This window comes from Homalodisca vitripennis, chromosome 5 (genome assembly GCF_021130785.1).
Source record: "Homalodisca vitripennis isolate AUS2020 chromosome 5, UT_GWSS_2.1, whole genome shotgun sequence".
In the NCBI taxonomy this organism is placed as follows: Eukaryota; Metazoa; Arthropoda; class Insecta; order Hemiptera; family Cicadellidae; genus Homalodisca; species Homalodisca vitripennis.
This window is the reverse complement of record NC_060211.1, coordinates 40,563,313-40,707,491: the sequence shown is the minus strand read 5'-3', so window position 1 is coordinate 40,707,491 and position 144,179 is coordinate 40,563,313. Positions and strand designations below refer to the sequence as shown.

Below are 144,179 nucleotides of genomic sequence, written 5' to 3'. Positions count from 1 at the left end.
ATTATTTCATGGTAAGTATAAAGGTTACTAGGGCAGATTAAAAGAGAAGTAGAAGGTTTTGAATTCCTAGGTCTTAAATTTTAAAAAATGTTCTACAGTTCTTATTCCATGTCATAGGAATATTGTGTACATGATTTCCACGTCAAACTGTAGCCACAAAATTAGTTCACAGTCCAGGGGCTGGGGTATTTCCAGAAGTCTGTCAATGAAGTGATTGGTTGTCCTTATGTGTGGACTGTTTAAAGATTTGGCCCCACCAAAGGTTGCAGGTATGGAGCGTCCAAACGAAGCTTTGAAAATTCTTTCTTGTTGGTGAATCGTAGGCTGGGGAAACCAAATGGGTCGTCCAGGCGGAGGTGCGAAATCGGGTTTTTATGTATTTTAGGTTTAAGCGAGTAGGGAAAAAACTGGAGTTTCTAGGTGGAGTTGGGATGTTTTGTTAATATGATTGATTTCTTGGTCGGACACCAAATTTTGCGGGAGGTTGGGCCTTTCATTTTCAAAAAATTCAGAAATTTCTGTTGTTTTAAATGTTCAGTTGGGATCTTTTGACAAATAATTTGTATGTAAGTAGTAATCACTTGAGTTGTCTTTCAGCCTCTAACGTATAGTCAGTGATATTTTGATATACAATCGAGTTGGGGTTTTTGGTTTTTTTTTTTTTGGGTCCTGCAGGTTAAAATTAACCATGTTTTTTTTATGTATGTTCTAATGAAGGTGATTGCTTTTTCTTCATTATAACTCAGAGTTTTTGTTATTTTTGGAAGTGAATCATCCAATGTGGGGATTTGCTATATTTGATATTATGGTTGTTAATATACTGTTCCACAGGATGATCAGGGTCGGTTTTTAGGTGGTTAGGTAGGAGGTTCCCACTCAGAAATTTGTCCTTGACTTATAATCGATTATGTTACATGAGGTCTGAAGTGGGAAATTTGGTTTTTTGCGGAGAAGATGAAGTAATTAGTTTGACTCGGTGTCATCTCGTGCGGATATTGCCTATGCAGAGCAATCCAGCTACTTCTAAGTCAAATATGATTGAATGTAGGAGTAGGTGAGGAAGGGTCAATCTTAGAAACACAGACATTTCAGCTTTTGTTTAGGTATTGTAGCTGGATAAATTTACAATCGATTTGCAGATATTGAGGATATCTTCAGCTTTTTACAACTTTCACTACAATTTGTTGCATTTTGTTGATCATTTTCTTGCTATGACTGGTTTTTTTTTTACTGTATTACTGGGTTGATGGGATTGTTCATTATTAAAAAGGATCTTTTTGATTTGGATTAAAAACATATCCTTAAAATTATTGTTGGTTTTAAGGAATGACCAAATTTTTATATTCTCGCGAGGCACAATTTTGAAGTTTTTTTTAGTAGTGATTGGGCCTTTTCGGACATATGTTGTTAGCTTCATTGAATTATTTCATTAAATTGATTATATATTATCTGGAGGAAAAAATTTTATAAAAGCTCGTGTTTAATTTCTTCCACTGTTTTGTTTGTGTTCTTTTTTAAACAAATCCTTATAATAAGTTGTAGGAACTAGATTTGTGAAGCTCAAAAAAACAAACTAGTTCGTGTAGGAAATACTTTAATTTTCGTTTGTGCACACTTGGAAGGAGCAAGGAAGAGCAGAAAATGGGAAAATTTTGGACGGTAGTCCATGCGGGAGTAGTAATACCAAAGTTCAAAACATGCACTTAAAAACAAAATATGACAGTTGTAATACGGCCCATCTTTTTTTTTAAGTGGGATATCGTTATTGTTTTTACAAATGATGACTTGCTTGAGTTCATTATGTTTTGTTTTTATTATAAAGGAAATTTGAAAAAAAAAAAAAAGATAAGGAATAAGAGTAAAGTTTTAAAGAAGTAGGAAAAAGTTATTGTATATAAGAAAGGTATATTTACCAAATGGCTTTCTTTAACGTGGAAATGCTTGATTGAAAAATCCCAAGTGGGTTATGTTATCTTCCAATAGAAATAGGAAAAGAATAGACAGAAAAAGAACATAATAAAAATTCTTATATTTCGTTCATAAGAACCCATTTTCAAGAGATATAAGAAGGTTGAATAAGCAAATATATCAACAAAAAAATAAATAAACAAAAAGAAACATCATATGTTAATTAAAACTAATTTTGAATATACGTACAAAAGAGTAAATAATTTTGCTTATTACAAGGAATATTAAAGTTATAAATTAAAATTTGTAAAACATGTTAATTTATACATACTTGCTATCGTTATCCATCAAAATTTTTTTAGGACCATCGGGGGAGATGTTAGTTGTAGCACCTCTGATGAAGCTATTTCTATAAATAATTTATTTAAGTTTATGGGGTGTTCTGAATTTTGTTTAATTACTTTTTTAGAGAAAAAAGCTTCATCGAATTTTTTGTTATGCTCCATTGCGTGGCCGAAATAGGATTTAGAATTTAATTTCAATGATTTGTTTTTTTTATCGCTGCAGATTTTTGTTCATTCTAAGTGCACAATGGAGTTATAGTCTGACCAATGTAGTCTTCGGACAGGGGTTCTTTACATGGACAATTGGTAAATAAACAATTGCTGGAAAGATTCACAAGGGGGGGTCATTTTACCAATTAGTAGATAATTCCTTTTCGTTTGTGCTGCTCAGGAAATGTTTTTGAACTTATTATTAAATTACATGTTTTGCAAGCGAGGCTTTTTTTTTTTTTTTTTTTTTTTTTTTTTTTTTAAAACAGGGGCTTTCACATGCCCACAAAAAGGTTTGTTTTTTTTAAATTTTGAGGTTTAGCTATCAGAGGTAGTTTTGGTCTTACTAATATGGTTTTTTCAAATTTTGAGGCCTTTTTTTTAAAAATTACTTTTAGGTGGAATTAGTGAAATATATTTTGGGTTTACAGGTGAAGCTTTTGTTAGAATATTGTGTGCCAGTTTTTATTATACCATTAATTTGTATAGCCCTGGATGATAGGTGGTAAGTAAATTTTCCCTTGGTTTTTTATAATTCCTAGGGAGTAGACGTTTTTTAATTTTTTGCATGTTATCATTTACATTTTTGTTAGGATACCCTCTATTTCTAAAAACATTTTTTAATTTTTCAGTGCTGTGTGACAATAATAATCATGTTTATTAGGCAGAGTCTGTTTTGCTTCTAATAGTTAGACTTTTTGGAATAGATTTTTTAACGATAAACCAGGATGGCAGCTTGGAGTATGTAATGATTGCATTGGATTTGTATCTTTGGACATGGATTTTTGTTTTTAGGTGTCCCCTGGTTCTTTAAAACACATCGACCATCTATAGATAACACAAAAACACATAAAGACGGATATTTGCTTATTCACCTTCTGTATATCTCTTGGAAAATGTCTTATGACGAAATAGATAGAGAATTTTTAGTTCCTTTTTTCTATTCTTTTCTATTCTTATTGAAGGATATATATATATATATATATATATATATATATATATATTATATTTTTACCACATTCTTTATATTTTCTCTAAATAAAAATTACTATATGCTTGTTTTTTTGTAAAATATTACAATAATTGTGTTCAAATATTGTTAATTTTATATATGAACACATAGAATGTCAAAATTAAATTTTTTCAGTGAAATTATGATTTTACCATTTTTTGGCTGTAAATTAACAATAAAGAGTGAAAAAAAATATTTTGTCAATTTTTAACCTCTTATGTTATAAGAATTATAAAAAAAAATTGGTTTTGTTATGTGGGAATTTTTTTATTTTTAAGGTGTATGGCTCTTAGGAGTAGTTTTGGTTATTTATTTGTGGCTCGCTAAGGGTTAAGAATATTGATGAAAATTTTGGAATTGGAATATATATGTGTTACAAGCTGTTAATCTGTAATAATTATTTTAATTTATCGACACCAATATCATACATAGCATTTCTGTAGCATCTGATGTTTCTAAACATGAAAAATAGGGTTTTGTGCTGATTTACGTTTATAAAATTTAATTTTAGTTTAAATGTGTCATATTATAATATTACAAATATTTTTTTTCTAAAATTTTTTAAAATTAGAAATCTATTTTGAGATTGTATAATAAAATTTTCAAATGATAATTTTGTTTGTTATTACATATTTAGTAATGCAGTAATCTATGTAAGTGCTTTTGCAACTTAGATGTAGACCAAAAAGCTTTAATTTTTGTAGTAGCATAAAGTGGTTTCATAAGATAGTACTTTTGGTTGAACTTCTACAGGTAATTATTGTAGTTTTTAAAATATACTTGATTTTTAAAGCTGAATTGGTTTGTACTTCACTTTGCCTAACCTTTCTCGGAGTTTGTCAAAGGGGCATTTTTTTTTTATTTAAATATTAAAATATTTTATATAATACATTTGAGTGACTTCCGTATGTATTGTGTGAAGGTAATCTACGGTGACACTGACTCTGTGATGGTCAAGTTCGGAGTGAGCAGTCTGGAGGAGGCAATGAAGTTGGGACAGGAGGCAGCTGACTATGTGTCCTCCAAGTTCATCAAACCCATCAAACTTGAATTTGAAAAGGTCTGTTTGATTTGTTTTTTGTCATTATTTGTTCTTTATTTGATATGCTTTGCTTGTTTAGAATTTCTGTGAGTTAAAAATGTATATAAGAAGAGATTAAGTAAAATTTGGACCTTATTTTGAATTTAAAAAATCTTAATTGAAGAAAGTAGATTTGCATGATTCTGTGATCAACAAGAACATGCTCATGAAATTAGGTAGTATTTCCTTATAAGATTACCATTGGAATTTTGGAAGCCCATGGAGCAGAGACCTAGAGTTGATTATTTCAAATCCACCTTCGGCACATCTATAGATCAACCGCTTACAAAAAGATACTGGGCGATTTCAGTTCACGCAGGGTGGGGTAAATATCCTTCCACCGCCCTCTCCCAGTATCCCCACCACTGCTCGGCACTCGCCTTTCCCCTGACCTTGCCAATGCCTCTGCACGGCTAACCTCACACCAAAATGCAAGCTCCCTGGATAAGTCTGTGGCTACATTAGTCTGTTCAATTAATATTTTACGCTTGGACTGCGAACACTTATATAGGCCGACACACAAACAGAGATGAGGAGATATTTGTCCCACCCTCCATCAATGGAGGGGGGCCACTCCTGTGTGCGGCTGCTCAGATATTTGCGTCTGCGCAGGTTTCTTTGCGAGCGGTTTATCTATAAAGGGTAAGAGCTTTCAGTTGATACCCAATTTGAATATGAAGTATTAATTTTTTATACCTAAAATCGTCTGAAAATTAAAACAATCTTTTAATAATATAGATACCTTGTTGGATACCTAGTTTCCATTTCACCTTTCTTTTGGTGCAGTGCTTCTGAGATCTGAGACTGTCAGACTGCGTCCCTTTAGACGGACGTGGACTCCATATTCCGAGAGTCAGTCTGTGACATTGCCAAATCTCAGATAATGCACTAAGCGGAATGTGAAATTGAGCTGAATTCAACTCATTCATTATTACTTTGCATTCATTAAACTCTTCCCACCATGCCAGTATTATGTATAGGGTAGGGTACCTCATTAAAGTATTTATAAAACTAATAAATATCCTTTTATTTGCAAAATATGGTATAGCAATAAAAAAGCTACTTTTGTATTTTAACCAACAATTGTTTTTATTTTATAACTTATGCAAATTTGCAATTGAAAATGGACAGGAAGTGGTGTACTGTTACATTTTATTTATTGCCTTTTGGTAAATTAATGAGTCTTGAGACGAGTCCTGGAGTTGATAACTAGGAATTTGTAACATATTGAAGTATTCATCCTGTTTAACGCAGTCCTGTCATAAATATTGTGGAGCGTATATCAGGTTTATCTGTGCAGGTGTACTTCCCGTACCTGTTGATAAACAAGAAACGCTACGCCGGACTCTACTTCACCAAGACGGACACATACGACAAGATGGACTGCAAGGGGCTGGAGACTGTGCGGCGTGATAACTCACCTCTTGTCTCCAACATGATCAACATGTGTTTGCAGAAATTGCTCATTGAGAGGTTATACACGTGTTTTATACTTGGGTTATACTGAGAGCCTGTAGCAACACTTTCTAAGCGTCAGAATCTGGGTCTGAAGTAGTGAGTAGTAGTGGAGGGAGGAGGTTGAAATCTTGTCTATAAACTTATAGTTTTTAACAGTCCTGTCCCATCTCCCAATATGAACGACTTCTCCCCTTATTCTGTTTGATAAGAACTCTTATTGTCCTGTGGCTCATTAGTAAGGGAGGAGAGGAGAGGATAATTTCACAAAAAGGTCCATGATCTCATTAAAAAAATCACTGTATCGAATCATCATGTGTTTATATTATTATTATTTAAAGTATTATAATTAACAGAAAATAATAATAAACACAACGGATACCCTAAAATGCAGAACTAGTTGCTGTTGTAAAAACAGCTGAAAAAATAGATCAGTAGTGCTACACAGTGGAGAGTAAATTCAGCTGATTCTTCAACTTCTACATACAACTGTATTTGCAAACATATTTCAAAAACTGAAAGATGTTTGTTGCAAACATTTATTATACTAGTAATGATGCTCACGCAGTCTACAAATTATTATTAGAACTAGTTGGTGGTAAAAGCGGATCCCTTTTGTGACCTAAGCTCGTGAGCCAGGCACAGCTACTGCATGATAAGATAATAGACAACTATTCATATTTGATTCTAAATGCTGGGTATTCAAGTACCCCTAGAATGAATATAACATTGAAATAGCAGTTTTGAATGATTACTATGGTCTTTTCTATTGTACAACCGCATTTCTTAAACTATTATTGACCGCCTGATCTATTATTTCTTTCAGCTGTTTTTACCACAGCAACCAGTTCTGCGTTTTAAGGAATCCGTTGTACTTATTATTATTTGCTGTTCATTATAATACTATAAATAATAATAATATAAACACAGGACGGTTCGATACGGTGCTATATTAATGTTTTGATGCCGAAATGCAAATTAATTTGTGACCGCTGGTAAAGGGTGACTGCCGGGAACCGGACGTATTTTAAATGAATAGTACAACCTTATTTTATATAGTAAAATTATTTAATTGTGGAATATATATTGGTGAAAACATACCATTTCAAAAAACATATGTTTTATGGAACCTTTTATCCTAGTTTGGGTTTATTTCTTAAAGATGATATCATGCATGTGATGGCCGTTAACCTGGATACAGGTTTCCAACCTCTGGAGAAAATCATTACGCACTCTCATCAACATGTCTTGTCCAATCAAATTCACCTCTTCGGTGATTGCATCTTTTAGCTGCAATAATGTTCGTGGTTTGTGAACATAGACACGAGCTTTCAAATACCCCCATAAGAAATAGTCACAGGGCGACAAATCTGGTGACCTCGGCGGCCACGGCACGTCACCAAAACGTGAAATCAACTTGCCAGGGAACATCTTCTTCACAACTCGCATCGATGCAGCGGCAGTATGCGCTGTAGCCCCATCTTGTTGGAAGTAAACATTTTTCACGTTTATTCATCGCCTCCGAAGTTGTAGCTTGAGATATGTTTCCAACATGTGAACATAGCGTGCAGAATTCACTGTCACTGTGACTCCATTTTCCTCAAAAAAATACGGACCAATTATCCCAAAGTGGCCTACAGCACACCAAACCGTTACTTTTGGAGAGTGGAGTGGTTTTTCATGAAAGTTACATGGATTTTCAGGAGCCCAATATCGTAAGTTTTGTTTGTTCACTGAACCGTTTAAGTGGAAGTGAGCTTCGTCGCTCATTAACATCATTACATCAGGATTATCAGTAAACAACACCTGCATACGTACTGCGAAATCTTCTCTTTGTCCATAGTCCCTCTCTTTCAGTTGCTGTACCACCTGTATTTTATAGGGATGAAATTTCAAATCTGATTTTAAAATTATTCTGACAGAATCGCGCTTCATGCGTAGCTCTTGTGCTATCTTCGTGCAGAGCGACCCGGGCTCCTCATCAAAGCAGTTCTCACTCTAGCGATGTTGTCTGGTGTTCTCACTGTTCTTGCTGGACCGGGTGGCTTTTTCTTTGATACTGTTCCTGTTGTTCTGAACTTGTGCACCCATCTTAGCAATGTATTCCGGCTTGGAACCGTGTCATTTCACGCAATATTAAAGTGGCGTCGGAAGATACGCTGTGTTTTGATAACGGATTCGCCATTTTTAATAAATGTGTCATATGCAAAAACACGATGCTGAACTGACCACTGATCCATCGTGACTAAAATGGTAAAGCTCACTCAAAACAATGACATAACCTCAATCTCCCTAGAACGTGTAACAACAATGTAACAGCTGTTGCAAATTCGTCCGGTTCCCGGCAGTCACCCTGTATATGCCCTGTCAAATATATCAATCCGTGATGGGTTTAAAATCAGTATAAAATGGAAATAATTGTTCTGTACTTTAGGTATTTAATATTTAATGGAATATATTTCTACACAAAACAATACTGAATTGAAATCAAACAAACGAATTTATCTTAACCAGTCATCTATCACTGATGAAGAAGTTTTAACCCTCGCTTAGGTTTTTTATATATCTGTCATGGTAGTTGTTAAAGGGCAGGAAACAGGTGTCTTTAGTGTTTAGCTGTCATATTAGATATTAGTGTTCTGCTTGTTACTGTCAAAATTTATTAAGTGTTCAGTTTCAATTACGTTTAATAAATATACAAGTTATTTTTTTTTAAATACGTTATGACATTTGATAATGTTTTAATAAGGGCAATAGTTATCCCATCTTTTAGTCAAAATTAATTTTTTTACTTTAAAATGTACTTTTTTCGTATAATTTTATTTTAGTTTGTTTTTTGTTGATACCAACAGTTTTAACTAGAAATAATTTATCAATCTGGATTTATGTAATGTGTTAATATGGTTAATGCACTCTGATATTCTTAAAAAATCTTATTCTTATAGCATGATTTTAAAAATTGGTATGAAAAATATGTGTTAATTTATAAATCATTATCTTTTTTTACTGTAGTATTTTACCCAACCTAGTTAAATCATTAAAACTTATGGATTTCAACAGGCTTAAAACATCTACAATGCAAGTGTGTCTGTCAGCTATTTTTAACTTTTCATATTTTAAATTAATCAATTTAAAAGGGTTTGGTATTGGATTTAACAACAAATTTGACTACTTGTACACCCTTATAATTCATTTTGCATTTGAGGACTATGAAACATTATATAAATACTGCTATATCAATATTTAATACCAAATTTAACTTTCATTGTGATTCAAGGTACTGATATTAATTGATATTGTTTGGAAGAAATTTAAAGAAAAGGTATGTGTCTCAGGAATCCAGATGGAGCTGTGGCATATGCCAAGCAAGTGATCAGCGACTTGCTATGCAACCGTATCGATATCTCGCAGCTGGTGATCACCAAGGAGCTGACTAAGCAAGACAAGGACTATACAGCCAAGCAGGCTCATGTAGAGTTGGCACATAAAATGAGGAAGAGAGACCCTGGCAATGCACCCAAGCTAGGGGACAGAGTACCCTACGTCATCATAGCTGCTAGCAAGGGCACACCTGCATACCAGAAAGCCGAGGTTAGTACCAAACTGAAAATATTTTTTGAAACCCCAAGAGGAATGACACTTTTTAATTAATGAATTAAAATTTGGTATTTCTGATTAATATCCTTGTTTCTTTAGATGGATATAAAATAAACTCCTACGTGAAAACTAATTTAACTTTGAGAATGAAATTTGACACTGTATGAATACCAGTCTGTATTGGCACTTGTATGATTAGTGCAAGTAAACACTTGACTTTGACAAAACACAGATAGTTTTATTACAAACAAGAAACTCTGTAGAAATAATAATCTTACGGACAGAGTTAATTTAAAGGAGAGGTTAATCTTCTTTTAAGGCTTATTCTGTCTATTCTAATAGGCCACTGGCCTGTGCGAGAATCTTATCAAGCAGGATAAGGGGAGGTTTGATACAGTAAAAGATTGATGGTACTGATAATAAGTGTTAAAGCCACAGAGAGGATCTTAGACCGCTCGGCCATCAGCAATCCCAAAATGGAATTTTAGTTATCATGAACAATCGCGGTACAAAATCAACACGAAATTGATGAGGCACAGTCTTTTGTCATACACCTAATACGAGGGCTGCTATTTGTGTTTATCGCCTTAGTAACACTGATTGTTGCTAAGCACCACTTGACATTTCCAGTGCAAAGTTCACATTGTTAAACATAACAACCAGAACAATTGTTATTTCATTGTTATTAGTGTTATTAACACGATTGACCTAAGGTGAAAATGGAATTAAATCTGTAACATTCTCTTGCAATAATTATTCATAACTTTTGATGTGGCCTAACACAACAAGAGTGCACAGATGAACGTAATTCCTTATATGGTAATGAAGCGCCTTCCTATAGCAACTTAAAAAACTGGTATAATGAATCACACCAGGTAATGGTGGTGGTTATCATGGCTGACGTCACACCAGGACGAACTCCTTGAAGGTCGTCAAACATCGGTTGTTGTGAAAGAAATCATTGATGCTGTGCTTGAGCTGATAAAGCATAATTGTCATGTGACATATCGTAAAATTGAGGCATCTTTAGGCATTAGTATGACAAGCATCAATAAGATTTTGCATTACCTGACAAACGCTCAAAAAGAGGCTCGTATTGATTGGTGCAAAAAAATGTTGAACAAAATTTGCTCAAGGTGCATCAAAAGATCCTGAAACAAAGTAGCAAACCAGTGTATGGGTCTTTTAAGATGAACCAAATCCAACCAAAGTTGTTCATGGAAGAAGCAAATCAAAGCGAATGGTTACATGTTTTTTCAGCATTACCAGTCATGCGGCAACTTTGCCATTAGAGCAACATAGTATAGTCAATTAAGAATGGTATATCACTATTTGTTTGCAAGAAGTCTTTAAGAAACTTTGGGAAAAGTCAAGGAAAAATACATATCATCCTTCATCATGACAATGCGATCTGCCACAGATTGACTGAAACAACGGAGTTTTTAACAGGACAAAACATTGAATTGATGGGTCATCCACCGTACAGCCCTGACTTGACACCTAATGACTTATTTTTGTTCCTGAACATCAAGAAAAAACTAAGTGGGTAACGGTTTCATAAAAATTAAAAAGCTGTTGTTGCATTCAAAACCATATTTTAGAAGTACCTGAATCGGAGTGGAAAAAATGCTTTGAAAATTTGTTCCAATGCATGCACAAGTGTATCAATCTTCACGGAGAATATTTTGAAAAACAATAAAACCAATTTTGTCCTTTAATTCTTGTATTTTTATCATTAGGCCAGAAACATAAGTAGCATCCCTGATATAGGCACAATAATTAGTGGTTTTAGTAAGCGCAAAATAAAAATCTACAGTTAAAGCTGAAATGGATTGGTACAAACTTTCATTTTACCAGTTTTATTTACAATCAGATTCAGAAGTTGAAATTGAAACCAGATATATATTTCAAGATCTGGTGGAACCGATTGTCAGAGGATCCGATCTGCTCAATGATAATTATAGTAAGAGGTTGAAAAAAGGAGTTCTACACTTCACCAAAGGCTAAAATAACTAAATTGTGGTTACAACACCTTCAATTCAAAATTCACAGTTAAAAAGTTAAATTGATTGTAGATTAAATTCTATATTTAATAAGTAAATTACATTTGAAAAAGTTTGTTTAAGAAGTAACTACCAGAAGGTGAGAATTGTTACCCTTTCATAAAAAATATATTAATGTATTATTGATTTTATTCATGGCTTTTTGTTTTCCTTTCTTTCGTTTTTGTATAATTTGCATTGTTTAAAATTTTTTTAATTGTAAAATAAATGAAAATATTGTAAATTAAGGTATTTTGATCAATTATACACTAGGTTTTTCTAAATTCATTATTATTTATTTTTAGCTATAATTCTAAAAGTTTTTAAAGTACAGATTTTAGTTTACCGGTTTTTATGCTTCTTGGTAATGCTTCTGCAATTCAAAAAGAGGATTTTCCAATGGTACTAATCTCAATTTGTACAGAACGCTCAGTTGTGTATTTATGCTCATCTAGTTAATCATTAAAAATAATTGAAAACATATTACTAAAGTTACTTACATTAATTAAATTTGTACAAACACTTTTTGAGGCAATAGCCGAATTTAATTTTTTCAATAAACATTGAATCACAAAAAGTACTTGCTCCGCCAGTACTCAAACCCTGATCTCTCACTTGCCGGGTAAATGTGCTACCATTACACCACAGAGCCCTTACTTTTTACGATTCAATTATTTTGTAAATGGCTGTATCTGTCACATATACGTTTAAATAACCAAACTAATATATGATCGGAAAACCAAATACCTGTCAAACAACTTTTATTTACATTAATTAAATTTGTATAAATGGCAATAGCCGAATTTAATTTTTTCAATAAACATTGAATCACAAAAAGTTACTTACTGTTATGGTTTTACCTACATTTCAAGTGTGTGTCCAGGACCCCATATATGTATTGGATAACAACATCCCCATAGACTCCACATACTACTTGGAGAACCAACTGTCCAAGCCTCTCCTCAGGATATTCTCACCCATCCTTGGTGACAAGGCAGAGTCCATTCTACTTCGTAAGTATTGTTCTTACTTAATATTTGTATTACTTGCTAACAAAATTAAATATTTTTACATGTTACTTCAAAATGGCAGCAATCAGGTCAGTGCGTTTTCAAGTCACATACAGGGGCTGTAGTACAATTCCTGGCGTTGGTATTTTCCATTAAATTGTAGTTTTTAGTAACATAATTATATGACGCCTCCAATGAAATCACACGTGTTATGTCATTGTTGCTTTCACTACAGTTCAATAAATCTTAAAGTTTATCTTTATGAAGATATTTAATTATATATCTTCACTGAAAACTCATTTCTGATTTGAAAACATAACATATTTTTTTTAAACAACTAACAGTTGGTGAAAGCTTTGAAATATCAAATCATTACAGAGTGACTCTGAAGACAACCAAATCAACTATGATATTGTCCCACTCTTTATGAACTATTTTGTATCGTAACACAACACTATATTCCATAAAGTACTGACTTTATTGGTTTAGCAATCGCTAGCAAGACGTGCTGTGTGTGCCAACAGGACACTAGCGAGTCAGTACACATGGGTGCATACGAGACATAAAGAATTAATTAATGTTTCCTTTTCACTATTCGCAGGATTCTAAGCATTGTTCTAAAGCGAATATTTAGTGTAACAGTAATAAGTAACACTTTATTCAAAAACATAGTACAGATAGTTTTTACTTTTATTGCTTATTTTCTATATAGACAACCCAAACTGAGATTGTAATTAGGATCAATCAACAGAATTGTAGTGTTCTATTAGGCCTGGCCATCATATCTCGCTGCTAACAGTTGTTCCAATGAGATGTCTGCGTTCAAGTTTGCTGTTAAATAAAATATGTTTCATAACCTATGAAATAGTTTGTAATATACTTGCAAGTTATTTTGTTTTGTAACAGCTTTGTTTACTTATCTAAGAACTTCTGGGAGTATGATTGCTGATGAATTGCTTCCCTACAGGGGGAGACCACACGAGAACAAAAGCAGTGGTTACCTCAAAAGTGGGAGCTCTTGCTGCCTTCACTACCAAGAAACAGACGTGTCTAGGGTGCAAGGCAGTGTTGCCAACCCAACAGGAGAACCAGCCGTTGTGTCAGCACTGTCTACCTAACCAGGCCAAGCTCTATATGCAGGAGCTAAATAAGTAGGTCTTACGTTAATGGCATTTAGTTATATGAATTAAAAGTTGTGGTACATCATTTAAGAATAACAGTTGTATTTTAACTCAAAAAAGAAATAGAGCAGACAAATATTGTAGATTAAAGAGAGAAAAAATGTTAAACAAAAAATACTATTTTATTACAAATAAAATTTATCATTGATAAACTTTCAAAGGTTAAACTTATTGTTTAAACCATCCGTTTTAAACTCTTTTTTCATTAAAATGTTTTTAAATATTGATAAAATCAATGAGAAAACTAAATAAAATATATTTGGAAAAATATTTTAAGCTGTTAAAGTAAACTTATTGTACACATATATTACATCCATTTTCAAATTTTGTATGTTGTAGTATTTTTCATTGCTCTCAGGTTGTATTTTGTAACTTGTGATGCGTAATATTATTGCTTTACACAACCTTGCTTTATACTGCAATGTCTGGCCAACCAGATAACGTGTAAGATCTGAAGTTATTGCTTCGCACAGGTGATTGTATTCTGCTTTGTGTTTGTAAATATTCAGCATTCAAGTAGGAGTTGTTTATAGTGGTTAGACTAATATTGTTGTAACACATAAGCAAAAATTCAATTCTACAATTAATTGAAATTTAAATAACTAATAAATTACTATACAAATCATAGTGTACTTCAAGAGAGAGAAAAATCAATATTCTTGGAATTTTCATTGTTTTGGAAAAAAACATTTATTTTGAGAAATTATATAAATAAATAGTAGTATTTCTATATAGAGAAATAAATTGCAAATAAAATAATAGCAACAGCATGGTTTTTTTAAATTTTGTGCACAAAAACAAGTAATATTTTGAAAAATCTAAAAATATCAAAATCTTTTTTTGTTTGTACAGTATTTATTTTTTAAGTATATAACCAAAAATATTACTATCTATTTATTATTAAAGTGTATTATTGAGTAGGTCAAACTGTTTGTAAAGTTGTTATATTTGTTTAATTAATTTCTGATTGTTCCGGCAGGTTGCAGGAGATGGAGACCAGGTTTTGTCGTTTGTGGACTGAGTGTCAGAGATGTCAAGGCAGTCTTCATGAGGAGGTCCTCTGCTCCAGGTATTACTTATTGCAATGTGTGTCAATCTTTAACCCTTATAGGACGAGCAAAGTAACCCCTTATTTATGGCCTACGAAGTACATTGTTCAAGAAGACGATGGTTACATGTAGCCTGTTTATCATAAAAACTAGCAAGCTATATGTAGACCGATTTTGTTTTAATGTTTATGAGCCAAGAAACATTGAAGAATCATAATTCTTCTTTGGTAATATGTGTCCTATGACTTTTCTACAAATATTTTATGCTGTTGTGTTGGTAATGTATAATGTACATCTTTTTTGTAACGTACAGCTGTTGCATCATCAAGACACTGTAGCTGTGTTGATTGTGTTGTGTATGTATGTTTTCATCCTTATTTTCCAACCAATCAACATAACATTTTGTACTATTATAGGAAATAAAGTAAAAAACTTAAAATTGTTTTTTCCTGCAGTAAAAATATTTCTTTTTTTCTTGTAGTAAACTAGTAATAAACAAAATATAACAAAAACAAAAAAAAGACAAAGTAATATTAAAAAAATGTTGTACTCAATCAAATTATTATTGTACTCTTGACATAATTGGTTTGTTCTTAGATACTTAACGAATTAAGTTTACAATATATAAAATTTTATTTATTCAAAATTTACATTTAATTTTTCAAAGTGTTATAATGACTCTATTCACCATATATTTAAAATCTTTTCATTTCACTAGAATTTGTTTTGAAAGTAAATGTGTTCTGTATATTGAATGATATTGGAATTTCTCAATGGCCTGTTAGTGAAGGTAACAGGTTTTCCGGATATTTGCCAATATTATGACAGTCTATGTTGTAGCTATGTGTTAAGTTAGTTATCCACCTGATGAAGAGATCAGATTACAGATCTCGAAACTAGTGTTACTGATTATTTTTATTTCATTGAACGGTGGTAAAGGTCCAAACGTTATACATAGACCTGTTAGTGTCTAGGCTGTATGAATACAAATTAAATAAAGCAGGTTCAAGAACAGATCTCAGAGGAACACCATATTTTATGTGGTTGGATATGGATGGTTTATTTTCAATTTGAACTAGTTGAGTTTGACCATACAAATATGTAATATTATGTAATAGTTTTAATCGTATCTTTGGTCATCACAGTTAAAAATCAATGTGCCAGCTGAATTGAGGTTCACATAGAGTGGTAACCCTTTCCAATTCATTTATTTGTATACGGTTAACATTGATCAGTTACCAACTGGAAATGCTATTACAATTGTGTTTACACTAAGAACAAAACACAAGATATCCACATTTAAAATTTAAAACGTCTAGAGTGTAAATTTATTTTTGTACATGTTTAATTAAATAGTTTTAGCTGCCACGTGTGCAGACTTAAATAAATGTTGTAAACCAACATTACTGTATTAAATTATAAATAAGGTACAAAGCTTCTGATGTAAAGCTCTAATTTTACAAATCCAAGCAAAGTGAATGCCCATGTCATCTATTGGGAAATTTTTTAACTACATAGTCACTCACTAATAACAATACAGATGGTGGAAGTAGTCAAGGCAGAACAGCTCTGACAAAAAATAGTAGTGGGAATTTTATGTTGGGAGACCTCCACAAAATATAAGAAACATTTAAATTCTATAAGTTAAATGGTCTAGTTCTTTCTTGAAATGTTAAATCTGTCTATCAGTGTTTTGTACTATTAGAGGGTAGTGTAGTAAGTTATTACAAATATTATGCTTGGTTATGAAATTTCGGAAAAACTTTAAGAAATGTACTTCTTAATTCCCATTCACCTGATTCAAAATGTTACTTCTCTTTTTATCTAACTGATTTTGGTGTAAAAAAATTACCAGCCTAATTAGATATTATAGTTTATTCTATAACTTATTAATATATTCTATAACTTACGATATGTTGACAGTCGAGATTGCCCCATCTTCTACATGCGCAAGAAGGTGCAGATGGATTTGACGACTCAAGACAAAGCCATTCAGAGATTTGGCAACCCTACTTGGTGATTGTACCTGTATTGTAATATTTGTTATGTACCACTTTTAATTCGTATTAAATACAATTTAAATTTTTAATTATAATGTAAGTTATTTTCCTTTTTAATGTCATATATTTTACTATAAAACTATTATCCCCCTATCAGTTTTAGTTTCCATCTGAACATACTTCTTCCACATATTTGTGTTAAACCATAGAATAAGTATTTATGGAGGCTTCTAAAGTACTGGTAGCAGCAATTAAATTGGGCAAAACAATGCAAGATTTTGGTTAAAAGTTTCTAAAACAAAAGATTCATAAAAGATAGAGCAATTTCTTTCCTCTATCTTTATAGTAAAATCTTCATTGAATGTTTTAAATACCATATTTGTAATAAAATTATTAATTTAATAAATTGTAAATATTTTTACATATTTTTTAGTGTTTGGAAACAAAACATTTTATTATTACTTTTTAGATTTTTCTAACTAACTGTAACATACTTTACCTAAAATATTACAATTTTTTTACATACAGAAAAATTTTGCATGCATATATCTAAAATAAGCTCAAAAAAAAGAGTAATTTTTTACGATTTTGCTGAACATTTACTTAAATTTCTCGTTTCTTAGGAAATTCAAATTACTTTATTCATTGCACACAAAATTAATATGCAACTAATTAAACATACTGTACAGTTGGAAAATAATCCAAATAACTTCATCTTGACGTTATAGTTATTCATCCTTACACAAACTGTGAATCGACAAATGGTTTTTGAGCATGGGAAATAGTTACATATTCCATCCTTCTTCCATCACTTTCACTGATATCAGAATTGCACTCGTAATCACTGTCTAGTATCAAAGCAACAACAAAATCCTGCAGTTTTTTACACCCGTAATTATCAATTTTACAACTAACAAAAAAACACCTAACCTCACATCTAGCAGCTGACAAACGAAAACTGTGATGAAACGTTTCAAGAAATAGATAGTCTAATCAGTGCTCCAAGTAATAAAACAAAATGAAATGTATTATTTTCTTAGTTAAGGGACCATTAAATACTATTGCAACGATATCTGTTGGATGTTTTCAGAACAATGAAGAATGGCCCATAACAATAAAGAGTGGCTAATCATAGAATATGTAACCAGCGTGTGGTTCGGCATTCAGTCTGGGTCATTCTGTATGTAATCAGTGTGAATGTGTTCCCCAATAAGTTAATACTAATTTACAAAAATAAAAAGATTAAAGTGTTACAGGGTTTTAAGATTTTATTGTTAATAGTAGTACTGTGTCTTAAAGAAAACAAATATTTGGTTGAAAATCCTATTTTTATTCGTATGTAGCATTAAAAATAAAACATCTTTGCAGATAATTACTAGTTGTAATTAATAGTTACGTCATCATAATAAATTACAAGATTCATAAGCAGTTTATCCTATTTACACTACATATTTGGACAATTGCAGGGTCTATGTAACGCTAATTTACTAAATAATGAATGCCTAATATTAAATCATTTTGATGTGTGTTGAAAAAGCTGAGTGCTGTGAGCTCTGAGCGCCGTAAGTTCTGAGCGCACGGAGACTTACGGGGAAGGATGAAAGTTGACAGCCAGGACTGGCTAGGCCCTATCATAACCCTAATTTAAAACTATCATTACCTAACCTTAAAAATAAAAGAAATATACTTCGTGTATGTTCTTGAATCTGGTGCCTAGTTACCATTGTGGCACTGGGTAACCTCGTCACTTTGCTTGATAGAACAGATTTATTACTTTAGCAGTACGGATTTCTGCTTGGCACTCGGAGCAGGACACAATAATTTTTTACACATTTTATATTGAAATTCATATAAAAGTAGATGAAATACAACAAAGTATTCACGAATTTGTGCGTAGTATGCAAATTACGGATTTCTGAAACATGTTTTATTTATTGGCTGAGCGTTAGCTAAACCTATCACTCGTGGGGCTGCATTAATTTCATTTCTGACTGTCTGTTCATACAATATCTCAATAACAAACTGACCTCGTTCTTTTCTACTCTCCATTTTTATCTTCGCACATACCTGTCCTTAGTTGGTAATTTGATATGAGAATAATGATTATATACTTGTAGTTAATCAATGGATATCTTAATTGGGGGCATATGTTTTCAAAGAATGTTTTAAAACGCTTGTTTTTTTAATGTGACATAAATTTCTACAGTAGTGGCAATCCACGAGGGAAAGTATTTTAAAATTTGTAATTTCTAATGAAATTAAAAGTTTTTGTTTACAATTCTGTTATGAATTATCAGTACCAAAAAAAAACTCCCAGTATTCAAAATAAAGAGTTTTAAACATTGATGGTTGTGTGTTTTTTTTAAATATAGTAATTACAATAAAATGTAACATTTTCAAATCTAAATATTATTGTGTTATGTTTATTATTATTATTATTATATGTTATTATTATTTCAATATTTTATGTTTATTGTGACAATTATCAGAGTTTTTCATGAACTCAGTGAATTTGGATGAAACCTTTACTGTTCGAATAGAAAAGAAAACCATTAAGTTTCTGTTCAGTTATGTCAATAGTAAATTTCTCACAAAAACAGGACAATATCCTGATCTGCTTTAAGTTTTCCAGCTAGAAAATTATTATATATATATATATATATATATATATATATATATATATATATATATATATATATATATATATACAAGAATATCTTCTTAGCAAAAATATAGCTGGATATTTTCAAAGTTTTACCTCATTTCTAACTGGAATTAATATAGAAACTAATATAAGCTCCATCTTCAACATTATGTTTTATGTTTCTCAGATTGTGTTTCTACTCACATTACAGAATTGAGTTTTGAATAATAAACATCATAATTTTGAATTAAAAGAAATTATTAATTAAAACTAATTAAATTCTTTCTCAAATAATTGAGATGATTATTGGGTGATTGTTTTCTTTAACTGTAGATTATAATAACTAAAAAAGTTAAGTTGTAATCAATATTTCAAGTCACAAATGAACACAGAATCCAAGAGGTAGTTTCAGCATAAGAAGAGGAGGCAGAACTTATTTGGAGGGTTGAGAATCATCTGTCATTTTCAGACGATAGATGTCCCTGACAGGTATTGAAAGTGAAAGCGTTTAAGTGCTACCTGAAATAACATCTTCAAAAATATCTTGTATATTACATTTTGTACAAACTATCAACCTGATGTTTTATCTGATATGTAATATTATTTAATGGAATTTAGGAGATTTGTACGGATAAAGCAAAATTAATTTTATTAACCCTAAGGGAAAAGTGTCAAGAATTTTAAAAGATAAATTCAGAGAAAACAAGTAGAATATTTTTAAAAAATCAATGGACAGAGCACACTCTCTCCCTTGGCACATGAAATGTATACGGTAGTTTTTATATTCATTGGTATAGTGCTGTTTTCAAAGTTGCTATAATAGCCTATTACCGGGTTTATTTCATTAGCTGTACAAAATAATTATTGATGTTAGGAGGCATTTTCTCATAATATACACATGAAAACATTAGAAACATGTGATACAAAGTGGATATCCTTTTTGTATGAGGTGAAGTGAAATGTGGGAGTTAATGGTTTTGGGCTACTAGGAACAAAAAATAAAAAATTGTAGTACTTAACTTGTAATTTTACATATTCTAACAATAAACTAAAAATTTCCAAAGCCTTAAAGTACATTATACACACTATTTATTACAAAATTCACTCCTTTTAGTACATTTTTAATAAGTGGTAGTCAGCGAAAAGGCACCATGCACAGAGCTACTTCACAGTTGGTGCACATGTACTGCATCTTTCATCCACAATGATTAATTTCAGCAATGCGTTCATTTACCAAACTCCTGTTGGAATCACTTGAATTGTTGTTCCTTGGTTGATTAATTGAGTCCACATTCCAAACATCAGAAAAACTCACAATTCTGAATCATAAGTCAGAACTACATATTCAGACAAATCTAAAAATAATAAAACATAATTATATTACAACTAGTTCCTGCCATACTGTTGAAGCACAATCAAAACTTGCTGTTACAACTTGAAAAACTAGAAAACTATAACGGTCTGTTTCTTTATCCCAGTAGAACTTCAAAACGTGCTTTTGTAACAATTAGCGTACTTAGCTGACCGTCAGAATGTAGGTCAGCGTGTATAATCTTACAGCTGTAAGAAACATGATAACGTGTGTGACAGTCAAAGGGTCAATATATAAAAAAACAGAACTATCGATATTATATTTAGCACAACAATGTGTCTAAAATATTATGTAAAAATTAAAGGTATGAAATGAAAGAATTAATTTAGTATACATACTTATAAAAGGTATAACATAACCATAACCACTAAATATAAATAATTATACAGGAAATAGAACATTTTTCTAAATTCTATTAAATGATCTCCCCTCTAAAGCAATGTCCAGCTGCTTTGAAAAAGTGAAAATGTCCTCTACAGAAAATTGTATTTCTCTTCTATGTGATTCACAGAGATGATCTGCAAAGCTAGTTTGTTACTCCTAGATTCTCTTTTACAGTATGAAAATTAAAATAATTTTCATTTTTATGGAAGTCACTTTTAGAACTAATATTATTTTTACAATTTGAAATTGTGTTTACAATTGGTATAGATCACTTAAGGGGTGGGGAATTCACGGCAAAAGAAATAAAAATATTATTTTTCTTGTAATCTCTTCACTTATTTGAATTCCCCATTATTTTAAACCACAACAATATATACTATATGCCTTTTAAAACAATTTTAATATAAAAAGTCATTTAAAGTAGTGGATTTCAATGTTTAAAGTAAAAATTTAACTTGTTTCTATTATATTCAAAGTTATTTATATTGATACATAAAGTCTATAAGATATAGAGCAATATTTATAAATTATTAATTAAAATGTTTGAGATATTGTGTGGTCAGACAGAAATGAAAATTTTCCAGCTCTTCGGCTGGATAGACTGCTATTACTTTGCCAAAAAATATCATAAAAATAATCTATAAATAAATTGAATGTAATGAATTAAGGTGGTGTAGACTCTGTAACAACTAATAAAATTATAAACTTTGATGAATGTTGTCCTTGGTTTCTCAGCAGTAAAAATGTTGATTCTGGCAAAGAATACCCTTAAAAATATATTTCAAACAAGTTTGCTATTTAAAGGACCATTCAGCTGACATGAGGACAATACAGACATCAGGTTGGGAGTGTGTGTGACAGGACCATTACTACCTGTGGAGTGTGGGGGTGGTTGGTAAGATATAACACTGAGCGTACCACTCAGTCAGCCTGACGTGACATGTTGCCGCTGCTGCCACTACTGCTGGTCACGACTGGCTCCATCTCCGTAGCTCAAGACGTTAAGGACGGCTACAATATTTATAAAGGTAGATATTGAATTCTTCACAAAACTGAGGTTTCAGGAATTGCTGTTTTAACTATAACAAAAAAAAAAAAAAAAAAAAAAAATAAAAAAATAGAAATTTGTCTCTTTAGGAAATAAATAAATAATAAACAAATAAATAATATTTTAATAATATTAACAATAGATAATTTCTCACTTATAAGTTCAAAAAGAAAGATTAGAGAAAAATGAGTTATGAGTAAAACTGGTATATTTACGTTATAAAATAAATTGTATATTATTAATTATTAACGTAGGTATGGAGAAGAGGGGTTGATTCAATGTGAATGTTGTTGATTCAGATACACCTTTTTTTTATCTCTCCAGATGATCATGACTCCAAATTCCAGGAGTAAAGTCTGTGACAGAGTCGGATATCAGACACTGCACTAAGAGGAAAGTGAACTGAAGCTACTCGTATACTCAACATTCACATTGAATCCTAACAGTTTGAATTTTAAAAAGAAAGGAAAAAATAACAATTTGTGATATAATTTTACAGATGTTAGAGGGTTTGGATATATCACGAGTTCACTACTAATGGATACTGTCATGTATCAATAGCCTTTGACTGCACAAATCATCAGCTGTTGTGGAATGTAACTTGTTTAAAAAAAATGTCACCAATTAATTTTTTGAAATTTTCTCTAAAAATTAGATTTGGAAAAATTTTAAATAAATTACAAGAATTCTAAAAGGTATTACCAGTTGGAAAGAGATATTAGCTGATAGTGTTTCTCAAATTACAATTTAATTTGTTTTGTAAATTATTGATCTAATATATAGAGGAACATAATTTTATTTACTGAAGGTATATTCTCTTTAACACAGACAAAATCACAAACACTAAAATTCTGCACCACTAACCTAAATTTCCAGATATTTATAATTATTTTAAAAACGATGATTTAAAATATTCCCAAGCAAAACTTTTCAACATTCCAAACTATTTAAAATAACATGTTTATAATATGAATTTGAGTTTTTAAAATAGTGATAATTGCAACATTTAAAATGTACATTTTTATATCTGAATTCTTAAATAGATGTATAAATACAAACAAGGGTAATAATCTATTTATTTGTTTAAAGCCATACATTCAATTTTGCGTTGAAATAATACAATTACACAGGTCTACAAAATAATACTTATTGAAAGTTGTTTCTATTTTAATAGCTGAATGATATGTACTTTCAGTGCTGAATTCAAAAGTGTAATTCATTTTTTCGATCACGTCAGGTTATCTCACAAACAAGGATTGTGTATTTGTAGAAAATCCAAATAAAGTCTGTTTCAAATTTTTTCTTTGTTTATAGATTTTATTAAACACAAAAGAAATACTATAGTTTACATCTAGAGTACAGAACTTTAAAAATTTACAAAATTTCATAATCAAAAGTTTTTATTACAGTGTTTTTGTTTCTCATTAAAGTTTCTTTTTTGCTCACCCTCCTAACCCACAGTAGTTGAGGGTCGTTTCTTTTAAACATCCAACAATAGTCTGGTATCATCCCTGGTACCTTCTTTCTATTCCCTTGATGTCTTGATGGAACCTTTCCCACTGTTCTTCACTTACAGCACCAAGGTTTACTAGAAAGTAGTCCAATGTGAGTGAAGAGAATGAACTTTTATGGTCATGTTACAACCAAGTTTCTTGAAGTTTTTCACCATATCTGCAACCATTGACTTGTAATTCGTATCCTTTTTGTTTCCGAGAAAACTGGTTGCAACTAATTTAAAAGATACCCATGCCGCTTTCTCATTTGTTTCCAGTTTATTCTACAAGTTGGTAGCTCTCATAAGTTTTCTTATGTCTGGCCCTACAAACACTCCTTCTTTTAGCTTTGCCTTGGACAAACCAGAAAACTGCTTAAAAAGGTATCAAAAACATACCTCTTCTTTTGAGACTGCTTTCACAAACTTTTTGATTACATCCAACTAAAGTGAAGTGGGGGAGTAATATATATTTGGGATCAACAAGACTTTTCCTCTCAAAATTTTTAACGCTCAACTCCAAGGACTTCTTCATTGGCTACTCCTTTTATACAATGTTGCTTTCTGTCTAGACTGTTTCACCAACAGAGAAGCAAGTGAACTTTGTGTAATCACCTTGTTGATCAACCAACATAGAAATAACTTTCAAATCACCACATATTTTCTGATTGTGAATAACCAAGTTTGTGTAACAAAATTTCAAGATTTTAATAATATTCTTTAAAATGTCCAACAGGCACTGAAACATACTCACTTCCATTGTGCAGGAGAACTGTTTTCAGGCTTCTTTAGGATGAGTAAAGAAAGTCTCCATTCTTCTAGAACATATTCTATCTTAAAACTGCACGCATATCTTTGCTGAAAACAAGGCCACTTTCCTGAGAGAACAAACTCCTTTTCACTGTTTTCTCGCAATCAGCTCTTAAAATACTATAAAGTTCACTGATTATATCTGAGACAACTTTTCTATCACAGACCTGTGTTTTCTGTATTAAAATGTAATATTTAATTTTTAAATAACTTTAATTTTAAATTCAAACAGTTTTGTTTAATTCACTAAAATGAAATTATTTTAACAATTATTGTAAAATTCAAAACCTGATAAAATTATAATGAAAATAAATTTTAATTCTAATGCAAATACTATAGGAGCTAGAAAACGTTATACAATACAAATTTGTTTGGTTTGCTGCAATATATAAAAATGATGTACACGGTACCTTTTTTTAGTATTTAAACATTTTTAGAAATGATTTTTCTAAATTCTAGCTTTGATTGCATGGAGAGAGTTTTGAGAAAATATCTTATTGGGTACTGAAACCTATTTAATTAATTTAATATTGAAATATTTCATATTTAATGGCAAAGTAAATATTTTAAACACATATTTTTTATCTTCACACTCAAAGTTAAAATGTGTGATACAAAAAATCTACATTGCATACTTTTTGGACCACAAGTATAATTTAGTTTTGTTTTCACAACAAGTGTTTGACTTGCAAAGAGTTTGAAAGTTATGTGTAAAATTAAATGTAATACTCAAATCTCAAGATTTGAATTTCCGGGACAGTTATTCTACCATTCTAGGATAATTCTTCTGTCACAATCGATAAACACCTGTATATTTGTCAATTTCTTCCAATCATGTCACCACTTTTGAGCTGAGAAGTAAATAATTTTTTATATATTTACGATGAAGAAATGTGACAAGTTTCAGAAGCAAGACTCCAACTATTGTGACTTTAGTAATGAATAAATGAAACCTAAATGGTTTGATGTTTTAAAGAATGGTCAGTGTACACTAGAAACAAATGATAAAAAAATGTATCAGCTTACTGAATTCTATTTTAAAAATATTCTGTATTTTTGTTTGTATTTAGACATGCAGAGAGGAAAGGTGGAAGAGTTGGAGAGGCTGGTTAGTGATGTTGACTTCCAGATAGACCATGCAGAACATACCTGTGAGTCCTATGAAGCTCAATTGTGATAATAGTCCATTTACTTGCTAATTGAATAGCAAGTAACCTCATCTTTCGCTTTTTCAATACTGATATTTATTGACTATATCATAAAATTACATCAAATGTAGTATTATGTTGAAAATTATTATAAATGATATAAAATTCTGAAAGGTACAAATCTATTATGTTTTCAATAGTTAAATTTTTTCATTTTTTTTGGCGCTTTTGCTGTTTTGATAAAGTGGTTACACTGTTTATAAGAAACTACACAGTGAAAAAAAATAAAAGGAACCTTTCTTCAGTTCATACAGATACTATTGAGAGTCTAAAAAGAACAGTACTAATAGGTTTCTCTGTGCATAAAGCATAAATCCATGCAACATTTCATGTCCCAGTTTTATGACATTCTTAATCATGGGTGTCTGTAAAGGGGAGCTTAGGGAGCTCAAGCCCACTCCCCCCAAAATTTTGAAAGGCAAAAATTAACATTGCACTCGGTAGATGTTTTAGCGTAGAACATATTTACAAGGTTTTAAAACACGAAAATTTCCTGGGGAAAGATTCCCGAGCCCCTATATTTGGAGGATTATTTTATACCTCCTAAATAACCCAGTGTGTTCAGCTCCCATTCCCCCGAAATAATTTTTCTATACACGCCACTGACCCTAATTTATTTTACACACAAAATCTTTGTTTTCTAGTGTTTATATTCTTATAAATATAACATAATAAAATTAAATTACAAGTAGAAATTGTAATAGAAACGTTATATAGAAATAATAAAAATATAAGATTTCGGAATGTCAGCATTATTGAACATTATATTGCTGTCCACATAAAATTATCCCCTTTTATTTCTTACAATTGGGTATTAATTAATAAGCTTTTCTTAGCACTCTGCAAAAGGCTATGCAGAAATTCAAAATGCTCAGAAACACATGCAAATAAACATAAAAAACCCACAGTTAGAGCATAAGCACTAGGGGTTGCCAAAAAAGTAGCCTCCTACAAAACTTCTGTTGTGACAATTTTATGGAACCGTTTGCTTGAAAGACTGAATAAAACCAATAAGAGTTTTTTCTAAAAGAAGATGGTAACATGAAAGAGGCAGTACAGCTGCTGGAGTCCATGTTATGGATGTACATCAGGATTTTTCAGCACTGGAAATTGAAACCCAAAGTTTATTGACACTGTTGACTGAAAAAATTTCAATGAAAGAAGATGAAATAAAACAATTGAAAAGAAGAAAAATTTGATGATGAGACCCTGTACGCAACAGATCATGAATTAATATTACAGGGAAGAGATACAGTGAGAAGGTAAATATTCAATAAAGTTTGTGAAAGAATAGTTTCTGAATTAAAAAAGAGACAAGGAAAACTTCAGCATATTTTAAACGTCAGAACTTGTTTTGTGTTTAAGATGATCAACTTTCAAAAAGTCACCTAAAAAATCTATCTGAAGTTTATTCAACGTAAATATGAGTAAGAATTGTCCAGGAAAATGGTATAAGCTTATAGTGACAAACAACGGGCTAAAAGAAACCTTTCCCAATCTAGAAACTATCTTGAAAATTTTTCTTACAATTCCAATATTTAATGCTTTCGGATTAGAGGTCCATTAATTAATGCTTTGAAGAGGATAAAAACTATCTTTGCACAACTCTTCAGAAGATCATCTGAATGACTTGGCAATTCTTAACATTGAAAGTGACTCTTTGAAAAATATCAGTTATAACAAACTGATAAACTCTTTTGCTACTCAAAAAGCCAGAAAAAAATGTATGTAGACTTTGCTTTACAAAATGTAAATATTAAGAATAAGCTACAGTTTCTTACAATTTTATTATCTATAGTTATTACAGCTATTATTTTCAATACATCCTTAAAAACATATTATAATATTGCTTTTTCTGTGTCATTAAGATTTAATTGACAAAAATTCCCATTGTGAAGTTATAGTGCTAGTTATTAATAATAATGTACTTTACACTGTACAAGTTTTATTCATTGAAATTCTTTCCTATGGGTAAATGAAACATGTTGGTATTTAACTGCAGACAAGGGGCCCACTGAGATTGTCAGTTTTACAAGAATTTTAGAACTTTACTGAATATAATTTAAAACTATACATTTGAACAGGTTTTTAATCTTATGGAAAGGTAACATTTTGTAGATGCGTGGAATCAGAGTTTAGTCAGTAAGAACACTATTTCTGCTGTAGTATCAAATTTATTTTTATTTTAGACTATAATCTTACCTCTATATTCTTATTATAAGAGTGCAAACCATACCATTACATGTTTGATATTATGTTGAAGAAGTTTAAATTATACAAATTCACAATGCCCGTAGGAATAAGATAAATTTGTCTCTCTCTCTAGGGCCAAGCGTTGGGGGAAAGTTTCATATGCTCAATAGTGCCAAGAGGACCATTAACCAATTTAAGAGTGAGTACAGCACTTTACTTACAACTTACAGGTTTAAGAGAGTTAGGTTCTAAAATTACTAAATGTTCCCTATCTACAGTAATCTCAATGCGATATACATTTGAAGTATTTTAGATTTTTGAAAGACTATTTGAAACTAAAAATTTATATAACATCCAAATTGTGAAAACAATATATAACAGCTATGGCTGCAAGGCGTATCATTTTTGGGTTTTAATGTGTAAAGTATAAAAGCACCAACTTTTTGCTACATTATTTTTGTCAAAATGTAAAATTCTGTTAGAAATTGAAAAAAAAACTTGAATTTTCTATTCTTGTTTTGACCCTGTCTTATGTTGCCTGTTCTCAGGCCAGTGGCCCTTGAGGACGGGTAGAATATAAAACATTCACAATTATTTAACCTTTTGTAAGGTAGAATATTTTTATTACCATATTGCCTGCAGTATTTGTCCATGTAATACAGTAACATGTCCACTGTAATATTTCCATAAAAGAATACGTGTGCATTTTTCAACATGTGCTTTTTCTATTCTGTCTTCTACATTTAAAATTCGACGCTTTCAAAGAAAATGGCATTTTATAAGAATTGTGTTTTTATATTGTAAACATAAACCAAAATTAGGGCTATGAACTTATAATTACTTCGAAAATACTTGAATTATACATGAACTTTATTCAATAACTCAACCTCATTTATTTTCTTTTAATATTACGCTGAATTTTTGAGTAGAAATATAAAATAAATTTAAACCGATATACTCAGCAATATTATGTTTTCAGATCAAATGCTCTCTAAAGATAATGATGATGGTGAAGACATTGAGCAAGGCGATGAAAGTGAATCGGATATGTCTGATGAAGGTAAAATAATTATTTACTGTAATATGCTAAGTACTATTGAATTGAATTTTTTACATATTTAAGGGTTATAAACAGATGACAGATAATATTTATGGTGATAACGACCCCAAAAGGACTGTATGATCTTATAAATCTTTTAAAATCTTCATTATCCAACAATTAACAAACTTATTTCTATTACAATTTGATTTAGATATTATATAACGTTAGTTGATGTAAATGAACAAATCTGGACATATGAACTAACTATTCTCTATGTAGTACGTGTTAAATCCAGTAGTTTTAGTATATTAACAATAAATAATTATAAAAAAATAGCCCTAGATGGAAATGTACAGTAATTAAATATACTTAAGTACACTAAGAAGTAAGTTATATTATAAATTTAATGTTTTTCAGTTTTAGATGAAGATGACGTCACAACTGGAAGAATTCTTATCCCGAGAACACATGGTAAGTAAAAATACTTAGCTATGTGAAGCATCAGATGTCCAAGGTACACCAGGTTCATGAAGGAGACAAAGTACAGCATTCATAAAGCAGGTTCAGAAGTTTGGTGTCTTGAATTTCTCCTTAATATTGGGAAACCGTACTCTAGTCTAATAGTGTGACTCTTTAATTTCGAGGAAAATGTGAATAAAAAAACAGGAATATGTATTGCTATAAAACAGATGTATGATAACTGTGCATGTAGCTCCAATGTACTATTTATAGCACATTGCATCATTATGGCTGCCATTGAACATTGAAATGAAGAAAATCTACACTTATTCAATGTGAGGAACCTAATTCACAGTTATAACACTAAACATAGAGACTTAATTTATTAAAATCAGTTAGACTAACCAAAATCCAGTACACATATCTATATGCTGGGATAAACCTCTTTAATAAGCTGTTGTTATTGTTAGGGATACTAGTTGTAATAATTTTAAGAATGTTATGTAGAGGTGGCTCATACAAAACGCTTTCCACTGCATTAAGGAAATGCTATCCTGTAGTACCAGCAGCTTACAATTTTATCACTCTGACTTGTACTATAACTAAGTATTACTCTTATCTGTTTTATTAGTGTTATCTTTTAATCTTATGCAATTACCATTGTCTTTATTTACAGATAGGCCTATGCTATCTTACTATTTATGCTATCTTAGTATTGCTCCTTAGACTTTGTTATAATCCATTATATTATGTAGTACGATAGTAAAATATTCTTGAAATTATTATTCTTGATTTTCGTGGGTTCTTCCACTGTAATACCCATAATATTCAATCCTGAATTTTTCAGAATCAAAAGGGTTTATTCTTGAACATAGAGTACGGAATTGGTGTTAATAAACATTATAATAATTAATGTACAGAAAACATGAGCACAAAGTTTGATAGTCATTCAAGCTGAGCAGTGATCCAGGAACTCGTTCATCGTGTAAATCTATCCCTCCATGAGCCGTTTTCGTAGCATTATCTTCAGCACCTTAACATTATGTGTCTTCAGCTCCGCAGGAAAGTATATTGAAGAACTTTGCCCCCACATATGAAGGTTTCTTTTCCAACAGGGCAGTTCTGTGGTGTGGAATAATGAAGCCTTCTGCATGTCGTGTAGGTTGTCCATGAAAATCTTTGTCTTTTGGTAAGTCAATATTGCAGGCAAGTGAAATGAAATCAATTATATATGGGGATGTAACAGTCAGTATATTAAGATTCTTTAAGCGTCTCTAAAGCTGTCATATGTCAGAAAGTTAACTATGCTCTCAGAGAGAGCTTTCTTTTGTAGAACCATAATTCTTTGCAGATTTTCTCAAGGACTGTTTCTTCATAGGAGTATATCGTACTTATTACGTAACTCAAAAAGTGCATGATAAGTTGCTTGTTCTGTGGACTTCAGTTGCTTTAGTGACTTGGATCTTAAATAACTGGGTTCTCATTAACAGATCCTCGAGTACAGCTTCTAAGGATAAGGAGATATTCAACTCCAGAACTTTGAACCTGGTTTCTCTTTGACATGATATCCGGCATGAACCTGATGAACCCTGAACATCTCAGTGCTTACATATCTTTTTTTATGTGGCTCTTAAACTCTAGATAGCTATATTTGTCAGGATTCTGCATAATTTATTATGGATTTCAGCCTGTAGTGATGATTGTAGGCATAAGAGTTTTTCAAGGCATTTTAAGTTTCAAGGTTAGATTTTAAAGATCTTTGGGTTTCTTGACCCCCATGTCTCCGGTTTCTTGGACCTTTAATCTACACTGCTCTCAATGTTCCCATTTAACTTGTCAGGTTGAGGACTAAACTGTAAATCAATCTCCAAGTTTCTTGCCATTCATTCTTAGGCATCCTAATTCTACAGAATCTTATGTCTTGATCTCATTGACATAACATTGGCTACCCGTATGCCTTTTTAAAGAACTTAAGTTGTAGGTAATTTATTTTTTAGCCTCTTATTTTATGACGTCATTGATTTGGAGATCTGAATATACAGGTACCCAAATGTATAAATTCTTGTTGAGCCTCAATTCTTTTTGCCGGTGAATTTGGTCTTCCTATTCTCTTGGTCTTAGTAGACAAGTATTTCTCTATCAAGTTCTGAGATTTTAACTGAAGTATCATATTCATAAAGATAAAATTCATTGTACCCAGTATACAAATATTTCCATGAATAAAGAGTTCTCCAAAATTTAAAAAAATTATCTAAGTTTAATTTTTAACTCCACTTCAGATTACCCTATTCTACAAACATACAGCATATTATGACTTTCACTTTGTCATCCAGACCTAAATCCAATAGAATTAACTATGGAGGAGGTGGAAGGGTTTAAACATTCTAGCTGTAATGTAGTCTTTGCCTAAAAATAGTTATTGTACGTTAACAGTAGATGTTTATACAATGATTTTCACTGCTCTGAAGGTGATTTTAGTAAATTAGTAAATTGAGGATATCCCAAATTAAATCATAGCTGACTCAATATTTCAGTGATGTGAAGGTGGACAATGTCAAGCTCAAGCTATGTGCCATATTGTGGGGATTGAGACTGGCTGTGTCTCAATCGGCCAACAATTATCTCTTCAGGTGATCCTATACACAACTAATATATCACAACTATGACTCAATATTTCAGTGATGTGGAAGGGGGAGGATGCCAAGCTCAAGCGAGGGGCCATATTGTGGGGATTGAGACTGGCTGCGTCACAATCGGACAACAATCGTCTCTTCAGGTGATTCTTTATCCTACACAACTAATCTGTGATGTTTGAAAATGCAAACCACCTTTGAAAAAACATTTTTAATGCACTATTTTGTATTAAAAATTTGTGATAGTTTAACAGAATTTAAAAAGGCCACATCCAATATTTCAAGAACTAGCAAAATATAATATAGTTGAAAAGAATTTTTTTGCATAGGGTTGTGTTATTCATAATATTATAACCCATGCTTATTAATCAGTCCAAAATTACATATGCAGCAGCATAAAAAATACCTTGAATTGAATAAATTTGAATTTTAATCTCAAATATCTGAAAGTAAACAAAGATGAAGGCGTCCTGTACTCAAGTAACTTATAGAGTAGATTTTTACAGTAACGTATGGAAAAACAATCGATTTTGCCCCTTTAGACGTTTTTAGGTTACAATTCACCATTTAGATGTCATTCTTTTGTCAATACATAAAAGATCTGCTTCAAGTATTTGTCATATAGTTTTGTTAGGTACATAATTTTCTACTGGTAAGGTAAAGCAAAATGTTAATATCGCTACTGTTACTGTTATGTTTCCTAGGGTAATTAGTATTATTCAGATTGAGGATGTGTTTATTACAATAAAACACATATGAACATTCTAGCAATTGACTTTTAAATGATACATTGTATTAATACAGTTTTACTCCATAAAATGTTTACTTATTTTATAAACGATATGCAATTCTATACGTAGTATCAAGATAAGAGTTTCTGATGATGTTACAAGTTGCCAGTATGTTGGCAACTCTGGCACAACCAAACAAACTCACCTGGAGCTAAAACGTAATTGTCACATGTAACGCATCTTCTCTATAATTGGTGTATTTGTTAAAGGTCTATAATCTTGGGAACCAGAATATATTTAACTTCGGAATAGGTTTTAATTGTGCATTAGATTAATCAAATTTAAGTTCACTTATTTGAATGAATACTTATTCAATTATTATGTATTTGCTATTAGTTATTGTTTGAAGACTAAATCTGAATTATTTTCAGGGACCTGATCTTCCTGTCAAAGACAGGAAAATATATGCCTTTGAGTTTTTATAAAGGCATTAAAGAAGAATTGCTAGCCACTTCTAAAACAGTGTGTGAACAGCTTCACAGAGATCATCCTCAGTGCAACTGAGTTGTCTTTGATGTAAAAATCTGTCTGATTAAAACGAAATTCAAAATAAGATATTTGGGAGTACAACTTCATTTTACCTTTCTGTTCACACCTTCACTGCAGCTTATACTGAGTGATGGTAAGTATGCTAATAAGGCAGCAAGCTCACTAAGGCGTTTTTTGCAGTCGAAACGTTTTAAACTACTGAACAATAACTGTCATTACAATATGTGTAGTTAAAACCTTCACTGCTGGTCTATACTGAGTGAAAAGTAGTCCAATAAGACAGCAAGCATACTAGGGCGACTGTTGCAGTCAACATATTAACAGATGAAATTTTAGTAACACAATAGTGCTCATTGTAACAGCTTAATACCAAATAAAACCAACAGTTTTCTAAAATACTTATTTAGTTCAAAATTATTGTACATATTTTTGCAATGGTATTGGAACTTAATACAAGTTATTAATTTCAAAATGAACAACTTACACCAATCAAATGGAAGGTCAGTTTTATATTTTTAGACTACAAAGAATGTCTGTATAGTAATATTTCTTGCAAGTGCAAAATATAGATTGCACTTTTTATAAAACTTTAAGATTTATTCTAAATATTATTTAATAGTGTTGGTAACTTTGATCTTTTAAAGTTACTCAATTTCCAATTCAAGAAAGAGATCGTTGGGGTCACCAATGTTTTCCCAGAAACTATCCACTTCGTCCTCCAGTAGCCCAAACTCCTCTATTTCCTTTGACAAGTCTGCATCATTGCTCAGATCGATCCAGATGTCCATATCCTCTACAGGCTGTTCTGGCTTCTCTGTGGAATTGACTGTGGCTTCTTGCGGGCTTTCAGTAACTGTCTTGATTTTTGGCTCCCTTTTCTTGTATTGCTTCCTAACCAACTTTCTCTTTACGTATTTCCGTTTCACTCTCGCCACGGGCGGCTCACCAGGTTCTGCACCGGTTTCCATCTTTGTGTCATTTATTTTGACTGGAAGAGGAGAATAACTGTTGCAATTCTCTTCTGTATTTTCATCTTTAATCTTTGTTTTTGGCTTTCTCTTGTATTGTCTCTTGACCTTAACTTCCTTTGCCGCTTTTTCCGTTCCTTCCAAATCCATGACCATTCCAGAGTCACAGCTCGTATCGTCCTCACTGATAGATTCCGCTCTTTCTCTTCTGTGGTTTCCGCTCATTCCTGGCTCTGGCCCCGGCTCTTCGAAACCTCGGCTCTTGCTTTGTACGCTTCACCCTAACCACGTCCGATGGACACGCAGAGTCAGAGCTGGTGTTTGTCTTGTCATCTGCTTCACTTACCTCATTTGTCACAACACTGTTCAAGCTCTCCTTTTTTGTAGGCTCCAACTGAGGGTTCACCATCAGGCTTGTCGTATGGGGAGCAAAACTTACCCAGAACCTGTACATAAAAATTGCATACATTTTCTTTAAAGATTGTTTTATCATTTAATCATTTCAATATGGTGTTAAAATTTTTTTATATTTAGTCACAATTTTCTGTCAATCTTTGTAACCGATACGTTTACATTATAATAAATAGTAACAAGATAGGTTTTGTGAAAAATATATTAGCTTTAGACTCTTTGTCTTTACAGGGTCGTTTTACAATGGGTGCGGCGTAGGGCAGCTATGTGTGGTAAATGAAAAATAAAATTTTGATAGAAACAAATTTTAGATTTATTGAATAAAAACTAATACTAATGAAACATAATTTTGATGAAATGAAATTATGGCTATGCTTAAAATAACATCCTACAACACAAAATCCAATTAGCTTGAAATAATTAATTAGAAAATACCCCTACTCCCTAGCAGTTAAAATTTAGAGTCTGATTAGTTAAAAATGTTGATCAAAAAGGTTTTAAATACTCTTAAACATATTCACCAAATCCCATGATGGCGACACGGCGGTCCTCACAGATAATTGAAAAATTTAAATTTGGATCACATTGAAAAAAGACTGATTAATAATTGAAAAATTTTGAAAACTGTTTCACAACGTACTACATCATCAAGAGGTCGAGGAAGAAGACTCTCTCTTTCCCAAACTCCGCGTCAGTAGCGCAGAGAAGGAAAAGTGATACCCTTCAAAACGGAAATTTTCCGTTTTTCTGGTCGAAAAATGATCCGCTTTTACTTCTGGCTAACAACCCACTCGAATTCGGTGCGCAGAGAACGAGTTTGCGTTCCCGCGGGGTCGCTAACCCTCCAATGAGAGTAATCCTTACGTTTAGCCAATCGTGGCACGCGTTTTTGCCGTGTTTACCTTTGTTCTTTGATGTTGATGAGGAACTATCGAGTTTTATTAAATATGGCCACTTTACCATTCGAGATTTATGTTTGAGGTTACAAAACTGTCAGTGACGGGCTATGTCACCATGCACAACTAAGCTTCATAATGAATTGAAATTTGATTATTCTCAAATATGAGAATGATAACATTAACTAAGCAATTAAATTGTCGGTCTGGATTCCTATTCATTTAGATTTATTATTAATAGAAAAATATTATTTATTGTATTATATTATTCCCGAATTTATTATTAATTGTAAAAGTTGATTTAGGTTACAGGCTAGGCCCTATACCCGTTACATCTTATAATGTTCTGTGTGTACTAATAAATTAGTCAATTACGTTGTTTTGAGGCTTTAAAAATTGTATAATTGAATATCAACCCCCAGAATTTCCCTAAACATGAAATATTTAAGAATGAAATGAAATAACAATTTGATATTATAATTATGATCCAGAGCAGGTGTTTTTAAGATTCAGTTTTGATTAGCCCTTTCAGTGCCAACATCTGGGTAACCGGACGTTTTAAAAGCATGCATAAAGTGCCGACATCCAGTTTACTGAACTTAGATATAAGTCAGTAAAAAACGAGGACATTTGCTAATCACGTTATGCATTTTTGTCATGTAAAAGTGAGTAAAATTTAAAAAATGTTATAATATTTTTATTTTGAATGATAATTTGATAACGATTAATGGATATGTTTTAAATAAAGTGTTCTGTTAGTGTGTTTGGCTTTATTGAGTGAGAGATTTTTTTTGGGGTTATTTATTTGTTAAACCTAAAAATTACAAAAGAAAAACATTTATGAGATTTTATTGTTGTTATCTTTTATTTTTCTTGCAGTAAAAGACATTTTCAAGTATATTTAGTGTTAATATACACATTTTTGTACTTATCAAAAATTGACCAATAAATAGCAGTTATGACATTTTATAATAACCGTATGCACATTGCTAAAAATGGCATGGCACTTCTGGATAACACCTGTAAAAATACCCTTGGCATTATGGGCTAACATTCCACAAAAATTTCTAGCACTGAAAGAAGAGTTAAACGATGGAATTTCATAAAATAGAGTATTAAGTTTTTTCACTCCCCAAACAAGCTCTTGTTGGGTATTGTTTAATGATCTCATATTAACACATACAAGGCAACTTTAAAAACTTTCCTTTATTTTAAATTGTGCTTAAACATAACAAAAACCAGTAAAATATAAAATATGTACTGTCAATATAATCCTTAAATCGTGTATTACTAGAGTCCGATGGACACAGTCCATAATTTTAGCAGCCATCTTGGCTTTAACAGCATAAGAAGAAGAACCCACCTCAACACATTTGAACCCTTATTTTTTATTGTTGAGTTGAGGGACACGTCTCAGTTTAAGATGTTATTAGTACGCATGAAAGTGCATTTTAGTTTTTTATACTTTTTAAGGTGGAATTTTTATTAGTTATTCAGAAAAAATGTCGGAATATTTTGTACCTAACCATTTGAATATTAAAAAAGCGTACATTTTACAAGGAAAACTAAACAGCACTTATGTGTATTTATCTTAAATGAGATATATCCTGTAGCTGTAAAATTAAAAATAAGCGAATATAACTGTTATTACTAAAGGACACTTAACTGTGCAGTCGGCTCTTAACATGATTAAGTCTAGTTCTTTACAACTTGATGGCCGTAAAAAGTCTTACCATTCCTCGTAAAAGTCTGTCAGTATCTCGCTAGTTGTAATAGACCTACAAACTAATAGCCCACCACACAACAAGCGTGAGGAGAAATGCTGGGTGTGTGATACTGTGGTGTATATAGAAAATTATTTTGGGGTGGGGGAGCTGACTCACTGAATGGTTTAAGAAGTATAAAAACCTCCAACAATAGAGTCTCAGGAATCTTTCCACTGGAAATGTTTGAGCTTTAAAGCCTCATAATTTTGTTCTAGCTTAAAACCAACTACTGTGTGCAACTTTAATGGGTGTCTTTCAAAATTTCGGATGGGGGGGGGCTTGAGCTCTCTCCCTTTTTGTGTGTGATGTAATGAATGATCAGAAATGATAAACACCTGGGAAATGTAGAAGACCTTCTCACACTGGGGAAGGCAGTCCCATGTGGCGTTGACGTCCATCTTGAGCTGATTCTTGCTGATGTTAGGTTTGAGCCAGTGCATCAAGGTTCGGTTCCGTTTGCTGAAGAGAGTCTTGGCTGCACGCGTCACCTCATCGTGGATCAGACTGTCTGTTCCGGACGGGCTGTCCTGCACATGACGTATTGATTACTGTCTCATTGTGAATAAGAGCAAGAGACTTGGAGTACAGTTTGGATTCATAAACTCTTGTTCATACGAGGGCTATTCAGAAAGTAAGGAACATTTACATCTGACGCTGCCAGGCACGCCAATCACGTATATATTGGTGTGCTTGTGCTCAGTACCTCCAATCGTCAGCACATATCCACACTGCCCGTTTTTTTTATATTCAAATTTGAAATGTGTGCTGCAACGAAAATCCCACCGTTATGAATTGTAATTCGTTTTTGGTTGGCAAAAAACTTAAAACCAATAGAAATTCATTGGGAACTGTGTAAAGTGTACGGGAACAAGGTGAAATGACTGAAAGTTATGTCAGAAAGTGGTGCATTCAGTTTAAAAATGGCAGAACAAACATTCATGATCAAGAGAATAGTGGACGTCCGAGCATTGTGACTGACGATCTGGTCACCAAAGTTGACGAAAAGATTTGTGAAAACCACTGTTTCACAATAACCGACCTTATTGATTTTCTCCAGCGTGCTGCAGCAATAAACTTTGAGCGGTACTGCCAAGCATTTAAAAATCTTAAAAGAGCTGTCCAAAAAAAGTGCTGAGGAGAATTGTCATCCAAAATTTAGCTTTTGCATGACAATGCCTGACCTCACACGGCAAACCATACGCAAGAACTCTTGAACTTGTTCGACTGGGAAGTTTTTGCTCATCCTCTCTACAGTCGTAATCTTGCTCCAAGTCATTTTCACTTGTTCCCAAAAATGAAGACTTGGCTAACAACACAGTGTTTTGACAACAATGAGGAGCTCCAGGTGCGCATTATTGAGTGGCTGAGATCACAAGCGGCAGAATTCTATGGCACAAGAATTTCAAAGGTTTTCCATGGCTATTATAAGTGCCTGAATTTTTATGGCGATTATGTAGAAAAGTAGTATTTTAGTCCCTCTCTCATAAATATATATATATTTTTTTTTTCATATATATATATATAAATGTTTTTTCTTGTACTTGGGTTTTTTAAAGTTCCAAAACGTTCTTTACTTTCTGAATAGTTCTTGTACGAAAGAAATTATTTTCCCATTCTGCCTCTAACTAAAGGCTATATTTTACTTGTGTTAAAAGTTTGGATCGATGTTTACAAAGCTTCATTTGATTCAAATTTAACAGCATGCAACATAAATTGTCTTTTGTGAGTACTGTCGGACAGTTATGGCTTAAATTAGGTTTGTAAGAATGTTTTGTCTTAATTAATGATGCCATTTATTTATAATTCTATGTACAATACTGAATGAATACTGATATTTTAAAACTTGAAGGTAAAGAAAAAAAGCACTACAATTTTTGTAGTTCTGAGTTATTTTTATATACAATTAACTGTTCAATTTTGAATAGTTTGATTTAAAATAGATTTTATCTTTGAAATGTAGAGATATGAAAGTTTTAATATGGTGATAAAAATATATCTTTAGAAAATACGAGTATCCCTTTAAAATTTTTCCATCAGTACTTCAGGTAACTAATGGCCCATATTGATATTAGGCCTACTCTGTGTGGGCTAAATCTATAAATCTTTTAAAGGTAATAATAAACATTTTTAACACAGTAAATAATGTTGCTGATACTGAATGTTTTATAATTCCAATAACTTGCCTTTCCACATAACATATGTTTCTTTTTATGTGTATAATTTTTTAATTTATGAATATCCAATAAAGATATAATATATTTGTTGAATAGCTGAAATGGTTTATCATATTAATTGCATGCACAAGTTTTTGTGTGAAAGAATCCTTTTCTTATGTTTTTACATTTAAAGTAGTAAATGAAACGTTACTGAGTAGTGAGAAAATGTTGTATACATATGTAAAGCATACCTAAAGAAAATTGGAAGTTTTTTTACGTAAAGAAAAACCTGGAAGAAAATATATTTTGACGACATCCCATGTGTTGCCAAGTCAACAATAATTTAAGAGTCACTAATAGATATATGTAAATTTTTAGTAAAATAACTAATAACTATGCCCAGTCACCTGATCAACTGATGAATTGGAGGAGCTGAGGGCATTGAGTAGACTCTCAGGGCTGACCTGGGAAACACTGTGGCATCCTTCGCCTCTCTCCCTCATACCCGTGGCACAATTGCTGCAACAAACATGTCCTTCACATGTAACCATCAGTGTGAAGGTTCCAAGATGAGTGTACTTACACATGTTTTAGTCAAAAAGTGTATTTTTTTAAGTCTTCTTTTTTGCAGAACATTTTAAAATAAAAATTTGTCCTAATATGATGCTAAAGAATTCAAAAATGAGATCTATATACTTAATTTTAAAAATATATTCATTTGATGTATAGTCAATCATTTCAGTATTGTATTCTAAATGAATTTTTTTCAAGTTTGTTTTTAACAATGGAAGGACTGAGATGGAAAACATGAATTTTTTGGACATTTTCCACCGTTTAGAGATACAAGAAATCAGTAACACTACGCAATCAGAAATCACTCACTAGAAAATCACTCACTTAAAATAATTAGTGTTTATTTTTTATTGAGCGCATGTTTTTAGAGATAGTGTTCATGGAGTTGATGCACACGCAACATCGTTACAACGCTCTGGCATGATTGGTTTTTTTTTTTAAACCTAGATTGCAGTTATGTGATGGGTTAGCTATCCATCTATAGAAAGAGGTCAGATTATAGATCTCGAAAAGTAGTGTTATTTATTTCTTGTATTAAATGAACAATGGCAATTTAGGAAAATTCTGTTTCCTTTTAAAATCCTTCCAATAAAATAAACTTTAAAACGAAGAAGTAACAGATATGGTTTTTTTACATCTGCAGTCTGATCTCTTTGTCAGTTCACAATCAGATAACAAATCAAAGATCTTAAAAGTATGTATCTTAAGTTAATTCTTCATGTTAATAAAGATCATGTCGTGAGATCTACACTAACTTCACTAACCTGGTTATACATGTATGGGTAGACATTGTTGGCAGGGTAGCCAAAGCCTGGTGGAAGGATGTAGGAGGGTGGCTGGTAGCCAGGGGGTGATGGTGTGAGAGGATTGGGAAAAGGTCGATTATAGTTATAAGGAGGGTTTCTCACAGCAAACGGTGTGGTCACTGTAGGTTTCGGAGCTGGTTTCCAGTACGTCAACCCTTGGTTCACCAGTTTCCTCCTAAGTATAAATATGATTGAAAAATTATTCTCAACTGTTTTATTTTGTCATTTACACAAAAGTACATGAATATTAAGTGTCAATAGACAATATTCTTTATTTACAAATTCATGAAGAGTTGTAACAGCGTCTTTAAATTAATAATAAAAATTGATGTTTACAAAGTTTTTATTGGCCTTCTGTTTTCATCCTATCATACAAAATCTCTTCCAAGGTATTCTTCAACAGCGTACAAGGAATTTGTAGCAGTCACTTCTTTACTTCATTTTTGAAACTTTTTGCACAAGACTTCTTGAGGTCTTCCGGTAAGTGATTCCACATCCCTTGTATGAGGGCTTCTCCTCAAACAGAGCTAGTCATGCACAGGAAGTTGGAAGTTTGCTGCACCTTGAATGTTGTAGTGATGACCGCTGGAACCTCTGAGAGTCCAATCTCATGAACAAATATTACTGCTTCCAGAATATACAGAGCTACAACCGTTAGTATTTAGAAGTTGATAAAGGATAGGGCGACAGCTCTCCCTCTCTCTCTCTCTCTCGGAAGCCAGCAAGTGCCCTCTTTTGGATCACTAAAATGCAATGTAAGTCGCCTATTGAAGATTTATACCACACTAAGAGACCATAGTGGAGATGATGTAAACATAGAGTGCATGGTATACTATTTTAACAGTGAGTGTCTCACTTATTTTTGTTAGTCTTCTTATAACATAGATGCCAGTATTAAATTTTCTTCAAATGTTGTCAATGTTATGTGTCCAGCTGAGGTCTTAATCCTTTTGCAAACCCAAGTACTTTGTCTCTGTTGCCACCACGACACTGGGTCTGAATTTGAACTCTAAAAACACACTAATCAAAAGACTTTCGATAACAAGGGTTACATTCAGATTTCTTTTATTGTTCTGAGTTTACTGACAAAAGAAATACTTTGTTTTGATGATAACTTTGAAGACGTTAACATAAAATGTCTTGGTTTGAAACATTTCTACTAAGCCAGAATTTTGGAAAATTCAAAACCCAACTGTAACACATTAGTGCAACTTACTTACAAACCATTATATTGTTGAGTTTTCTAATTTCAGAATGTTGCATTTTTCCTTATAAGACCGCAAACAATATGTACTCAGTTTTGGCCTAACTATAACAGTCTTTGTTGTCTTCATGGGTATATAATGGGTGCTCAAATTAAACCTTGACACTTTTTAAACAGCTATTTCTCCGCTGTTATTATATTTAGAGTCTTGATTGTTGCAACTATTTAAAACACAGCTGACGCCATTTCAGTAATCGTGGAGGAGTGGACTGTTCAACATCGTGCTTTTGTTATTGAAGCTTTATTTAAAAATAGTGACTGCTATGCAATGGTTATTTCATAACAAATTCCGTGTTCGTCATCACGGAGCTGTTTCTTATAGGAATACTATTGAAAGGTGGGTGAACAATTTCAGAAATTGTGCTTCTACATCAAAAGTGAAACTACAACCCGGTAGGCCTAGATCTGTACATACTCCAGACAATGTTAAGAATGTGCGTGTATCTGTTCTTAACATTGCCAAAGCCCAAAGCGTGTATCTGTTTTGGGTGCAAAGCCCAAATTGATTTGCCGCGTTAGGAGTTTCAAAGACCAAGTTTATAAAGAATTTTACATTCCTTCGAGAGAAACCAAACCTTCCCACTCCCCCCCAAAACCAACAAATTTTTTTTCCCTAAAATCCAAAATTTAAATTTTTCCAACAAACCTTTATAAAAAATAATTTATGGGTTATTAACATTTTAAAATTATTTTTTTAAGATAGGTTAAAATTAAAAAAATAATTATTTCCGTAGCTTTTTGGGTTTTAAATTTTTCATTTAAATATTTAAAATTTGGGGCCCTATTTTTGGTTTAAAATTTTTCGTATCACGTGGGTTAAAATTATTAAAATATTTTGGGTATTGTTTTGGATTCATTATGTTGTTTGAAACAATTGAGGCAGCATTGTCTAATCAAAAAGTAAATGGGATTAGAATTACAGGGAGGAGGAATAAACCCAATTGTTGCGCAGTACAATAGACATGGAGAATTTAACCCCTTTTAAAAAAAATAAGGTGTAAGAAATAATTACTTATAAAACTATATTTTTATTCCTAGTTCTTATTGCCCTTTGGGGATTGTTAGCCAGTTTGGTAATTATAATGTAACAACGTTTGATATTACATTCCTATTTTAAAGTGTTTGCCTAGAATATTTAATTTATGTCTAAGTGTTTTATACAATTTGTAAAGTTTAAATTAATCTTGTTTTGGTTATATAAATGTTTAAATTATATTTTTTCACAAATTTAATATTCTTTCCGTTTATTATATTTAAGCAATTTTATATATTTAAAAAAACCGTATTATAATTGGACATGACTTTAAAATGTCTTCGTAGAAATTAAAAAAATGACTTGCAATATTTCCAACATATTACGTTATCAGGGGTTTTTAGAATCTATTTAAAGTGGCTAAATCGATGGGGTCCCAAGGAAACTTTGCGAGCTTAATTTATCTCTAACAATTTGAAATTTTGGTATTCTTACAAGGAAAACCCAACTAGATACTTTTGGTGCACCAAATTGATATTGTGTTTAGGAATTTTAAATCAATCTTTAATTTACTTTTGGAAGAATAACTACAGTCAGATTGTTTTGTAAATACTTTTTGTGCCTCAAAATTGGATGTAATTAGTAATGTTTGAACCCAAAAACTTATGTGAAAAAAGTCAAAACGGTTATATAAAAACTTGGGGGTAAATGGACCAAAAGTTAAGAGATGTTATGACGATGCATCTGAATTAATAGACAATTTTGTTAGCATAAAAAATTTCCAAGGTAAAAAGATACTTTCTAAAGTAGTATTAAGTCTCAGATAAATATTTTGAATCTATTAAAATATATTGCATATAAATTTTATATAAAAATTTTAAAAAAAATGGTCATGAAATATGGCATAAAAATATCTTTCTAATGAAGAAAAAACCTGTTTTAAGGAACACAAAACAGAAATTTGAATTCCCATACTTGAAACTGTCAATTAAAGAGAATTTGTTAAATTGGAGTCAAAATTGGAATCCATTCTAAATTCTAGCTGGATTTCATATTTTCTAGAAGATTAAAATTTAAAAAGTTGAAAAGAGTTAAGCCTTTAAGTAAGTATTTTAAGGTAAGTCTTCAAAATTTTTGGATTTGGGAATTGGAAAAAGGTATAAAAAATAAATTTTTTCATATATTGTATTACAACTTAAGGAAACAAAACTTATCTTGAAATCTTTATCTGAATCAACTATAATTAAGATTTTTAGAAATTTTGTTATGCCAACAAAAAACTTAAATTTCCTTAAAAATTCAGATCATTTTCCAAAATTTTAAATATTTGGTTAAATTAAAATGCCAGATACAGGAAAAAATAGTTCAATATTTAAAGGGTCCCAAGCCAATAAATGGGTCCAAAATTGGTTTTATAAAAATTAAATAGAAAACTTTTTCCAATTAAACTTGAACAGTCAGAATATATTTTTTTATGTAAAAGATTTAAAATTTTTTTCAAATAAAGTTTACTTAAAATAAATAGCTATCTGCATGATTTTAAGAGTATGAACATGTTAGAAAGTTCCTAATTCTTTATTTCATCAATGATTTAAAATAATAATCTTATTCAAAAGAATTTAAGTGGCTTAAAATTTAATTTCAAATTAATGATTAGAACGATAATGGTAAAATTTTGTTGCATAACAAAAAATAAAGTATTCATCTTAAAATTTAATGTCACAATTATTATCTATTTAACAAATATGAAACATTTGACAATGTTTTATTTTTATCTAAAAGGGACAAGGAGAATTATTCAAAGTTACTTTTGAAAAACATTAATGTAAGCAAAAGTTTATTTAGTAAAATAGAACATAATTGTTATAAAACTGGTTAAATTTTAAAATTTTTGTTAAATTTTAGATACAATTGGATTAAGTTGAATTTTTCAATCAAATTTTTTCTTTAGGTCCTTAGCAAATTTTATTATAAACTACATTTATTGAAGAATATTAGTTATTGGAAAAATGAAGATCATTAACATTTTAAACATTCTTACATTTAAAGATGAGCATAATTGAGCAATTTTCAACCATTAACAATTAACGTTAAATAGAAAATAGTATGTTAATTTCCAGTTATACGCGCCTTTAAGTGATAACTTATTGTACAAGGAAAGTGTTCCAAATAGAGTGTAATAAAGAAATTTAATTGAAAGGATGAAGTAGAATATTGTATTTGCTAATATAAAATTCGTTTTAAAAATATGTCAATTATTTGAATGTATTTTTGTTAAGAAATGGAAAGTTTTTTATTCCTTTAACTTTTGGTAACCTTTAACAAACTTAATTTATTAATAATTGAATTTATATTTTACATTTATTAGTTGGTATTTAATTTTTATTTTTCTTAAAATTTTTAATGAATTTAGTTTTGAATGGTATGTTTTTAAACTAAACTTTTTTTCACAAATAAAAGCGTGACTAAATATTAATAATTCTAATTCTTTGAGTTTTGTACCTTTAACAATTAAGAAGATATTTTAAGTTGTTCGTGATTATAATTAGTTCAGAGTTTTTTTGTCAAAATAAATTAATCGTAAAGTAATAATATAAAATTTATACAATATCTTTCTATTTGTTTAGAAATTTATTTATGATATTTAATGATAAATATAAAAACGTTTAGGTTAATTTGAAGGTACTTTAAATTATAAATAAAGTACATTTATATTTGAAAATTTTGCATCTAATATATCAGAATGTTTTTTTATTAAGGAAAATTTTAAATTAATCAGTTTAGTTGAATTATGGGTGGCAGAAACTTTCATGATTCATGGATCAGAACCTTAATCAGTTCTGAGCATTTCAACTGCTAGGGATTGGAATCATTTTATTTTACAAATAGGTCAACTATAATACACGTAGCAGAATATATTGAATGTATTTAAATTTCAGTTGATAACAAAGTACTGATGGACTTTATCTAACAAAATTACAATTTAAAGAAAAAAGTAAAATTAATTGCATGGAGGTTTTACAGTCTTTAATTACATCTCTGAATAACAAAAGTCTGTAATATTGCTAGCCATGGGTAGTATGCTTTGACTATAATTATAGCTTAGAAAGATTTTCTAGAGTCGTTAAGATTATTGTTTTGAACTTTAACAGTTAATATTAATGAAGAAATTTTATTATATTTTTCCCTTAATGAGATGGATTCATCTAATTATAGACAAATTCGAAAGTTTATTTTATATCCAAATAATTCAAACAATGTACAAATGTTAATGTTTGATACAGTATATTCATTTAACATAGTAAATATAGGAATTCTTTTAAATATATTGCGTACAATACTTCTACATGTTGGACTAATGAAATGATTAAGTCAATTAATGACCAATTTTGTTCATGTTTTTTAGGTATTTTACATGTACAGATGCCATAGCATTTGTAATACAAAAGAACATAATCTTAACATATAATACTTCTTGGCACTTATCAAATGATCACAGAAGATGTTGTTTACTAGTGATTTTATCAGAACTTTTTATTGTAAAGTGCAATTACAGTTAAAAAGTTGTATTTTAATTAATAAAGAATTGTTTTTTAAAATTCAAAAAATTGTATAAATTTCAGAATATTTGAAAGTAGTAGTTTAATACCGCCCTATTATGAAAATTATAACTTATTATAAAATCTCGTAACAGACTGTTTGTCAAAGATCCAAGGTAAATGTAATAAGCAGAAAGAATGGAATGTTGTGTCGAAACTGGTTTCATTATACTTTTACTGAACAAACTCCTAAAAAATCTGGAATTAGTCTTTACTGCACATGTTACAAGAATAATTAAATGCTTTGCACAAAATTTAAATTATTTTAAATAATTAGTTTACAGAGATTTCACATATACAGTTTACTTTGTTACATGTGTAGTTTATGAAAATTGATTATCTATATATGCAAAACAGAATGATATACGTTAAATCATAACCTTAATATAATATAATGGCATTTTCACAATATACACTTTCAATTTTCAGTTCAATTTTAGGATATTCAATAGAAATTAAATAAGGATATCAGATTACATTTTTCACAGTGGATAAATTTGAATGTTTGTATATTATATAAAATCAAGTATTATATTATAAATATTAAGCTTTATCAAGTTGCTAAAACTTTATCACTAAAGGTCTACGTCAAAATTCACAAATCGGCGAATAAAAGCTTTAAACTTGGCATTCTGTAAAGTTTTATTAAAGTTTGTTATTTCATATAGAGTACTTGAATGTAAAATTAACATCCCGAGTAAGAATAATTCTTGTTTATTGAGATGTTATGTAAAGTTGCTGAATCATTGGTAGGTTGATACTATGTTCTGCTTGCTAGGATCCGCGTTATTTTTGTGAAATTCTAGCTAGTTCAATCTCAATATGTTGCGATTTTACTCATATATAAATTGTTATTCAATTTTTGCTTATATTGTTTTAGGCTGTCTTGTGTCAACATGATAGTATTTCCTAGTAATATTGTTTTAATACTTTATATCATAAGTCAGAAAAATGGTTGTTGTTTGAAATTGTAAATTTTGTAATAATGAAAGAGGCTTTTACATTCAGATGACAAGATCATGCTTTATAAACTCATTTTTATATGAAATAAGTCAATTAATATTATTTGAAGTTTACTTATGAATTGTTGAATAAATCAATAAAGTTACAAATATATTCCAATGTTTTAACATTTTAATCAAAAGTATAGATTCGATAATGCAATTAATTTTAACTAAAGAATTCTTATAATATTCAGATTTAAGAGCTTATTAAAACACAGTCACTTTCGTGTTGCAATGAACCCAAAACAAAAATGTGCTATTTGAACAATATCGCAATTAACAAGTTCGAATCAAAATTACTAAATAAATTTCACTATATATCATGTGTTATTGTACTTATTTCATTGGAATTATTAGGAATTACAGTAAAATTCAAAGTCAAATAATTTTTTAGTATCTAATTAAAACATTTTTGACGGTGATGTTTTCTGATTTTCAAATTATAGCATAATACCTGAATGCTCTATTTAAAATTCTTAACTACGCGTTTGCAATTATCCTTTTATGTTATCAGAGTTGTAATATGTGTAATTACTTCAACCAAAATATTACTACGATTGTTAACATGTTCTGTTCTTCATCATATGCGGTACGGCCCTTTTGATTATAATTTGATTTTTTCCATAGTGATTTGTGACAATTTCCAAGATTAAAGATTTATTTACATATGGTTCTGGACTACTCAGTGTTAAAAATTCTTTTGGATCTTAAATTTTTCAGGTAATCTGTGTAAATGTTCATCCCCTCTCCGTTCAAATCAGCGTCTTCCACGATTGAATATAATTTTGATTCTTTTCTTATAATTGTCGAAATTTATCACGTTCACTATAATTGATCAATTTAAGTCTTTCTATTTTCTTTTATTATTTTTCTAAAGCTTTTTTATTTAAATTTTTAGCAACATGTGCTTTCTGACGTCATCAATACGCAAGTCCATTTTATCCCACAATTGGCTTTTCTGCGTGATTTTATTTAGTACTTCTTGGTAAAACATGAATTTTGGTTATGTATAACTCATTTTAAATTAATTAAATTTGTTCCCGTATAAAGTTTAATATATTTCTCCGTTATTAATTAAATAAAATCTCAATTCCGACAACATGTGATTCACTGACGTCACAGTCTGCCGATTCACTGACGTCACAGTCTGCCGATTCACTGACGTCACAAGTCTGCCCAATTCCCCGCGAATATTCAAATGTCGTTAATTTGACACAATGTGTAGAAATTAACATTTCATGGGAGTCTTGTAAAATTCAAAATCTACACAATTAAATCTTTCTCAAGATTTCTTACGGGTAGTTAGTAGAGGTAGGGTCATTGCAATTGGAACTGCCTTGTCAATGATACTCTATCACTGGAATTAGTTATGGTACGGTGACAAATTTAAAGGAAAATATTCCACTGGTACTGTAGTGACAATGCTGTTAAAATGAGTGTACTGTAAAGAAATAAAATTAGTTTACCAAGCATGTTTAGTACAATTTTAAATTTAAGGGTCATTGCTTGGAGAGCTTCCTATAAAATTAACTTTCCAAACCGTTATTTAAACTCTTAGTCCACATCTACATACATTTTGATAACAATTAATTAAAAAAAATTGCTTATCATCATAATACACGGTTTGCACTACATGTGCGGATTACTTCAGTACAAACAGACAAAACTTAATCAATAACAAACCCTTTTTTCATTCGCATTTATCATAAAGGAATTTAAATTCAAAGTAAAGAGATATATAGACTTAATGTTTTTTAAATCGTCATCCTTATAGGTTTTCAAAAATGAAAGCAATGAATGGCTGCTTTCAGTTAGGTAGCGAGGCAACCAAGGCCCCAATTGTACAGTCAATTCTGGGCAGCTCTTCTCGTGATACTGCCTCCCCCCATTCACTATCAGCATTATTCTGTTGGGTGGATGATCGTTAGTGCAACAGATTTGTATTTTGAACGCTTTACTCACAAACAAGAAGAAGACATTATTTTTAATAAATGTTATTTATTTTACGATTGGTTTTACATTAAAATGCAACATTAAATCTTCAATATTTCAGAGGTTTTGCCCCGACTCACTCTTCAAAATTAGTAAATCATCTGGTGGGGAAACATATTTTACTTTTACATGAAGTTCTCGAGTTTGTTATAGTACTTAACATTTTCTTTCTAATAATATTTTTTATTATTATTTATTTATATTTTATTCGTGGAATTATTACTTATTGCAAATATTATTTAAAAGATCACAGTATATTTTCCTTTGGTTGTGGACTTACCGTTTTTTGTGAACATTTGATTAAAATATATTATAAGATAAATTAAATGGTTATTGTATAACTTCTGATATACTGTACCAGAAGTTCAACGCCAAAGGGTTGAAAGTCCATTGTTTTATTTTATATGTAGGTCAACTATAAAAAACACGTTTTGATGAGTATCTAATTTTAGTGTATGTATTTAACAATTTTGTTGAAACAGTACTGGAGAAGTGGAACAGTAACAGTGAACGAAATCTAATCAATTTTAAGAAATAAAATATTTTAAAATATTAAAATCAGCAAACTGGAGGTTTAAAACTTTTCTTAATTGTTTACTATCTCTATCAGTATTAATTATTAACAAAAGTCACTAATACTTGACTAGCGCCACAATGAAGTAGTGAGAACTATGTTGACTATTAAATATCAGCCGTTCAAAGAGATAACCAGTAGGCGTTCATAACCATTACTTGTTGCTTGCTGTCTCTTTGGACAGAAATATGGGAAGTGACAGTGAATTTATTATATTTTTCAACCCCTACAGGTCGCAGATGGACTCGTCATTCTGAAAAATTACTAAGCACAAATATTGTATTTTACTATGTCACCTGTTATTGTTGAAATATCAAAACAAATAAAAACAAAAACTGATCTATGATATATGGTTTGACTACGAGTATACCTTCAGTTTTAACATAAGTTAAAATATATTTTGAATGTTTATATCAATCAATATGTGGAGGTACAACCCCCAAACCCTCCCCGGATACATCTATGCCAACTAATGAGACAATGATTAAAGTCACATTTAAACTGATGTCCAATTTTGTTTATATATAGATTTATATGATATTTATAAACATAGTTACTAAAAAAGAAAAAAGGGTTTAACCTAATAGTTTAATTAAGAATCCAACTAATCTGTTTAACTTCCAAATACAATTACACATGTGAGCACAAGTGAAACAAGAATCGCTTCTTTATCCAAGAAGAGGTTCTTTAACTGAAAAGGATTTCTTTAACCGAGAAGAGCTTTTTTATGGTCAGGTGGAAGCAAATAATGCAAATTTACGGATATAAAAAATTTATTTTAATTCTTGAAACTAAAATGTAATGAAAGGTAAAGTTAAATGTAATAACTGAATTATAAGTTGTATTAAAACTCTTGTCAGAATATTTTATTAATGTTGTTAGTTTGGGGGAGTGGCCCAGCCCGTAAATATGCTGTTTATGTATTATATACGTACTTATAGAATGTGGGTGTAACAGACCTGTAATTAGTTGCAGCATCCATGAGGTTGTACATGTAACGAGGGAAGCACTGGGGGTGGGACGCCCTGGTGTGGTACATCAACCCCATACACAGCATGAACAAAATCTCCTCCCAAGGCCATTCCGGCAACTTCAGCCTCTTTCTATACTGTCTGCACACGATCTGTTGACAGAATAGCATTAAATTGGCTTTGTCACAAAATTTAATTATTTGATGACAATTGTTATACTGTTCGTCAAATACAGTATTGTTGATTAACATTGTTATCACTTAATTCATTTCAGTGCGCATACCAAAATGTGCTTTTTATGTTTATTGCAAAATTAGTAATGTACTTCATATATCTTACAAGAATTAGATGATCATAGACTGATTAAAGGTACATTAATCACATGATGACTTGTAATAATAATAATAATAATAATAATACTCTCTTTGTTGATTTTTGACAATATATCACATTGTCAAATTTATAGCAGTTGTCAATTTATGGATATTCAAACACTAAATAATCTACACATTCAGATACAGTCAGACGTACATTTCAATCATTCACATTGTACTTGGATCCAGCTTTTGATTTTTTGTAATATTAGATATCCCAGCAGGAGGGAGTCCAAGGAGTCTGGACCCCTCCAAATTTTCAATTTTTTTTTATTAATTTTTTAGTAAACTATTATTATTATTTAAATAATTCAGTATCACTGACATGTACTGCTGAAAGATTGCTCGACCCCCAAAATGTTTTCCTGGCTACGTTCTTGTCCCAGCAACTCATCATGAACTCCGCTAGCGAATAAAATGCTTTTGAAACCAATAGGCATTTCAGATAAGTTTTGAATTGGTTTTGATTGTTTGCATTTTTACACTTTCAGAGAACTTGTTAATTAAATGGAAGCCGACCTGATGCGGTAAGTGCTTAGATACCGTTAGTCTGTGGTACTAAGCACTTGTACTGTACCTGGGAAAGATTGCTGAATGCAATCAGAGCCAAGGAGAGGTTGGGGTGAATGAGGTAGCAGAGAGAAGCCACGGCACCGGCAGGCAGGATATGCCAGGCCTCGTCCTTCCCTCGGCATTTCACCAGTAAACAGCTGATGCTCTAGAACCCCAACAATCAAAATTTTGACGGATATTTTTTCTTCTGCTCAATCACAAACTATATACAGCTAATATTAAATTAAACTTAGTATAAAGTTAAAAATTGTGAACAGTTTTTTGTTAACTGTATAATCAAGCATTTTAAAATCATAATACTTTCACTGTTGGGTATGGTGAGGTGAGAGAAGGAGGGATGGTTGTTAGGAACATACTGGAAAGAAAGATAATTATGAAAAAATAAATGAAAGAGTGCTAATAATTAAGCCCAAGACTAAAAACAGGAATGAACCCAGGAGCATAGGCTTTTGATAAAACTACTTAATATAAAAAGACAACCAAATGAGTTGTATGTTGTGTGTACTTCATGGAAGGCCTGTTGACAATAAAGTCATTGCAAATCAAAAACTTCACATAACCTATAATTTCAAGTGATGGCAACCACAACTTACCTTGAGTAAAGTCACATAGAGTCCAGCAAATAATGGCAATCGTAGATTATTGAACTGAAAGAAGTTCTTTAAGAATAAAGTCGGTTTGGCAAGGAGCTTGAAGTTAAAAGACAGTCACTTTCAGGGATTGCAAAAGAAGCCCAAAACAAAAATATGTTCCTCCAGTCTGAAACAATATCAGCAATTTTAACAACTTGAATAAAAAATTACTTAAATAAAATTTCACAGTATACATGCAGTGGCTTTATTGCTTGTTTATATGTTACAATATGGTAAATATTGAGAGTTTAAGAAGCAATAACAAAGATTGATTTTTGCCTCATTTCCCCAATTATTAAGAAAATATATATATACATACACAGGTCTGAGAAGCCTACTTCAGTTATAAAACATCTACTTTTGGCCATAGTAATTTACTTCCGGATATTTCTGGTGCCACAATTGAGTTTGCTTTGCAACTCAAAAAGATATATACATAAGCAGATCTGGAAAGTCTACTTCTGTCAAAGGAAAACTAAGATAGTTTACAGTAAAAATTATATAGTAACTTTGTATTTAATATCTGAATTACAGTACTGATCAAGCACTGCATACTTAATATTTGCAAAGTCATAAAGTCAAAAGTATATGTCTACTAAAAGTATTTTTACTACTTAACATTTTTTTGACTGGATATTTTCTTACTCTGTGATCAACAGTGGATGTTGAAAAGGTTGAAATAAGAATCATTCTTATTATCAAGCTTACACTATGCTTTCAAAACTATAATTATAAACAAATTAATTAACACAATAGTTGAGCTGTCATAAAACAATGTTCACACAGATTTTTGTTAAAAAAAGTACAGTTGGGAATTGTTATAAAATTGCAAAATTGTATGTTATAAAGCTTTTATAACTATACTGGTTTTGTTGTTGTTTGAGTTTAAACACTTTCACAAGTGTCATTTTGTAAATATTACACAATTATTTTTAGAGTACCTTTTATTATTCATAACATATGTGCAAAGTTTGGTATCTGTAGCTTTACTAGTTCTAGAGATAATAATTTTTGTATAACAAATACAACATGGTTGCTAGTGGCCAAACAACACATTTCTCGACCTTTAAAACGCTGGACAAAATTTTAATTGTACAAAAAAGGCTATTAAAACAATGCTTAATTTAAACTATGATGGCACTGTAAAACATTTATTCACTGATTTAAAAATATTAAACAGTCTATAATTTTTATATTTTGGAATCTATTATGAATATCAGAAAACAATATTAGCAAATTCCTGGTACACAGTTAAAATCTTTTATTTGATACTAGAAACAAAAATAATTTATTTTTTATTACATCACAACCTAAAATTATTAAAAAAAGACAAATTTTTATGCGAGGATAACGTTTTATAATCAAAGTCCAAATTTTATTAAAATATATAGTTGACTACAAGAAACTTCTATACACCGTTAAAAGGCATTCTGACAGACCATTATTCATTTAAAGAATTTCATGAGCTGACCAGCATTAAGGAATCTTAGATCACTTAGCTTATATTAGTTTTAAGGATTTTTAATACAGTGTGGACACTATTCATTGTGCAAAATGTATTAACTGAATAAAGATATGATAGATTGATGTAGGGAGACAGTTTGTGCCATGTTTTGGCACTGTTTATTGTAGATTAATTTCCAATCTAAAGTTGGTCCCTCTATACTATACTTTGATTATTATGTTACTCCACATTAAATTTAATGATGATTCATTTATACTGCTATGGAAAAGTCCATCTTGTTCCTACTATGTTATCAGTCCTTAATGAGGAAAGCATGAAATGTAATTCATTGGACTAAAAAATACTGCACATCAATTTACTGATATGTCTTACAAATACCATTGTACAATAGGAAACACACACAACATTGTAGCCTTATAAGGTTTAATAAATTTATTTTATTGAGCATCCACCAATAAATTATAGTAATACAACAAGATCATAGAAAAGTTATAGTTAAGGAATTCTACCTGAAACCACTGAATTGTGATATTAAGAGCTAACATAAAACAATTGTTCATTGTTAGCTAAATACAAATTCAGTTGTTTAAAATTATTTACAATCACTTACCCTCGTTATGTCGTTGAGGCAGGACTCCTTGTGAGGACAACGTAACCTCATCTCGGGATCTTCAGGAAGTCTGTGAGGTGTGAATGGCCTGTCAGCAAAAGTGAGATCAATATGTTACGTAAAAAAAATATGGAAGAAAATGCCACACTTATCAAGCAGTGGAGTGTGTAATGTTGGCACACACACACACACATACCGCAGCGTACTCCAGTATCTGTTGGTAACAAATGTACTATACGTAGCACATCAAAAATAGCATACACAAATACTTCAAAGATAGCTCGACACATGTTTGGGGCGCATAATTACATATGTTCTATCGTAATAGTATAACACAATTTTTCCTGTCTCATTGCAATATGTTCATAAATATACAATTTTAGATGTCTTGGATATATTTTAATTCAGACATTTGGAAGACTGGAGGGATGAGCATTGGATGCTCACATTGGACGTTTTTGGAAACATCTTCATTACAACTTCTTTTGAATTTAGCATTACACATCATCCGATAAGTGGTGTTCCACACAGTCAAAATTTAGCTACCAAACCATGGTTGTAAGTACAATATACCTCAGTCTACAATGATTCCATTATATACAACGGTCATATGTACAGTGCAAATGTTGACTCTAACTCAATTTCATCTTCTGGATAGTGCAGCATCTGAAATCTGACACTGTGACAGAGCTGACTCCTGGAATCTGGATTCTACGTTTGGTAAGATACAAAAAATCAGCGATCAAGAAATTGAAAATGAACTCTTTGTTTTGCTTTGACTCACATAATCACAAGAGGTCTGTTTGATCCAGTACCCACCCCGTTTAATCCGTATGAAGAGGTGTTCTAATTGTCTCACCAGGTGCACAATTGCGTGCACTACGATTTTTTTAGACATGATCTCAAAGCACGGCGGAGCAATTGCATTTTGCACCCATTTTTTTTTTCACTGACTTTTTTTGTGTCTCTTCAGACATGGATTCCAGATTCTAGAAGTTAGGTCTGTAACAATGTCACATTTCAGACGCTGTGCTGAACAGAAGGTAAAATGGAGCAAAACTCAAAATTCGCATTGGATCAATTCTTCCCATGATTGTAGCAAATAAACTTAATGAATATTATTTGAACATATTCAATAATCTGGAGCTGAATACAGCTGTAAGTGAAAGTTTCAAAACCTTGAATTTAAAAAAACTGTTTTATATACAAACACAAACGTAACTCTATTTTTATTGACCCAGTTGAACTTTTAGCAGTTATAAGTTCTCTTAAAAATAACACAGCACCTGGTATAGATGGAATAAGTAGTAGCTTATTGAAAGAAGTATCTACAATTACAGCTGTATTGAATGTATTATTATTTGTTATTAATTTAAGTTTACAAGGAGGTGTATTACATGAACATTAAGTACAGTAATTTTGTCAAGTTTTACAATAGAATATAAAGTAAGATATACATATTTACATATAGAGAGAGAGTTTATGCAGCTTCCTTGAACTCTTCTATGTAGAAGAGAATCTACAACATAGAAGAGTTCAAGGAAGCTGCATAAACTCTCTCTCTATATGTATATGTATATCTTACTTTATATTCTATTGTAAAACTTGACAAAATTACTGTACTTAATGTTCATGTAATAAAGATATTTGACTTTGACTTTGACTTTATTTCCAATGAAACATAAAAATGCTGTTGTTGAACCTATTTTTAAGAGTGGATCAAAATTTTTAACTAGTAATTATCGTCCAGTATCACTTCCCTAAGGTTTTTGAAAAGGTAATGAAGCAAAAGCTAACAAAATTTATAAATCTAATAAATAAATTTGGTTTCAGATCTGGTCTTAATACATGCATTATTAAATTTTATGACAAAATTTATCATTGTATAAATGAACGTAATTGTGTTAGTGGGCTTTTTCTAGACATGAAAAAAAGCTCTTGATACTGTTGACCACAGTATTATATAGAAAACTATTTAAATGTGACATGAGAGGAGTTATTCATAATTGGTTAAAACTTATTTAATTGGTAGAAAACAAAAAGGTTTTTTACTCTAAAAGTGGAAATAGTCCTATTAATAAAAATCTATATAGACTTTAATTGAGACATACTAATAACTTAAATTATATAACTGAAATTCCAAGGCCATATTATTATGAAACGTTTATGACAATAAAGATTTATTTATTTACATAATTCAACACAATTTTTGTACATTATGCCGTATTAACCATAAATACTTAATGATTATCAATGTATAAAAAAGAATTTACCAGATTTAAAAGTATACAGTATTATACAAACCATAAAATTGAGTAAGAGCCCTTTATTGTTCTTAAACAGTAAAGAAGCAGACTGGCTACAACTGGAAAAGATGAGGAACTCTGTATTCCTGTTAACGGAGAACAGCCCTTCTTCTTCAAATACCTTAAGGTACAAGTCCGCTACCTAGAAGGCACGAAACATGGGTACGGTTAATATATATCTAAGTATGCTCCTGAAAGTAGCATAAAGCATAACATTTTTAGATACCAAAAGTGTTCTTCTACAGTGCAATCTTACTTGTCATTCTCTTGAAAGATCTATAGAGAATTGAATAAAATTTGAAGCAATATTTAAATATTTGAGATGGAATTTAAATTGAGTATCAGGAAATACTAATTATACTAAATAATTGGTTGTGTTTAAAGAAATTACTGCAATATTCCGTTAAGGATATACAAATTTCATAGGGATTTATTTTGTGGCTATAATAGACTAGCAAATTTTCTGTATTTCTTCAGGGAAAAAGTAGTTTTTAATGTGTAAAGTAAAATTATATACCACCATTCCTGTGGGTTGACTGATTAAATACCCTTATATGGTGACATAATTTAACTAATACTGAATTTCTTTTGTATGTTACTTCAGAAACTGAAGATTGTGATTTTGTCAATCTTCCAGCTTCCAGCTCTAAGGGTAACTTCCTAGAATTCATTGTTATTTTTTGATCAATTTGACAGAAACTGATAAGACGCAATGGAGAGAATTTAGTTTTTCAGACATTGCTTTTTACAGTTTCACAATAAAGTAGCGGAATCCATCTAGGTTATATATCACTTTTCAAGATAAAAGCAGTAAACTCAATAAAATTATAGAACCAATGGCATGTTAGGTTTAGGGCTTTGTCAAGGCCAAATTATTATACAGGCTGGAGTGTTGCCCCCACCACATCACACTATCCATTCGGCCGGCCGTATACTCCTCACATATTTATCACAGCTGATTGATTATAAGTGCGCGAATCCTATGTTATTAGTTGTCTGCTTCTAACTACTTTTTTTTCTCTCACTAAGCCTCAGCGTCTTAGCTATGCTGGCTTCGATGTTCACTGGTTTTTATTGCCAAAGTACATGACTGGGACCTCCCCGGGATTTGAACATGTGATCTCTCGGTTAGAGAGCCGAGACTATAACCATTAGTCTACAAAAGGAGGACAACTAACTACTTTAGTCTATAAAGATTTACAAAGTATGAATGTCACTTTAAAATCTCATGATAAAAGAAAAATATAACCTATTTTAATAAACACACTGTTCTTAAAAAAGACAAAATGCTAGAATGGCGTTGATTGATCTTCAAATGCAAAAGAAAATACATAAAATATTAGCAATTATGAGGTCAGTGCTCGTTTATTTCCATTGACTAAAGCGGAGCAGTCGAATGGGTCTTCACAGAATCAGAACTCTAACCTGTATTATAGTCTGGTCTTAGCTATGTGCAAAAACAGCAAAATTAATCTAAGTCTGTGCATGAAAATAACTGCAAGACCTCTTTACAACAGCGTCCGCTGTCAAGAGTTATCAGACTATGCGTACCTAGATTCAAATAGTGTTAGAATTCAGGAATGAAAGAAGTGCAAACTCTGATCATCAGCATACAATCAAAATATTTTTATATTCAATTCACAGTGTTAAAATGGTGATCAAAACGATCTAAGATTTAAAATATTCAGGCTTATGACTTAAAAAATACACAACTAAAAGTAAAGACTGAACATTAATTGTCTGTACAATATTTAAAGATTGAAATTGAACGTAGTAAACAAAACTTACTAGAGCTATGAACAGAGTGAAGTCCAATCCACGCCTTGAAAGGATCTTCAATGAAAAATACCGCCTCCCCCCACTATCCCAGGGATCAGTCCTAGGGTCAGAGCAGTGTACCTTCCCAGCAACCACCTAGAAAAGTCACCAAAGAGTTCAATGGGTCATGATCAATATACAAGTTGGTGACTATTAACTTTATTGGACGAGCATTAGCGAAGCCTATAACGCAAGGGAATGGATAAATGTAATTTCAGTCCACATGCTATCTCGAAAACAAACTGACTTATAAATGTGAAATTTTGTATGAAGCTTCATTTCTATAGAAGCATGACTGATTTCAATGGTGGTCCATGTCACCCCATTGGATTTGGGGTGAGCGTTAGCGAGTATTTTGATATTGGCCTTATAGGCAACCAATTGAAACATATTACTCAGTAGATTGATACAAATTCTGTTTTGTCTGCCAGGGGATGTACAAATTTCAATTCTTTATTATTGTTTATCTTTCTGCAGGACATCCTAAGAATGGAATGAGCTATGGACTTGAAATTTTGCATGCAAACATCGGTTGAAGGCTGTTATATGACACGTAGTGTGGTGCTTGCTACCTTTTTTGTTTGAGTATTTTTACATTTTAAACAGCCGAAAACACTGTCTTTTGCAAAACATGACTGTTTTATTTACTTTGAAATTTAAAAAAATTAATTAATTAATTTTTTAAATTTGACTATAACAGACTAAGTAGGGGGGATACTTAGGGGGATATGGGGATCAATTTCCCTCAAAACTATGTTTTACCATTTGATTTTTTTGGTCAAATACAACTAAAACCACTACAAGTTCTAAAAATATGTCAACAGACAAATATATACATATTAAAAAAAATTCTTAATATAGTTTACTTACTTTTATTCTAGTATACATAGTAAGTCCGTAAAATATTCCCCCTGAAATAAATTTCTGTGTTCGCCTCAGAAACTAAGTTTGCCATCACATTCACGTGTTCAGAACTTTGGTGAGAATATTCCGAGACGAGGTTTTGTGGTGTGGTTTTAGTTGTTAAACAAAATAACATCTGATGTTTTAAATAAATTATTGTGTGTCATATAATTAGTTTTCAATTAGTTAATTTTTAAACTATAGCCTTAGATTTTTATGAGGTTAAGAATGACGCAAGATGGGGCGGGGGAGTCCAAAATGTATCATGATAATATGAATATTATTTCAATATCCAATGGCAGCCAATAGTAGATATTTTAAACCAACACAAAATTTTTATTTTTACAGCAATGACTAAATAATCATATAATATGTGTGGAGATGAATTGGTAAAGCCAAATACTAACCGAATTAGTCAGTGGCTACAATAGGAAAAATATTAGGTGAATTATCAATATTGCTTTATAAAAAAATGAAAATTGTTATCAATAAAGCTAGAAGGGAGATAAGGTTCCTGGGAGTCTTCCTTGGGAGATAAGATTTAGTTTGGGTCCACCCAACAAAAATTTGAGAAAATAACCTCCTAGAGAGATTGTATTATAAATGCCATTTTACCTCAATTTCGAATTAAGTGCCAATTTCTCTATTTGGAAAAGAAGGCACCCTTGGATAAAAAAGGTTTTCATGACAAATCGATTGAAATCTTATTTTCGCTTATTAAAATTGCAAGTAGTTAGGGAGTGGTTATTATTGAATCTAGTGAATGAAATAATAGATGACCAATACTGAGGAAGATATATCCATGATTAATATTACAGCACTGAATGTTTTAAATCGTACTTGATTGAAATGAAAACAGAGAAAAACATTTTTATGAATAAATTTCTGATAATATTGACTACAAATGTTACTTAGAGTAAAGAATTAAGAGATGTTTATCACATGTTAGACGTTTGATAAAGGTTAAATTACTTTCATAAATTGCTTGTTTATTAACATTGTATGTACCCTTAATTGTATGAATAGGAGTAATTCGTGCATAATTTAAGCAATACTGAGCACTAGAAGACGTGGAAACATGTTGGCGCTGAAGTTCTGTCGGCTTGTTTACACTCGGTGGTGCTCTGTATTCAGCAGAAAGTTGTATTATCAGTCTACTAAATATGGGCGTTATTTAACGTAACATGATAAACAAACGGTTTTGCCGCGCAGCAACAGTTGTACCCGCAACGTGTTTCGATAAACTCCCTGTTATTTTGGCAAAGTGATGACAGCGAACAAATTATTCGTTTCGTTACTGGCAACGGTATTGTAGAGAAGTTATAGCATGACCGGTGACTTCGAGATGCGGCCGTAGGCAAAGAAGGAACTAAAGTGGTGGGGGGGGTGGAGCGGCTCAGTCTGATGCCGTATTTAGCCTTGTGAACTTCGGTCACCAGTCTTTTATACGTGCCGCCCAAAAAACATTCGCTTGTGCCAATTCACGAGTTGTAATACAATTTGTGAATTAATTGCGTTGTGCTCATTACTTTTTAAGTAAAGAGTTTGTGATGGATCGTAATGTAAAAAGTAAAATTGGAGGTAGAAAGTTTATACACGGCCAAACAAGAGAAGTGATTGTAAATGTTTACCATTTGATGAAACGGGAAGCAGAAACCAACACACTTATAAATTTGAAGAAAGTTCAACAGCGTGTCTTGGAGGTAACTGGAATTTCTGAAAGTACGCTGAGACGAATTTTGAAGGAGGAATAAAAATAAGTTTTATATTAATTTTTAATTTAGCAGCTAGACTATGTCAGTTGAAAATTTTGTAGTGTATAATATTGTATCTACTATCGTAAATCCTGAAAACTTGCACGGTTAGTATATGATAAATTGAATTTTAATGGCTAACAAAGCGTAACAATTACAATTATTCTGAACTGTTGTCGTCGTTGGAGATCAAGAATAATATAAATTCCTACCCCTTCCCAATTTATGAGAACCTATACTAAATTGTTCATCATAAAAGGACCACCGTGGTAAGAACATAAGGGTATAGAAATGTTGGCAAACACTACAATATTTCGGCTCCCGCCACCACTATGAGGCGGGAGCCGAAAAACTCTCAGTAGGGATAGTAGCACCGTATTCACTCCCCTAATCTAGATTGTGCCCCCACGCGCTCACCTCCTCCACTCTTCACGCGCATCCCACCGGTCATGCTATAACTTCCCTACTATAAGTGTGACCTGGAAACAGTCTAAAACGGCAGACTCGAAACTCTTCAGCTGTTGGTCTAAGCAACGGGGTTGTAATGAACAACAGAGTTGTAGAGTGACCATTATTGTTATTATATGGGCGTTATTTAACGTAACATGATAAACAACGGTGTTCCCGCGCAGCAACAGTTGTACCCGCAACGTGTTTCGATAAACTCCCAGTTATTTTGGTAACGTGATGAAAGCGAACAATAAATTCATTCGTTTTCGTTACTGGCTACGGTAAGTTTGACCTGGAAAACAGTCTAAAGCGGCAGACTCGAAACTCTTCAGCTGTTATTTGATTAACGGGGTTATAATAAACAACAGATTTGTAATGTGGACTATTATTATTATTCAATTGCTGGAAATCTATCTTCAACTCGATAATATCAGCTTATACATCAGTTTTGTATGTAGTGTGTGATTTATACTTAGTAGACAAAATTAATTGTTCAGTTATGTTTAATACATAAAACAAATTGTTTAGTTACGTTTAATACACAATATAATTGTTCAGTTTGACTATGTTCATGTTTGAAGAGGTCATGATGGGACCGTATCACGGAAAGATGTTTAATGTACTGTTCAATTATAACAAAACATACTAATCTTTGTTAGTGAATGCCAAATCTTCAAATATTAAAAAAATTTATCTTATAAGATGTATAATAAATTATCTGACTCGATGAATCATTACTTAAATATCGATACAAAAGACGAATTATCTTCAATCCTAATCGTATTTTAAATGCGAAGGTGCCTTTGTTTGTTTGTTATGTTTTCACGCATGAACTATTCAACCGTGTACTGAAATTTTACCCGGACATAAAAATATTTAAATTCAAATTCAATTTGTGTATGGTTCCTGGGATGATGAATGTAGGCTTGGGAATATATTCTTATCTAAAAATATCCCTCCGGGCTACACCACACTGGTGTCTAAAGCAGAAAAACTTCCATCTTGTTTGAAAGAGCCAGTTAAATGTAATCAACTGTTCTCTGTAAACATTGGATTATGCCAGCACGACCAATAATATGTTTAGTTAATTTAATAAATATTTTTCAATTTGTTTACATTTATAAAGTGAAAGCATAACAAAAGTAACAACACTTATTTTTATAACATCATGGCAACGAGGCAAACAAATTAATTTATTCGGGATTTTAATTAGTGAACTAAATTGGGAATGTATGCATGTAAGGTATTAATTTTGGTCTCCTTAGGCATTGAGGGACGGCATATTTTACAGTAGCTGACCAGAAAAAAAGGAAAACACAGACCAGAAAGGACCAAAAACGGAGGGACTGGGGCATTAGCTTGATTCAACAAACCATTCGCTCCGTGACTACAATTTAAGGAACCAATTGAGGCCGTGATTATAGTAAGTGGAATCAGAAAGCAATACACGAGACGCGAAATGAAATTTTTATGACAAAATCGTCGTGGGAACATCGAATCCATTTCTTACTGATGAAGATACAATACTGATAAGGTATATAAATAATGATATAATTTCTACACTGGACCGAGGAAATAGTATGATATAGCGAACAATGATGATATTGGGAAGCAAGAACATGTACTTTACTGCATCTTGTATCATCTTTACTTATGGATGACAACTATCATACTGTAAGTATTGAAATTTGTAAGTATTATTGATGTTAATTTTACTTTTTATTTTCAATAATAATATCCATATATCCATACAATTTATTGAACGTTTACAGTTTTTAATCCAACCTCATTACAAAATTATACATAGGTCTATTTATACTGTTTCTCGGAGCAAAATAGCAAACTCAAAATATAATTCATTTGACCTAGAATTGCAACATCTGAAATAATAATTGCTCGCAATTTTTGTTTAACTTCTGGTCCTCCTTCATGAACACTGTAGTTAAGAATAAAAGTAAAATTAAAAAAGCACATCTTTAAAAAAATTTTCTCATAATCATTAATATCTAAAAATAATTTCAAGACAACTAATAGACTAATTACTATATATATATATATATATATATATATATATATATAGTAGAATATATATTTTAGAATTAATTTTAGAATTATAGTAGAATATATATTAGTAATTTTAGAATTCACTAAATTAATTTAATTAAACATTGCTTAAAAGTGGTCCGATTAATAAGGTTTTTACGTGATTATTTTTAGCTGCACATATTACTATAATTAACAGAATAATTAGATGTTGTCAATGGGTTAACGGTGGATGGGGGGGGGGGGGTGAAGCGGTGTAACTAACGAGGCCTGAGGGGGACCGACGAATATCTTTTCTGAGGCCCGCCAAAGCTGAGTATGGCTCTGGATGACATTCAAGGTTGAACATTGAAAAATAGAACTGAACTATATTGTTGATGTGAGAATACATTTTTAAAGAACCCGTCAACTATTTTCTTTATGAAAATAAAGTTGAGCTATACACTGGAATCTTTATTTGAGAATAGGGGTTTAGTAGGTGACTTCACAGTCATCCAACTCATCAAATGAACATCTCGCAACGAGAACTTGCTTGTTGAATATTTAGAATCTCCTTTCCATCTCTGGATACATCTTGATTTTTAAAGTATTTGGATTTTTTTAGGTTAGATCATAGTAGTTTAAAACAAGAATTTAACATTTATGACAGAAATCCAGAGTTTTATATTAGTAGAAACAGCAATTTCAATTTCAGACCTGAAGAAGCACATGACAGCAACGGAAGAGCCGGTACAGAAGCCTCCAAACAGACAGGACTTGAGGAAGATTTTCGCTTGCTGGACAAGTACATCGTTACTTGAAGCTTCGGTACTTGAGCAGCCACTGAAACTGTTAGAGCAAGGTCAGCTCTGAGAATTTTAGTATTGCACTCCGTATGTAATCAAATGTTTATACAAAATTGGCTCTGACACATTTTAAGTTAATCAAATTGCAATGTGGTTGAGTTATCCGGTATGGTTCTATCTTAAGGTACTGATTGGTGTCAGAAATTTCAGATAAGAAAGATGCCCTTTCAAGGTCAACGTCAAGTAGCTAAATCGATTAGCTACCCATTGATTATAGTCTTTAAAATGTGATTTAAAATGTCCAGAGCATAAATTTGTGAGCATAGGTAGCTTTTTCAGGTTATTATGCAGTAACAAGGAGACCTATTTCGACTACTAGAAAAACATCTGAAAATAATTCAAAATGGTTCGAAAATTATGTAAATTAATTGTGAATTTTTTTGAAGATATAATGCTCCAATAATGTCTACTGCAAAAATGAATTTGGTAGGTACTGAAAAAAGTAAATGTTTACGTTAATGCATAATTTTTCTATTAGGTGCTTGAAAAAATCTGCTCATAAATTACAACGCTATAACTGAAAACTACTGAATTGTAGAAAGAAAAATAAGTATACAAACGTACAAAAACTTGAAACCTTTCTGAAAAAATACTAATTTAATTTTTCTTGCGCTAGAAATCACAAGATAGAATTTAATTTTATTCATATATTTTTGTACTGACTCGGATGCCACGTGACTTTTCAGGATTACTAAATTTTATAGTGTCATCTTACTGATCCTGGAGTGAAACAAAATCGCAGGTCTTTAAAAAATAAAAGAAGTTTCAACACTATTTAATTAGTTTTGTACACGTTCTAAATTTGTACGCTATGTACCTGTAACATTATATTCGTTACACTAGGGCAAAGGCAATATTGAACACAGTACAAAAACTGTAATTTTTTGGTAAATATTGGATTTTAATCAACTTAATATTACTGTTTTTATATTAAAATGTTGCACATTTAGCTTAATGTAAATGTATTTAGTAAAATCTTGAAATCTAGTAAAGTTTTCATGAAATCAAAGATTTTGAACCACTGCCATTCTATGTTATATTTTTTTTTTTTAATTTTTGTACATTTATAATGGGACTAGCTTTATAACATGAGTACCAAATTTAAACACCCTGTCTTGAAATACCCATGAATAAAAAAATATGGATGGACAGACAGAAAACGAAGCGTTTTCAGACATACTGTTTATTCTTTTCTACATAAGTTTTTTCTTACAATTTTCTTTGTAATTGACGATAAGAATAAAATTTTGCACATGTAAAACTGCTAATTTTTTTCACAATATACAGCATTTACTGTACAACAAACCAAATCAGAAAAAGTCATGAGAGATTTAAGAAAAATCTTACATAAATCATAATTCTCCAATTGTAAAATAGCTCGAAGTCACAAATTCTGCATTCTTTTGTGGACTCGTCTGAAAACTCATCTTTCAGCTGAATTCTCAGACGTTTATAGAGTAACCAAATGTAAAATTCAAATTTCTGAGTACATTCAGACTAAAAAGAGACTACTTCTCATACAATGGAATCTTATAAGCTGATTGTTTCACAAAATAAGAAACAGTTAATGGTATTCCACTAAAAAAAAAAAAAAAACAGAATTTCAAGAGTAGCTGTTGTAAATTATATTGATTCCCCCACCCCTAAAGGAAGAACCGACACTGTAGCTGAGTCACTCACCAGATATATAAACACGAAGAACTTGGCGCTACCCCAGACGGCCTGGAGGGTGGTGACCAGTGCGTTGTAGCTGCAGCTGGTGGTCCAGGGGTGGATGGATGTGCAGGGGAGGTGATCTACCACCGTGTACCTGTACTTGCTGAACACGACCATGTCTGTCACAAACTCACACCCCACTCAGTCACAACTGTCCACACGCTGGTACTGTGGCACTTGTCATTTGCATTCAATCAACACACTTTGCATTTACTTCATTCTGTCTTGCGACGTTACAGTAACCTCACGTTACGTCATTGTTCTAGATTTGTTACCAAACAAATCGTTTTAATTATGGTGTAGCCCACTTGTAGCTTTCCATTTAGCAGCTAGATTTTGATTCATATTAAATCAATTACACTTCAACTAACCAATAGAAATCTAAATGTAAAAATATCTGTTTACGAATCAGGCAAATTCGTTGCACCTCTGAACGTTGCAACTTCTACATATAATAAAACTGAATTCGTAAAGATTCGCACACTTATCTTTTACGTTTATCCAGAAATAGACTACTAATCTCTTATCGCATACAGTGCAAGATGACGTATTGTATTCCCACTGCACAGTTAACGACAAAACGCTTTCTCACTCTTGGAGCAATAACGAGGTACAAAGGCTGACGTTTCACACCAGTTGCTGACGCGCCCTGTGCTCGCTGTTCAGCACTGCTACTTGTTCGTTTGCTGACACATCGCTTAGCGTGAGGTACGAAGAGAACCCCCAAAAAGACCGGAAATACTGCTAAATGATGGTATTGTATCTCGGGATTTATAGAGTATGACATTGGAATAGAAACATAAAAATTATTTGTGCATTTAGAAGGGGCTTTATAAATTAGATACTATATATAAAATATAGTATATATGTAATATATAATAAAAATATATTATGTGTATATATATATGTATATATAATCAGTTTTTAAAATAAGTATAACTAACATTATTAAAGGGTAAAGGGATAAAATATAGGGTTCTACATAGCTTGTCTTTGGCTTCCAAATTATTCATATTTATATCAATTCCATCCCTATAAATATGAATTCTAATAATGTTATTACATCTTGGGCTATGCTTACGTTCAATTGTTTTGCCGAACTCCTTGTACACCATCCGTCATTGCATGTGAAGAGTCACTACCTACCTTAAAAACTATTTCATAAGTCCAGTATTCATTTACTAAGTTTAACTTTTACAACTTGAGCCAAGACAAGAATATTAAACCATCTACAACAGGACCTACATTGTAAATGTTTCAAACTTCATACCAGCATATGTAGCCTGTATGCTCTTGTTTAAGATTTCCTTCTGACTCCTTGCGGGCCATCCCCCTGACATGATAAAAATATAGTATTCAAAAAGTACATTTATATGTGCAGTAATGATGTACCAAGTTTTATTACTTTAACTGTTATCGTTCTGGAACTATCAAATCCATGCGGGATTTTTTTTACACCCTGTATATTATGTTTGCATAAACAGTCTATATGCGAACAGTCAATTATATATGTAAATCTTCTAGGCATGTACCAAAAGAAACATCCATGTCATTTATATAGCACACAAAAATCTTTTTCGGTCACTTTTTTTGGAAACCGCTCATGTAATGTCATAACAGTTCCTGTCAAACTTAAGTTGTTGTACCTGTTTTGTTGATCTATGAAGTGATTATTTTTCTTTATCTTGTAGCAGGGATCTGAAGATCAGCTGGCGAACTATATTAGTTTTTTCTCCACGCTAAACTCAAACTTTGTTATTGTTCAGTTACAACTAAATAACAGCTGTTTTCTATATGTAAACCTAATAATGTGATAAGGTTTTTAACATTATTGTCTTCAACAAAATATAAACAGTAAGTAATTATGATATATCAGACAAACAGTAGTCGATTAGCGTCCAAAGACCTTAATCACAATGTAGAGCTACAAAATAATTTTAAATCATGGAAATCTTCCTTCTAAGTATATAAACATGCTCACTTTTGTTCAGTAAATTCGAATCAGGATGGTTTTGATAGCAGCTTTGTTTAGGTAGCGCAAATTGAACTTTGAGAAATCTTCTACATATGAATTTCCAGTGTCTTTTTGGATACCACATTTACAACGCATCATGGGGCTTGCAATATCGTACTTAGAACTTTTGGATTGGAAACAATTATTTTCAGATTTGATAAAAAGTTCACAGTGCTCTACAGTTGAATTAGTCCAGACAGGTTTCAAAGTAATGTTTTATAGTGACAATTTATTTTCAGAAGTGAGATGGGATTTTTTCCCAGAAAGCCAATTCATTTTCGAAAAATTGTGTATTGGGTTGCAGTAATGTGTTCCGAATTTGGGTTCGCCTTGTTAGTCACCTATCGGAGCGGGTTCTTAATTAAATATTTGATATAATTGTATTGACTTAATTGAATTTTGTAAGGAAAACGAGTGATCAATTTCCAAAGTTAAGAGTAATAATGTAACATACACATATTTGTTTTCATTTACTTTTATTCTCCAGCGTTTGAACCAATCCGATATTGAATTCTTGCAAGGTATGAGAATGGATTTTTAACGAGAAGCGAAGACATAAGTGTCTTCTGCAAAAGCTGCAGTTAAAGTAGTTTCATTAAATTGTATATCTGCTGAGAAGAGTGTGTAAAACAGAGGGCCCAATACACTCCTTTATGAAATTGTGGATTCAATCTTTTTAAGGTCTGAATTTTAATAAAAAGTTTTAATTGTGGAGTATCTTTCAGATAGATAAGGTTTAATAACATTATAGAGAGTGAGAGGTAGAAGTGATTCTCTATCATGAACAAAAGGCCAGTTTTGTCAGACTTTCCTGAATGCCTCTCTTACAGCAAGAAACGCTACAGAATACAGAATATACCTCTCTACCTTTAACCTTTTTAAAGTTTGCTTAATCAAATCAAATCGATTGTTTTCGTTTATCGTACAAGAAATTGTAAAGAAGATGTCAGTGTACATTATGCTATATAAACAAATGTAATTTACTCTTTTAGTAAACAAAACATCATAATATACACTTACACTATAAAAAACACTTAGAAATGAAGTATTTGTTAAATTCCTTTTGAATGAATGTTGATTTCGAATCTCCTTTATAGTAAAAGGCAAGAATGTTGTAAATAGTACGGTAACACATGAGTTATAATGATCCTTTTCAAATTTTTATAATTTGTGTTTAGGTACTGCAAGATTGCCTCTTCCTCTTATGAGGTATAAATGTTAGTAGTATTTTTTATAAACAGCTGGGAATAGGTCCTGAACATGCAACACTCGTGTCCCAACAGTCCGACCAACACTATTACAAACAGTCCTGCAAACAATGGTTTGCAAAGATTTTCTACTTTTAGTTTTTGTCTTGCTTTAATACATCATTTCTGTAATTTAAATAGTCTTAGACAGTTTTTATTGTTCGAGAATCCCCAGAAGATAATACTGCAACGAAGAATAGATTCTACTGAAAAATGATATTCAGTACATGACAACTGCATGTCCAAGAAAATTGGCCGGGGCGAAGCATACGGAACGGACTCTTTTGCAAACATGATCAACATGAAGCTCCCAAGAAGAGTTCACATCCATATGTAAGGCCTTCTGGTATCCATATCAGCTGTGTGGATTGTTTCCACTGCAGCTACTTACCATATTGTATTTTTGTGTACAGGCCTATACAAGCGTAAAACATAATTTGAACAGACTAATGTAGCCATAGATGTATCCAGGGAGCTTACGTTTTGGTGTGAGGATAGCCGCTAAGTGGCAGTGGTCAGGTCAGGGGATAGAGCAAGCGGGCGAGTGCCAAGCAGTGGTGGGGATACTGTAAGAGGGCGGCATCACAGCGACGGAGGGGTATTTACCCCACCCTGCGTGAACTAAAATCGTCCAGTGTCTTGTCTTTTTATAAGCGATGTACCTATAGTAGTATCATGATTAGGACCGCGTTTTACACAACGGTTTGGGTGCCTTCAATAAGACTTGGTATGCCCATACCAATGGTACTTCTTACATTGTACCAAATTATTACATTTATGGGGAGATTCAAGTACAGTTTTGGCATTAAATGGGAACCCAAAACTGTAAATTTCATAGTTATTAGACGCAGGCTGTAAATTAACAAAAAGACAGATAAAAGTTCTATAAGTCTAGCTCTTCTTAGATTATTCGATATAATCTAAATAGCATGACTATAAGGTTATATAGCGGTATTCTACTAATATAGCTGAAAACTAATATTTTCAAACTAAAAATATTACATTTATATAAACAAAATAGTTCAGTCCATTTGTATCAAGGAAGAATTTAAAGAGTACTAAACATTAAAAAATGTAAATATAAAACAACAAAATTTGGAATGTATGAATATTAAATGTAAAAATTACCTTACCAGATTAGAAATTTACATTTATACAATAAGGGGAAACGGAACGCGTATTTCTGTAATGTTAATGTAAGCAGCATATTCTAAGAAACTACTGGGTATTTTTAATGGAAATTTTTACCATATATCTAATCACCTTTGGTACATACGCTAAGTTTTTAATAGTTTTTTTTAATTTCTGAAATTATTTTTGTTTTTAATAGTTTCCAAATATATTTTAGGTCATAAACAACTCAGCTTATGTGAGAAGGTTGTGTACATATTGTGTAAAATTTTCAGTTAGACATCACAAGTGGTGTTGAGACAATTTTCCTTTTTGACGAAAGAATTTATTTTCGTAAAAAAAGCTATTTACTAAAACATAATACGACAGATTATTGTACCTTGGCTGTGGTGTAGGCCTACCTTGCGCATCATTTACTATTTCCGATAGGTGGTGCTATCTGTTGGAATAACGCGGTATCATGTCGGCCATGACACCTTCTCCGTCAACCACAGAGAGCTGTAGCGCAATCGGTCAAATACCATGATTGTGAGTAGTATTTAACCTGTATTTTTCACTCTTAACCTCAATAACTCAAGTTCCAGTTCGAAGCAGATATATTATGATTGTTGAGTAGATTAATATCCCATCTGGTAGGGCTAGTAAGTTAAAGGAATACATTGATTTTACTTGTTATTTTTTATAGTGAAGGGTTAGGCGTGGGTAGTCATTTTTCTTTTCTGCTCAAACGCTCGCGTACCTTGGCATCAAATGGAATCTTGCATCTTGAACCACCAGATCAAATGCAGTAGGTTACAGAGAATTGCTTTTTCTTGTTCTAGATCTGATTCTATCACCATGAAGCAAATCCGGTACGGAGGAAACTATTGAATGCGGAGGCATAGCAGAATGCCACCGATGTAATAACAAATTATGATCCTGAAAAGGCCGAAAACACACACGAAAAGTGGGGCCAATAACTTTGAATACTGTGTAAAATACGTTATAAAGCAAATTTTTACTGCTTCATAAGAGCAAAGCCTGGTTAGCTTCAAAAATGTCGTAAATACGCAATACAGACGAACAAAAAAGGGAGTAGGTATTTTACCTTTCAAGTTTGCTACGGAAATAAAAAAACTACCTAGAAAAATTGAATAATAATGAAATGGCCGGCGAAGAATGGATACGAGGAATTTTTAAAGACACTCTCCGACAAAAATCCCATTAGAAAGCCAAAAGCCACTAGCGTTATCTGTGAGACGAGCTTCAATCGCCATAGCATTCACTGTTTTTTCGCGAACATAAATGCCGTTCACCACTCATTCGGACCAATTCCTTCTGAAAATATATGGAACACAAATGAACCAGGACTGACCACAGTCCAAGACCAGTCTCGAACCGTAGCTCCTAAAGGCATAGACGTATCCCGTGGGGGGGGGGGGGGTTGAGGGTTGTAACCCCCCCCTCTATTAATATAAATATTCAAGGTATATTTTAATTTGCGTTGAACTGAAAATGTACTCGCAGTTGAACAGTGTATCATAGTTCAGTTTTGTTTTAATTTGTTTTGATATTTTAACTATAATAGCTGACATACAGTAAAACAAAAGATTTGTTCGGAATGACGAGTCCGTCTGTGACCCGTGGGATTGACAAATGATACAGACCTCACTTCCAGCGCTTCGGGCGAGGAGGAGAGAGAGCGAGATATAGTCATAAACCCCTTCCAGTCATCTTTTTGAACGGTTCATTTGTAATCTAAACTCAGTGTTCTCATCGCTTTCGTTGGTGGCGCTAGTCGTGTATTAGTGACTTGTGTTATTAATGAGTACAGATACTTACAAAAATAAAATATATAAGTGCAAAACCTCTAGATTGCTGATTTGATCATTTAGAAATATTATAATTCTTAAAAGCGATTAAAGTTTACTCGCAGGTACTGTCACAATACTCCTAGTATTGTTTCAACCAAAATTATGTAAAACGTGTACAAAATTAGATGGCTTTCAAAACGAGTTTTATAAAAATGTTGACAACCCTTTTTTTATTTTATAAAAATAAAATAATAACCTAAGAGAATGTCTAATATGACAATATAACCCTTGCTATTAATAGTATGATTACATTAAAATTGCCAAAAAAACTAGATTTATTTTGTATCGATTTATATTCGTGTATGTTCATTAATTACTAAGATAGTTATTAACCAATCACTGTAACGTGTTTCTGTCACACTTTGTGTATGAAAACCAAAAGTTACAGAACCAAAGTAATTAAATATCGTGCTTTATAAATAACATTTAACTTTAAGTTCATGTTTTGTATGTCTATATTTCTTCATCGCCGAGCGTCTGCTGTACCTATGCGCAATACACGCGTAACCGCGGTAAAAACACAATTACTAATTATGTCTCACAATTTATCGAGTTGTATACACAGTACATATATTTTCTATAAATTTACTAAGAATAAGCATTACGATGTCTAACAATGAAAGAAACATATTTCACTGCGACAATGCTCCCAGCCAGCCCTTAATATTGAAGTGACAAGTTATTCTTTTCTAGACTTGGACGAAGCTCTTACAGTCATTAGAGCATCAATAGAATATCCTTAAAATCTATATTAGAAACTTTATGTAGAAAAAATAAATTATACTTTGATCTATTTCAGGCGTTAACCTTTTCATCCCACCCTTGCATTTATTTAGCTCTACTCTAGGAAAGACTGTAGTCTGGAATTGTCAATATTAAAAAAATGTATTCAAAGAGGTTATATACTCTTCATTTATTCATAATAAACTTCCAGATTAGGTTTTCCAAGTATTCACTAAAGTAGAATCAATATAACTCCAATTTGTGTACATTAGTATGTTGATGTATGTTTTATTTAAAATATAGTTTTGGTAAAAAAAACAGGAGCAAATAAATACTGATGTATAGTTGGTCTTTGTTATTATTTATTCATACATAGTTTCATGTTTAAAATACAAACACATAGAAGTTTAATTTAATAAAAGCAATAAATAAAATTATGCATGAGTGGAATCACGATCCACCGAAGTGTTAGAAGTTGTAAATTATGTATTACTCAATTATCTCATTAAATGTTAATGTAGTTCAGTTAATTAATAATAAATAGCTGTAATGTATAATTTACATAGTACGGTTGAGCAAGTATACATATTACTATTAAAATGAACTTAATTAACACCAGTTGTATTATTAATTATAGCACAATGTATAAAACCATAAGGTAGTGTTTTACTCACAGACTAGATGAAAATGCATAAATAATGAGGTAAGTTTATTACAAAAACAATATCAACTGTTTTGTATACGAGAAGAAAAAAGTTAAATACATCTAGGAAAATAAAAAATATCATGGTTAAAGGAAAAAATTATGATGGTTAAACGATTAAATCCCTGAGCAAGGATAAAAATTGTTATATGTAGGTGGTCCAAAAAGGAAACTTAACGTATTTACAGTAGCGAAATTGATAACTGCTTTAATAATATACCAGATATAACTTAAAAAAATTCTTAAAATATGTGTGTTGTATTCTTTTAAAAAAATATTTGTTATTGAACATAAATAGATAACATTACCAAAATTAACACTTTAAATGCCAAGTCGGTCAGAGTTGACCGACGCCTATGATGTTTGTACAGATAACTGTCGGCCATACCTGACCGACAGCGTTGCTTACGCAACAGACAACCATTATGCCCGTCCTGTATAATGCACTACACTCTAGCGGAAATTATCAAAACTACGTGACCTAGAATGACATTGGCTATTTACAGAACACTGTTTCAGTTCAGATACGCTACAATAAAGTGCTGTTATATGGCTCGAAAGATAGAGTATTTCTTTAGCATCTCGTCGGCCAAAGATGACCGACAGATGTTTTTGTAATTTTGGTGTAACATAATTTTTGTTATTTTATTGTAAAAATAGTAGTGATTATAGCAAATACTATTACCCTGTGTTGCATTATAAAATTTAAAGGAAATCAGCAATTTGTATGGTGCTTTTTCTTGTTTTTTTTTTAAGATTTAAAGATGTTGTTTGTAAAATAATATACGTATTATGCTGTAATAAAATATACGTTTTATTTATTACCACACAAAAAGTGTTAATTAATTATTTAATCTGTAAACCGAGAAGGTTACTTACATGAATATCATAATGTACAGTATTATTTAGAATTATACTGTCAGGAATAAAATATTCATACATAATTCAGAACATTACTACAAGCTTTCTTATAGCTTCTTTTAAAGTTGGCTTCCTTATACCTAAATTACAAATATAATTAACACTTTGTGACATAAGGTTTTTGTTAACTTACCACAAATGAATGATCTAATTTTAAATGTCATTTCTGTATTACATAGTAAATTTTTCATTTGTGAATGTCCTTGAAACATGTTTCACATAAAAATGGTTTGTCAGGACACACGCTACAAAATGTAGTGACTTTTGTTCATATTTCATTGCTACACTTGCGGCCTCTCTGTTCGGACAGTTTTTTGATAACACATTTTGCAAACTTTCCTAACTCTGTGTTTTTTTTGCACCTTCTCCAACCATAGCAGATGATGTTAGATAGTGATGCCCAGTCCTTGATACTTCAGGAATGCGTGGCGTTTCCTGCAAACACATTAAGGAGCAAGCTAGCTGTTCTTTGAATTTTGTAATCGAAATTAAGTGTTATCTTTTTAGCATTGGGAGGTTTTTTTGTTTTCAAAAATGTATTGTATGCCAACCAGCTGTTAACCACAGAAGTACCAAGAACGAGTTCTTCACCTACTTTGTGGTACCATCTCATAGTCTTTCTCACAGCGGTGCTGTATGAAGACATCTGATCAGAAAGATCTATGCCTACTTTAGCCTTATTGTAGGCTGTGACAACAAGTGGCTTTAGTACAGACGGCTTGTCTGGGTTTTTGGATGGAATTTTCTACATATTCCGGTTTGTGCACAGTTGACAACATTAAAACTTCTCGTTTATCCTGCCACTTAGTTATAAGGACCCCTTCATCATTTTCTAAAACAAATCATTTCTCCTTTCTGGATTTTTTCTTTTGTCAAGTCTTTTGGAATGCCCTTTCGGTTTCGTCTTAAGGTTCCACAAAGATGAGTTTGTCTCGATAACAAAGAGTTTGCTAGTTGAACAGAGGTATAATAATTGTCAACATATAGGTTGTGGCCACTGTTCAAATGGTTTGCCATGAGCTCCATTACTACAGAGGTAGCTACTGAGTTGTCTGTTGCAGCAACGGTACCTTTCCCCATATAAACTTTTATACCATAAGTATAGCCAGTTTTGTCACAAAGTTTAAAATATTTTAATACCCGTACTTATGAGCTTTGCCAGGTATGTACTGGCGGAAAAGTAACCTACCACGGAATGGTATCATTGTCTCATCGATGACAAGGTCTTGTTTCGGCTTCTTTTAGGTTAAAAAAACATACCATTTATAATAGAAAGCAAGGGTTTTATTTTTGCCGATACGCCCATCTCTTTGCAGATTGTTGTTATCATTGAAGTGCCAAAAGCGTAAAATTAATTGGAATCTATTTCGGCTCATTACTTTTGAGGCACCTGAGAAGCTGTATAAAGCATTTGTGGACCAATAATCACTTATTCGGGGGAAGTGTTACTAGGCCCATGTACAAAAGTAGGCCTATAAACTTTTTCATTTCTTCTGGATTGGTGTCTCGCCAATCTTTAAGCCTACTCTTACGGCTCAATCGTAATTTAGAAATTACATCGTGAGCATTCCGATTTGTTTCTGTGACCATCAGATCAATGACATCGGCATTAAGACACTGTTCAAAGAAGTCGATCGGTTTTGAATCATTTAGTGGTAATAAATTTGAATGTAGGCCTAGAGTTAAACTCAAAGATCTGCTGTTTACCTTCAAAACTATGCCAATTTGTCACCTTCGTCAGGAGTACTGTTAACTGTCGTTATGGTATTATCAACATCGGCGTCTGTGTCTTCGTTTTGCAACCATAAACTCATTTTTCAGCAGCTTCGTCCGAGCCATCACTTGGTTGAAAGTCAGGGTCTGAATCCGTGTCGTCAACCACACTATAGTCCATGTCCTCAACACTTTCATCTTCACTTAATCCCGCAAATAAATCACCTTGGAGATGAGGGAAGGTCAATTATTCTGTCAATTTCCGATTGTCGCAAAGGATCGCCCATTTTACGAAACGCACTTCCACTTTCTAGGCTAAAGCTTCAAAACAATAGCAGGTTGATGAGGAAAAGGCGCGAAAGTACAGTGAGGTGTCGTCCGAGAGTGATGTAATACACAGCTGACTACAGCTGCAGTACAATCCGTGAGCTATTCTGCACTACCAACCACAAAAAAACGTAATATCCCACACCTAATATTGTGTCGGTCATGTTACGACCGACGGCATATTTTATAGTGTATACTATGTAACTGTAAATGGATACGTGTCGGCCAAGGAATGACCGACGATGTAAAAACATTATATATACAAAAAAAATTATCAAATCACAATGGTAAGTGACCAACTAACAGAAAAAACATGAATAGTTTCCTAGTTTTTAGCCACGGATAATTTTGGCACTCTAACGCTAAAACAGAATATTTAGGCTTGGCAATCTAACGTGTTAATAATGAAACACTGTTGGATATCTGTGATTTACGTACTAGTGTACCACCGTTGGTACATTAAACCCAGTGGCATGGAAACATTACTTGAACACTTCCTGTGGTACATAAAGGTCACATTATCTATATTAAAATAAACTACAGGATAATTCATACGATCTTTGATTATATACAGTTAATTTTAATAGTACCATTAATAACATACAATGTGTTTTATTAAATTTTCTCATGCACCATCATGAAACATGAATTTTCAAAAGTCGATATGTACCATTGCACATGACATAGTGAACATCTTTAAATTGCCTGACGCTATGATGAAATTAGTAAGCATTACGCTCAAACGTTTAATTTTATTTCCAGAGAGCGTACATACACAAATGATAAGTTTAGTATTGAGAAATGTACATTCTTTCTTTACAGATTTATGATTAGTGAAACAGTTGTTAAGGCAGGAGTGCTATTTTAGTTTGTACTAAAACTAATGAAATATTTGGAAAAGAAAATACAATTAAAGGGCAACATTCGTCCTTCAAAGATAAAAAAAAAAATATCCAGTTCTCAATCTTCTTTAACAGTTAAAATAAAATTAGAAGTTTTGGTGAGTATTTATTAGATTACAATGGAAATTGTTGAGGTGTGTCAAGAGGGTAGGAGATCATATTTTTCACTAGGAAAATGCTAACAAAACGATTTTAATTGAATTATTTCATTTCCACTCTTTATAACAAATGCATTGGTAACCTCAAAGAGAACCCCAGAGGGTTCACTCCTAGCTGGTTTATACCTTCCAGTTGAACACAGACTGGGTACATAAAAAACCAATGTGTCTGGGCAACCTTATGGGTGTCCAGGAGAGGCACACCACTAACTGCAAATTTTGAGATTTTGGGGCGCAAGGGTAATTTAATACATGTACTTTACTGCGGGAGATGACTGTTGGAGTTGGTAGGGTTCGTTCTCTGAGAGTCAAAGGTTCATGCCACCCCATGCCTCTTTGACTGGAGAGGCTGGTTCAGAGCTGGCTTTCCCTTCTTCTGAGGTGACATATGACTTAAGATTAGTTCCCTAAATTTTTCCTCATATATCTCAACAGGAGGTGGCATCTACCCCCAACCTTGCCCAGTCAGAATATCCTGTCACTCTGGAAGTAGTGCAAAGATCCTTATTGGATTAGGTGCAATTTTTTAAGCTTCGTGTCCTAAGAGAACAAAAAAACCTGAATGGGAATTACGTTTCTTCTAAATGGTTTTTAATATTTGAGATTAACCTGTAAATTTTTATTTATGAAAACAAGATTTCTCCTTTGAAAATTGTTAATATGACACAAAAGTTGGTCCCTGAAGTATCGGTTTAGTCAACCTCCTCTACGGTTGGACCCTTGCCTCCTCCTTGGTGAAGTTTTTGTCATGGCAGGCGCACAGTCAGCCTGCAGCTGTTTCAGTTTGTCTCGGAACTCGTCGGTCTCAGCTAGGGAGTTTGCCGTCCAGCCAGGTTGTCACTGCCGCACATTTCTCGGCCACAGCAGCCTTCTCCTCGGCTGTCAGCTTGTCTCCTGCTTCTTCTGCTGCCTAAAGAATAAATAGTACTTCACTTATTAGTCATTCAACTTGAGTAAGTATTACTTAGAATTCAGAACTTTACTGAAAAAGATACAAAAAATTGGAAAATGGAAAGAAAAGACTCCTTGTGGATGTTGGTGCACACTCGGAAGCTGTACAGCTATAACTAATTTAATACAGGAAAGGACCAAGTTGTCAAGTACATTTGAACCACCCAATGAATGCCCAGAAGCAGCATGTCGCTAACCACAAATTGTGGAAAGGAGACAACTTGATAACTGAGGAGAATAATAGTTGTAATTGGTAAGTTTCACTTCGTTTGAGGGTAAAAATATATTTAGTAAATAGGCTACCTGTGGAAGAAGCAGAGGGTAAAGCACTTCAGAGTTTGATGGAACATTTTGAATGTAGGAGAGTCCAAAACGTCACAACACATGATTGGATTAATTAATTCACTGTAGTATATAATATTCTTAGTTGCAGAATCCTATCGAGACACAACTTACCTGCTTGACACTAAATGCATAACTCTCCAGCTGATTTTCTGGCTGCTACGCGCTCTCTTTGCTTGTCATCCTCCCCTCTGTACTTCTCAGCCTCCGCCAACATCCTCTCTATCTCTTCCTTGGACAGCCGCCCTTTGTCGTTCTGGATCGTGATGCGCTCCGATCTGCCAAAGAGAACGTTTTTATTCTTCTGTTATTTTGGTTTAATGAAATAAATTCTTGTAATGCACGGCTAGATTATCATGGTGTTTTCGTATCCACTGAATTATTTTCTTTGTTTGAAGTTTGTTTTTGACTATGGAAGGATTATGAAGGAAACAGTATTTATACGGGCATTTGCCATTGTTCAGCGAAAAATAAATCAATAACACTACGTTTCAAGATCTGTAATCCGAAGTTCTTCCTCAGGTGAATAACTAACCAAACATATAACTACAATCTAGGTGAAAGTAAACAAATCATACCAGAGCATTGTGACACACATAAGTCAGGAATAACAACAACCATGTGTGACAATTCCATTAACTCTAAAACATCACTTAATAAAAACAAAAGACTAATTATTAAAACTGAACTACAAAAAGTAGGTTTTCACTCGCCGACCAACCACCTAGAACTGAATCATATAGTTTGTCTATAGTGGGGAAAAAATAGCTTCACCTTAACCCATATAACAAAATTAATTTCTTTTGCATCTTCATACTTTAGTTACACAACTCTATAGATAGATCATGATATAGTAAAAATATAAATAATGTTTTCTTGTTATGGTTAGAATTAGGAAATGGTTTTCCAAGAAAGAAGATGCTAGTTAGCCACTAACCATGCATCTCAGGTTCCGATTTTAACATGATAACGAAGTTTAAAACTACGCTATAAGTAGGATTTGTTATAAAATTTGGAAATAATTAACTGTAAAATCTGAAATAGCAGTAATAGTTCATAATTTATATTCATTAGTGTTTTTTATGGGAAAATCTATACTTACCACCTTAACTAACAACTTACTGTAACTACTGACCTGCCGGTGCTGCTATCCTTTGCTGACACATTAAGGATACCATTAGCGTCCAGATCAAACGTGACTTCCACCTTGGGTACTCCACGTGGCGCAGGAGGGATCCCTGTCAAGTTGAATGTGCCCAACAAGTTGTTATCTTTGGTCATCGCTCTTTCTCCTTCAAATACCTGCAAACAGATTTACTGATTGTAGAAAAATATTAAGCTTTTAAAAAAATGCGCCTGTGTAGAGATTCAAAGGTCTGTGTTGTACTGAATGCGTTTATTTTCTGAGTAAACAAACATGTTTTGTAATTGTTCTTGAAAAGTAAACTTTAATTAAGAGATTTAAGATGTGAGCTTTCAATGATGATATCATTTTAAAACAGCATTTAATAGAATTATTGTAAGTTTTCTTTGTTCTGTATATTCAAACAATATTCTTAATTCTTAAAGACATATTTTTTAAACATTTATAACCAGTTGCCACTAAGAATTTTGGTTTATTTTTTATTAAAGCGATTAAGACAAAGCGATTTATGGTTTCTTATACACATTTTCAGTGGAATTTTTATTTTAATTGTTACCTAGACTCGAAATATTTTACACAAAAGATCAAACTTAAAGAATTTCTACTACAACATCATTTTAAAACCTAAGTGAAGTAAATATTTAAGTTCCTGACATAAGAAAGCGATTAAAATATTGCTTTATTTTACGGTACGTATTATATATTTAATGGCTTAGAAGAAAATGAATAAACATATAATTGATGAGAAACATATATAATTGAAAAATTATATTTGCAGCTAGTACAATTTAAAAACAGTTATGTAGTATTAATAATAAAAAAGCAATCAAAGGCCATTAAAATTCTAAACAATGTACAGAGAAAATATGTTGTTTGTTTACTTTTACTAATGTAAATTGCAGTGGATTTGAGAAATACAATACATTACTAATGTAATGATTTTTAAGTACATGGAAGTAGGCCGCCCCAAGGGGGAAAAATGTACAAGATGTTATTGTACCTGTAATGGTAACAGCGGATTGGTTGTCGGTGTAAGTGGTAAATGTCTGCGTCTGCTTGCAGGGGATACGGGAGTTGCGCTCCACAATCTTGGTCATCACTCCACCTGCAGTCTCTATACCCAGGGATAGCGGAGCCACATCCACGAGCAGCACATCTTGGATGGCAGAGCTTGTGTCTCCTGAGAGGATGGCTGCCTGGACTGCTGCCCCGTAGGCCACAGCCTCGTCCGGGTTTATCGACAAATTGAGAGGCTTTCCGCAGAAAAAATCCTGAAATGTATATTTGTGACATTAATATAGAATATTAACTAAAATTTGAGCCCCAGGATGGTTCACTTCTGGCTGGTTTATAACTTCTAGTTGCACACTGGGTACAGCAAAAACTAATGTGCCTCTTAAATTTTGGCAACCCTGTGGATGTCCATGAGCGGCACATCACTAACAATGTTGAGATATTGGGGTGCAAAGGTAGATCGATAGGTTTAGTGTACTGCGGGGGATGTTAAAGGCAGTTAGCTAGCCTAAAGATAAGGGCTTGCAACTCCTGCTCACTCTTGACTTGAGAGGCTGGTTCAGAGATGGTTCAGAGATTGTTCTTCCAAGGAGACATGACTGTGATTCCCAAAATCCTTCCTCATGGATCTTGACAGGAGTCTGCCCCTACCACCAACCTTACCCATCCAGATTATCCTGCACATAACTTAGCAATGGTGGAAAGAGCTGCCACCAACCTTACCCATCCAGATTATCCTGCACATAACTTAGCAATGGTGGAAAGAGCTATGTGAATGTTGAGTTTAGCTCCAGTTCACCTTCCTCTTAGTGCAGCATCTGGAATCTTTCCCTGTCACAAAATTGACTCCTGGAATCAGAAGTCATGTTCATCTGAAAAAATCTAAAAAAAGTCGGCAACGAGAAGCCAAAAATGAACTCTTCACATTGTTTCCATATCACAATTCCTAGACAATAAATACAGTGTAAAGTGTAAAGGTGAAGAGGTATTCTCTTTCTCTCATCAAGTGGACAGGTGAACCAATCTTTAACAATATATATTATATATATACAATCCAGAATTTTGTATTTGCATGATAAAATATCTGCCATAGTGGGTTGCTGATAGTTATGGCAATAGCTTTGAGAGTAGTATCATCTGACTCATAACTATTACCATAGATGGCAGCAGTGGTGAATTCAAACCATCTGGTTCATGTTGGATAGCCTACATGAATTAATGTCCTTTCACACTGTGGGACGGCATATTTACAGTAGATAGCTGAAGAAACAAGATCGGAGGGACCAGTCACTAATATCTCACCGAACCATTCACACTGTGACAACAATCTGGAGAAACAAAAGAGGGCAATGTGCTCGAAACCATTGCAAATATAATCACAAAGCAATGCACTGGACACAAAGTGGAAATTTATATGTCAGAAATTCATCGAGGCGATAGTGGTTCCGTTTTGCACAGAAGAGGCTTACGGTACTGATAAGGTAAAAATTAATATGATTCCTAGACTGAACCAAATAGCGAACAGAGATTGAAAAGCAAGACCATACAGAGTACTGCATCAGGTTGAAAGATATCTATGCTTTTGAAGAACTTTGAATCGAGATACAAGCAAAGATAGTGAGCAGGGTGGCCCGCAAAATAGGCAAGCATTTCATTTTAGGGAATTAAAATAATCATAAAATAATTTTAATATTAATGGTACATTGGGATGGTTCGAAAAAGTTTTGGGGAATTCAGTTGTGTGTGTGTGATTTTTGTACAATACGGTGTTGAAAACAGCGGCGCTTGATTTCCTAAATGAATTTTAGTAAGTAGTATTTAAAGTTTATTAATGTCAACTAAAAATTCGTTAGACAGGAAAAAGTAAAAAATAGTTATAATGAAATATTTCATCATTACATCATCGCATGAACATTAATTTTATTTGTTATCCAGCGTAGCGGTGGAGAAAGCTGAGTCACATCTGCGGTGCGGGTCATTGTTAGTTGGTCAAGGACACACTTACGCAATCTACTGGAGTGACCGATAAGATAAGTAAGACCTCTTCTTCGCTACATAGACTGCGCCTTCATTTTGTTACGTTCATGTACATCTTTGTTGAGTACTGCGTCGACTGAATATTGCATCCAAAGAGTTGGAGGCGTCATTACTAGAAAAAACTCGTGATAAATGATGGAGAGTGATGGATGAACAGCTTCAACTTGCTGAGCTTAAACGAGAAGCAAGAGCCTGTCTGTCTGTCCATCCGCACGTTATCTTGAAAACGAACTGAAACTAGAGAATTTTCATTTTGCATTAAGCTTCATTTTTATGTAGCCAACATCGAGTTCAACGATGGTGTATGTCACTCCATGAGATTTGGCTGAGCATTAGTGAAAATTTTTAAATTGATATTATAATACATCATTACATGGATCGTTATAACCTTTGATGGAGAAAGAGAAAATCACAGAAAAAATAAAATTTTAAACAAACTGAGTACAACCATGTGACATTTTAACATATGGCTTGGTGACTCATGCAGCTATAGACTTGACATTTTGCAGACAACCTCAGCGAAGGCTGTTAAGTGACATGTGGTACGGTTATACTCTTACATTGTTTTATGTTAAGTTCATAGTCCTGATAACTTCTCTGGTTACAGAAGTAGAAAAAATGTTTAACACTTCTGGAGAAGATACAGACGAAATTTATAAGCTGATGTAATGAGTTTTAACTACAATGAGTGAAATGTTTTCATCATTAATGGCGTAAGGAAATTATATTCAGGTATTACATTATGCTTTAAATAATGTTTACTTATTTGGATTGAAATGTTATAAATCGCAATATTTTACTTCCTCCAGGTATATTATGTGCACATATTGTAAAAATTTTATATTTGATCTTCAGCATATTTGAACCTGATTTAAAAAACTTACAAATTTCATAATTTAAATGTCTGCAATTTCACGTGGAGTGTTAAAAATGTCTTTCTACTTTTCTGTATTTCAGAGAAAAGTTATCAGAGTTATGATACTAACATAAACAATATTTTCCAAACCAAAAATCAATTGCACCACCTTAAAGTAAAAATATTATTAAAAAATATTCGTTTCAAAATAAGGAACCAGACCACATTAAAGACTTAACGCAATATACATTTTTAATGGAAAGCAAACTAGAAATAAACTTAGCACACTAACAGAAATATTTAAACACTTTTAAGATTGGAAAACGTCTTAAAGAATGTTATATGTAAATTTTAATGGAGGACTGCGAGGCTTTAAAAAATATCTAAATTTGTAGTTGAGCAGAGCAATAGTTAAACAAATAACAAGAAACTATTTAGGATATTTTTTAACTTCCGAAACACTTTTGTAAACAGAATCACAGAACTTCTGTAACAGATTTTACGCCGAATTGGGCCATGTCTTTAAAATTCGGCATGTCTGAATATTTCGCAAATTAATCGTAGTTTCTACTTTATCATATACAGAGACATCAATTCATAAACATACGATACTTATAATTATTATAAGTGACAATAATTGGATTTTTACAATGATTTCTTTTATAAACTCGAGCCTAAGTCCAGACACCACCAGTCTGACGCTGATTTTATTTCAATTTCTTCTTTTTTGAAAAATGCTTTCCCTTCTCCAGATATGTATGCTTTGGATATTCTACAAATCAATCTTTTTGAAAGTAAGCTATACAGGGTGTTCTGAAAAAAGGTGCCCATAAGTCAGGGCGTGATTCCTCACATCAAAATAAGAAAAAAGGTCTAATTAACATAGGTCCGAAAATGCTTAGTTACCAAGTTATACAGGGTGAAAGATTTCGTCTGAATTTCAGTTCCCCTGCTGCAACGAAGCCCTACGGGTATTTGTTGGCTGTTAATTAAGATGTACAATTTAGCGTACTTTATGTAAAATGAACTGAAAAATTTGAATGATAAAAACCGTTTCCAGACCTGTAGCTACAGTAATTTTTAAGATATGTGACGAAATACGCGAAACTTGGTCCCGAAAAACAAGTTACATTTAGGTTTGAAGCAGATTTACTATGTTAAATGTACAATAAACACAAAATATTTTTTCACGGTACTTGGTAGAAAATTTAATTTCGAAGAGGAAAGATGTAAAAATAAGTCTATAATAGACCAAACGCAAACTTTAAAAAATAATCCCTTAATTACATACAAAACGCATGAAAAATAGACAAAATCTGTTAAGCTCTCTACAAATGTAATATTGAAATTAAAAACAGCTGTTTTATTAAAAACAAAATTAATGAGTTACTATTATTTTTTATCAAGTAAATATTTTTAAACAATCATACATTATCATAACATAAAAAAGTTATCTGAATTAATCATTCAACAAAAAAGTTACACTTGTCCTAAAAAAACTAACCACGTCACAGTAGATGTTCAAAATGTTTCCCTCATTCAAAATACAAGCATCCAGCCGTCTTCTCATAGACTGCCGAACTCTTTCGAAGATCCCAGGTGTCTCACGTATCCTTTGAATCCCGTTAACAATCCTTATTCGCAACTCTTCTATGGTATCCACAGGCGAGTCGTAGACAAGCGTCTTTAAATGTCCCCATAAGAAAAAAGTCTAGAGGATTGAGGTCAGGTGACCTTGCAGGCCGTGCTACTGGGGCTCCTCGACCAATCCATCTGTTTGGATATGCTTCATTTAAAAAATTCTCTTACTTGTAATGTGTAATGAGCTGGAGCTCCATCCTGCATGAACCACATGTTGTTGCGTGTGTATAGTGGCACATCTTCGAGTAACTCATTCAGATTAGTCCGTCAAGAAATGTAAATAATTTTCACCATTGAGCGTATCAGGTAAAAAACTAATAAAAATTTTATCACCCAGAAATAGCAGCCCATACGTTTATAGAAAACTGATATTGGTGACGGTTCTCTGAAATAGCACGTGGATTTTCAATTGACCACATGTGAGTATTGTGGGTGTTTAAGAATAGCCATTCTTGAAAAATTTTGCTTCATCAGTAAAGATAATGTAATTTTAAAAAATGTGGATTTCTGCACCTTTGGATAAGCCATTGGCATAGCTGAACACGAGGAAAGTAATCTCGAGGCAAAAGAGCCTGGGACCCTTTGATAGTGATAAGAATGCAAACTGCTGCTCGTGTAAAATCTTCCAGACAATTGGAATTACTAACACCGAAATCCAAGGCTAGTTCTCTAGTACTTCTTCCAGGATGATTCTCTGTTTCGTCCAACACGCCCTCCTCCAATTCAGCTGTACACGTTGTACGTGGCCGTCCTGATCTACCAACTTTTCCAGATTTAAAGGTTCCCGTCTCGCTTAGCCTTCTATGAATGGAAGAAAACATTTTATGAGTCGGTAACTGTCTATGAGGAAAATGTTCCTGATAGAGTCGTCCTAGCCTGAGGACTGTTGCAATGTGCAAGACCGTACATTAAATGCATGTCTGCCATTTCACCATTAGTGTACATAATATTTCATATGTACCGTGCCATGATGAATAAGATATTATTAGCTACTCAACAAATTAACTTCAACGGCACTCGCACTAACTTGTATTAAAAGTACAGATCGCAACACATTGCCCGGACGACACTTAATTGAGCAATGGAAAAATAGTCTGCTTGTAAATGTTTATTTAAATTTATTATAAAACAACCGCAATGTTACATTGTTAAACAATATGTTTTAATGGGGTGGGGGGGGGGGGGGGTGGGGGGGGGGGGGGGTGGGGGGGGGGGGGGGTGGGGGGGGGGGGGGGTGGGGGGGGGGGGGGGTGGGGGGGGGGGGGGAATTTTGTAAATATTTTTACATATTTTTTAGTGTTTGGAAACAAAACATTTTTATTACTTTTTAGATTTTTCTAACTAACTGTAACATACTTTACCTAAAATATTACAATTTTTTTACATACAGAAAAATTTTGCATGCATATATCTAAAATAAGCTCAAAAAAAAAGAGTAATTTTTTACGATTTTGCTGAACATTTACTTAAATTTCTCGTTTCTTAGGAAATTCAAATTACTTTATTCATTGCACACAAAATTAATATGCAACTAATTAAACATACTGTACAGTTGGAAAATAATCCAAATAACTTCATCTTGACGTTATAGTTATTCATCCTTACACAAACTGTGAATCGACAAATGGTTTTTGAGCATGGGAAATAGTTACATATTCCATCCTTCTTCCATCACTTTCACTGATATCAGAATTGCACTCGTAATCACTGTCTAGTATCAAAGCAACAACAAAATCCTGCAGTTTTTTACACCCGTAATTATCAATTTTACAACTAAACAAAAAACACCTAACCTCACATCTAGCAGCTGACAAACGAAAACTGTGATGAAACGTTTCAAGAAATACAGTAGATAGTCTAATCAGTGCTCCAAGTAATAAAACAAAATGAAATGTATTATTTTCTTAGTTAAGGGACCATTAAATACTATTGCAACGATATCTGTTGGATGTTTTCAGAACAATGAAGAATGGCCCATAACAATAAAGAGTGGCTAATCATAGAATATGTAACCAGCGTGTGGTTCGGCATTCAGTCTGGATCATTCTGTATGTAATCAGTGTGAATGTGTTCCCCAATAAGTTAATACTAATTTACAAAAATAAAAAGATTAAAGTGTTACAGGGTTTTAAGATTTTATTGTTAATAGTAGTACTGTGTCTTAAAGAAAACAAATATTTGGTTGAAAATCCTATTTTTATTCGTATGTAGCATTAAAAATAAAACATCTTTGCAGATAATTACTAGTTGTAATTAATAGTTACGTCATCATAATAAATTACAAGATTCATAAGCAGTTTATCCTATTTACACTACATATTTGGACAATTGCAGGGTCTATGTAACGCTAATTTACTAAATAATGAATGCCTAATATTAAATCATTTTGATGTGTGTTGAAAAAGCTGAGTGCTGTGAGCTCTGAGCGCCGTAAGTTCTGAGCGCACGGAGACTTACGGGGAAGGATGAAAGTTGACAGCCAGGACTGGCTAGGCCCTATCATAACCCTAATTTAAAACTATCATTACCTAACCTTAAAAATAAAAGAAATATACTTCGTGTATGTTCTTGAATCTGGTGCCTAGTTTACCATTGTGGCACTGGGTAACCTCGTCACTTTGCTTGATAGAACAGATTTATTACTTTAGCAGTACGGATTTCTGCTTGGCACTCGGAGCAGGACACAATAATTTTTTACACATTTTATATTGAAATTCATATAAAAGTAGATGAAATACAACAAAGTATTCACGAATTTGTGCGTAGTATGACACAAATACCATATTTGTGTCATACTATTTGGGTCAATTTCTGAAACATGTTTTATTTATTGGCTGAGCGTTAGCTAAACCTATCACTCGTGGGGCTGCATTAATTTCATTTCTGACTGTCTGTTCATACAATATCTCAATAACAAACTGACCTCGTTCTTTTCTACTCTCCATTTATATCTTCGCACATACCTGTCCTTAGTTGGTAATTTGATATGAGAATAATGATTATATACTTGTAGTTAATCAATGGATATCTTAATTGGGGGCATATGTTTTTGAAGAATGTTTTCAAATGCTTGTTTTTTAATGTGACATAAATTTCTACAGTAGTGGCAATCACAAGGGAAGTATTTTAAAATTTGTAATTGCTAATGAAATTAAAAGTTTTTGTGTACAATTCTGTTATGAATTATCAGTACCAAAAGAAAACTCCCAGTATTCAAAATAAAGAGTTTTAAACATTGATGGTTGTGTGTTTTTTTTTAAATATAGTAATTACAATAAAATGTAACATTTTCAAATCTAAATATTATTGTGTTATGTTTATTATTATTATTATATGTTATTATTATTTCAATATTTTATGTTTATTGTGACAATTATCAGAGTTTTTCATGAACTCAGTGAATTTGGATGAAACCTTTACTGTTCGAATAGAAAAGAAAACCATTAAGTTTCTGTTCAGTTATGTCAATAGTAAATTTCTCACAAAAACAGGACAATATCCTGATCTGCTTTAAGTTTTCCAGCTAGAAAATTATTATATATATATATATATATATATATATATATATATATATATATATATGTATATATATATATACAAGAATATCTTCTTAGCAAAAATATAGCTGGATATTTTCAAAGTTTTACCTCATTCTAACTGGACTAATATAGAAACTAATATAAGCTCCATCTTCAACATTATGTTTTATGTTTCTCAGATTGTGTTTCTACTCACATTACAGAATTGAGTTTTGAATAATAAACATCATAATTTTGAATTTAAAGAAATTATTAATTAAAACTAATTAAATTCTTTCTCAAATAATTGAGATGATTATTGGGTGATTGTTTTCTTTAACTGTGGATTATAATAACTAAAAAAGTTAAGTTGTAATCAATATTTCAAGTCACAAATGAACACAGAATCCAAGAGGTAGTTTCAGTATGAGAAGAGGAGGCAGAACTTATTTGGAGGGTTGAGAATCATCTGTCATTTTCAGACGATAGATGTCCCTGACAGGTATTGAAAGTGAAAGTGTTTAAGTGCTACCTGAAATAACATCTTCAAAAATATCTTGTATATTACATTTTGTACAAACTATCAACCTGATGTTTTATCTGATATGTATGTAATATTATTTAATGGAATTTAGGAGATTTGTACGGATAAAGCAAAATTAATTTTATTAACCCTAATGGAAAAGTGTCAAGAATTTTAAAAGATAAATTCAGAGAAAACAAGTAGAATATTTTTAAAAAATCAATGGACAGAGCACACTCTCTCCCTTGGCACATGAAATGTATACGGTAGTTTTTATATTCATTGGTATAGTGCTGTTTTCAAAGTTGCTATAATAGCCTATTACCAGGTTTATTTCATTAGCTGTACAAAATAATTATTGATGTTAGGAGGCATTTTCTCATAATATACACATGAAAACATTAGAAACATGTGATACAAAGTGTATATCCTTTTTGTGTGAGGTGAAGTAAAATGGTAAAATGGTTTTTAGCTACTAGGAACAAAAAATAAAAAAAATGTACTTAACTTGTAATTTTACATATTCTAACAATAAACTGGAAATTTCCAAAACCCTAAAAGTATATTTTACACACTATTTATTACAAAATTCACTCCTTTTAGTACATTTTTAATAAGTGGTAGTCAGCGAAAAGGCACCATGCACAGAGCTACTTCACAGTTGGTGCACATGTACTGCATCTTTCATCCACAATGATTAATTTCAGCAATGCGTTCATTTACCAAACTCCTGTTGGAATCACTTGAATTGTTGGTCCTTGGTTGATTAATTGAGGCCACATTCCAATCATCAGAAAAACTCACAATTCTGAATCCTAAGTCAGAACTACATATTCAGACAAATCTAAAAATAATAAAACATCATTATATTACAACTAGTTCCTGCCATACTGTTGAAGCACAATCAAAACTTGCTGTTACAACTTGAAAAACTAGAAAACTATAACGGTCTGTTTCTTTATCCCAGTAGAACTTCAAAACGTGCTTTTGTAACAGTTAGCGTACTTAGCTGACCGTCAGAATGTAGGTCAGCGTGTATAATCTTACAGCTGTAAGAAACATGAAACATGATAACGTGTGTGACAGTCAAAGGGTCAATATATAAAAAACAGAAATATCGATATTATATTTAGCACAACGTGTCTAAAATATTATGTAAAAATTAAAGGTATGAAATGAAAGAATTAATTTAGTATATACATACTTATAAAAGGTATAACATAACCATAACCACTAAATAAAAATAATTATACAGGAAATAGAACATTTTTCTAAATTCTATTAAATGATCTCCTCTCGGAAGCAATGTCCAGCTGCTTTGAAAAAGTGAAAATGTCCTCTACAGAAAATTGTATTTCTCTTCTATGTGATTCACAGAGATGATCTGCAAGACTAGTTTGTTACTCCTAGATTCTCTTTTACAGTATGAAAATTAAAATAATTTTTATTTTTATGGAAGTCACTTTTAGAACTAATATTATTTTTACAATTTGAAATTGTGTTTACAATTGGTATAGATCACTTAAGGGGTGGGGAATTCACAGCAAAAGAAATAAAAATATTATTTTTCTTGTAATCTCTTCACTTATTTGGATTCCCCATTATGTTAAACCACAACAATATATACTATGTGCCTTTTAAAACAATTTTAATATAAAAAGTCATTTAAAGTAGTGGATTTCAAATGTTTAAAGTAAAGTAAAAATTTAACTTGTTTCTATTATATTCTAAGTTATTTATATTGATACATAAAATCTATAAGATATAGAGCAATATTTATAAATTATTAATTAAAATGTTTGAGATATTGTGTGGTCAGACAGAAATGAAATTTTTCCAGCTCTTCGGCTGGATAGACTGCTATTACTTTGCCAAAAAATATCACAAAAATAATCTATAAATAAATTGAATGTAATGAATTAAGGTGGTGTAGACTATGTAACAACTAGTAAAATTATAAACTTTGATGAATACTCCAAAGTCCTTGGTTTCTCAGCAGTAAAAATGTTGATTCTGGCAAAGAATACCCTTAAAAATATATTTCAAACAAGTTTGCTATTTAAAGGACCATTCAGCTGACATGAGGACAATACAGACATCAGGTTGGGAGTGTGTGTGACAGGACCATTACTACCTGTGGAGTGTGGGGGTGGTTGGTAAGATATAACACTGAGCGTACCACTCAGTCAGCCTGACGTGACATGTTGCCGCTGCTGCCACTACTGCTGGTCACGACTGGCTCCATCTCCGTAGCTCAAGACGTTAAGGACGGCTACAATATTTATAAAGGTAGATATTGAATTCTTCACAAAACTGAGATTTCAGGAATTGCTGTTTTAACTATAACAAAAAAAAAAAAAAAAAAAAAAAAAATAAAAAAAATAGAAATTTGTCTCTTTAGGAAATAAATAAATAATAAACAAATAAATAATATTTTAATAATATTAACAATAAACAATTTCTCACTTATAAGTTCAAAAAGAAAGATTAGAGAAAAATGAGTTATGAGTAAAACTGGTATATTTACGTTATAAAATAAATTGTATATTATTAATTATTAACGTAGGTATGGAGAAGAGGGGTTGATTCAATGTGAATGTTGTTGATTCAGATACACCTTTTTTTTATCTCTCCAGATGATCATGACTCCAAATTCCAGGAGTAAAGTCTGTGACAGAGTCGGATATCAGACACTGCACTAAGAGGAAAGTGAACTGAAGCTACTCGTATACTCAACATTCACATTGAATCCTAACAGTTTGAATTTTAAAAAGAAAGGAAAAAATAGCAATTTGTGATATAATTTTACAGATGTTAGAGGGTTTGGATATATCACGAGGTTACTACTAATGGATACTGTCATGTATCAATAGCAAGACTGCACACATCATCAGCTGTTGTGGAATGTAACTTGTTTAAAAAAATGTCACCAATTAATTTTTTGAAATTTTCTCTAAAAATTAGATTTGGAAAAATTTAAATAAATTACAAGAATTCTAAAAGGTATTACCAGTTGGAAAGAAATATTAGCTGTTAGTGCTCCTCAAATTACAATTTAATTTTTTTGTAAATTATTCATCTAATATATAGAGGGACATAATTTTATTTACTGAAGGTATATTCTCTTTAACACAGACAAAATCACACACTTATTATTCCATTTCAACTTTCACACATATTTCCAGAAACAAGTATTATTTTAAAAACGATGATTTAAAATATTCCCAAGAAAAACTTTTCAACATTCCAAATTACTCAAAATAACATGTTTATAATATGAATTTGAGTTTTTAAAATAGTGATAATTGCAACATTTAAAATGTACATTTTTATATCTGAATTCTTAAATAGATGTATAAATACAAACAAGGGTAATAATCTATTTATTTGATTAAAGCCATACAATAAATTTTGCGTTGAAATAATACAATTACACAGGTCTGCAAAATAATACTTATTGAAAGTTGTTTCTATTTTAATAGCTGAATGATATGTACTTTTCAGTGCTGAATTCAAAAGTGTAATTCATTTTTTCGATCACGTCAGGTTATCTCACAAACAAGGATTGTGTATTTGTAGAAAATCCAAATAAAGTCTGTTTCAAATTTTTTCTTTGTTTATAGATTTTATTAAACACAAAAGAAATACTATAGTTTACATCTAGAGTACAGAACTTTAAAAATTTACAAAATTTCATAATCAAAAGTTTTTATTACAGTGTTTTTGTTTCTCATTAAAGTTTCTTTTTTGCTCACCCTCCTAACCCACAGTAGTTGAGGGTCGTTTCTTTTAAACATCCAACAATAGTCTGGTATCATCCCTGGTACCTTCTTTCTATTCCCTTGATGTCTTGATGGAACCTTTCCCACTGTTCTTCACTTACAGCACCAAGGTTTACTAGAAAGTAGTCCAATGTGAGTGAAGAGAATGAACTTTTATGCTCATGTTACAACCAAGTTTCTTGAAGTTTTTCACCATATCTGCAACCATTGACTTGTAATTCGTATCCTTTTTGTTTCCGAGAAAACTGGTTGCAACTAATTTAAAAGATACCCATGCCGCTTTCTCATTTGTTTCCAGTTTATTCTACAAGTTGGTAGCTCTCATAAGTTTTCTTATGTCTGGCCCTACAAACACTCCTTCTTTTAGCTTTGCCTTGGACATACCAGAAAACTGCTTAAAAAGGTATCAAAAACATACCTCTTCTTTTGAGACTGCTTTCACAAACTTTTTGATTACATCCAACTAAAGTGAAGTGGTGGAGTAATATATATTTGGGATCAACAAGACTTTTCCTCTCAAAATTTTTAACGCTCAACTCCAAGGACTTCTTCATTGGCTACTCCTTTTATACAATGTTGCTTTCTGTCTAGACTGTTTTCACCAACAGAGAAGCAAGTGAACTTTGTGTAATCACCTTGTTGATCAACCAACATAGAAATAACTTTCAAATCACCACATATTTTCTGATTGTGAATAACCAAGTTTGTGTAACAAAATTTCAAGATTTTAATAATATTCTTTAAAATGGACCCAATGTCCAACAGGCACTGAAACATACTCACTTCCATTGTGCAGGAGAACTGTTTTTCAGGCTTCTTTAGGATGAGTAAAGAAAGTCTCCAATTCTTCTAGAACATATTCTATCTTAAAACTGCACGCATATCTTTGCTGAAAACAAGGCCACTTTCCTGAGAGAACAAACTCCTTTTCACTGTTTTCTCGCAATCAGCTCTTAAAATACTATAAAGTTCACTGATTATATCTGAGACAACTTTTCTATCACAGACCTGTGTTTTCTGTATTAAAATGTAATATTTAATTTGTTTAAAATAACTTTAATTTTAAATTCAAACAGTTTAGTTTAATTCACTAAAATGAAATTATTTTAACAATTTATGTAAAATTCAAAACCTGATAAAATTATAATGAAAATAATTGTTAATTCTAATGCAAATACTATATGAGCTAGAAAACGTTTGACAATAAAATTTTGTTTGGTTTGCTGCAATATACAAAATTATGTACACGGTACCTTTTTTTAGTATTTAAACATTTTTAGAAATGATTTTTCTAAATTCTAGCTTTGATTGCATGGAGAGAGTTTTGAGAAAATATCTTATTGGATACTGAAACCTATTTAATTAATTTAATATTGAAATATTTCATATTTAATGGCAAAGTAAATATTTTAAACACATTTTTTATCTTCACACTCAATGTTACAATGTGTGATACAAAAAATCTACATTGCATAGTTTTTGGACCACCAGTACAATTCAGTTTTGATTTCACAAAAGTGTTTGACTTGCAAACAGTTTGAAAGTTATGTGTAAAATTAAATGTTAAACTGAAATCTCAAGATTTGAAGTTCCGGGACAGCCATTCTACCATTCTAGGATAATTGTTGTGTTACAATCGATAAACACCTGTATATTTGTCAATTTCTTCCAATCATGTCACCACTTTTGAGCTGAGAAGTAAATAATTTTTTATATATTTACAATGAAGAAATGTGACAAGTTTCAGAAGCAAGACCAACTATTGTAACTTTTATTTATGAATAAATAAAACCTAAATGGTTTGATGTTTTAAAGAATAGTCAGTGTACACTACAAACAAATGATAAAAAAATGTATCAGCTAACTGAATTTTATTTTAAAAATATTCTGTATTTTTGTTTGTATTTAGACATGCAGAGAGGAAAGGTGGAAGAGTTGGAGAGGCTGGTCAGTGATGTTGACTTCCAGATAGACCACGCAGAACATACCTGTGAGTCCTATGAAGCTCAATTGTGATAATAGTCCATTTACTTGCTAATTGAATAGCAAGTAACCTCATCTTTCGCTTTTTCAATACTGATATTTGTTGACTATATCATAAAATTACATCAAATGTAGTATTATGTTGAAAATTATCATAAATGATATAAAATACTGAAAGGTACAAATCTATTATGTTTCAATAGTTAAATTTTTTTCCATTTTTTTGGCGCTTTTGCTGTTTTGATAAACTGGTTACACTTTTATAAGATACTACACAGTGAAAAAAAATAAAAGGAACCTTTCTTCAGTTCATACAGATACTATTGAGAGTTTAAAAAGAACAATACTAATAGGTTTCTCTGTGTACAAAGCATAAATCCATGCAACATTTCATGTCCCAGTTTTATGACATTCTTAATCATGGATGTCTGTAAAGGGGAGCTTAGGGAGCTCAAGCCCACTCCCTCCAAAATGTTGAAAGACAAACTTTAACATTGCACTCGGTAGATGTTTTAGCGTAGAACATATTTACAAGGTTTTAAAACACGAAAATTTCCTGGAGAAAGATTCCCGAGCCCCTATATTTGGAGGATATTTTATACCTCCTAAATAACCCAGTGTGTTAGCCCCCATACCCCCGAAATATTTTTTGATATACGCCACTGACCCTAATTTATTTTACATACAAAATTTTTGTTTTCTAGTGTTTATATTCTTATAAATATAACATAATAAAATTAAATTACAAGTATAAATTGTAATAGAACGTTATATAGAAATAATAAAAATATAAGATTTCGGAATGTCAGCATTATTGAACGTTATATTGCTGTCCACATAAAATTATCCCCTTTTATTTCTTACAATTGGGTATTAATTAATAAGCTTTTCTTAGCACTCTGCAAAAGGCTATGCAGAAATTCAAAATGCTCCTTTAGAAACACATGCAAATAAACATAAAAAACCCACAGTTAGAGCATAAGCACTAGGGGTTGCCAAAAAAGTAGCCTCCTACAAAACTTCTGTTGTGACAATTTTATGGAACCGCTTGCTTGAAAAACTGAATAAAACCAATAAGTTTTTTCAAAAAGAGGATGGTAACATGAAAGAGGCAGTACAGCTGCTGGAGTCCATGTTATGGATGTACATAAGGATTTTTCAGCACTGGAAATTGAAACCCAAAGTTTATTGACACTGTTGACTGAAAAATGTCAATGAAAGAAGATGAAATAAAACAATTGAAAAGAAGAAAAATTTGATGATGAGACCCTGTACGCAACAGATCATGAATTAATATTACAGGGAAGAGATACAGTGAGAAGGTAAATATTCAATAAAGTTTGTGAAAGAATAGTTTCTGAATTAAAAAAGAGACAAGGAAAACTTCAGCATATTTTAAACGTCAGAACTTGTTTTGTGTTTAAGATGATCAACTTTCAAGAAGTCACCTAAAAAATCTATCTGAAGTTTATTCAACGTAAATATGAGTAAGAATTGTCCAGGAAAATGGTATAAGCTTATAGTGACAAACAACGGGCTAAAAGAAACCTTTCCCGATCTAGAAACTATCTTGAAAATCTTTCTTACAATTCCAATATTTAATGCTTCGGATTAGAGGTCCATTAATTAATGCTTTGAAGAGGATAAAAACTATCTTTGCACAACTCTTCAGAAGATCATCTGAATGACTTGGCAATTCTTAACATTGAAAGTGACTCTTTGAAAAATATCAGTTATAACAAACTGATAAACTCTTTTGCCGCTCAAAAAGCCAGAAAAAAATGTATGTAGACTTTTGTCTACAAAATGTAAATATTAAGAATAAGCTACAGTTTCTTACAATTTTATTATCTATAGTTATTACAGCTATTATTTTCAATATATCCTTAAAAACATATTATAATATTGCTTTTTCTGTGTCATTAAGATTTAATTGACAAAAATTCCCATTGTGAAGTTATAGTGCTAGTTATTAATAATAATGTACTTTACACTGTACAAGTTTTATTCATTGAAATTCTTTCCTATGGGTAAATGAAACATGTTGGTATTTAACTGCAGACAAGGGGCCCACTGAGATTGTCAGTTTTACAAGAATTTTAGAACTTTACTGAATATAATTTAAAACTATACATTTGAACAGGTTTTTAATCTTATGGAAAGGTAACATTTTGTAGATGCGTGGAATCAGAGTTTAGTCAGTAAGAAAACTATTTCTGCTGTAGTATCAAATTTATTTTTATTTTAGACTATAATCTTACCTCTATATTCTTATTATAAGAGTGCAAACCATACCATTACATGTTTGATATTATGTTGAAGAAGTTTAAATTATACAAATTCACAATGCCCGTAGGAATAAGATAAATTTGTCTCTCTCTCTAGGGCCAAGCGTTGGGGGAAAGTTTCATATGCTCAATAGTGCCAAGAGGACCATTAACCAATTTAAGAGTGAGTACAGCACTTTACTTACAACTTACAGGTTTAAGAGAGTTAGGTTCTAAAATTACTAAATGTTCCCTATCTACAGTAATCTCAATGCGAGATACATTTGAAGTATTTTAGATTTTTGAAAGACTATTTGAAACTAAAAAATTATATAACATCCAAATTGTGAAAACAATATATAACAGCTATGGCTGCAAGACGTATCATTTTTGGGTTTTAATGTGTAAAGTATAAAAGCAACAAATTTTTGCTACATTATTTTTGTCAGAATGTATAATTCTGTTAGAAATTGAAAAAAAAACTTGAATTTTCTATTCTTGTTTTGACCCTGTCTTATGTTGCCTGTTCTCAGGCCAGTGGCCCTTGAGGACGGGTAGAATATAAAACATTCACAATTATTTAACCTTTTGTAAGGTAGAATATTTTTATTACCATATTGCCTGCAGTATTTGTCCATGTAATACAGTAACATGTCCACTGTAATATTTCCATAAAAGAATACGTGTGCATTTTTCAACATGTGCTTTTTCTATTCTGTCTTCTACATTTAAAATTCGACGCTTTCAAAAGAAATGGCATTTTATAAGAATTGTGTTTTTATATTGTAAACATAAACCAAAATTAGGGCTATGAACTTATAATTACTTCGAAAATACTTGAATTATACATGAACTTTATTCAATAACTCAACCTCATTTATTTTCTTTTAATATTACGCTGAATTTTTGAGTAGAAATATAAAATAAATTTAAACCGATATACTCAGCAATATTATGTTTTCAGATCAAATGCTCTCTAAAGATAATGATGATGGTGAAGACATTGAGCAAGGCGATGAAAGTGAATCGGATATGTCTGATGAAGGTAAAATAATTATTTACTGTAATATGCTAAGTACTATTGAATTGAATTTTTTACATATTTAAGGGTTATAAACAGATGACAGATAATATTTATGGTGATAAAGACCCCAAAAGGACTGTATGATCTTATAAATCTTTTAAAATCTTCATTATCCAACAATTAACAAACTTATTTCTATTACAATTTGATTTAGATATTATATAACGTTAGTTGATGTAAATGAACAAATCTGAACATATGAACTAACTATTCTCTATGTAGTACGTGTTAAATCCAGTAGTTTTAGTATATTAACAATAAATAATTATAAAAAAATAGCCCTAGATGGAAATGTACAGTAATTAAATATACTTAAGTACACTAAGAAGTAAGTTATATTATAAATTTAATGTTTTTCAGTTTTAGATGAAGATGACGTCACAACTGGAAGAATTCTTATCCCGAGAACACATGGTAAGTAAAAATACTTAGCTATGTGAAGCATCAGATGTCCAAGGTACACCAGGTTCATGAAGGAGACAAAGTACAGCATTCATAAAGCAGGTTCAGAAGTTTGGTGTCTTGAATTTCTCCTTAATATTGGGAACCGTACTCTAGTCTAATAGTGTGACTCTTTAATTTCGAGGAAAATGTGAATAAAAAAACAGGAATATGTATTGCTATAAAACAGATGTATGATAACTGTGCATGTAGCTCCAATGTACTATTTATAGCACATTGCATCATTATGGCTGCCATTGAACATTGAAATGAAGAAAATCTACACTTATTCAATGTGAGGAACCTAATTCACAGTTATAACACTAAACATAGAGACTTAATTTATTAAAATCAGTTAGACTAACCAAAATCCAGTACACATATCTATATGCTGGGATAAACCTCTTTAATAAGCTGTTGTTATTGTTAGGGATACTAGTTGTAATAATTTTAAGAATGTTATGTAGAGGTGGCTCATACAAAACGCTTTCCACTGCATTAAGGAAATGCTATCCTGTAGTACCAGCAGCTTACAATTTTATCACTCTGACTTGTACTATAACTAAGTATTACTCTTATCTGTTTTATTAGTGTTATCTTTTAATCTTATGCAATTACCATTGTCTTTATTTACAGATAGGCCTATGCTATCTTACTATTTATGCTATCTTAGTATTGCTCCTTAGACTTTGTTATAATCCATTATATTATGTAGTACGATAGTAAAATATTCTTGAAATTATTATTCTTGATTTTCGTGGGTTCTTCCACTGTAATACCCATAATATTCAATCCTGAATTTTTCAGAATCAAAAGGGTTTATTCTTGAACATAGAGTACGGAATTGGTGTTAATAAACATTATAATAATTAATGTACAGAAAACATGAGCACAAAGTTTGATAGTCATTCAAGCTGAGCAGTGATCCAGGAACTCGTTCATCGTGTAAATCTATCCCTCCATGAGCCGTTTTCGTAGCATTATCTTCAGCACCTTAACATTATGTGTCTTCAGCTCCGCAGGAAGTATATTGAAGAACTTTGCCCCCACATATGAAGGTTTCTTTTCCAACAGGGCAGTTCTGTGGTGTGGAATAATGAAGCCTTCTGCATGTCGTGTAGGTTGTCCATGAAAATCTTTGTCTTTTGGTAAGTCAATATTGCAGGCAAGTGAAATGAAATCAATTATATATGGGGATGTAACAGTCAGTATATTAAGATTCTTTAAGCGTCTCTAAAGCTGTCATATGTCAGAAAGTTAACTATGCTCTCAGAGAGAGCTTTCTTTTGTAGAACCATAATTCTTTGCAGATTTTCTCAAGGACTGTTTCTTCATAGGAGTATATCGTACTTATTACGTAACTCAAAAAGTGCATGATAAGTTGCTTGTTCTGTGGACTTCAGTTGCTTTAGTGACTTGGATCTTAAATAACTGGGTTCTCATTAACAGATCCTCGAGTACAGCTTCTAAGGATAAGGAGATATTCAACTCCAGAACTTTGAACCTGGTTTCTCTTTGACATGATATCCGGCATGAACCTGATGAACCCTGAACATCTCAGTGCTTACATATCTTTTTTTATGTGGCTCTTAAACTCTAGATAGCTATATTTGTCAGGATTCTGCATAATTTATTATGGATTTCAGCCTGTAGTGATGATTGTAGGCATAAGAGTTTTTCAAGGCATTTTAAGTTTCAAGGTTAGATTTTAAAGATCTTTGGGTTTCTTGACCCCCATGTCTCCGGTTTCTTGGACCTTTAATCTACACTGCTCTCAATGTTCCCATTTAACTTGTCAGGTTGAGGACTAAACTGTAAATCAATCTCCAAGTTTCTTGCCATTCATTCTTAGGCATCCTAATTCTACAGAATCTTATGTCTTGATCTCATTGACATAACATTGGCTACCCGTATGCCTTTTTAAAGAACTTAAGTTGTAGGTAATTTATTTTTTAGCCTCTTATTTTATGACGTCATTGATTTGGAGATCTGAATATACAGGTACCCAAATGTATAAATTCTTGTTGAGCCTCAATTCTTTTTGCCGGTGAATTTGGTCTTCCTATTCTCTTGGTCTTAGTAGACAAGTATTTCTCTATCAAGTTCTGAGATTTTAACTGAAGTATCATATTCATAAAGATAAAATTCATTGTACCCAGTATACAAATATTTCCATGAATAAAGAGTTCTCCAAAATTTAAAAAATTATCTAAGTTTAATTTTTAACTCCACTTCAGATTACCTTATTCTACAAACATACAGCATATTATGACTTTCACTTTGTCATCCAGACCTAAATCCAATAGAATTAACTATGGAGGAGGTGGAAGGGTTTAAACATTCTAGCTGTAATGTAGTCTTTGCCTAAAAATAGTTATTGTACGTTAACAGTAGATGTTTATACAATGATTTTCACTGCTCTGAAGGTGATTTTAGTAAATTAGTAAATTGAGGATATCCCAAATTAAATCATAGCTGACTCAATATTTCAGTGATGTGAAGGTGGACAATGTCAAGCTCAAGCTATGTGCCATATTGTGGGGATTGAGACTGGCTGTGTCTCAATCGGCCAACAATTATCTCTTCAGGTGATCCTATACACAACTAATATATCACAACTATGACTCAATATTTCAGTGATGTGGAAGGGGGAGGATGCCAAGCTCAAGCGAGGGGCCATATTGTGGGGATTGAGACTGGCTGCGTCACAATCGGACAACAATCGTCTCTTCAGGTGATTCTTTATCCTACACAACTAATCTGTGATGTTTGAAAATGCAAACCACCTTTGAAAAACATTTTTAATGCACTATTTTGTATTAAAAATTTGTGATAGTTTAACAGAATTTAAAAAGGCCACATCCAATATTTCAAGAACTAGCAAAATATAATATAGTTGAAAAGAATTTTTTGCATAGGGTTGTGTTATTCATAATATTATAACCCATGCTTATTAATCAGTCCAAAATTACATATGCAGCAGCATAAAAAATACCTTGAATTGAATAAATTTGAATTTTAATCTCAAATATCTGAAAGTAAACAAAGATGAAGGCGTCCTGTACTCAAGTAACTTATAGAGTAGATTTTTACAGTAACGTATGGAAAAACAATCGATTTTGCCCCTTTAGACGTTTTTAGGTTACAATTCACCATTTAGATGTCATTCTTTTGTCAATACATAAAAGATCTGCTTCAAGTATTTGTCATATAGTTTTGTTAGGTACATAATTTTCTACTGGTAAGGTAAAGCAAAATGTTAATATCGCTACTGTTACTGTTATGTTTCCTAGGGTAATTAGTATTATTCAGATTGAGGATGTGTTTATTACAATAAAACACATATGAACATTCTAGCAATTGACTTTTAAATGATACATTGTATTAATACAGTTTTACTCCATAAAATGTTTACTTATTTTATAAACGATATGCAATTCTATACGTAGTATCAAGATAAGAGTTTCTGATGATGTTACAAGTTGCCAGTATGTTGGCAACTCTGGCACAACCAAACAAACTCACCTGGAGCTAAAACGTAATTGTCACATGTAACGCATCTTCTCTATAATTGGTGTATTTGTTAAAGGTCTATAATCTTGGGAACCAGAATATATTTAACTTCGGAATAGGTTTTAATGTGCATTAGATTAATCAAATTTAAGTTCACTTATTTGAATGAATACTTATTCAATTATTATGTATTTGCTATTAGTTATTGTTTGAAGACTAAATCTGAATTATTTTCAGGGACCTGATCTTCCTGTCAAAGACAGGAAAATATATGCCTTTGAGTTTTTATAAAGGCATTAAAGAAGAATTGCTAGCCACTTCTAAAACAGTGTGTAAACAGCTTCACAGAGATCATCCTCAGTGCAACTGAGTTGTCTTTGTTGTAAAAATCTGTCTGATTAAAACGAAATTCAAAATAAGATATTTGGGAGTACAACTTCATTTTACCTTTCTGTTCACACCTTCACTGCTGCTTATACTGAGTGATGGTAAGTATGCTAATAAGGCAGCAAGCTCACTAAGGCGTTTTTTGCAGTCGAACGTTTTAAACTACTGAACAATAACTGTCATTACAATATGTGTAGTTAAAACCTTCACTGCTGGTCTATACTGAGTGAAAAGTAGTCCAATAAGACAGCAAGCATACTAGGGCGACTGTTGCAGTCAACATATTAACAGATGAAATTTTAGTAACACAATAGTGCTCATTGTAACTGCATAATACCAAATAAAACCAACAGTTTTCTAAAATACTTATTTAGTTCAAAATTATTGTACATATTTTTGCAATGGTATTGGAACTTAATACAAGTTATTAATTTCAAAATGAACAACTTACACCAATCAAATGGAAGGTCAGTTTTATATTTTTAGACTACAAAGAATGTCTGTATAGTAATATTTCTTGCAAGTGCAAAATATAGATTGCACTTTTTATAAAACTTTAAGATTTATTCTAAATATTATTTAATAGTGTTGGTAACTTTGATCTTTTAAAGTTACTCAATTTCCAATTCAAGAAAGAGATCGTTGGGGTCACCAATGTTTTCCCAGAAACTATCCACTTCGTCCTCCAGTAGCCCAAACTCCTCTATTTCCTTTGACAAGTCTGCATCATTGCTCAGATCGATCCAGATGTCCATATCCTCTACAGGCTGTTCTGGCTTCTCTGTGGAATTGACTGTGGCTTCTTGCGGGCTTTCAGTAACTGTCTTGATTTTTGGCTCCCTTTTCTTGTATTGCTTCCTAACCAACTTTCTCTTTACGTATTTCCGTTTCACTCTCGCCACGGGCGGCTCACCAGGTTCTGCACCGGTTTCCATCTTTGTGTCATTTATTTTGACTGGAAGAGGAGAATAACTGTTGCAATTCTCTTCTGTATTTTCATCTTTAATCTTTGTTTTTGGCTTTCTCTTGTATTGTCTCTTGACCTTAACTTCCTTTGCCGCTTTTTCCGTTCCTTCCAAATCCATGACCATTCCAGAGTCACAGCTCGTATCGTCCTCACTGATAGATTCCGCTCTTCTCTTCTGTGGTTTCCGCTCATTCCTGGCTCTGGCCCCGGCTCTTCGAAACCTCGGCTCTTGCTTTGTACGCTTCACCCTAACCACGTCCGATGGACACGCAGAGTCAGAGCTGGTGTTTGTCTTGTCATCTGCTTCACTTACCTCATTTGTCACAACACTGTTCAAGCTCTCCTTTTTTGTAGGCTCCAACTGAGGGTTCACCATCAGGCTTGTCGTATGGGGAGCAAACTTACCCAGAACCTGTACATAAAAATTGCATACATTTTCTTTAAAGATTGTTTTATCATTTAATCATTTCAATATGGTGTTAAATTTTTTATATTTAGTCACAATTTTCTGTCAATCTTTGTAACCGATACGTTACATTATAATAAATAGTAACAAGATAGGTTTTGTGAAAAATATATTAGCTTTAGACTCTTTGTCTTTACAGGGTCGTTTTACAATGGGTGCGGCGTAGGGCAGCTATGTGTGGTAAATGAAAATAAAATTTTGATAGAAACAAATTTTAGATTTATTGAATAAAAACTAATACTAATGAAACATAATTTTGATGAAATGAAATTATGGCTATGCTTAAAATAACATCCTACAACACAAAATCCAATTAGCTTGAAATAATTAATTAGAAAATACCCCTACTCCCTAGCAGTTAAAATTTAGAGTCTGATTAGTTAAAAATGTTGATCAAAAAGGTTTAAATACTCTTAAACATATTCACCAAATCCCATGATGGCGACACGGCGGTCCTCACAGATAATTGAAAAATTTAAATTTGGATCACATTGAAAAAAGACTGATTAATAATTGAAAAATTTTGAAAACTGTTTCACAACGTACTACATCATCAAGAGGTCGAGGAAGAAGACTCTCTCTTTCCCAAACTCCGCGTCAGTAGCGCAGAGAAGGAAAAGTGATACCCTTCAAAACGGAAATTTTCCGTTTTTCTGGTCGAAAAATGATCCGCTTTTACTTCTGGCTAACAACCCACTCGAATTCGGTGCGCAGAGAACGAGTTTGCGTTCCCGCGGGGTCGCTACCCTCCAATGAGAGTAATCCTTACGTTAGCCAATCGTGGCACGCGTTTTGCCGTGTTTACCTTTGTTCTTTGATGTTGATGAGGAACTATCGAGTTTTATTAAATATGGCCACTTTACCATTCGAGATTTATGTTTGAGGTTACAAAACTGTCAGTGACGGGCTATGTCACCATGCACAACTAAGCTTCATAATGAATTGAAATTTGATTATTCTCAAATATGAGAATGATAACATTAACTAAGCAATTAAATTGTCGGTCTGGATTCCTATTCATTTAGATTTATTATTAATAGAAAAATATTATTTATTGTATTATATTATTCCCGAATTTATTATTAATTGTAAAAGTTGATTTAGGTTACAGGCTAGGCCTATACCCGTTACATCTTATAATGTTCTGTGTGTACTAATAAATTAGTCAATTACGTTGTTTTGAGGCTTTAAAATTGTATAATTGAATATCAACCCCCAGAATTTCCCTAAACATGAAGTATTTAAGAATGAAATGAAATAACAATTTGATATTAGAATTATGATCCAGAGCAGGTGTTTTTAAGATTCAGTTTTGATTAGCCCTTTCAGTGCCAACATCTGGGTAACCGGACGTTTTAAAAGCATGCATAAAGTGCCGACATCCAGTTTACCGAACTTAGATATAAGTCAGTAAAAAACGAGGACATTTGCTAATCACGTTATGCATTTTTGTCATGTAAAAGTGAGTAAAATTTAAAAAATGTTATAATATTTTTATTTTGAATGATAATTTGATAACGATTAATGGATATGTTTTAAATAAAGTGTTCTGTTAGTGTGTTTGGCTTTATTGAGTGAGAGATTTTTTTGGGTTATTTATTTGTTAAACCTAAAAATTACAAAAGAAAAACATTTATAAGATTTTATTGTTGTTATCTTTTATTTTTCTTGCAGTAAAAGACATTTTCGAGTATATTTAGTGTTAATATACACATTTTTGTACTTATCAAAAATTGACCAATAAATAGCAGTTATGACATTTTATAATAACCGTATGCACATTGCTAAAAATGGCATGGCACTTCTGGATAACACCTGTAAAAATACCCTTGGCATTATGGGCTAACATTCCACAAAAATTTCTAGCACTGAAAGAAGAGTTAAACGATGGAATTTCATAAAATAGAGTATTAAGTTTTTTCACTCCCCAAACAAGCTCTTGTTGGGTATTGTTTAATGATCTCATATTAACACATACAAGGCAACTTTAAAAACTTTCCTTTATTTTAAATTGTGCTTAAACATAACAAAAACCAGTAAAATATAAAATATGTACTGTCAATATAATCCTTAAATCGTGTATTACTAGAGTCCGATGGACACAGTCCATAATTTTAGCAGCCATCTTGGCTTTAACAGCATAAGAAGAAGAACCCACCTCAACACATTTGAACCCTTATTTTTTATTGTTGAGTTGAGGGACACGTCTCAGTTTAAGATGTTATTAGTACGCATGAAAGTGCATTTTAGTTTTTTATACTTTTTAAGGTGGAATTTTTATTAGTTATTCAGAAAAAATGTCGGAATATTTTGTACCTAACCATTTGAATATTAAAAAAGCGTACATTTTACAAGGAAAACTAAACAGCACTTATGTGTATTTATCTTAAATGAGATATATCCTGTAGCTGTAAAATTAAAAATAAGCGAATATAACTGTTATTACTAAAGGACACTTAACTGTGCAGTCGGCTCTTAACATGATTAAGTCTAGTTCTTTACAACTTGATGGCCGTAAAAAGTCTTACCATTCCTCGTAAAAGTCTGTCAGTATCTCGCTAGTTGTAATAGACCTACAAACTAATAGCCCACCACACAACAAGCGTGAGGAGAAATGCTGGGTGTGTGATACTGTGGTGTATATAGAAAATTATTTTGGGGTGGGGGAGCTGACTCACTGAATGGTTTAAGAAGTATAAAAACCCTCCAACAATAGAGTCTCAGGAATCTTTCCACTGGAAATGTTTGAGCTTTAAAGCCTCATAATTTTGTTCTAGCTTAAAACCAACTACTGTGTGCAACTTTAATGGGTGTCTTTCAAAATTTCGGATGGGGGGGGGGCTTGAGCTCTCTCCCTTTTTGTGTGATGTAATGAATGATCAGAAATGATAAACACCTGGGAAATGTAGAAGACCTTCTCACACTGGGGAAGGCAGTCCCATGTGGCGTTGACGTCCATCTTGAGCTGATTCTTGCTGATGTTAGGTTTGAGCCAGTGCATCAAGGTTCGGTTCCGTTTGCTGAAGAGAGTCTTGGCTGCACGCGTCACCTCATCGTGGATCAGACTGTCTGTTCCGGACGGGCTGTCCTGCACATGACGTATTGATTACTGTCTCATTGTGAATAAGAGCAAGAGACTTGGAGTACAGTTTGGATTCATAAACTCTTGTTCATACGAGGGCTATTCAGAAAGTAAGGAACATTTACATCTGACGCTGCCAGGCACGCCAATCACGTATATATTGGTGTGCTTGTGCTCAGTACCTCCAATCGTCAGCACATATCCACACTGCCCGTTTTTTTTATATTCAAATTTGAAATGTGTGCTGCAACGAAAATCCCACCGTTATGAATTGTAATTCGTTTTTGGTTGGCAAAAAACTTAAAACCAATAGAAATTCATTGGGAACTGTGTAAAGTGTACGGGAACAAGGTGAAATGACTGAAAGTTATGTCAGAAAGTGGTGCATTCAGTTTAAAAATGGCAGAACAAACATTCATGATCAAGAGAATAGTGGACGTCCGAGCATTGTGACTGACGATCTGGTCACCAAAGTTGACGAAAAGATTTGTGAAAACCACTGTTTCACAATAACCGACCTTATTGATTTTCTCCAGCGTGCTGCAGCAATAAACTTTGAGCGGTACTGCCAAGCATTTAAAAATCTTAAAAGAGCTGTCCAAAAAAAGTGCTGAGGAGAATTGTCATCCAAAATTTAGCTTTTGCATGACAATGCCTGACCTCACACGGCAAACCATACGCAAGAACTCTTGAACTTGTTCGACTGGGAAGTTTTTGCTCATCCTCTCTACAGTCGTAATCTTGCTCCAAGTCATTTTCACTTGTTCCCAAAAATGAAGACTTGGCTAACAACACAGTGTTTTGACAACAATGAGGAGCTCCAGGTGCGCATTATTGAGTGGCTGAGATCACAAGCGGCAGAATTCTATGGCACAAGAATTTCAAAGGTTTTCCATGGCTATTATAAGTGCCTGAATTTTTATGGCGATTATGTAGAAAAGTAGTATTTTAGTCCCTCTCTCATAAATATATATATATATTTTTTTTCATATATATATATATATAAATGTTTTTCTTGTACTTGGGTTTTTTAAAGTTCCAAAACGTTCTTTACTTTCTGAATAGTTCTTGTACGAAAGAAATTATTTTCCCATTCTGCCTCTAACTAAAGGCTATATTTTACTTGTGTTAAAAGTTTGGATCGATGTTTACAAAGCTTCATTTGATTCAAATTTAACAGCATGCAACATAAATTGTCTTTTGTGAGTACTGTCGGACAGTTATGGCTTAAATTAGGTTTGTAAGAATGTTTTGTCTTAATTAATGATGCCATTTATTTATAATTCTATGTACAATACTGAATGAATACTGATATTTTAAAACTTGAAGGTAAAGAAAAAAAGCACTACAATTTTTGTAGTTCTGAGTTATTTTTATATACAATTAACTGTTCAATTTTGAATAGTTTGATTTAAAATAGATTTTATCTTTGAAATGTAGAGATATGAAAGTTTTAATATGGTGATAAAAATATATCTTTAGAAAATACGAGTATCCCTTTAAAATTTTTCCATCAGTACTTCAGGTAACTAATGGCCCATATTGATATTAGGCCTACTTTGTGTGGGCTAAATCTATAAATCTTTTAAAGGTAATAATAAACATTTTTAACACAGTAAATAATGTTGCTGATACTGAATGTTTTATAATTCCAATAACTTGCCTTTCCACATAACATATGTTTCTTTTATGTGTATAATTTTTTAATTTATGAATATCCAATAAAGATATAATATATTTGTTGAATAGCTGAAATGGTTTATCATATTAATTGCATGCACAAGTTTTTGTGAAAGAATCCTTTTCTTATGTTTTTACATTTAAAGTAGTAAATGAAACGTTACTGAGTAGTGAGAAAATGTTGTATACATATGTAAAGCATACCTAAAGAAAATTGGAAGTTTTTTACGTAAAGAAAAACCTGGAAGAAAATATATTTTGACGACATCCCATGTGTTGTCAAGTCAACAATAATTTAAGAGTCACTAATAGATATATGTAAATTTTTAGTAAAATAACTAATAACTATGCCCAGTCACCTGATCAACTGATGAATTGGAGGAGCTGAGGGCATTGAGTAGACTCTCAGGGCTGACCTGGGAACACTGTGGCATCCTTCGCCTCTCTCCCTCATACCCGTGGCACAATTGCTGCAACAAACATGTCCTTCACATGTAACCATCAGTGTGAAGGTTCCAAGATGAGTGTACTTACACATGTTTTAGTCAAAAAGTGTATTTTTTTAAGTCTTCTTTTTTGCAGAACATTTTAAAATAAAATTTGTCCTAATTTGATGCTAAAGAATTCAAAAATGAGATCTATATACTTAATTTTAAAATATATTCATTTGATGTATAGTCAATCATTTCAGTATTGTATTCTAAATGAATTTTTTTCAAGTTTGTTTTTAACAATGGAAGGACTGAGATGGAAACATGAATTTTTTGGACATTTTCCACCGTTTAGAGATACAAGAAATCAGTAACACTACGCAATCAGAAATCACTCACTAGAAATCAGTTTTAAAATAATTAGTGTTTATTTTTTATTGAGCGCATGTTTTAGAGATAGTGTTCATGGAGTTGATGCACACGCAACATCGTTACAACGCTCTGGCATGATTGGTTTTTTTTTTTAACCTAGATTGCAGTTATGTGATGGGTTAGCTATCCATCTATGGAAGAGGTCAGATTATAGATCTCGAAAAGTAGTGTTATTTATTTCTTGTATTAATGAACAATGACAATTTAGGAAAATTCTGTTTCCTTTTAAAATCCTTCCAATAAAATAAACTTTAAACAAAGAAGTAACAGATATGGTTTTTTTTACATCTGCAGTCTGATCTCTTTGTCAGTTGGATAATCAGATAACAAATCAAAGATCTTAAAAGTATGTATCTTAAGTTAATTCTTCATGTTAATAAAGATCATGTCGTGAGATCTACACTAACTTCACTAACCTGGTTATACATGTATGGGTAGACATTGTTGGCAGGGTAGCCAAAGCCTGGTGGAAGGATGTAGGAGGGTGGCTGGTAGCCAGGGGGTGATGGTGTGAGAGGATTGGGAAAAGGTCGATTGTAGTTGTATAAGGAGGGTTTCTCACAGCAAACGGTGTGGTCACTGTAGGTTTCGGAGCTGGTTTCCAGTACGTCAACCTTGGTTCACCAGTTTCCTCCTAAGTATAAATATGATTGAAAAATTATTCTCAACTGTTTTATTTTGTCATTTACACAAAAGTACAAGAATATTAAGTGTCAATAGACAATATTCTTTATTTACAAATTCATGAAGAGTTGTAACAGCGTCTTTAAATTAATAATAAAAATTGATGTTTACAAAGTTTTTATTGGCCTTCTGTTTTCATCCTATCATACAAAATCTCTTCCAAGGTATTCTTCAACAGTGTACAAGGAATTTGTAGCAGTCACTTCTTTACTTCATTTTTGAAACTTTTTGCACAAGACTTCTTGAGGTCTTCTGGTAAGTGATTCCACATCCCTTGTATGAGGGCTTCTCCTCAAACAGAGCTAGTCATGCACAGGAAGTTGGAAGTTTGCTGCACCTTGAGTGTTGTAGTGATGACCGCTGGAACCTCTGAGAGTCCAATCTCATGAACAAATATTACTGCTTCCAGAATATACAGAGCTACAACCGTTAGTATTTAGAAGTTGATAAAGGATGGGCGACAGCTCTCCCTCTCTCTCTCTCTCTCGGAAGCCAGCAAGTGCCCTCTTTTGGATCACTAAAATGCAATGTAAGTCGCCTATTGAAGATTTATACCACACTAAGAGACCATAGTGGAGATGATGTAAACATAGTGCATGGTATACTATTTTAACAGTGAGTGTCTCACTTATTTTTGTTAGTCTTTTTATAACATAGATGCCAGTATTAAATTTTCTTCAAATGTTGTCAATGTTATGTGTCCAGCTGAGGTCTTAATCCTTTTGCAAACCCAAGTACTTTGTCTCTGTTGCCACCACGACACTGGGTCTGAATTTGAACTCTAAAAACACACTAATCAAAAGACTTTCGATAACAAGGGTTACATTCAGATTTCTTTTATTGTTCTGAGTTTACTGACAAAAGAAATACTTTGTTTTGATGATAACTTTGAAGACGTTAACATAAAATGTCTTGGTTTGAAACATTTCTACTAAGCCAGAATTTTGGAAATTCAAAACCCAACTGTAACACATTAGTGCAACTTACTTACAAACCATTATATTGTTGAGTTTCTAATTTCAGAATGTTGCATTTTTCCTTATAAGACCGCAAACAATATGTACTCAGTTTTGGCCTAACTATAACAGTCTATGTTGTCTTCATGGGTATATAATGGGTGCTCAAATTAAACCTGACACTTTTTAAACAGCTATTTCTCCGCTGTTATTATATTTAGAGTCTTGATTGTTGCAACTATTTAAAACACAGCTGACGCCATTTCAGTAATCGTGGAGGAGTGGACTGTTCAACATCGTGCTTTTGTTATTGAAGCTTTATTTAAAAATAGTGACTGCTATGCAATGGTTATTTCATAACAAATTCCATGTTCGTCATCACGGAGCTGTTTCTTATAGGAATACTATTGAAAGGTGGGTGAACAATTTCAGAAATTGTGCTTCTACATCAAAAGTGAAACCACCCGGTAGGCCTAGATCTGTACATACTCCAGACAATGTTAAGAATGTGCGTGTATCTGTTCTTAACATTGCAAAGCCCAAAGCGTGTATCTGTTTGGGTGCAAAGCCCAAATTGATTTGCCGCGTTAGGAGTTTCAAAGACAAGTTTACAAAGAATTTTACATTCCTTCGAGAGAAATCAACTACAACAGCACTTGTAGAATTTGTTGAATACATTATTGACCTCCTATAATCAGGAAGTACAGATAGTAGTATGTTTTTGGACCTAAGCAAAGCCTTTGACTGCCTTGATCAAGAACCAATATTGGCTGAACTAGAAAACTTGGAGATTAAAGTTAATGCACTAAATCGGTTTGAAGACTACTTACTAGACAAATACAAATTGTGGAAGTAAATCAGACAATAATTTATTGGAGTGACTAGAAGTGCAACATCTAGACCACTAGATGTAAAAAGATACATCCTCACCAGCAGTAAGTCAATTAAAGTCTCAGAAATATCAGCCTATATATATATATATATATATATATATATATATATATATATATATATATATATATAAATGTAAATATGGCTCATGATTATTGCATACAAAATGATCTTGTCTTTAATGAAGGAAAAACAAACCAGTTAACTATAGGAAACACAAAGATTCTACTACTGGACTTCCAAACATTGAAACTGTGCAATGTACAAAACATCTTGGAGTCATCCTTGATAGCTGCCTTTTGTGGGACCATCATATTGACTCTCTATGCATGAAGCTGAATTTCACTCTTTTTGTTCTGAGAAGAATTAAGGCAGTATGCATATTCTCTGCAACATGAATAGCTCTTTGAGTCGCATGTAAGGTATGGTATTGTTTTAAGGAGTAGCTCTGAATCTAAAAATATTCAGCAAGTATTGGTCACTCAGAAAAAAGCCCTATAAAATCATGAATAAGCTTCTTCCACATGATGATTGATGTAGGCAAGCTTGTAAGGAACCAGGAACTCAACTGCAATGACAATCTACTTAACTGAAGTCATTACCTATATGCATGCAACCAGAATTTAACTATAAACTCTGATCTCCATGGCCGTCAAACAAGACATACTAATGTCTTTAATCTTCCATTACACAAAACAGATACATTTTCCAAGAAGTCTTCATATCCAGGGGCTAAATTCTACAACATGCTCCAGACTGCAGTGAAAAATGGAGATTCCAAGACTTTTAAGAGAAGGCTGCATGACTGGATGTTGCAGGAGACGCTATATACTATAGAAGAATTTGCAACTAGAAGCAACAACTACCACCAAGATACCTTGACCTAGCATAAAATTATATGTTTAACAATATTATAATTGTATAAACTAGTTTTTAAGATTATTTTGAAACCTATTTTGCACTTTAAGTTCATGAATAAAGTTCACTGTATCTGTATCTGCATCACATATTAGGGAGCTTACAGAACACACTGGTTAGAAAGTATGCTATAAGAAAGTAAAATTTCCTCAAGCTGTAGTTCAAACAAATCTGTCTCATATTTCATGAACTGTTTCAAGCAAAGCTGTTCAAAATTTATATTCCAAAATTAAAACATGAATGATTTACAGAAAGCCATAAAAATGGGTGTTATAATTTTTTGTGTGAGCTACCTGTAGAAATGTAAAGCATTTTGTCCTTTCATAAATGGGTATTAAAGGTTACATAATATAACAGATTTAACCAAATAATGAACATTTTAAAAATAAGGTGGTTATTATTTTCTTCTATTATACACAGTGTTATTCTAGGGAGATAATTAGTTCACAAGGTTACTTGCCGGAAAATAACATTAATGGTCTTTGCTAATGGGGTTAATTTATGTGAATATAGTAAACTAATCTGTTATAAAACTGTGTCGTTTCTAAAATTATTAAAATTTAAAGTGTACATGATTTGTGAAACAATTGATTTAAACGTAAGAATTTGTTTGCTACACAACATTGATTTTGTTATTAGGGTGCCCTTAGCACAAGTTCTATGGTCATCTTATACCATGTTATCATTGAATGCATAAGCAAGTTCACTTAGAAAAATATACATACCCCGTCTAAAACCATTTCTTCCATTTAAAAATGATGTAAAGCCACAAGTTTCCTTTTTCAACTTCTTTCACAACTAGTTGATGTAAAATACAATTTGAATATTATTATTGGTTATATGTCCAGTTGAAATCTGGGGTGCCTACAGACTGATAAACTTTATTGTAAACAAAAACATATGTTCCAATTAACCAGTTTGTACAGTACACAGCATAGTTATTTTGAAAGATAGAAATGTAGGAAGCCCAATATGTTTTTTGCATATACAATAGAAAATCACTAGTTCTAAAATCATGTGTCCATTTGTATTGTATGTATTTTTTTGTAGAAAATATTTGTGTTGAAGACTTTATTCTCTATCCCTCTTCCTCTCTTTTTGTTCCTCCCTTTAAACAAACCCTATTTATTAATAAAGGCAATCATATCTATATACAGTATATAATGTGGAGGAAATATGTTTTAACCTGGCAAATCATATAAAATTTAAAACAATGGCAATTTGGACATTGGAATGGATATGTTTGTTTCAAACTAAAGCTATTCTGGGTACTTTGGGATTACACCGACCACACCCAGACATGAATCGTTATTTCACATTTCGTTTCTACTGATTACTAGATTAGCGTATAGAACAATATTTCGTCAGTATAAAACAGGAATTGTCTTATCGCAAACCCCTCCCCATCCTCAGACAGAGGTCAAAGTCGAGCGTCTAGTAGATAACGTGATTGCAGAGCCTCGCCGCCCGATCAGCTGGTGCATCGCTTTGTTGTACTTTCGTGTTTTTACCTCTACATTTCTCCAAACACAAAAATTTAACAAAAAACAAACATTTACCAAACTAAACTCTTTATTAAAAAAACACTCAAAACTTGTTTTTATTCTTGATCACATTCCGCCACCCAAAATGCGAGTGCCTCCGGCCATCAGCGCGGGCTTCGACAGCACCTTCGGTGCTGCCCCGCGCTGATGTCGACGAAAGAAAAACATCCCTCGAGATAGTACCTATCAGTTAAAATATCAAATTCTAGAGGGGCTAATCAGAAAATATAAATTGAATTGTAATGGAAAGGCAATTATGTACCGTGCAAATCACGTGATGCCGCGCGGCCTGCCGTAATCAGGATTCTCGAGAAAGATAAGATAACAGCGACAATAATACCGATCACAATACCTGGAAATGCTTGTAAGTTTGTAATTTTGTAATTGAAGAGTTGTTTTTTCGTTCTATCATGTTTGTTTCTATAAATTTCTATTTTTGTGTTCTTCATACTAGTGTGGTCGGTATAATCCCAAAGTACCCTATTCTGTTTCATACATGAAAAAATACTATAGTAAACTACCTTAAATATATTCTAACTTTAGTGCCATGGTACTCATCCACACCCCACATTTTAAAGAGAAGAAAATATAATTGCGTGACTTATAATTTTAAAGTTTTTGTAAAAAAAAGAAGAATAATAAGGAAGAAGTTTCAAATAGTAAAATTTTACATTATGTTTTATATGGAGCTATATGAATTGTAGTAATTATGTTATTTTAGCATAAAATAAACAGTTAATTTAATCCTTGTAAATTTAATTATAATATAGACAGTTTATATTCAAATTTACTAAATTTCAAAACACTTGCTCTTCTAGTATTGGTAAATTTTACCCGCTTCTTAAACAGATTATTATTGAGATAAATGGGTATTTGAGCATAACTTATCTACAATTTATTCCTCTGTGATCAGAACTTTAATATTCTGTTATATATAACTGTTGGGCATGGATCATATATTATTATTACCAACCACTTGGTAAGCTTACACATTTACACCATCAGAAACATATTGAAGAAATAAATTGGAGTGATAAAAAATCTGTATAGCACTTTATTAACAAAATTTACAAAAATAGGCATCAAAGGTCAAAATTGGATGCAGGAGGCTTTCACAGTCCTCTTAAAGAACTTTGAGCACGAAACTTGTCCCAAATTTGTAACGGCATGTAGCTGGTCGTAAATTAATACCTTAGAAGAAGGTGCTTTTCTACCAGTCCGTAGATAACTTGAGTTCTGAAACAGATAAATGAGTTACAGATATTTTATTTGATAAAATAGTATATTTATGCTTAATGGAGAATATAATCTATATTTTTTTTATATAAATGCGAATGTTTGTTTGTATGTTCCGTTATAACTCTGGAACCAATGCACGAAACATCGTGAAATTTTGTACAGTGATTCTACACGTTCCTGGAAGTAACATAGGCATACTTTTAGAGAGGTATTTGGTCCAATTTTAATAGTTTATTTCATTAATTTTTTAATTATAAATTGTTGTTGATGTTGGTGTGTTTTATATTGGATCCGACAGACTGCGCTACGACATGTAATACAAAGCGAACCGATACTTAACAGCTGATAATACTTTCAGCTGAAGTTCATCAAAGAGGCAGAAACATTTGTTTACATTTAAAATTTAAAACATTTTTATTGTAAAGTGCTTGATCAGTAGTGTTTTTAAATTCAGATTGCATCAATGATCAATAAACTATTAAATTCAAAGAAAATACTATTAAAAGCTATTATGAAAAAAAACTCATTATACAAATCCGTGAATGTTTGCACATAAGATCGAAGGTAAATGAAAAGAGCCGAAAGAAGACACTTTATGATCGAAACTTGGTTTCTTTGATACATTTTATTGAAGGCACACTCCTAAAATAATACTGGAAATATCTTAGACAGAAAATTAATTTTAACAGACCGAATGTGATTCTTTATAACCTAATTAGTTTACCGAGATTCATCCATATACAGTAACTGTTCTGAATAACTTTATCAACACCTAGCAAAAACCACGAAAGATAGAGGCAGGAATATGATACATACCTTTATAATGCGCCCAAGAGGCTCACAAAGGAACGACTGTCAATTATCTCAGCAATGTTTAGAATGTGATAGAAAAAGAATAAGTGAATATAGTGTACTGTTTTCAACGGGAAATTGCGTGCGAAGCCGCGGGAAACTGCTAGTTTTATATAAAATAAGATTAGTTAGTACTGAAGGATTTAAGTTTTTCAGTATCTATAACTTTAACAACGTAAGAGGTACGCCATACAATGTGTCGTGTAAAAGGCTTCGCTGATGCTGGATTTAAAATTTAAAGTCTATAGCTCATTTCATACTTGACATGCTCTGTGGACAGACAGTAAAATTTAACATCCCCAGCAGTAAAAAAATTGTACCTGTCTATCGAGTGATAGGCTTCAATGACGCTCAGCCAAAACCCATGGATGGATATGCATCATTATGGATCTCATTCTTGTCTGTTGCTACGGTCCTCACGTTTGTGTGAAATTCTGCTACGTTCCAGGTCCCAAGTTGGCTGTGCGAATTTTCTCACAATCGGTATTCAAAGTGTGCTGCCCCTCATTGGTTATGCGACTTGCTTCGTGTTGGCTAACTCATATTATTCCAAGTTGATATTTAAATAACGATCAAACTTCAATGTCTGTGGTGTTGTTGAAAGTGTAGTTTGTAATAATGAAAGTAGGCTACACGTTATATATATCACTAGCACTGGGTCTATATTATCTCAGGTTTTTTAAGTAGGTTGAATAATGGTTCAAACTTAATATTACTCTATTGAAAGTTCTGATCAATATGATTGTTTATATCATAATAAAGTTCACAAAATATTCACTGTTCTTATCAATCACTTTGAATCAAATAAGTTTTGAAAGTAATATTCTTTAATTTAAAGCTTATTATCTTTAATTTAAAGCTTATTATCTTACTTACCACATTTCTTTGTAGATGGGATACTCAATGAAAGACAAAGCAAATGACTTTGATGTCAATTTATTTTATATTATACTGTCTAATTCTACTCACTTTGCTTTGATTTTTGTTCACTAACACAACGTCCCATCGCTAATTACAACTTCAATGCACTATTGTACAGTTTCAAATTTCATCTATACGAGTAGACATCCTTACTGCTTCAAGTCCAGACAGATAAGAAGGGTTCTCTGTATAAAACTACGCATACCGGTTCACACAATGTTCATCCCCTCTCCCGTTCAAATCAGCGTCTTCACGATTGAATATAATTTGATTCTTTTCTTATAATTGTCGAAATTTATCACGTTCACTATAATTGATCAATTTAAGTCTTTCTATTTTCTTTTATTATTTTTCTAAAGCTTTTTTATTTAAATTTTTAGCAACATGTGCTTTCTGACGTCATCAATACGCAAGTCATTTTATCCCACAATTGGCTTTTCTGCGTGATTTTATTTAGTACTTTTGTAAAACACGAATTTTGGTTATGTATAACTCATTTTAATTAATTAAATTTGTTCCCGTATAAAGTTTAATATATTTCTCCGTTATTAATTAAATAAATCTCAATTCCGACAACATGTGATTCACTGACGTCACAGTCTGCCGATTCACTGACGTCACAGTCTGCCAATTCCCCGCGAATATTCAAATGTCGTAATTTGACACACTGTGTAGAAATTAAATTTCATGGGAGTCTTGTAAAATTTAAAATCTACACAATTAAATCTTTCTCAAGATATCTTACGGGTAGTTAGTAGAGGTAGGTCATTGCAATTGGAACTGCCTTGTCATGATACTCTATCACTGGAATAGTTATGGTACGGTGACAAATTAAAGGAAAATATTCCACTGGTACTGTAGTGACAATGCTGTTAAAATGAATGCACCGTAAAGAAATAAAATTAGTTTACCAAGCATGTTTAGTCAATTTTAAATTTAAGGGTCATTGGAAAGTAATTTTATAGGAAGCTCTACATAGAGCTTCCTATAAAATTACTTTCCAACCGTTATTTATTATTCGAAAATCTATCTTAAAGGTCGAAACTCTTAGTCCACATCTACATACATTTTGATACAATTAATTAAAAAAAATTGCTTATCATCATAATACACGGTTTGCACTACATGTGCGGATTACTTCAGTAAAAACAGACAAAACTTAATCAATAACAAACCCTTTTTTCATTCGCATTTATCATAAAGGAATTTAAATTCAAAGTAAAGAGATATAAGACTTAATGTTTTTTAAATCATCATCCTTATCGGTTTTCAAAAAAAGCAAGAAATGGCTACTTTAGTTAGGTGGCGAGGCAACCAAGGCCCAATTGTCAGTCAATTCTGGGCAGCTCTTCTCGTGATACTGCCTCCCCCCATTCACTATCGGCATTATTCTGTTGGGTGATGATCGTTAGTGCAACAGATTTGTATTTTGAACGCTTTACTCACAAACAAGAAGATGACATTATTTTTAATAAATGTTATTTATTTTACGATTGGTTTTACATTAAAATGCAACATTAAATCTTCAATATTTCAGAGGTTTTGCCCCGACTCACTCTTCAAAATTAGTAAATCATCTGGTGGGGAAACATATTTTACTTTTACATGAAGTTCTCGAGTTTGTTATAGTACTTAACATTTTCTTTCTAATAATATTTTTTATTATTATTTATTTATATTTTATTCGTGGAATTATTACTTATTGCAAATATTATTTAAAAGATCACAGTATATTTTCCTTTGGTTGTGGACTTACCGTTTTTGTGAACATTTGATTAAAATATATTATAAGATAAATTAAATGGTTATTGTATAACTTCTGATATACTGTACCAGAAGTTCAACGCCAAAGGGTTGAAAGTCCATTGTTTTATTTTATATGTAGGTCAACTATAAAACACGTTTTGATAAGTATCTAATTTAGTGTATGTATTTAACAATTTTTGTTGAAACAGTACTGGAGAAGTGGAACAGTAACAGTGAACGAAATCTAATCAATTTTAAGAAATAAAATATTTTAAAATATTAAAATCAGCAAACTGGAGGTTTTAAACTTTTCTTAATTGTTACTATCTCTATCAGTATTAATTATTAACAAAAGTCACTAATACTTGACTAGCGCCACAATGAAGTAGTGAGAACTATGTTGACTATTAAATATCAGCCGTTCAAAGAGATAACCAGTAGGCGTTCATGACCATTACTTGTTGCTTGCTGTCTCTTTGGACAGACATATGGGAAGTGACAGTGAATTTATTATAATTTTCAACCCCTACAGGTCGCAGATGGACTCGTCATTCTGAAAAATTACTAAGCACAAATATTGTATTTTACTATGTCACCTGTTATTGTTGAAATATCAAAACAAATAAAAACAAAACTGATCTATGATATAAGGTTTGACTACGAGTATACCTTCAGTTTAACATAAGTTAAAATATATTTTGAATGTTTATATCAATCAATATGTGGAGGTACAACCCCCAAACCCTCCCCGGATACATCTATGCCAACTAATGAGACAATGATTAAAGTCACATTTAAACTGATGTCCAATTTTGTTTATATACAGTAGATTTATATGATATTTATAAACATAGTTACTAAAAAAGAAAAAAGGGTTTAACCTAATAGTTTAATTAAGAATCCAACTAATCTGTTTAACTTCCAAATACAATTACACATGTGAGCACAAGTGAACCAAGAATCGCTTCTTTATCCAAGAAGAGGTTCTTTAACTGAAAAGGATTTCTTTAACCGAGAAGAGCTTCTTTATGATCAGGTGGAAGCAAATAATGCAAATTTACGGATATAAAAAATTTATTTTAATCCTTGAAACTAAAATGTAATGAAAGGTAAAGTTAAATGTAATAAATTAACTGAATTATAAGTTGTATTAAACTCTTGTCAGAATATTTTATTAATGTTGTTAGTTTGGAGGAGTGGTCCAGCCCGTAAATATGCTGTTTATGTATTATATACGTACTTATAGAATGTGGGTGTAACAGACCTGTAATTAGTGGCAGCATCCATGAGGTTGTACATGTAACGAGGGAAGCACTGGGGGTGGGACGCCCTGGTGTGGTACATCAACCCCATACACAGCATGAACAAAATCTCCTCCCAAGGCCATTCCGGCAACTTCAGCCTCTTTCTATACTGTCTGCACACGATCTGTTGATAGAATAGCATTAAATTGGCTTTGTCACAAAATTTAATTATTTGATGACAATTGTTATACTGTTCGTCAAATATAGTATTGTTGATTAACATTATTATCACTTAATTCATTTCAGTGCGCATACCAAAATGTGCTTTTTATGTTTATTGCAAAATTAGTAATGTACTTCATATATCTTACAAGAACTAGATGATCATAGACTGATTAAAGGTACATTAATCACATGATGACTTGTAATAATAATAATAATAATAATAATCCTTTGTTGATTTTTGACAATATATCACATTGTCAAATTTATAGCAGTTGTCAATTTATGGATATTCAAACACTAAATAACCTACACATTCAGATACAGTCAGACTTATATTTCACTCATTCACACTGTATTTGGATCCAGCTTTTGAATTTTTGTAATATTAGATATCCCAGCAGGAGGGAGTCCAAGTATTATTATTTTAAATAATTCAGTACCACTGACATGTACTGCTGAAAGATTCTTTGACCCCCAACATTTTTTCCTGGCTACGTTCTTGTCCCAGAAACTCATCATGAACTCCGCTAGCGAATAAAATGCTTTTGAAACTAATAGGCATTTCAGATAAGTTTTAAATTGGTTTTGATTGTTTGCATTTTTGCACTTTCAGAGAACTTGTTAATTAAATGGAAGCCGACCTGATGTGGTAAGTGCTGAGATACCATTAGTCTATGGCTAAGGACTGATTGTACTATACCTGGGAAAGATTGCTGAATGCGATCAGAGCTAAGGAGAGGTTGGGGTGAATGAGGTAGCAGAGAGAAGCCACGGCACCGGCAGGCAGGACATGCCAGGCCTCGTCCTTCCCTCGGCATTTCACCAGTAAACAGCTGATGCTCTAGAACCACAACATTCAAAATGTCAACTAATATTTTTCTTCTGTTCAATCAACAACTATGGAATATTAAATTAAATTTATTTTATTTTTTTTATTTTATTTTCCAACGGCAGCAGCCAATTTACAAAGACAAGCATAGATAGTAAATTACATGTAAAGTAAAAAATTGTAAGCAGTTTTTTGTTAATTGTACAATCAAGCATTTTAAAATTATAATCCTTGGCATAGTGAGGTGAGAAGGAGAGATGGTTGTTATGAAATACTGAAAAACATATAATGATGAAGAATAAGTGAAAGAGGGCTAATAATAATTAAGCCCAAGACTAAAACAAGGAATGGACTCAGGAGCATATGCTTTGATAAAACTCTCCCCCTACTTCATATAAAAAGACAACCAAATGAGTTGTATGTTGTGTGTACTTCATGCAAGGCCTGTTGACAATAAAGTCATCGAAACTCAAAAACTCCATATAACCTATAATTCCAAGTGATGGTAACCACAACTTACCTTGAGTAAAGTCACATAGAGTCCAGCAAATAATGGCAATCGTAGATTATTGAACTGAAAGAAGTTCTTTAAGAATAAAGTTGGTTTGGCAAGGAGCTTGAAGTTAAACACAGTCACTTTCAGGGATTGCAAAAGAAGCCCAAAACAAAAATATGTTCCTCCAGTCTGAAACAATATCAGCAATTTTAACAACTTGAATAACAAATTACTTAAATAAAATTTCACAGTATACATGCAGTGGCTTTATTGCTTATTTATATGCTACAATATGGTAAATATTGAGAATTTAAGAAGCAATAACAAAGGTCAAATTTAAATTTTATTTTATTCTAATATATCTACACTGTTATATAAAAATCTGATGTTGCCTCTTTGTGTGTTTTACTTTATTGTACTGAAATTTTATATGGACATTCACATAGACCCTGGTTAACATATGGGTCTATTCCTATTTTGAAAACTCCTCTGGGCAATGCCCCACTCTTCTTGAAAACTTCCTTTTTAGCTTAATCAGCAGTTGGTAAATGTGTTTTTAATTACCTGTCAAAGTCAAGAATAATACGTACGGTACTAGTTACTTGTGGCTTCGTTCATATCATCATAATGAAAACAAGGGCACTATGGGCACCTTTTGGCCATTATAATTTACTCCGGTCTCAGTATTTTTGTGCCATAGTTGATTTTGCCTCATTTCCCCAAGTATTAGGAAAATATATATATACATACACAGGTCTGAGAAGCCTACTTCAGTTATAAAACATCTACTTTTGGCCATAGTAATTTACTTCAGGATATTTCTGGTGCCACAATTGAGTTTGCTTTGCAACTCAAGAAGATATGTACATAAGCAGATCTGGAAAGTCTACTTCTGTCAAAGGAAAACTAAGATAATTTACAGTAAAAATTAGATAGTAACTTTGTATTTAATATCTGAATTACAGTACTGACCAAGCACTGCATACTTAATATTTGCAAAGTCATAAAGTCAAAAGTATATGTCTATTAAAAGTATTTTTACTACTTAACATTTTTTTGACTGGATATTTTCTTACTCTGTGTTCAACAGTGGATGTTGAAAAGGTTGAAATAAGAATCATTCGTATTATCAAGCTTACACTATGATTTCAAAACTATAATTATAAACAAATTAATTATCATAATAGTTGAGCTGTCATAAAACAATGTTTACACAGATTTTGTTAAAAAAGTACAGTTGGAATTGTTATAAAATTGCAAAATTGTATGTTATAAAGCTTTTATAACTATACTATACTGGTTTTTTGTCGTTTGAGTTTAAACACTTTCACATGTGTAATTTTGTAAATATTACACAATTAATTTTAGAGTACCTTTTATTATTCATAACTTATGTGCAAAGTTTGGTATCTGTAGCTTTACTAGTTCTAGAGATAATAATTCTTGTATAAAAAATACAGCATGGCTGCTAGCGGCCAAACAACACATTTCTTGACCTATGTTTATATCACATTTTTTGTGTGGAATCATAAGTACTATCATTGACAAAAATTTGTGACACCCTGTGTGGATAACAAACTTTTGGAATGATCGCATTGAACATGTGATAAATTAAAAAAGGCTGAAATCTTTGTTAGTGGGAGAATGCAAATTCTGTGTAGTGCTTCTATTCTTAAAATTATCTTTCATGCATTTATACAGTGTTGTATTACATCTGGAATATGGAGGAACTACTTTTAAAACTCTGGACAAAATTTTAATTGTACAAAAAAGGCCATTAAAACAATGCTTAATTTAAACTATGATGGCACTGTAAACCATTTATTCACTGATTTAAAAATATTAACAGTTTATTATTCATTTTTTATTAAACATATTTATTAATTTTTATATTTTGGAATCTATTATGAATATCAGAAACAATATTAGCAAATTCCTGCTGCACAGTTAAAATCTTTTATTTGATACTAGAAACAAAAATAATTTATTTTTATTACATCACAACCTAAAATTATTAAAAAAAGACAAATCTTTATGCGAGGATAACGTTTTATAATCAAAGTCAACATTTTATTAAATATATAGATGACTACAAGAAACTTCTATACACGTTAAAAGGCATCCTGACGGACCACTATTCATTTAAAGAATTTCATGAGCTGACCAGCATTAAGGAAACTTAGATCACTTAGCTTATATTAGTTTTAAGGATTTTTAATACAGTGTGACACTATTCATTGTGCAAAATGTATTAACTGAATAAAGATATGATAGATTGATGTAGGGAGACAGTTTGTGCCATGTTTTGGCACTGTTTATTGTAGATTAATTTCCAATCTAAAGTTGGTCCCTCTATACTATACTTTGATTATTATGTTACTCCACATTAAATTTAATGACGATTTTTTATACTTCTATGGAAAATTCCATCTTGTCCCGACTATGTTATCAGTCCTTAATGAGGAAAGCATAAAATGTAATTCATTGGACTAAACAAAAATGTACATCAATTTACTGATATGTCTTACAAAAACCACTGTACAATAGGAAACACACACAACATTGTAGCCTTATAAGGTTTAATAAATTTATTCTATTGAGCATCCACCAATAAATTATAGTAATACAACAAGTTCATAGAAAAGTTATAGTTAAGGAATTCTACCTGAAACCACTGAATTGTGATATTAAGAGCTAACATAAAACAATTGTTCATTGTTAGCTAAATACAAATTCAGTTGTTTAAAATTATTTACAATCACTTACCCTCGTTATGTCGTTGAGGCAGGACTCCTTGTGAGGACAACGTAACCTCATCTCGGGATCTTCAGGAAGTCTGTGAGGTGTGAATGGCCTGTCAGCAAAAAGTGAGATCAATATGTTACGTACAAAAAATATGGAAGAAAATACCACACTTATCAAGCAGTGGAGTGTCTAATGTTGGCACACACACACATACCGCAGAGTACTCCAGTATCTGTTGGTAACAAATGTACTATATGTAGCACATCCAAAATAGCATACACAAATACTTCAAAGATAGCTCGACACATGTTTGGGGCGCATAATTACATATATGTTCTATCGTAATAGTATAACACAATTTTTCCTGTCTCATTACAATATGTTCATAAATATACAATTTTAGATGTCTTGGATATATTTTAATTCAGACATTTGGAAGACTGGAGGGATGAGCATTGGATGCTCACATTGGACGTTTTTGGAAACATCTTCATTACAACTTCTTTTGAATTGAGCATTACACATCATCTGATAAGTGGTGTTCCACACAGTCAAAATTTAGCTACCAAACCATGGTTGTAAGTACAATATACCTCAGTCTACAATGATTCCATTATATACAATGTTCATATGTACAGTACAAATGTTGACTCTAACTCAATTTCATCTTCTGGTTAGTGCAGCATCTGAAATCTGACACTGTGACAGAGCTGACTCCTGGAATCTGGATTCTACGTTTGGTAAGATACAAAAAATCGGTGATCAAGAAATTGAAAATGAACTCTTTGCTTTGCTTTGACTCAGAGACACATAATCACAAGAGGTCTGTTTGGTCCAGTAGCCACCCAGTTTAATCCGTATGAAGAGGTGTTCTAATTGTCTCACCAGGTGAACAATTGCGTGCACTACGATTTTTTAGACACGATCTCAAAGCACGGCGGAGCAATTGCATTTTGCACCCATTCGGTACTGACTTAGTCTCTGACTTTTTTTGTGTGTCTTCAGACATGGATTCCAGATTTTAGAAGTCAGGTCTGTAACAATGTCACATTTCAGACACTGTGCTAAACAGAAGGTAAAATGGAGCAAAACTCAAAATTCGCATTGAATCAATTCTTCCCATGATTGTAGCAAATAAACTTAATGAATATTATTTGAACATATTCAATAATCTGGAGCTGAATACAGCTGTAAGTGAAAGTTTCAAAACCTTGAATTTAAAAAACTGTTTTATAGACAAACACGAACGTAACTCTATTTTTATTGACCCAGTTGAACTTTTAGCAGTTATAAATTCTCTTAAAAATAACACAGCACCTGGTATAGATGGAATAAGTAGTAGCTTATTGAAAGAAGTATCTACAATTACAGCTGTATTATTATTTGTTATTAATTTAAGTTTACAAGGAGGTGTATTTCCAACGAAACATAAAAATGCTGTTGTTTAACCTATTTTTAAGAGTGGATCAAAATTTTTAACTAGTAATTATCGTCCAGTATCACTTCCCTAAGGTTTTTGAAAAGGTAATGAAGCAAAAGCTAACAAAATTTATAAATCTAATAAATAAATTTGGTTTCAGATCTGGTCTTAATACATGCATTATTAAATTTTATGACAAAATTTATCATTGTATAAATGAACGTAATTGTGTTAGTGGGCTTTTTCTAGACATGAAAAAAAGCTCTTGATACTGTTGACCACAGTATTATATAGAAAACTATTTAAATGTGACATGAGAGGAGTTATTCATAGTTGGTTAAAACTTATTTAATTGGTAGAAAACAAAAAGGTTTTTTACTCTAAAAGTGGAAATAGTCCTATTAATAAAAATCTATATAGACTTTAATTGAGACATACTAATAACTTAAATTATATAACTGAAATTCCAAGGCCATATTATTATGAAACGTTTATGACAATAAAGATTTATTTATTTACATAATTTAACACAATTTTTGTACTTTATGCCTTGTTGTATTAACCATAAATACTTAATGATTATCAATGTATAAACAAAGAATTTACCAGATTTAAAAGTATACAGTATTATACAAACCATAAAATTGAGTAAGAGCCCTTTATTGTTCTTAAACCGTAAAGAAGCAGACTGCTACAACTGGAAAAGATGAGGAACTCTGTATTCCTGTTAACGGAGAACAGCCCTTCTTCTTCAAATACCTTAAGGTACAAGTCCGCTACCTAGAAGGCACGAAACATGGGTATGGTTAATATATATCTAAGTATGCTCCTGAAAGTAGCATAAAGCATAACATTTTTAGATACCAAAAGTGTTCTTCTACAGTGCAATCTTACTTGTCATTCTCTTGAAAGATCTATAGAGAATTGAATAAAATTTGAAGCAATATTTAAATATTTGAGATGGAATTTAAATTGAGTATCAGGAAATACTAATTATACTAAATAATTGGTTTGTGTGTTTAAAGAAATTCCTGCAATATTCCGTTAAGGATATACAAATTTCATAGGGATTTATTTTGTGGCTATAATAGACTGGCAAATTTTCTGTATTTCTTCAGAGAAAAAGTAGTTTTTAATGTGTAAAGTAAAATTATATACCACCATTCCTGTGGGTTGACTGATTAATACCCTTATATGGTGACATAATTTAACTAATACTGAATTTCTTTTGTATGTTACTTCAGAAACTGAAGATTGTGATTTTGTCAATCTTCCAGCTTCCAGCTCTAAGGGTAACTTCCTAGAATTCATTGTTATTTTTTGATCAATTTGACAGAAACTGATAAGACGCAATGGAGAGAATTTAGTTTTTCAGACATTGCTTTTTACAGTTTCACAATAAAGTAACGGAATCCATCTAGGTTATATATCACTTTTCAAGATAAAAGCAGTAAACTCAATAAAATTATAGAACCAATGGCACATTAGGTTTAGGGCTATGTCAAGGCAAAACTATTATACAGGCTGGAGTGTTGCCCCCACCACATCACACTATCCATTTGGTCGGCAGTATACTCCTCACATATTTATCACAGCTGATTGATTATAAGTGCGCGAATCCTATGTTATTAGTTGTCTGCTTCTAACTACTTTTTTTCTCTCACTAAGCCTCAGCGTCTTAGCTATGCTGGCTTCGATGTTCACTGGTTTTTATTGCCAAAGTACATGACTGGGACCTCCCCGGGATTTGAACATGTGATCTCTCGGTTAGAGAGCCGAGACTATAATCATTAGTCTACAAAGGAGGACAACTAACTACTTTAGTCTATAAAGATTTACAAAGTATGAATGTCACTTTAAAATCTCATGATAAAAGTAAATATAACCTATTTTAATAAACACACTGTTCTTGAAAAGACAAAATGTACCCTAGCTAGAATGGCGTTGATTTATCTTCAAATGCAAAAGAAAATACATAAAATATTAGCAATTATGAGGTCAGTGCTCGTTTATTCCCATTGACTAAAGCGGAGGAGTCGAATGGGTCTTCACAGAATCAGAACTCTGACCTGTATTATAGTCTGGTCTTAGCTATGTGCAAAACAGCAAAATTAATCTAAGTCTGTGCATGAAAATAACTGCAAGACCTCTTTACAACAGCGTCCGCTGTCAAGAGTTATCAGACTATGCGTACCTGGATTCAGATAGTGTTAGAATTCAGGAATGAAAGAAGTGGAACTCCGATCCTTCAGCATACAATCAACATATTTTCATATTCAATTCACAGGTTAAAATGGTGATCAAAATATCTAAGATTTAAAATCTTCAAGCTTGTGCCTTAAAAAATACGCAACTAAAAGTAAAGACTGAACCAATTATAGTTGCACAACATTAATTGTCTGTACAATATTTAAAGATTGAATTGAACATAGTAAACAAAACTTACTAGAGCTATGAACAGAGTGAAGTCCAATCCACGCCTTGAAGGATCTTCAATGAAAATACCACCTCCTCCCACTATCCCAGGGATCAGCCCTAGGGTCAGAGCAGTGTACCTTCCCAGCAACCACCTTGAAAAGTCACCAAAGAGTTCAATGGGTCATGATCAAAATACAAGTTGGTGACAATTTACTTTATTGGAAGAGCATTAGCGAAGCCTATAATGCAAGGGGATGGATAAATGTAATTTCAGTCCACATGCTATCTCAAAAACAAACTGACCTATGAATGTGAAATTTTGTATGAAGCTTCATTTCTATAGAAGCATGACTGATTTCAATGGTGGTCCATGTCACCCCATTGGATTTGGGTGAGCGTTAGCGAGTATTTTGATATTGGCCTTATAGGCAACCAATTGAAACATATTACTCAGTAGATTGATACAATTTCTGTTTTGTCTGCCAGGGGATGTACAAATTTAAATTCTTTATTGTTGTTTATCTTTCTACAGGACATCCTAAGAATGGAATGAGCTATGGACTTGAAATTTTGCATGCAAACATCGGTGAAGGCTGTTATATGACACGTAGTGTGGTGCCTGCTACCTTTTTTGTTTGAGTATTTTTACATTTTAACAGCCAAAACACTGTCTTTTGCAAAACATGACTGTTTATTTACTTTGAAATGTTAAAAAATTAATTAATTAATATTTTTTTTAATTTGACTATAACAGACTAAGCAGGGGGGATACTTAGGGGGTTATGGGGATCAATTTCCCTCAAGACTATGTTTTACCATTTGATTTTTTTGGTCAAATACAACTAAAACCACTACAAGTTCTAAAAATATGTCAACAGACAAATATATACATATTCTTAATATAGTTTACTTACTTTTATTCTAGTATACATAGTAAGTCCGTAAAATATTCCCCCTGAAATAAATTTCTGTGTTCGCCTCAGAAACTAAGTTTGCCATCACATTCACGTGTTCAGAACTTTGGTGAGAATATTCCGAGATGAGGTTTTGTGGTGGGGTTTTAGTTGTTAAACAAAATAACAACTGATGTTTTAAATAAATTATTGTGTGTCATATAATTAGTTTTCAATTAGTTAATTTTTAAACTATAGCCTTACATTTTATGAGGTTAAGAATGACACAAGGTGGGGGGGGGGAGTCCAAAATGTATCATGATATGAATATTATTTCAATATCCAATGGTAGCCAATAGTAGATATTTTAAACCAACACAAAGTTTTTATTTTTACAACAATGACTAAATAATCATATAATATGTGTGGAGATGAATTGGTAAAGTCAAATACTAACCGAATTAGTCAGTGGCTATAACAGGTAAAATATTAAGTGAATTATCAATATTGCTTTATAAAAAATTAAAATTGTTATCAATAAAAATAGAAGGGAGATAGGGTTCCTGGGAGTCTTCCTTGGGAGATAAGATTTAGTCTGGGTCCACCCAACAAAAATTTGAGAAAATAACCTCCTAGAGAAATCGTATTATAAATGCCTTTTTACCTCAATTTCGAATTAAGTGCCAATTTCTCTATTTGGAAAGGAAGGCACCCTTGGATAAAAAAAGGTTTTCATGAGAAATCGATTTAAATCTTATTTTGGCTTATTAAAATTGCAAGTAGTTATGGAGTGTTATTATTGAATCTAGTAAATTACATAATAGATGACCAATACTGAGAAGATATATCCCAGTAGCGTAGCCAGAAATTTCGTTCGGGGGGGGGGTTCCGAAACCGGCGGATCCGGGGGACGTTTTGTGTGTTATTTGCCAATGAGTTCACTGGTAAAAGGTAAATACCAAAAATATGGGCTTTAGTAACTACGCCTTATAGAAAGTGGAAAGATGTAATAGGCAAATTAAACTCTCACAGCAACTCTAGTACCACAAATTCTCTTGTATAGCTACAGAAACTTTACGAAGAAGTTCTGGCTGAGTAGAACGCACCAAAGTGATGTTGGATTCACTGGATAAGAAAGAAAAGGAACCAAAAACAGAGCTTCACTCAAGCGTATAATTTATTGACTCAACTATATTCTGTGGAAAAAATGAAATACCCCTTTGGGGACATTGGGCCACTGAGGGCCGAAAACTCTTTAGAAAAGGAGGGAAATTTTCGAGCGTTGCTCGGGTACAGATCAAACTAATAACGGAAAATGCACCGGAAAAACAAAATAAAAAATTAGAAGTTCGGCCACTTTGGATTTCACTGATTGAGGTATTTATGAATGAGTTATAACGAAGATTTTTTTGTATCATTACACTGTAGACGAGTATATAATTATCGGAAAAAATCATTTTCGGTCGGAAATAAAATACACCTGAAAAACTCTAATGATTAGAACTTCAACTACTTCGGACTTCGGTTCTTGAGGCAAACGTGGTATTTTTTATTGAGTTAGAACGACGATTTTGTTATCATTAAACTGTACTCGACTACCTATATAATTATCGAGAAAAAAATCACTTCCGGTCGGTAAATACCGAAGAAAAGCTCTCGGTACTGATTCGTTTTGACGATTTTGGATTTCACTGGTTGAGGTAAAAGTAGTACTTATAATTATTTTAGGACATTGATTTTAGAGATTAATTAAGCGCCGACTAATAAATATATAATTATCGAGAAAAAAACAAAAAATAATCACTTTCGATCGGAATATACTAAGGAAAATGAAATAACACCTCAGTCAGTGAAATCCAAAGTAATCGGAACTTCTTATCAGTAGAGTTTTTCCGGTGTATTATCCGACCGGAAGTGATTTTTTCAATTTTTCTTCTATAATTATATAGGTAATAGTCGGCGTTCAATTGATACATAAAATCAATGTTCTAAAATAATTCTAAGTACCACTTTTATCTCAACGACTCAACCAGTGAAATCCAAAATCGTCAAAATCTGAATCAGTAGAGCTTTTCCTTGGTATTTTCCGACTGGAAGTAATAATAATAATAATAATAATATTATAATACTTTTTATTGTGTCAACAATAAATTATAAAAATTGCATACAATCGTCAAATTAAATTATTTAGAAATATGTATATCTATTTTAAATTGCCCCCATTCATACCCGTTCATACACAGTCCACACTCATTCCTAAGACTCAGCCATACGTTTTAAAATCTTCTAAATTTTACCACCAGAAATAGAGGATGATCCAATTACTTCAAATTTCATCCCAGCGGCTCATCATAAACTCTTGCACTGAATAGAACACCCTCGACACCAAAAAGTGTCTCAATCGAGCTTTAAATTTTGTTGGTTCATTTAAATTTTTGCATTTCATCAGGGAGCTTGTTGATAAGCTTAACACCAACCTCAGATGGCAAACGTTTGAATGCGGCTGTTCTGTGCGGATGTAACCGAAGGTTGTCCCTGCCTTTTGTCCCGTATTGATGGACGTCCCTGCCCCGGACCAACTCGCACTTAAATCGGCAGTACAGGGCAACATCGAGGATGTAGAGACAGGGCAAAGTTAGCAATCCAAGCTCCCTAAAGGCATCTCTGCATGAATTTCGGGATTTCAATTTTGAAATGATGCGGACAACTTTCTTTTGACTTCTAAATACTCGCTCAAATTTGTATTTAGAACAGCTGTCCCATAGCCTCAACTCGTACGTTAGATGGGGGTGTACAAGGCCGAAGTAGGCCATTTTTAGTTCATCCCGGGAGCAAAATTTTGACCGTAGAGCATAAATGCCTGGAGAAACCTTTGAGCAGGTACTTTCAATGTGATCGTCCCAAGTCAGACTTCGTTCAAGGTACATTCCGAGGAACTTGGTGGAATCAGTTCCTCTATCAGGACATCGTCCGCCATCACAGCAGCGCCATCCTCAATCTCTCTTTGCCGCAAACAGAAATTTAGTGCATTTGATTTGGAGTTGTTGGTCCTCAGATTTAATTTAGAAAAAACTGAATACATGAATTCTAAAAAGGAAATGATTTCTAATTCATATTTTGTTGGAGCTTTAATGCAGAGCGTTGTATCGTCAGCATACTAGACCATTTTCCCTCTCAGGAGCGATGAGTTCAGCCTGCTGACGTACACAAGGAACAAGACTGGTCTAAGTATAGATCCCTGTGGGACTCCATAGGAAAAAAGTCGCTAATTTAAAGCGATTTAATTGTTTTTTTTCTCGATAATTATATATGTATTAGTCGGCGTTGAATTAATACCTAAAATCACCGTCCTAACATAATCCTAAGTACCACTTTTACCTCAACCACTCAACCAATGAAATCCAAAATCGTCAAAACTTGAATCTGTAGAGAGCTTTTCTTCGGTATTTACCGACCGGAAGTGATTTTCTTTCTCGATAATTATATAGGTACAGTGTACAGTTTAAAGATAACAAAAATCGTCGTCCTAACTCAATCGAAAACACCACGTTTACTTCAATCACTGAAGTCCAAATTAGTTGAAGTTATAATCAGTAGAGTTTTTCAAGTGTATTTTCCGACCGAAAATGATTTTTTTCGATAATTATATACACTTTTACAGTTTAATGACACCTAAAATCAACGTCGTAACTTAATTCTAAGCAGTCATTTTACGTCCCCAATATGAATTTGAATGAAGTGGTCGCTAATTTAAACTGTTCGCCGTGTTACGGTCCAGGTTACTTTGCGACGTCACGTGACCGCGCCCTATATAAATACCGTGATTACACTACACTATCCGAAAGGCCGAGCCCAAAATTATCGTTTGATACTTTATGATTTAAACGAAAGGACAATTATATTTTTAACAACGGTCACTTCAATCAATTTAATGTTTGTAGACAAGAGTAATGATCACTGTCCTTTTTTCTCCTGCTACATGCTTTATTTTTTAATATGTCTTAAAATTCCGGACCCCCTGGACCCCCCCCTTCGCTACGCCACTGATATATCCATGATTAATATTACAGCGCTGATGTTTTAAATCGTACTTGATTGAAATGAAAACAGAGAAAAACATTTTTACGAATACATTTCTGATAATATTGACTACAAATGTTACTTAGAGTAAAGAATTATGAGATGTTTATCACATGTTAGACGTTTGTAAAAGGTTAAATTACTTTCATATATGAGCCTGTGAAAGGAAAAGTGGTGTAAGTCAGTTTTTTTTATTTTCAGTTTTAACCTGATATGAACTCCTTAAGGGTCATTACATTTGATGGAATAGTGAAGCAAGTCAAAATTCCATTCTTTATACTGTTTATTGGTCTTTGAAAAAATTGTATTTAACAGAATATTAGTTTTGTTGTAAGGAATAGTGGTGTAGGTCTGACTTGCTTCACTGTTCCACACTGTGTTAAACAGAACAGCTGATCCATTAGATGGAATAGTAGTGTATGTCTGACTTATTCCACTGTTCCTTGTGATTCCTTCAGTTTGCTTATATAACTGGGCTTTGCAAGGTAACCATGCCTGGTACACATAGAATAAGAGATAGCTCTCGAGGAAACAAAGGCAAATCTGTGAAGTATCATCTTCAGTTGCCAAATGCTAATGTAGTAGTTTGTAAAAAGTCTTTTTTACAAACTTTTCAGATTTCAGATGGAAATGGATACATGTATGTTTGGAACGAGGTAACAGCCTCACGGGGTTCTCAGGAGATTGAGCATTTACGTTACAGAGTCTCTGAAAACTGTAACCATATTGTCATGTTTAGTGACTGTTGCGGTTGGCAGAACCACAATGTTAAAGTTGCTCTAGCTATGATGCACTTTGTACAGCAATTAGATAATAACATTAAGATTATCGATCATAAGTTTATGACGAGTGGCCATTCTTACTTTCTCAACGATGGTGATTTTGGGGTTATAGAGAAAGCCTCCAAAGGAAAGGTGATGTATACCCCTCAAGATTGGTATAGTGTTTATTGCAAAATCCAAACACAAGAAACCTTACTTTGTGAAGGAAATGCAACAGAAAGACATGCTTTCAACTCAAACTCTTGATAAATCAATCACAAGAAAAAAGAAAAATGCTGTGGGTAAACTCATATCTTGGCTCAAAATTCAATCGTTAAGGTATGTACAGGATGAATCCTTTAAAATCCTGTACAAAGAAACTCTTAATGGTGATATGCCTTTTGATGCTTTGGATATTACACCTGCCAAGAGAGGACGACACATCGAAATTCTGGGCAATGTTTTAATGGAACCTCTTTATTCGAATCCTCGTGAAGTCACTGTTTCAAAGAAGAAAGACATGATGGATCTTCTTCCGTACATACCACCAATCCACCATGGGTTTTTTATGAATCTAGTGACTGCAAGTCCCAGTTATCGACAGTGAATCAGAAACAGCCTCAATTTTTTAAAAATTACAAAGAATGTGTAACCTGATTTTAAATAATTTAATATTTTATAGTAATATTTTAAATATGTTTACTAGTTACTTTGAATAATATTGTTTTAATAATAAACTTACTATTTCATGGCCACAACGTTTTATTATTCATCACCATCCGTAACTGTTGAAGGAAAAGTGGTGTAAGTCATACTTAATATTTTTATTTTATTAGTATAAAAACTATAATAAGAAAAAAATTACAATAGAAACTGCCCAAAAAATAAAATGGTTATCATAGAATAAAAATATGATATAAGTTTAAGATAATATTTACATTTGGATTTGTGCAACTGTTTTTAGTAAACCCTTTCATTGCTCAAAACTATGGTAACTTGACTTAGACCACTTTTCCTTTCACAGGCTCATATTGCTTGTTTATTAACATTGTATGTACCCTTAATTGTATGAATAGGAGTAATTCGTGTATAATTTAAGCAGTACTGAGCACTAGAAGACGTGGAAACATGTTGGCGCTGAAGTTCTAACGGTTTGTTTACACTCGGTGGTGCTCTGTATTCAGCAGAAAGTTGTATTATCAGTCTACTAAATATGGGCGTTATTTAACGTAACATGATAAACAACGGTTTTGCCGCGCAGCAACAGTTGTACCCGCAACGTGTTTCGATAAACTTCCTGTTATTTTGGAAAAGTGATGACAGCGAACAATTCATTTCGTTACTGGAAACGGTAATTTTGACTTGGAAACAGTCTAAAGCGGCAGACTCGAAACTCTTCAGCTGTTATTTGATTAACGGGGTTATAATAAACAACAGATTTGTAATGTGACTATTATTCAATTGCTGGAAATCTATCTTCAACTCGATAATATCAGCTTATACATCAGTTTTATATCTATGTAATTTATATTTAGTAGACAAAATTAATTGTTCAGTTATGTGTAATACACAAAATTAATTGTTCAGTTATGTTTAATATTGTTCAGTTTGACTATGTTCATGTTTGAAGAGGTCATGATGGGACCGTATCACGGAAAGACGTTTAATGTACTGTTCAATTATTACAAAACATACTAATCTTTGTTAGTGATTGCCAAATCTTTAAAGATTAACAAATTTTATGTTATAAGATGTATAATAAATTATCTGACTCGATGAATCATTACTTAAATATCGATACAAAAGACGAATTATATTCAATCCTAATCGTATTTTAAATGCGAAGGTGCCTTTGTTTGTTTGTTATGTTTTCACGCATGAACTATTCAACCGTGTACTGAAATTTTACCCGGACATAAAAATACTTAAATTCAAATTCAATTTGTGTATGGTTCCTGGGATGATGAATGTAGGCTTGGGAATATATTCTTATCTAAAAAAAATCCCTCCGGGCTACACCACACTGGTCTCTAAAGCAGAAAAACTTCCATCTTGGCCTCTTAAGTTGTTTAATATACATTGAAAGAGCCAGTTAAATGTAATCAACTGTTCTCTGTAAACATTGGATTATGCCAGCACGACCAATAATATGTTTAGTTAATTCAATCAGTATTTTCAATTTGTTTACATTTATAAAGTGAAAGCATAACAAAAGTAACAAAACTTATTATTACAACATCATGGCAACGAGGAAAACAAATTAATTTATTCGGGATTTTAATTAGTGAACTAAATTGGGAATGTATGCATGTAAGGTATTAATTTTGGTCTCCTTAGGCATTGAGGGACGGCATATTTACAGTAGCTGACCAGAAAAAAAGGAAAAAACAGACCAGAAAGGACCAAAAACGGAGGGACTGGGCATTAGCTTGATTCAACAAACCATTCGCTCCGTGACTACAATTTAAGGAACCAATTGAGGCCGTGATCATAGCAAGTGGAATCAGAAAGCAATACACGAGACGCTAAATGAAATTTTTATGACAAAATCGTCGTGGGGACATCGAATCCATTTCTTGCTGATGAGGATACAATACTGATAAGGTATATAAATAATGATATAATTTCTACACTGGACCGAGGAAATAGTATGATATAGCGAACAATGATGATATTGGGAAGCAAGAACATGTACTTTACTGCATCTTGTATCATCTTTACTTATGGATGACAACTATCATAATGTAAGTATTGAAATTTGTAAGTATTATTGGTGTTAATTTTATTTTTTAGGCCTAATTTTCAATAATGATATCCATATATCCATACAATTTATTGAACGTTACAGTTTTTAATCCAACCTCATTACAAAATTATACATAGGTCTATTTATACTGTTTCTGGGGGCAAAATAGCAAACTCAAAATATAATTCATTTGACCTAGAATTGCAACATCTGAAATAATAATTGCTCGCAATTTTGTTTAACTTCTGGTCCTCCTTCATGAACACTGTAGTTAAGAATAAAAGTAAAATTAAAAAAGCACATCTTTTAAAATTTTTTCTCATAATCATTAATATCTAAATATAATTTCAGACAACTAATAGACTAATTACTATATATATATATATATATATATATATATATATATATATATATATATATATAGTAGAATTAATTTTAGAATTATAGTAGAATATATATTAGTAATTTTAGAATTCACTAAATTAATTTAATTAAACATTGCTTAAAAGTGGTCCGATTAATAAGATTTTTACGTGATTATTTTTAGCTGCACATCTTACTATAATTAACAAAATAATTAGATGTTGTCAATGGGTTAACGGTGGATGGTGGGGGGGGGGGGGTGAAGCGGTGTAACGTGGCCTGAGGGGGACCGACGAATATCTTTTCTGAGGCCCGCCAAAGCTGAGTATGGCTCTGGTTGACATTCAAGGTTGAGCATTGAAAAATAGAACTGAACTATTTTGTTGACGTGAGAATACATTTTTAAAGAATCCGTCAACTATTTTCTTTATGAAAATAAAGTTGAGCTATACAGTGGAATCTTTATTTGAGAATAGGGGTTTAGTAGGTGACTTCTCAGTCATCCAACTCATCAAATGAACACTTCTCGCAACGAGAACTTGCTTGTTGAAAATTTAGAATCTCCTTTCCATCTCTGGATACTTCTTGATTTTTAAAGTATTTGGATTTTTTTAGGTTAGATCATAGTAGTTTAAAACAAGAATTTAACATTTATGACAGAAATCCAGAGTTTTATATTAGTAGAAACAGTAATTTCAATTTCAGACCTGAAGAAGCACATGACAGCAACGGAAGAGCCGGTGCAGAAGCCTCCAAACAGACAGGACTTGATGAAGATTTTCGCTTGCTGGACAAGTACATCGTACTTGAAGCTTCGGTACTTTAGCAGCCACTGAAACTGTTACAGCAAGGTCAGCTCTGAGAATTTTAGTACAGTATTGCACTCCATATGTAATCAATGTTTATACAAAATTGGCTCTGACACATTTTAAATTAATCAAAGTGCAATGTGGTTGAGTTATCCGGTATGGTTCTGTAACGTTCAACTGTAACGTTCAATAAATTGTTTGGATATATAGATATCATTATTGAAAATTAGGCCTAAAAAATAAAATTAACACCAATAATACTTACAAATTTCAATACTTACATTATGATAGTTATCTTAAGGTACTGATTGGTGTCAGAAATTTCAGATAAGGAAGATGCCCTTTCAAGGTCAACGTCAAGTAGCTACATCGATTAGCTACCCATTGATAATAGTCTTTAAAATGTGATTTAAAATGTCCAGAGCATCTTAAATTTGTGAGCATACGTTAAATACGTAGCATTTTCAGGTTATTATGCAGTAATAAGGAGACCTATTTCGACTACTAGAAAAACATCTGAAAATAATTCAAAATGGTTTTTAAATTATGTATGTACTGTGAATTTTGTTCAAGATATAATGCTCCAATAATGTCTACTGCAAAAATGAATTTGGTAGGTATTGAAAAAGTAAATGTTTACGTTAATGCATAATTTTTCTATTAGGTGCTTGAAAAAACCTGCTCATAAATTACAACACTATAACTGAAAACTACTGAATTGTAGAAAGAAAAATAAAGTATACAAACGTACAAAAACTTGAAACCTTTCTGAAAAATACTAATTTAATTGTTCTTGCGCTAGAAATCATAAGGTAGAATTTAATTTTATTCATATATTTTTGTACTGACTCGGATGCCACGTGAATTTTCAGGATTACTAAGTTTTATAGTGTCATCTTACTGATCCTGGAGTGAAACAAAATCGCAAGTCTTTAAAAAATAAAAGAAGTTACAACACTATTTAATTAGTTTTGTACACGTTCTAAATTTGTACGCTATGTACCTGTAACATTATATTCGATACAATAGGGCAAAGGCAATATTGAACACACTAAAAAAACTGTAATTTTTGGGTAAATAATGGATTTTAATAAACTTCATATTACTGTTTTTATATTAAAATGTTGCACATTTAGCTTAATGTAATGTATTTAGTAAAATCTTGAAATCTAGTAAAGTTTTCATGAAATCAAAGATTTTGAACCACTGCCATTCTATGTTATAATTTTTTTTTTTTTTTAATTTTTGTACATTTATAATGGGACTAGCTTTATAACATGAGTACCAAATTTAAACACCCTGTCTTGAAACACCCATGAATAAAAAACTATTTTCTAAAAAAATATGGATAGAGAGACAGAAAACGAAGCGTTTTCAGACATACTGTTTATTCTTTCCTACATAAGTTTTTTCTTACAATTTTCTTTGTAATTGACGATAAGAATAAAATTTTGCATATGTAAAATAAACTGCTAAGTTTTTTTCACAATATACAGCATTTACTGTACAACAAACCAAGTCAGAAAAAGTCATGAGAGATTTAAGAAAAATCTTATATAAATCATAATTCTCCAATTGTAAAATAGCTCGAAGTCACAAATTCTGCATTCTTTTGTGGACTCGTCTGAAAACTCATCTTTCAGCTGAATTCTCAGACGTTTATAAAGTAACCAAATGTAAAATTCAAATTTCTGAGTACATTCAGACTAAAAAGAGACTACTTCTCACAAAATAAGCTGATTGTTTCACAAAATAAGAAACAGTTAATAGTATTCCACTAAAAATAATAATAAAAAAAAAAAAACAGAATTTCAAGAGTAGCTGTTGTAAATTATATTGATTCCCCCACCCCTAAAGGAAGAACCGACACTGTAGCTGAGTCACTCACCAGATATATAAACACGAAGAACTTGGCGCTACCCCAGACGGCCTGGAGGGTGGTGACTAGAGCGTTGTAGCTGCAGCTGGTGGTCCAGGGGTGGATGGATGTGCAGGGGAGGTGATCTACCACCGTGTACCTGTACTTGCTGAACACGACCATGTCTGTCACAAACTCACACCCCACTCAGTCACAACTGTCCACACGCTGGTACTGTGGCACTTGTCATTTGCATTCAATCAACTTACTTTGCATTTACTTCATTCTGTCTTGCGACGTTACAGTAACCTCACGTTACGTCATTGTTCTAGATTTGTTACCAAACAAATTGTTTTAATTATGGTGTAGCCCACTTGTAGCTTTCCATTTAGCAGCTCGATTTTGATTCATATTTTACACTTTAACTAACCAATAGAAATATAAAATGTAAAATATCTGTTTACGAATCAGGCAAATTCTTTGCACTTCTGAACGTTGCAACTTCTACATTTAATAAAACATAATTCGTAAAGGTTCGCAAACACAATTCCACGAAAGATAAAAATACACTTTTATCTTTTACGTGTATCCAGAAATAGACTACTAATCTCTTATCGCATACAGTGCAAGATGACGTATTGTATTCCCACTGCACAGTTAACGACGCAACGCTTTCTCAGTCTTTGAGCAATAACGAGGTACAAAGGCTGACGTTTCACACCAGTTGCTGACGCGCCCCTGTGCTCGCTGTTCAGCACTGCTACTTGTTCGTTTGCTGACACATCGCTTCGCGTGAGGTACGAAGAGAACCCCCAAAAAGACCGAAAATACTGCTAAATGATGGTATTGTATCTCAGGATTTATAGAGTATGACATTGGAATAGAAACATAAAAATTATTTGTGCATTTAGAAGGGGCTTTATAAATTAGATACTATATATAAAATATAGTATATATGTAATATATGATAAAATATATTATGTGTATATATATATGTATATATAATCAGTTTTTAAAATAAGTATAACTAACATTATTAAAGGGTAAAGGGATAAAATATAGGGTTCTACATAGCTTGTCTTTGGCTTCCAAATTATTCATATTTATATCAATTCCATCCCTATAAATATGAATTCTAATAATGTTATTACATCTTGGGCTATGCTTACGTACAATTTTTTTGCCGAACTCCTTGTACACCATCCGTCATTGGATGTGAACAGTCACTACCTACCTTAAAAACTATTTCATAAGTCCAGTATTCATTTACTAAGTTTAACTTTTACAACTTGAGCCAAGGCAAGAATATTAAACCATCTACAACAGGACCTACATTGTAAATGTTTCAAACTTCATACCAGCATAATTTTTTAAAGAGTGACCTTTGAGGTCGGATTTGCGGCATTGTACTCTACTAATAAAGACATTTAATTTGATGCACTACTCGACCTATGCTCTCGTTTAAGATTTCCTTCTGACTCCTTGCGGGCCATCCCTCTGACACGATAAAAATATGGTATTCAAAAAAGTACATTTATATGTGCAGTAATGATGTACAAAGTTTTATTACTTTAACTGTAAGCGTTCAGGAACTATCAAATCCGTGCGGGATTTTTTTTACACCCTGTATATTATGTAATGCATAAACAGTCTATATGGGAACAGTCGATTATGTATGTAAATCTTCTAGGCATGTACCAAAAGAACCATTCATGTCATTTACATAGCACACAAAAATCTTTTTCGGCCACTTTTTTTTGGAAACCACTCATATAATGTCATAACAGTTCCTGTCAAACTTAAGTTGTTGTACCTGTTTTGTTTATCTATGAAGTGATTATTTTTCTTTATCTTGTAACAGGGATCTGAAGATCAGCTGGCGAACTATATTAGTTTTTTCTCCACGCTAACCTCAAACTTTGTTATTGTTCAGTTACAACTAAATAACAGCTGTTTTCTATATGTAAACCTGATAATGTGATAAGGTTTTTAACATTATTGTCTTCAACAAAATATAAACAGTAAGTAAATATGATATATCAGACAAACAGTAGTCGATTAGCGTCCAAAGACCTTAATCACAATGTAGAGCTACAAATAATTTAAATCAAGGAAATCTTCCTTCTAAGTATATAAACATGCTCACTTTTGTCCAGTAAATTCGAATCAGGATGGTTTTGATAGCAGCTGTGTTAGGTAGCGCAAATTGAACTTTGAGAAATCTTCTGCTACATATGATTTTCCAGTGTCTTTTTGGATACCACATTTACAACGCATCATGGGGCTTGCAGTATCGTACTTAGAACTTTGGATTGGAAACAATTATTTTCAGATTTGGTCAACAGTTCTCAGTGCTCCACAGTTGAATCCCATTTGTCCAGACAGGTTTCAAAATAATGTTTTACAGTGACA

The 144,179-nt window shown here is 32.2% G+C and overlaps 5 protein-coding genes, 1 long non-coding RNA gene and 1 pseudogene across 7 annotated transcripts in view; 4 read left to right on the top strand and 3 right to left on the bottom strand.

The window, feature by feature from the left end:
* LOC124362054 (DNA polymerase delta catalytic subunit) overlaps positions 1–16,978 on the top strand; it is a 42,521-nt gene extending 25,543 nt beyond the window's left edge. For both annotated transcript variants that reach the window (XM_046816208.1, XM_046816209.1), the window contains 7 exons: positions 4,397–4,534; positions 5,856–6,028; positions 9,346–9,601; positions 12,533–12,662; positions 13,627–13,810; positions 14,820–14,909; positions 16,813–16,978. In XM_046816208.1, the coding sequence (XP_046672164.1) occupies positions 4,397–4,534; positions 5,856–6,028; positions 9,346–9,601; positions 12,533–12,662; positions 13,627–13,810; positions 14,820–14,909; positions 16,813–16,909 (1,068 nt within the window). In that variant the 3' untranslated portion in view covers positions 16,910–16,978. The remainder of the gene's footprint in view (positions 1–4,396; positions 4,535–5,855; positions 6,029–9,345; positions 9,602–12,532; positions 12,663–13,626; positions 13,811–14,819; positions 14,910–16,812) is intronic.
* Positions 16,979–22,106: 5,128 nt separating this feature from the next.
* LOC124363822 lies at positions 22,107–33,522 on the top strand. Its single transcript, XM_046819085.1, has 7 exons — positions 22,107–22,317; positions 25,710–25,790; positions 28,174–28,239; positions 29,020–29,100; positions 29,500–29,553; positions 32,221–32,317; positions 33,337–33,522. The coding sequence occupies exons 1-7, from the start codon at positions 22,230–22,232 to the stop codon at positions 33,467–33,469; spliced, it is 600 nt and encodes a 199-aa protein (XP_046675041.1). The 5' UTR covers positions 22,107–22,229; the 3' UTR covers positions 33,470–33,522.
* Positions 33,523–71,419: 37,897 nt separating this feature from the next.
* On the top strand, positions 71,420–82,340 carry LOC124362053. The gene is made up of 2 exons (XR_006922414.1): positions 71,420–71,816; positions 82,088–82,340. It is a non-coding gene; the product is annotated as an uncharacterized LOC124362053 (long non-coding RNA).
* On the bottom strand, positions 79,281–81,189 carry LOC124362052 (annotated as a pseudogene).
* Positions 82,341–92,698: 10,358 nt separating the features above from the next.
* Positions 92,699–104,107, top strand: LOC124362051. Its single transcript, XM_046816207.1, has 7 exons — positions 92,699–92,903; positions 96,306–96,386; positions 98,765–98,830; positions 99,611–99,691; positions 100,091–100,144; positions 102,809–102,905; positions 103,922–104,107. The coding sequence occupies exons 1-7, from the start codon at positions 92,816–92,818 to the stop codon at positions 104,052–104,054; spliced, it is 600 nt and encodes a 199-aa protein (XP_046672163.1). The 5' UTR covers positions 92,699–92,815; the 3' UTR covers positions 104,055–104,107.
* A 323-nt stretch (positions 104,108–104,430) lies between these two features.
* LOC124362050 lies at positions 104,431–115,438 on the bottom strand. Its single transcript, XM_046816206.1, has 5 exons — positions 115,304–115,438; positions 111,546–111,763; positions 110,626–110,736; positions 108,401–108,592; positions 104,431–105,450 (listed from the first exon to the last, which is right to left on the bottom strand). Exons 2-5 carry the CDS (start codon positions 111,555–111,557, stop codon positions 104,683–104,685), a joined length of 1,083 nt encoding a protein of 360 aa, XP_046672162.1. The 5' UTR covers positions 111,558–111,763; positions 115,304–115,438; the 3' UTR covers positions 104,431–104,682.
* A 1,718-nt stretch (positions 115,439–117,156) lies between these two features.
* LOC124362049 lies at positions 117,157–142,008 on the bottom strand. The gene is made up of 9 exons (XM_046816205.1): positions 141,798–142,008; positions 139,808–139,938; positions 130,286–130,409; positions 128,477–128,619; positions 126,441–126,528; positions 123,699–123,863; positions 123,050–123,190; positions 122,145–122,308; positions 117,157–117,358 (listed from the first exon to the last, which is right to left on the bottom strand). The coding sequence occupies exons 1-9, from the start codon at positions 141,948–141,950 to the stop codon at positions 117,307–117,309; spliced, it is 1,161 nt and encodes a 386-aa protein (XP_046672161.1). The 5' UTR covers positions 141,951–142,008; the 3' UTR covers positions 117,157–117,306.
* Positions 142,009–144,179: the final 2,171 nt, after the last annotated feature.

Coding starts and splice junctions, on each gene's coding strand:
- LOC124363822 (XM_046819085.1), top strand. CDS start 22,230: ATGTTGCCGCTGCTGCCACTACTGCTGGTCACGACTGGCTCCATCTCC. Junction 28,240..29,019: donor GACCATTAACCAATTTAAGA/GTGAGTACAGCA, acceptor TTATGTTTTCAG/ATCAAATGCTCTCTAAAGAT. Junction 32,318..33,336: donor GACAACAATCGTCTCTTCAG/GTGATTCTTTAT, acceptor AATTATTTTCAG/GGACCTGATCTTCCTGTCAA.
- LOC124362051 (XM_046816207.1), top strand. CDS start 92,816: ATGTTGCCGCTGCTGCCACTACTGCTGGTCACGACTGGCTCCATCTCC. Junction 98,831..99,610: donor GACCATTAACCAATTTAAGA/GTGAGTACAGCA, acceptor TTATGTTTTCAG/ATCAAATGCTCTCTAAAGAT. Junction 102,906..103,921: donor GACAACAATCGTCTCTTCAG/GTGATTCTTTAT, acceptor AATTATTTTCAG/GGACCTGATCTTCCTGTCAA.
- LOC124362050 (XM_046816206.1), bottom strand. Junction 108,593..110,625: donor CCAATTCATCAGTTGATCAG/GTGACTGGGCAT, acceptor CGTCATGTGCAG/GACAGCCCGTCCGGAACAGA. Junction 105,451..108,400: donor AGGTCTTCTACATTTCCCAG/GTGTTTATCATT, acceptor TTTTATGTACAG/GTTCTGGGTAAGTTTGCTCC.
- LOC124362049 (XM_046816205.1), bottom strand. CDS start 141,950: ATGGTCGTGTTCAGCAAGTACAGGTACACGGTGGTAGATCACCTCCCC. Junction 139,939..141,797: donor TCTTCGTGTTTATATATCTG/GTGAGTGACTCA, acceptor TTGCTGTAACAG/TTTCAGTGGCTGCTAAAGTA. Junction 122,309..123,049: donor CATTCAGCAATCTTTCCCAG/GTATAGTACAAT, acceptor TTCTATCAACAG/ATCGTGTGCAGACAGTATAG.